We start from the raw sequence: 144,179 nt of genomic DNA on the forward strand, positions 1-144,179 counted from the left end.
AGCTGGGTGGGAAGGTGAGGCCAGTGGCTGAGGTTTAAAGAATGGCCAATATCCTCAGCTCAAAGGCTTTAAGAAAGCAGACAGCAAGGAGGAAAATTAAAAGTATAGGAAATATGTCATGCACAACATCTAAGAAGAAACAGAGAGGAATGGAGTCAATAATGCGGTGGAGGGGTGAGGGTGGCCTTAGGAGAAGAAAGTGTGGTTCCTCTCCTGACAGGTAGGAGAAACCTGTGGGCTGTGCAAACAGATATCTGCAGGGGTAGGAGGAAGGCTGGGGAGAGAATCCAGGGCTGATTTGCTCGATTTTCTTAGGAAAGTGGTGGCTGGGGATTTCCTGGCGGTGGTGGAATTGAATTGACGACCTGGTGAGGACCTTCAAGTTGGATAGCAAAAGTGTTTTCAGCCACAGAACTAGGACCCCGGATGCAGACTGACAAAGACAAACTGGGTACTTAGCCTCAAAATGGGGAGAGTTGCGTTTGCCCTGGTCATGGAAGGGGAAGGGGAACTCAGCTCCCAGAATTAGCACACCAGCAGTCACAAAGAGCAGAGCAGGAAGCACACACTGAGTTTCCAGGGCCGCACAAAAGCTCTGATGAGAAACATCTCATGGAATTGGAATCCACTTTATTCCAGCCCAAACATTTAATACTTTGCCTACACCTTTGGGAATATATGTTTTACAAGCGAGATGAATATTATCTCACAATCTGCCACAATATCTAATATCCATCACATTCAAAATGAACACAATTACGGTGTAAATCTCAGCCTTGGCAATTTTACTCTCTCTCTAGAAATGCTGTTTAATTGAAAGCATTTTAAGGTTTGAGAGAAAATGTACCATTTATTTCTGTTAGATACTTTAAGTGTATTTGGCTACTTGGGAATAAAACAGCTCCTTCTTCAAAGGAAAAAAAAACCACACCTTTAGGCCTGCATGACTATGGTATTTGGCAGAAGGATGAACTCAGTTGCAGCTGCTAGAATTTACAGAAGGAATGAATGATAGCACTGTCCATACAAAAAGATGCAGAATCAAATTCTCAAGTGACAGGGATTTCTTTTACAATTTTGAGGACAAAAGCATTCATGTGAAATACAATCTACATAGGTGTGCTTTTCCATTCATAACATTACCGTCGCACAGTATTACACATCTTGAAAGCAATGTTAATAAAATAAACTTCATAGTTAGCCATTAGCTTCTGATCTGAGAACTTACCTTTCTGATACAGATTGAACTCTCTTTCCTTTGATAAGCTTGGGTTGTTAACATGGAATTCCCTAATTTTTGCAGTGAGGGACTTCAGTTCTTGTCAAGATTCCAACATCGGCTCTATTTTCTTTCATGCCAATTGAAACTGTGTTTTTCTTTGAAAATTGCAAGTTACTCAATTGTGAAAGTATAGAAGTTATGAAGGTATCATCTATTTTTCTCCATGAAAATCATATTCAGGATACACAGAGCACTGTCCCTAAATGGGACACCGTTTAAATTTCAGGAGACAAGTGAACTCAGGACTTTACCTGCTGCTGTGGTTGTGGCAGTGATTCTGGGAAGTACTGTAAATTCCTTGCTCGCCCAGAGTTGATAAACACCCAATCCACATTGTACTGGGGCCAATAGAACTACTGATTCACAGTAACCGCTCCTCTGGCTCTGGGGTTTTTACCAGACAAGAAGGAGAGCCATCTGCTGCTGCGGGCCATGACAGTATTTGGACCTCAGTGTCGCCAGGAACCCAGTTCCAGAAACAGAAGCTGAGAGGGTCAAGTGCAGACTCTGTGAGGATAAAGAGAAGGTAAATTTCAAACTTCTCCCTATCTTTAGATCACATTTTTTATTGATTCCTACAACAAAAAATAGTTTCAGGGGAATAATTTGAAAATTCTTATCCAAATATAATCATCGAAATCCTGGAACATCTCTATGAGATTTAGAGGACCCGCGGTTTACTCTCAGAGAGAACTGTTGAAATGCTGGCCAACCAGATTGCTTCGCTCAAATGTGTTAGCAACTGAGCCATATCTCTTTCTTCTTCTGACTCTCTGTTTCTACAACTGTAAGGGGGAAATGACAAATCTACTTTTCAAAGATCTTTGGAGGTTAAAGAAAATGGTAGGGAAGGTACTACCAGGATTCTTTTGGGAACTTTCATAAATTAAAAAGTGCAGCTGGACGGTATTCCTATTATTGGAAATACTCCCTAAGTCAAACATTACCTCACAACAGAAACATGTTTGAGTAAACAGATTAAAAGAACTGAACTTGAGAAGTTTAAATGAAGATCTAAAATATGATAAAGAATGCATTGTAAAATAAGAGAAAAGGGTTGTTACTGAACAAAAAGTGTTTGAAACACTAGCAACTCAGAGGAAACAAGTGTATACTTTCCCTCCTAGGACCCATGTTCCAAATTTTTTTCTGATAAATTTAAGGATTTAAGTTAAAAAGGAAACTATAAAAATGTAAGATATGTTTGCTCTTCAAATGGTTCTGGGATAGGGAAGGACTTCCTCTCATACAGTTGAAGGATATGATCAGAGAACATGACTGAGAAGTGTGATTATATGAAGGTGACATATTTTGTACGTCAAAAATCATAACCAAAACTAAGTGACAAAATGAAGCAAATTACAATGAAGAAAAGATCAGCAACAGACATGAAAGTAAACTGTAGAAGCAATGCATGGGATCAACATTACCATTCCAATTTTTTAAAGAGATATACACAGATATTTTACTGAGGAAGATAATGGATATTTACCAATATGTGAAAAATCCATCCTTTCCTATACAGAAATGAAAATGAAAACCACAGGCCACTTAGACTCATTATACTGGCAGAGATAGTGCTAATGGGGGAGGGGGCCTGGCACTTTCCTGCTTCGTTGGTGAGGTATAAATTGGGGCAGCTCTTCTGGAAATGGTGTTGTGGGTATGTGGCCACCACCCTAAAACAGTTCCTACCTGAGGACCCAGAAGTCCACGTCCCTCAGATGTCCTCTGTCACCCCAATGGGAAGACTGGTCTGTCTGCCGACACAGCCTCCAGCTCTATGCAAAACACCTTACACCAGCCATTATTCCTTGTAGACCCCCGAAAACCTAATAGGAGCCACAATTACTGTTTCTGTGGCAACCATAACACCTTGGCTTTCTCTGTGCTCCAAGGCATGGGGAACTCTGCACCCACTGGGACCTCACCCAGGGATGCAGTGCCCCCCGAAAAAGCTGCTTTCTCACTAAGCACACCGCTTCCATGGATTTCCAGCTCTGACCTGAGGGCACAGTGGCATCTGCCTCAGGCATAGCTCCTGAATAAACAGCTTTGTCTCTTCACCACAGCCTTTCTTATCTAGGGCCCAGGGTCAAGTTCATGCGGCCAGGTAAGCAGGCTGCCTTTCCCAGCCCCATGTACCTCATTCTCAGGAGTGTGACAGGGAAACACCTCTTCCTCACTCTCCCTCAACCTTGATCTCGTCCAGCAAACCACTCTCCAGAGACTTTGACCACCTGTTCCGCAGGCTCGCCCACCTAGGTCTGAATTTCAGTGTAGGCGCAGGTTGTGACCTCTGCCAAATTGGGCCCTGATCATTGGTCAGGTAAGAAACGCCAGGCAAACTGAACAGCTAATAGTGGTATGTTCACACCAGTCCTGGCATACCATGTCTGTGTCTACAGTCCCAGCTCTCTGCCCTGGGACGGTGTGCATATCATTATAATTTGTCTGCCCTCTGCTCCTCGTGCTCCTGGTATTGCTCTCAGGCTGGCCCAGGACTCGAAGGTAATGAGTGTCCATTAACCATCTGTTGACTGTACTAACAAACATATCCATGAGATGGAATATTACAGGACATTAGAGAGTTTTCAAATAATGGTTAATAATGGTGGGTGACATTCAACATGAAATCATACATTTTAAAGGTAGAATTACAACTGTATGTACAGTGTTGTACTAATTTCATGATAAAAAAAATCAGTGCATGGCAGGACTGGAAGGAAATGCAGAAGTGTTAGAAGTAATCAGGGGCAGTAGATGAAATTCCAGGGATTTTAACATTTATTCTTTATGCTTTCCTTTATTTTTTTAAACAATAAGCATGTACTTCCCCTCACAGTCAGAGAGAATTACCCAGGTACCTGTATAAAGCTTATCTTTATGACATGTTTAAGAAAGATACTGTGGTCACAGGTGAGTGGCAAGCCAAGGTCAGCTGCTGGCCTCACAGTTTTCTTTCTTCTACAGTGAGTTGCCTTGTTCTCACCAGAGGCATCCACTTAGAATCTTCTATGAATTGCCAAATCTGACCCCCTTTGGCTCAGTTAGTTTCTGTCACCTACCTAGATGCAGCTGATGGGTAAGGATAATCGGACAGTCCTTCCGGGTCAACACTGTTAAACAATATTTTAATGTGGAAGTCATTGTATCTGTGCCTCAATTCAATTCCTATTGTTCAAGAAACCTGGTTCAATGCCAGATGTTCTGAAGATGGCAGGAAGCCACTCTCTCCCGTCTTCCAGAAGCTACGGTATGGGAAATCACACGGCAGAAAGAGGCTGGAGTATGGAAACTCAGGTGGATAGTTCTTACATTCCAATGGCCTCTTTACCTGGTGTTTTTATATCCATTATCTTATCACTATTTGAGGTTTTCCATCAAGCCATCCACACGGTGTGCATATCATTATAATTCCATTTTCATCACAAACTGTGATATTAATTTTCCATGAAACACCCCCTGGTGCTCTGTCATCCTCAGGCCTCCCTCTTTCCTGCTCCCTCAGGTGACTTTCCTCTCCTCCCACCCCGCTGATGTCTGAGGCAGGGGGAGGTTTCCCGCTCTTCAGCATTCTCCTCACTGTATTATTATTTTACACTTCTTACTTTTTGAACTAGAATTTGTTCATCTTCCAAATGCCTCTGCCAATTTTCCTGGCTTCTGAAAAATTAATCTCAGCTATTACTGTCGTATAAACAGAAAGGGGCTCTCCTCCACCTTCCATGTGTCACCTCTCTTCTGGCGCAGCAATCCGCCCGTGCTGTTGGCCTTCTTCCTTCTCCTCTCTGTATACCCACCTCTTCAGCTCTATGCACAACTACTCCCTTCCTCCTGCAGCCCTCAGGATGGACAGCAAGACACTCTGAGCAAGAGCCCGAGTGCTGGCTGAGTGCACTTGGGTCTACTGCTACCAGCCTGGACCTCAGTGCTGCAGGAGTAAGAAATTCAGGCCCAAACCTTTCCCCCAATAAAGGAAAGGCCTGAGGTGTATAGAGAGATGGCAGCAGGTCCCCATCTACTACTAGTCCCCCCTTATTACCAGCGAATTATGTGCCTACATCATCCTTTATTCGCCTCCTCACATGCTTAGTCTCTCTGCAGATATCTGTTAGACCAGGGATCACTGATGCACAGATACTGAGGAGAAGTCAGGCATACCCATAAGCAAGCACAGCCCATTGTGGCAAATGCTGCCATGGAGTTATCCTCAACATCTGTAGAGACCCAGAATGGAAGAACTCCTTCTGTGGAGGATTTGGGAGGTGGCTTTGTAAAAGAGGCAATGGCTGATCTGAATGGGGCCTTAGAAGGGTGTGTAGGAGTTCATCTCTCCTGAGAAGTATGCCTTGGCCAAAGAAAATGAAATGCATGTACAAGCGGAGTCTCCATAAGAATCAGAGGAACTTACAGAGTAAGATCCAAACTCATGAGTCTGCCCATGCCCTGGAACCTGGGACCCCTTGCTAGGTTCCATGAGGGTGAGGTCCAGGGTAGCTATTTCAGTGAACTTGGACCCCATTACCTGTCTTTCTGCTCCTCATGTTCCACACACACCAGCCCCTTAGGTTATCAACAGGTCCCTGGCTCTCCCAGCCCTAATTTGTCCACACTGCTTCCTCTACTTGGAATGTCATTCCCTTGTTCCTGAATTCCATCATATCCCTCAAAATGCAGGCAGACTTCAGCTCTGGGCCATCCTGCTTCCCTCCCCAGCTGGGCAGAGCCCCCCAGTCTCTGCTGGTTGTCTTCCTGGCACCCACCTTGGTCTGCCCGTTAATTCGACTCTCTGTTCCCCAGGCTGGGAGCCAGAAGAGGGTCCTTAACCCACTGTTCCCAAGGCCTGGCCAAGGGGTTGGCCCTTGGAGGGTGGACAGTGTTACTGAGTAACTGTCAGGTGTGACTGGCCCCGAGTGGCAGGAAGTGTGCTGCCAAGAAAGGGTTGCAGTCATTGATCATAGAGAGAACAACCCCCAGGCAAGAGAGATCTCACTTTAACTTCTCCTCACAGTTCAGATTCGCCCCCCCTCCCCCCACCGCCACCTGCCTATCTGTCTCGCCCATGTCTTTGTGAGTCATCCCACTGGGATACAAAGCTGCCGTTTCCGTGGGCGTACCGTCTTCCTTTTCGATCTTACTTGCAGCATTAGTTGGCTGGGATGCTGTGACAATGCCCCACACACTGGGTGGCTAACAACAGAGATTCATTCCTCAGCCTGGAGGCCAGAAGTCCAGGATCAAGGTGCCAGCGGGGCTGGTTCCTCTTGAGGCCTCTGTCATGGGGTTGTAGAAGGCAATCTTCTCCCCGTGTTCCCCATGTGTGTCTGGGTCCCAATGTCCCTTTTTTATAAGGACCCTAATCCTATTGGATTAGCTCTCACCCTAATGGCCTCATTTAATTTAATTATCTTACCTTCAAATGCAGTCACATTCTGAGGGTCCAAGGGTTAGGGGTTCAGCTACAGAGTAGGGGGAGGGACAAGTCAGCCCATCACACCTGCCATTAGTTGTTCTTGCTTGTGCTCTGTTCCTCTTTGTTCCTCTGAGGACTTCAGGCAACTAACTTCTTTCCCGTCCAGCCTCCGTGCATCTCACCCCACTGTGTATGACCACGCCCTGTTCAGCCGCAGCCACGCTGCCTTTGTCTAGTTCTGCTTTTGCGTCCACAGTCCCTATGTCCCTGTATTCCTGTCTCACTACTTCCTCTCCTTTTACGGCCCCTAATTTGTCCACACTGCTTCCTGCTTATTTACCTTGGCAGGTGTTACTGGCTTCTTTCTTTTTATTTCCCCTTTGCCTCTGGTACTAACACAAGGCCATCTGTGCCAGCCTGACTTGCTGTTCATTCACCAACCTCTCCCAGTCCCTACTATGTGTCCGGCACTGTGCCTGCATGACCATGGCTGTTAAAGGTGATGGGTCCTGGTCCCACCATTCAGGGCTCAGACCCCTAGCTGTACATGGGATTCTAGTGTCTCAGTGTGTGTCCTGCCCAGATGATGCTGGTGGAGCTGTGACAGAGCCCTGAGGGGACAGAAACTCCCACCTGCTCCCCATCTCTACCTCTTTGTTCCCTACTGACACTCACACAAAATTGGCCCACAACAGGATCTTCTATTGTCCTGTGTGCTGCAGGAAAGCTGGGCCCATTCTCTCTCCTTTCCTGCTGCAGCCAAGAGCAAATAGCCTGATACAGTGAGCACATGGGGCTTGAACCAGATGAATTGGGTGCAAATCCTACTCAATGTGCAAAGGGAAGGAGGTTTTCCAATCTTCCTGATCCTCTGAGGTAAGAATGATACCACCCACCTCAGATGGGACAGACTGCTCCTCCTCCCCACTCCCCACTCTGTCCAAATATTCCTCTTCCTCCTCCTCATCGTGCCTGTCTCCTCCCCTGTTCCAGGATAACCGGATCCTAAGCCCCGCCACCCCCGAGGCCAAGACTTGGAGGAAAGTTTTTCTATTCTTTCACTCCCCTTTCTACTAGTCAGCTTGTTCCTGCTGCTAATCCTGCTTTCCGCAGTTTACCTCTCAGTTCTGCAGGAGGACCACAGACCCCACCCTCCCTGGGAACCTTCTGACCTTGGCCTCCCCTGAGTACTGATGCTCTGAAGTTTGCGCAACTCAACTGCAGAGGACGTAGCTCTGATGGTCATTGTTTCCTGTTTTCACAATGGAGAGATTGACTCAGGACATTGGCTGGGTTTCTCCTAGGCTGCACAGTAAGAGTTTCCCACTTTCTTTCTTCATCTGGGCTCTTGGAAAAATGTTAGTATTTTCCTGTCTCATTTATGAATGGTTTTCCAGAGGATACTGGCCACTGGTACTGTCACCAGAATGCAAATCGGGGGTGTGTGTTGTGGGAGTGAAGGTATTTATTTTCCTTTCTTTAAGGGAATCCTCACATAAGAGTGATACATGAGTGAAGGTGAGAGGCAGCCTTTGTCAGGGCGGGTCCAGGAAGTCACCACGGAGTCAGCAAGTCCTCCGGCCGTCCCTGGGACACCTTGGGTCCTGGTGGTCCCTGCTGAGCCGGAAGAAGAGATCAGCTCTCCGGTGTGCAGTTAGCCCCCGCCTGACCCAGCCTCATTAGGCAACACAATTAGTCATGACGGGAGCAGGTGATCCTGTCGGAGGTGAGGCATCTGGAACCCCACATCTCAGCACATCTGGAGAGGAAAGAAAAACACAACCAGCAGCAAGGCGTTGGTGAATGTCAGCTGTTTATTGACTTTCCTATTTGGGAGCAAAATACTCAGCAAAACAACTGGCATTTGGCTGTGAAAGCCCACGTCTGGTGGCCAGGGCCAACGGAGGAGCGGCCAGGTTGGAACAGGCCTCACCTGGGCGCTCAAGCACTTCCTGAGCCCTCCTGCCCCCTGCGAGCATTGCTGCAGAACCCGCAGTAATGAACTCACTGCTGTCGCTACACTAAACACCAACAGTACGGGGTATTTTAATGGACATATTGCTTTAAGTGGAGCGTTCACCATCTGTGCAGTCCCTCATTGTGAATGCAAAAAGAACATATTTCACAATTACATCTGTAAGTAATGATATAAGTAATTTAAATGCATGTATATGTTCACACAATGCAGCAGACAGCTGGGAAGCTTTCCCCCCACTCTTATGTTTCAGGCACAAATCAAGGGAAAATGTTCTCCCGTTCCTTATAGAGCGCATATCCCATTTACACAGAGTTGTTCTTGCAGGAGACGAGGTTTTGTGCCCCCACTGCACCTAGGAGTTGAAGGCACGCTCCATAAACTAGATCACAGAGTCATTTCCACAATGCTTGCCGTGTCTCGTCCAAATCCCCCCTGGCTTGAGTGACAGCTTGGCAGATGCCAGGCATTAGATCTATCAGTTTCAATAGATGTTCATGAGAGACTAGGTCGGCGGGGTGGGCTGGCCCTGCTTTCACTCCCTGCCCTGGAGACCAGACGGCAAGAAGCGCTTCCACAAAGGATGGACCGGAGGGCAGTCAGCGTGCCCACTGGATGGCACAGAGACCCTGCCAAGGAAGGCCAGGTTGCTGGGCGGAGGCTTGGCACAATCACGGAATGAATGCTTGTTGGGGCTGGGAATGCTGGGGGTGTGGGTGCGGGAGGGACGGACTCAAGAAGCTGTGGTTAGGACACATGGCACCAAAACCAGGGTAGTGATGCTCAGTGGCGGACCGGGGACATGGCCACATCGCTGGGCCCAAGCTCAGAGGCCAGGTCCAGAGAACGGCACCCAAGATATGGAGCAGTGCCAAGTAAGCAATGCTCACGTGACTTCTGGGGTGACTTCACAGGGACATCTGCCAGACAGCCACTCTAATACCTACTTTTCTCTTTAGAAAACTCCATCTTTGAATACCAGTGCATTACAGATAGCACAGACAAAATGGTGGCTGTTTTAAAAGAGATTTTTTTTTTTTTACCTATCACCAACACAAACAAACGAAAATATTTTCTTTGTGATGCCCAAGCCCTGTAAGAAGATAGAATTGTTGAAAGGCTTCGGCATTGTCCACATTCTAAGCCAGGGATGGAGGAGCTTATAAATCTCCGTGTGACATCACAGCCGTTTTATGTCTATATGCTCCATATTTATCAGGCCTGCTTTTTGGGGCATCTGTGACATAGCTGACAGAGTGGATTTGCATGGGGACTGATGTTACCATTTGCAATGACTCCCTATGGAGATGCTTCCTGAGTTCGCTGCGATTTTGATTTTTTAACTGCTTGTAGGCAATGCATTTAGATGTTTTTCTCAGACAAAGGTGCTAGCTCTCACACTGATGCAAGGTTTATTCTTGGAACATTATTCGCAGCTTAAAAATAGAAAGAAGTTGTGCGAAGGGATAAAATTGTATGAAGAATTCTGTGTTAATAATTCATTTTTATTGACTGTTGCTCACAAGGACTCATGAGAGAGGTCAAACCTTTTGGCCTTGATTTAGCAGATGCTATTGCAGACATATATTTAGATTAAGAAAAACACTATTTACAATCTTTAACTATTAAATGGCTACCTGTTTTCCCCTAATATTAATTTTTAGAAGAACTTACAACTCAATTCATTCTTAATTTACTACTTATTCCAAATTGTATCAAAATTGCCAATGAATTGAATCTTCAAAGAAATTGAGTTTCCTTTCTAATTACACAGTCCACCTAAATGGGTTCAAAATATCAAGTCAGCAGAAGTGAACATGCTCGCCTGGTCCACCTGGCCCTACAGTCAACCACAATTTAGTCCACAGCAAGGTCGCCATGAGTTTGCAACTTAATATTGCCTCGAGATGGTTAGAGAAATGACACCATAAACTCTGCGGAATTTGTAGCTTTTAGAGGGGAATTGATGAATACGTACCTTGCATAAACTCTCCTGGATGCTTGAGCTACTGGTGAGGCCATAGAGAGTTCAGACTTTTGTCTCAGACTCAGGTTGGTTGATCTCTTCTGCCTCAGTTTCCTCAGCTGCAGAATGAAGACAAATGAGAACCCTGACCCCATGCGCACAAGGTACCTAGAAAAGTACCTATAAGTAACGAGGCATGCTTCCCAATATGAGTAATCACTAAGAAGTGAGGTTTAGGGTGTTCGTGGGGAGGAAACGTAATACTTCATCAGTGTTTCAAGACTGACATTTTAAGGAATTTGTATCAAGTGCAATTGTGCCCTTTAGCTCAGACACAAAGTAGAAAGAAGGCTGTGCCACTGGGGATGGGGTAGCAGGCACTTCCTGGTGCAGGACGTGGGAATTCCATCTGGGTGAATGAGCTGTTGAAATGCAAGGTCCATACGCCTCAGACCCAGGGGAGGAAACCACGAATTTGCCTGGGTTGGTTAGAAGGGCTTAGAGACTTGGACACCGCGGCCAACATACTGGAGTTGTCACTCAACATTCACCAGTAGGGGGAAAAAAGGGCCAAACGCAATGTAATCAAATTGAGGAAATGAGTAAGGCAGCAGATGTGAATGAAGGTGGAGGAGAGACACAGAACACCTTTCCTCTCTATAGTTTAGGGGAAAAAAAAATGTTTTTTACGACCTCCTGAAACATGTCAGAATGTCGGCACTCACGTGTGGCCCAGGGAAATCTGACGCTGGGCACCTAGGAGGTTTGAAGGCTTTTTCAGATGAAGCCACTCAAACATCCAAGTAGGCCTTTCTGGGCATGCGGCAAATGGTACGGTGGTGCTTTTAGCAAAGTGAGACAATGAAGCAGGAGTAACTTGTTGATTCGGTGGTGAGCAGTTTACCAGTTCGTGGAGAAGCTAAGCCATTAACATGAATATAACTTTCTCAGAGCAAATGTTTGCCTTGTAGTTTAATAATTGGATTGCAAATGACACTGTACCAGGAGTATTTAAAGTTCTGGGCACGAGTCACATTATTTTTCCTGGTATTGATGAATTGAGACTTTTTTGTTTTCTAATTCTGAAATATAAAGGGGAGGTGAAGAAACTTTCTAAGCTGTTGGAGGAGCCAAATCCTAGAAATCCTTGCAACCTCCCCTGAAAACACACAGGATTTGTGGCTGGCTTGAGGCCATGATGATTTCGGGCAGATAGGAGTTTATCCAGACATTCTAGCTGTCTGGCCTTTTAAGCCAGTGACAACAGAGTGCTTCGAGCAGGTGAAGTGTGAGTCCCTGTAGATAGCAGAGCAGCTGTGCCTCTTACCCGACTCCTTGCCTACTTACCACGTCGTGCTGGAGCTCGTGTTGAAGTTTGGGGAATGACAGATGAACTGCATGGAAAACCTGCAGAAGAAAGGCGTTAGGGCAAGGTCAAGGGGAGGTCGTGGGGAAAACAAACCAGTAATAATAGCCTTGGTAAATGCGGGTGTGAACAGCACACTGGTAAACAGATTAAAGCCCTCACCCAAACCCAATAACCTAAAGCTGGCAAGGAGTCAGGGTGCCATGCAGGCAATAGGGGGCCAGATGCAACTTTACTGCTGGAATGGGATTCTCACTCGGGGACCCTGGAGTCGAGTGTGATTGTCTGAGTTTACTAATTAAGCAGCCATTAAGAACACCTACATTAAATAGTGGATTCCATATGGAAATCAGGGGCTGCCTGCCAGGGGCCAATTCCTCATCTCCCACGGACACGTCTATTAGTTATCACGTGACAAACGGGAGAGATGCCCAGGGCAGGCGGCTCCCAGACCAGCATTGCCCCATGTTTGTGCTGCTTAAAATTTGCACATTTGGGAACTTGGAGGGCCTTTGGAATGATCAGTTTAAGGAATTCAGTAAAGAGCTGTAAACAGTATTTTAATCCATTCTCCCCATAGACATATATTCAGATTGGATATATTGACAATTTCATATACATAAAGGAAACAGAGATTGGTGTTAACTTGATGGGAATACCCACTGATATCCTAATAATGAATGATTTTCATGATCCCCAAATATCTCACATGTCCCCAATTCTTACACTTTTTAAAAAATAATTTCTGATTATCTACACTTTTCTAAATATATAGGGTGCCCCCAAAATGTATACACACCTTAACAGCTGATAGCTCAATTTTGAAAATGAAATGCATTTTAATAAACACTGCCTTTATAATTATTCAAAGTGTGTGTATACATTTTTTGGGGAACAACCTATATTTCATCCCATAATTTGAATATTGGTGAAAGAAAAAAAATGTGATGACAATAAGTTTAAAGACTTTTCTTTCTTCTAGTCAATATTCAGAATAGGAAATGGAATAAATGAATTTGAATGTTTTTGCTGTTCTACATGGTGTAAAAGAGACACCTTCAGATAATTTTGCCTTTCTTTTAGGCTTTGGTGAATAAATAGGTCATATATTCATTCATCATTCAAAAATGCAGGTATTGAGTGCCTGCCAAATGCAAAAGAACATTGATTGAAATCAATGCAAATGTGTGTTTGGGGAGGGAAAACTAGATGGAGAAAAAATTAAAATTTAAAAAATTCAGTGGCAATTGTTCTGGAATTGAATATGCCTGGGTAGTATTGGGATATCTGAACAGAGGAACATTACAACTAAACACAAATATGACAAAATGATATTAGCAGGAAATAGGAAAAAAAAGCAGACTGTTCCTGCCAAACTGGGAAAAACATGTCATAAACAAAATTATTGGTAAAGACAAAAGGAATTTCGAACAAGTCCTGTTCTGAGCAACAGAGGAACAGATTACCTATTTTCCCAATTCCAGGCCCCTGGTTGGATTCTAACCTGGCTCCCAGAGAAGGGCTTCAGGGAATGGGGCCTCTGAAGGCTCCCTAAATATTGTCTTCCAAGAGTTCTGAGGGCTGCATACACTCTGAAAATACTGGGTGCTGAAAAAGTCCTAGAGCTAATTGTTTTCTGATTAACAACTAAATATCAGAAGATTGTGATCAGATTTTGAATATTATTTTAGCACCTTTAAAAAATATCAACTAGTTGCTGCTTAGCCTTAAGATTAAAAACGCCACCAAAACCAAATAGCCTCAAGAAAAAGCATCAAGCAGAGACATCCTAATCTATAACTATACATTACCATCATATACACCATAAATATATATACACACATATGTATACCCACATATACCATATGTAGGTGTCACCATTTGAAAAATACTTGAAAACTTGTCCTAGGATTTTCCACTGTGGTCATAGTTTGGGGCGGCTCTCAACACAGGTTCTGGGGGAACTCTCCATAAGAGTGACCTTAGAGCAAGCTCGCGTGTGAAGGGCCTTGTCCCCAGCTCTGGCTGCTTATTTTCTCTGTGCTCACATCATCTGCTTGTCCTTCCCACCCAACCAGTGAGGTAGGCAGAACTGGTACAGTGATTTTTTTTTTTTTTTTTTTTACCCTTAAGGAAACTGAAGTCAGTGATCTTAAGTTACTTCTTCAGTTGGTAGTTGACTCCAGATTTTCTGTCTCCAAATCCCATGGGTTCTTGAGGTGGGTCTGCTTGCTGGTACTTACTTACTGACTACGGGGGTGCCCCCCCCAACCCCCATGGCAAGTCTTAGAATTATTGAACTTGGCCACCTGGCCTAACAAAGAAAACACTGATGATATTTTTGTTCTATTTTGGGCCTTTTAAATGTACACTTCAGAAATTTGTTAATTGTCTTCATTGGGGTTCTCATACTGTGCAAATATTGGCCAAAAGAAGTAACAATTGCAAAGTAGTGAGTAAACAATAAAAATACAAACGTTGAATAAAAGCCATTTCTAATTTCCTGGATTCTAATTATCATTTAAAGACCAGAGCTCGGCAGGGCAGATTCTGCTTTCGTTCTTTATGGATTTACCCTGTTTTTGGTATTGTAATTAAGAAATCATTCTTATCCCCAGAGCTGAAAGATTTTTCTCCTATATTTTCTTTTGGAAATTTTATAATTTTAGGTTTTATATTTAGGTCCTTAGCTTATTTTAAGTTTATTTTTGTATATAATCCAAGGTATGACAAAAAGTTCTCCTTTTTTAATATGATTCTCCAATGTTCCAGTATCATTTGTCAACAAAATTATTTTTCTCCACTGAATTTCCTTGTAACCTGGTCAAAAATCAATTGGGCATGGATGTGTATGTCTATTTCTAGACTATTCTGTTTTATTGATCTAGTTGCCTATCTTTAGCCCCATATCACATTCTTTTGATTACTGTAGCTTTATAGTAAGTCTTGAAATCAGGTAGTGTAAGAAGTCTAGAAATCATCTGTCAATTTCTACCAAGGACTGCTGATATTTTGTTTAGAATGCTGTATATCTCTTTTCTATTGAACTTCTTTAATTTTTCTCAGCAGTATCTTGTAGTTTTCAGTGTACCCATCTGGTATACTGAAAACTTATCTCTAAGTATTTTCCAGACATAACCTTACGTATTTTATACTTTTGATGTTGTTATAAATGATTTTTAAAATTTTAATTTTCAATATATGATGATAGTATGTAGAAATACAATTGATTTTTGTATATTTACTTTGTGTCTTGCAATCCAGCTCACTAAGTGTTAGTTCTATTAGACTTTAAAAAATACTTTTTAGCCAGAACTGGTTTGGCTCAGTGGATAGAGCGTCGGCCTGCGGACTCAAGGGTCCCGGGTTCAATTCCGGTCAAGGGCATGTACCTTGGTTGCGGGCACATCCCCAGTGGGGGGCGTGCAGGAGGCAGCTGATCAATGTTTCTCTCTCATTGATGTTTCTGGCTCTCTATCCCTCTCCCTTCCTCTCTGTAAAAAATCAATAAAATATATTTAAAAAAACAAAACAAAACAAACAAACAAACAAACAAAATACTTTTTAAATTTCTATAGAATTTTCTATATATACTATGATGTCCATCTGAGAAAGATAAGGATAGCCATAAGTCTTCCATTATGCTTAGGATGCCTTTTTTTCATTGTTTTATTACTATACTCTCCAGTATAATATTGAGTAGACATAATGAGAGTGGATATTCTTGTCTTATTACTGATCTTAAGTGGAAAGCATTCTCTTCTGTTATTAGATCGAAGAAGATTGCCTGTACTTTTAAAATCATATGCTTTATCTGTTTGAGGAAGTTCTTCTATTCCTTCTTTATTTTCTGGACCAGAATTTGGTCTCTCTCAATAAATGTGTGTAATAGAAAAACGGTGTATTCTACTCTTGTTTGTACCAATTCAGTAAATTTAGTTAAGGGTGTTGGTCAAGTCTTCTGTATGCTTACTGTTTTTTGTCTACTTTTTTTGACAATTAATGAGCTAGAAGTTTGAAATCTCCAATTATAATTGTGGATTTGTCTGTTTCTACTTACAATTCTACTAGTGTATGCAATTTGAAGCTTTTTTACTAGATGTATAAACATTTAAGATTATGTCCTGTTGATGAGTTGATCCTTTAATTATTATAAAATGGCCATTCCTGAAAAAATCTTTGTTCTGAAGTTACTTTGTCTGATATTAATATAACCACTTTAGTGTTTTTAAAAATAATTTTATGGTGTATCTTTCTCCATTTGAAAACTTTCATCCAACTTGTGTCTTTATATGTAAACTGAGTTTCTTCTTGGCAGACTATAGTTGTTTTTGTCTATAAATATGTACAGGGGTGGGCAAGAGTAAGTTTATAGTTGTTCATATGGGAAAGGACATGCAGGTTACAATGATTACAATAGCTTTATTAGCTCTGTGTTTAGTGAACTCATAACTGTAAATCTACTTTTGCCCATCCTGTATACCCAATTTGACAATCTCTGCCCTTTCATTGGAGTGGTAATAACATTTATACTTAATGTCATTATTGTTACGGTTGAGTTTAAATCTATCATCTTGCTATTGTTTTTTTTTTTTAATTGTATCACCCATCCATCCTTTTTTGTCTTTGTTTTCTTTTTCTGTCTCCTTTTGGACTATTTGGGCATTTTATTATTTCATTGTATCTTTTGTTGACATATTAGTTTTAATACTTGTGCTTTAGTGGTTGCTATAGGGTCTATGTTATCCATCTTTCACTTATAAAAGTTTATTCAAGTGATATTTGATCACCTCACATATGGTATAAAGCCTTACAAAAGTATAATTTAATTCTTTCCTCTCAGTCTTGTACTACTGTTGTCATATATTTTATTTCTACATGTTATAAATCCCTGACTACATTATTTTTGATTTAAATAATTAATTATCTTTTAAAGAGTCTTAAATAATAAGAAAACCGTCTTTTATATTTACCCACATAAATACCATTTCCAGTAGTCTTCATTTTTTATGTCAATTAGCAACTCTGAGCTGGAACAATTTTGCCCCGTCCAGAGGATGACTGGTAATATGTGGAGACTTGTGGCCACATCTTATACAAAAATTAACTCAAAATGGATAACAGACTTAAATGTAATGCATAAAATTATAGAACTTTTAGAAAAAACATAGGAGAAAGAAATCTTTAGAATCTAGCTTGAGTCATAAAAGAAAAAAATGATGTAATTGGACCTCGTCAAAATAAAAAATATTTGCTCTTCAAAAGCTCATATGAAGAGGATGGAAAAACAAGCTACAGGCTGTTAGAAAATATTTGCAAACTACACATCCAACAAAGAACTAGTTTTTAAATATATAAAGAACTCTCACAATTTAACAGGAAAAAATCAAACAATCCAATTAGAAAATGGACTAAAGATATGAACAGTCTTTTTCATTGGAGAGAATATACAAATGGCAAAGAAGCATATTAAATAATACTCAACATTGCTAACTATCATGTAAATGCAAATTAAAAGCACAATGAGCTCTTAGTACAGGTTTTTCAAAAAGGTTAACATTAAAAATAGTGACAGTATCTTTATTTGCCCTTATCTTCATATTTTTAGCACTATATGATATAATGCAAGGGCACAAATCCACTTTCCTAGGTCAACGATCATACTTAAACTGAAAAATGTGGCACGGTTCAATTGTCAAAATAGAGATATACAGGGTATCCCCCAAAAATGTATATATACTTTAACAGCTGGTAGCTCAATTTTGAAAACAAAATGTATTTTAATAAACACTGCCTTTATAATTATTCAAAGTGTGTGTATACATTTTTTGGGGGATACACTGTATTTAAAAAAAACACATAATGACCACATAAATGTGGGTGAAAATGTGATTCACACATACATACATTGGTGCTAGGAATATAACATGGTACAGCTAATCTGGAAAAGAGTTTTGTAGTTCTTAAAAAACCATTTTTAAAAGTAAACATGCAATTACCATACAACTTCAAAAGTGACCTAGTCAGCAGCAATCTCAGGGAAATAAAAACATGCTTACACAAAAACCTGTATACAAATATTCATATTCCCATTTTGTAATATCCCAAACTGAAAACAGCTCAGATATCCTTCAACAAGTATGTGGTTAAACTGGGGTCCGTACATGCCATGGAATAGCCCTTAATAAAGTAAATACAATATGGAAAAGCACAAGAACTTGAATATCCATGTAATTATCCTGCATGAAAAAAAAAAAAAGCTAACCCCAAAGGCTACTTACTGTGTGATTTCATCTATATAACATTTTTAAATGACAATATTTTAGAAATGGAAAACAGATTAGTAGTTTTTAGGATATCAAGGAGTAGGGAGGAGGGAGGTGGGAATGGTTATTAACTGGCCACAGGAAGGATCCTTGTGGTGATGGGCTTTTCAACATTTTGACTGAAATAGTTACCTACACATGATAAAATTGATAGAACTAAGAAAACACAAATAAGTGAGTACAAGAAAAATTGGCTATATTTGTGGTAATTTGTTATGGAAGCAATAGAAAACTAACACAATACTGTATGATTTCACATCAAGTTAAGGATAAGCAAAATCATCTGATAGAAATCAGAACAGTAGTTGCCAGTGTGGACAGGCAGGGATTGACTGGGAACAGGAATGACAGGGTGTCTGGTGTGATGGAAATGTCTTTATCTTGATAGAGCCTTGGGTTACACAGACATATGCATTTGTCAAAACTTATCAAACTGTACACTTAATATCTGTGCATCTCAGAAAGTGTAAATTATATGGGGGCAAAAAAATTGTATCTGATTATAATTTGAAAATTTGATAAAATGTTCTGAATATTTTGTAGCTAAATGAAGTCTGGTTGAATTATTTCTCTAACTCATAATGGATATTGAATTCAGACTTAAATGCTTTCACCCAATTGTTAATATTTGTGTAAAAATTTCATAGTACCAAATGATTTATATCTATCTATCTATCTATCTATCTATCTATCTATTTATCTATCATCTATCTATAATATACACAATTTATATAATTTATTTATAAAAGCCTAAGTGACTGAATGACTGAATGACCGAATGACTGGTCGACCAGGAGGGATCAGGCTCCCTCCTGTCTGGATCAGGCTTGTGGGGATCAGGCCAAAACCGGCCATTTGACATCCCCCGAGGGGCCCCGGATTGCAAGAGGACGCAGGGTAGGCTGAGGGACCCCACCGGTGCACAAATCCATGCACCAGGCCTCTACATTTACAGGGAACTCATACAACTTAACAAAAGGAAGATAAACAACCCAATAAAAAAATGGGCAAAGGACCTAAATAGACACTTTTCAAAAGAGGACATACAGAAGGCGGAAAGACATGAAAACATGCTGAAAGTCACTAATTATACGAGAGATGCAAATCAAAACGACAATGAGGTATCATCTCACACCTGTCAGAATGGCTATCATCAACAAATCAACAAACAACAAGTGTTGGAGAGGATGTGGAGAAAAAGGAACCCTTCTGCACTGCTGGTGGGAATGCAGATTGGTGCAGCCACTGTGGAGAACAGTATGGAGTTTCCTCAAAAAACTAAAAATGGAACTCCCATTTGACCCAGTGATCCCACTTCTAGGAATATATCCCAAGAAGCCAGAAACACCAATCAGAAAGGATATATGCACCCTTATGTTCATAGCAGCACAATTCACCATAGCTAAGATTTGGAAACAGCCTAAGTGCCCATCAGCAGATGAGTGGATTAGAAAACTGTGGTACATCTACACAATGGAATACTACACTGTGGTAAAAAAGAAGGAATTCTTGCCATTTGCAACAGCATGGATGGAACTGGAGAGCATTATGCTAAGTGAAATAAGCCAGTCAGAGAAAGATAAATACTTCATGATTTCACTCATTTGTGGAATATAGAGAACAGCATAGACTGATGAACAAGGACAGATCCAGAGACGGGGAAACAGCGATCAGACTGTCAATTCCCGGAGGGAAAGTAGGGGAGGGTGGGGGGTAAGGGGAAGAGATCAACCAAAGGACTTGTATGCATACATATAAGCCAAACCAATGGACACAGACAACAGGGGGATGAGAGCATGAGGGGGTGGGAGGTTGGGGGGATGAGGACACATTTGTAATACCTTAACCAATAAAGAAATTAAAGACAAAAAAATAATAAATGAGAAATAGGTGGTGGTAAGGACCAAATACACTGCATTTGTTTATGATTCTTCAATTTACTGGCTCTTGGTTTTCAGCAATTCACTTAACCTCTCTGAGCCTCAGTTTCTGCCTTGACCAAGGGGGTATTAATGCTGACTTTGCAAATTTATTGTGCAGACAAATGAGAAGATATATAAAACACTTCATATATAGTAGGTGTTTAATAAGCTTGATGGCTCTTGTGATTTCAAATCACTGATATTTGTGACATCATTTATGTAATGACATAAAAATTAATCTAATGGAAATCTAAAAAAATAGGTGAAGAAAAACGCTACTCTTAGGATTATATTGGCTCCTCATTTTAAGACACCAACTATGAGTGGGAGTATCTTATGGTCAAATGTATATTTCCAGAGACAATGGGCTTCCTGCTCAATCCATTTTTGGGAGATGCAAGTAGTCATGAAATCAAAGTGTTAGTGAAATGCCTACATGACTCACAGAGTTAAAAATGGGGTAGTTCACATAGAACTGCTGCTGGAAACAGCAGAATGAGCAGTGGGACTCTGATCGGACACAGTTGGACGTCCACAGCTGTTATTAAGCAACGTGGTGGAAACAGTTGCAATGAATCCAGCAATAGCCTTTCATGTGTGGAAGGAAGAAGCTGTGTGTCTGCTCGAGACTCTGCCTGGGTACTGCAAGGACCTGTGAGCGGGTCCTCATACGCTTGGTCCTCACCAGTGACCTCCCAGCACCCTCTCCTGGAGGTGGGCCACATGGGAGGAAGGCCAGGCAGAGAGGAGCTGTGTTATCCATGTCTCTGCCACAGCCGGGCTATGCCACGGGCTGCTCATCAACAGGAATCTGATTTCCTCATTTTAACTAATATTTTATATTTTATTTCGATTGTGTGGAAGTACCTCCTAGTGCAGTGATGGCGAACCTATGACACGCGTGTCAGAGGTGACACGCAAACTCATTTTTTTGGTTGATTTTTCTTTGTTAAATGGCATTTAAATATATAAAATAAATATCAAAAATATAAATCTTTGTTTTACTAGGGTTGCAAAGATCAAAAAATTTCTATATGTGACACGGCACCAGAGTTAAGTTAGGGTTTTTCAAAATGCTGACACGCCGAGCTCAAAAGGTTCGCCATCACTGTACCTAGTGTCTAAAACACTTTTTTCATGAATGTCTTGGAGTTTCAAAAAGCCCAGCAGCTTCACAGAGGCACAGCTGTTCTCTACAGAAATTTGTTTGCACACTCTCTGCTTTGCTGTGCCCGTGTGGACAGTTCATAAATATGCTGAAATGGAGAATTAAAATGAAAGGATTGGGGGAGATAATTTTTTCCCTCTATGTGAAATTAGGACTATGAAAGAATAAACAATGGCTGCTTCTCGTACTGTTAATTATCTCTAGAACGAAGCATCTCAGCAGATGCCTGTGGGTCTGTCTGGGCGTCGGTCTCCAGACTTCAATCAGCGTGTGAGTCACAGTCAGTGAGAGAGACACTGCTCAGGCTGCATGAGAGGGGCATAAATATGACGTGTCACTTGCTATCATAATTAACTGCATGGTTCAAATATTTCTTTCGTGTCTGCTTTCACAATAGGTAATATAATTTTACCATTAATAGGATTAAAATGTCTTTTTTTAAAAATAAAAAAGGTAAATACTTCAGTGGTTTAAACTGCTTTCTGTTTGTTTTGTACTGATACGTATTTTACCACAGGCAACGTCTTTCTCCTCTGCAGAAAAAAATAATGAGGAAAATTGGAGATAATTTATGCGGTCCAAAGGCAAACGTTTTTCATGATTATTATTTTTGCTTTTGCTCAATAATAAAGTGGTCTCTTCCCAGGAAGCATTGGGGAGAAAACAGCCTGACTTCCTAGCTGTTGTACAATTTTAAAGATCTGAGGTAAAGTAAGAAAAAAAAAAACACAAAACATCATTGCATGAAGACAGGAAGTTTCCCCAGGAGAATTCAGGAGAATTAATGCTAGCAGTTCAGAAACCTCTGAACAGAAATGTGCCCGTGTTCAGGTTACTTCTCAAAACTGATAATTGAGAGAAAGGGAGGCTTGCTTAGATTTTTTTTGAAAGGCCATTCCATTTTATATCTCCCGTGGCTTGCTCGACACACTGTCACTCGGCTGACACAAACCAACGCAGGTTAGGAAACTCATTACAACTCTGAACTTGGGCAATGTTCAAGCAGGTCAGAAATTACAACCCATCACCTGAGGCATGCTGGCTCCTGAGGAGCCCAGTTTTAATTTTATCCATAAAGAATAAACTGTTGTCCAATGAGGCAACTATCTGAATGTAAGATGCTATGCAATGTAACGTATATGAGCACTGATGATGCTCATGAGGGGCTGGTTTGTGGAGAGCGGGGAGAGTGTTAATTACAGATTGGAGATGTGCTGGGATTGAGAGTCTAGCTGCTAGACCAGTCCCTTACTCAAGTTCACTCAGCCGCTAGTGGCAGAGCCCGGGGTCAAATCCCAGTCTGGAGATATCACTCTGGTGCTTTTCGCGATCCGAGAGGCTGCATCCACGTGTCTCTTTGGAGTGATCTCCTTCCTCCAGTCATGACGGCCAAGTGGAATTTGGCATCAACCATGGGATGTGCTCAGTTCACTGCCTATCTATCTATCGACGTTTCATTAGGGAGCCGTGTGGGTTTGCCAAGGATGAATGAGTTCATTAGCACTGAGACTAATAAACTTTAAAAAGTTAATAATGTGAATATGTTTGATTTGGAATTATGCACACAAGCATTAGAAGTCACTAAAAATGGCCTGCTTCGTGTGCTCAGCTTTCTCTATAATCTCATTGGGGTGACAGACTTGGATTTTCTGAAATCTCAGAATAACATACACCCCCAGCCCCATTTTAGCAGCAGTTTCTCCAATTAATGCATTTCAAAAACAACCAAAATTAACAACAAAAATGAATAAAACACAACAAAACAAAGAGTTTTATGTCAGCTGTGAAGTTCTTTCCCCATTGTTTTGGTTTATATTCTTACTGGATTCTACCCCTTATTCTGTTTCCGGATGTGTTTAGTGAGGGACTGGGGTGGTGGTGGTGGAGTCTCATCTAAATGGTTGAGAGGGGATTTCCATGGTAGGAGCTTGATAATAATGACCTGGGTGAGCTAGGACACTCTTTGCAAGGGTAGCAGGGATCTTCAAGAACAGCTCACGTTGTCGCACTCCGGGAAATTTTCTGAACGGTGTTGCAGTGGACAGGGCGTTGGGTTGAGGATGCTCACTAAGCATGCTGGTCTCCTGTACTTGCTGTCAATACTCCAGTGGGAGCAACCTAATGGGGAGTCTAGGGGACCCGATGGCACTTGGTGTGGGGACAATAGAGGGAATTCTTGGGGCATGGGACTGTCCTGCCAATGATCCCAAAAATATAACTTGCTTTGTTTCTATAAATATGAAATCAATCTGTACATGGTCACCCTCTATACATAAAGGGCCTCTCTGTGCTTTCCTGCCAGATTGGTACTCAGGTATCGGGAAAACACATGCATGTATTTGGAGGATAGTTAATATAACCCTTCTTTTTTCGATACCTTTCTTAACTAACTCACAGCTTCAACGGGAGGTGGACCTTGACATCATCACGATTTGCCAAAATAAGGAAAATGAAAGGGTGGAGGTTAAGGGGGAATAGGGGTTACCCATCAAAGAAATGCATATTTGATGGGGTTCCAGGGGAGGTTACTGTGGGCAGGAGGCCAAGAGGATGGGCTGCCTGAAAAACTATGTATCATTAAGCAGTGAACTCCCCCAAACCAGGACAGGCCGTACTTCTGGTCTTACAGGGTCTCCTAAAACTGCCCCCATTGCTGTTAATCTGAGGGGCCTCTGCCTCAGGGTTATGAGTGTGGGCTCTGATGTCTTGTTGAATTTGAGCCCCACCATTTACTGACTATAGAGCAAGAGGCAAGTTCCTTAACTTTTCTGAGTCTTAATTTCCTCATCTGTAAAATGAAGGGAGTATTAGGATTTGTCTCCCAGAGTGGGGTTGAGTGGATTAAGAGATACTTTATCTAAAGCATATGCCACTACTGCCTGGGCTATGAAGAACAGTCAGTAAAATATTATTATAACGAGTCCATTTTTAATTTGTTTGCATCCAGACCCTTGGCCTCCAGTTCTTCCAATACACCATTGCTGAGCTCAATTTGCTTGGAACACTGCTTTTTATTGTCACTCTCCTGCTGAATGCTTTACCTTGCTGTCCATAGTGATAGGATGAAGTCCAAATTTATTAACCTGGTCTGACATGATATGTGTGCAACATAGTGCAAATGCATAGCAAGTGCTCCCTCCATACATTTTAGTTTCCATCCATCCATCCATCCATCCATCCATTCAGTGGCCTTCACACAGAGACTGAGAGCCTGTAATATCTTTTTTAGATCCTTCCACCCTTAGATCAACAAACACCTTTCTGGCCATAGTTAACCTGACTCTGTAACAAAATTCTGCTGCAAAGTTAGACTGACTTCCTTGTGCTGCTAAGAATTTCCATTTGCACATCCCTTGCCCAAACCATCCTCTGTATCATTTAGGTTTTCTCCTCCTAACTCCTGGGAGAGGTATGGCAGGAGATGAGGGGGTAAGAGCAGAGGTGGATCGGTTTGTTTATTTCTCCTCCCTTCTTCTTGAGATGCTGGCAGTGATTGCATTGCTCCCTAGCCAGGCTCCTGGGAGCAACCTTTCCCGCACAGCTTCCCATGTACCAGGCTCGGGAAGCCCCTTTCCTCCTCCTGTCATCCCTCCAAACTTGGTGAGAGTAATGGGTCGCACCAGTTCCAAGTTCTTCAGAGTTGCTCCACCCTGTTTGTTTCTGTCCATTCCTGCACCTCTGCTAGGTGTCTCTTAGTTAAACAATTTCATGTACTCTTTCCAGTTTGCGCTGTTTCCTGCCTCAAACCTCCCAGAATATAAGTTTTTTGCATTGACCAAGGCTCAGCTCAAGTCACATCCTCAACATATTCCTGCCCATAGACATATCATACGTTTCTGAGCTCATGGCAGCTCATTTGTTGAAACTGTCACCTATAATCAATCAAATACAGCCTTGTATTATCTAACATTACCTTGCACTGTGACTTTGCCAGTGGGTTGTTAACTTTCACTTGTTCATGTTTTTAACTTGCAACAGGATGGTGGGCTCCTGGAGGCTCATGTCTGTGTCTTCTCATCATTCAATTGTTCACTGACCTGGAAGTATTGAGCATCATCTGTTGTCCCACACTACCCTGGCCACTAGGACACAGCTAACAACAAGATGGTTCGATTTCTGCCTGTGGATTACCTATTCTAACAGTTACATTGGCATTGGATCATTCATTATAATGCAGTAGGGTGGACATTTGATAACATGAAAGCAAATAAGATCATTTCCACCTAGTCCTAAGGAAAAAAAAATAAGACACCAACAAAATAGATATCAGCCAGGTGCAGAGAAGGAGAAATGAGCCTTCGAGGTAGACATATTAACATGTACAAAGGTTAAGGGGGAGTGAAAAGAAGAGAAGGTTTTTGAAAAGCTGAGACCAGGATAGAAGGTTGGAGTGAAGCCATAGGTAAGCCTGGTGAAGGCAATGGTGAGAGGAAACCAGAGGCAGTTGAGTAAATCTCCTAAGTGAAGTGAGGGCGATGGGAAGTCACAGAAAGGTATGGACAAGGTGGGAAGTGATCATATTTGCTTTAGGAGGCAGGTTTGCCTGCATCTTGGAAAATGAACTGTAGGGGGAATGGCCCTTGTGGTGCTTTCTGAAGCAGGGCTGAGATGGTGATGCCAGCCTGGCCTCCGCCAATGACGGCGTGGTTAGAGCAAAGTGGATGCATTAGGAGATACTCCCAAGGAAGAAGCCATAGGTCTGACTATGCACAACTGATTGATCAGACATGGAGGGGGAAGGAGAGGGCTGTTGAGGAGTGATTCCAAGGATTGTAGCTTGGACAATGGGCAGACATGCCATGCAATGAGATAACCCTGGAAGAGAGTGCTTCCGGAATGAAATGGTTGGTCCGTTTCTGGGCATGTGGGATTTCTGGTGCCTCTGATGTTTCCAAGCATAGGTAACCAGCAGGTGGATGGATAAATGCATATGGAGCTCACTAGAGAGGTCTGAACTAGAATTTATCAGCATAGATTAAATGATGTAGAAAATGTCACTGTATTAACAGCTGTCCCCATAAGGCTCCTAAGAAAGGCTCCTTGATAGGCCCCCATAGGTTCCGTGCTTGGAACTGGAGGAGCCTGGCTATTGTCAGCACTGTCCTGCATGAAGTGGAGAAGGCAGGGGGCTTCAAGCCCTGGCCCTTGTCTTGAGAAATTACCCCTCCCATGTCACCTACATCTGAATGCTCCTGGGATTTGGAGAAGACACTCAGTGAGGTGCAGTGCATCAGCCCCAGAGGCAACAGAGAGACTGGGGACAGAAAGGAGCATGAGAAAGGAAAGAGAGAGTTTGTGGAAATCTGGGGCAGGCTCTGGACTCCCAGGCTCTGTGAAATTGGGTCATAATTTGCAGGTGTCTAAGGGGCCAGGCATCCCAGGCCATCTTTATTATTGAGCTCCAATGATGTGCAAGCATGGAGAAGTTCAATGGCCAGAGAAGCTCCAATATTGAAGGGATGGAGAGAGGAATAAAAACAATGAGCAGCAAGTCCAGAAAAACAGAAAACAAATGTGAGGTGATGCCTGGAGGCACAGGGAAGAACATGGAGAAGGGCATGGTCAGCTACCTTAATAAGGAGGGAAATAAGACTGAAAAAGTGCCAATTACACTTAGAAACACTCAAGTAATTCCTTCTTCCAAGACCATCAGCTATTGTCAAAATATGTGGATAACTAAGTCTAGCACCGTCAACCCTCATTTTTCACAGTCTCATATTCACAAATTCATCTAATTGATAAAAGTTATTTGTGACCCCCACAGAGCTTTTGTGGTCATTCACAGACATGCTCAGAGGTGAAAAATTTGAGTTGCCCAACATGTCATACCCAGCTCTCATACTGTAAAAAAGTCTCCTTTGTGGTCTGTTCAGTGCCACATTTTTCACATTTTTTTGGGTATTGTGTGTGTGCTTTTTGTTGTCCCCAAATATAGGGCTGAAGGTCTGATTAGTGTACCTAAGCATTCTTGTGATGTGTCTTACAGAGAAAATCCGTGTTTTAGAGGAGCATTGTTTGGGCATGAGTCACAGCCCTGTGGCCATGGTTGAATGCTAATGAATCCACAGTAGATGTTAAATAAGGTTTTAGAACAGGAACACACATAAAACAAGTCTGTGAAGGGATTGGTTGATGAATGTTGTGACCAGAGCATTGTAGGAACTTCACCCTGTACTCCTTCTAGGAGCAATGCTTCAGCATTTGCTAATTGAGTGTTCCAGGTGACATTAGGGAACACCCAATAATAAAGAGTATCAACTCTGTTTGGTTATGCTCTCTGTATTGCCCAATAAGTTCCACATAGTGGTGTCTAAGAAATACTTTTCACCAAGTCACTGAAGTGCAGAATGGCACTGGCATCCACACATTGCCTGCAGGCTGTGTACAGTGTGGAAAAAAACAGAATGGGAGTTGGAACTGGAGAGGGAGGAAGGCGGTGCTTGCTTGTGGGTGCTGGGCCCGAGGACCAGGTTCAAATCCCCACTCCATCACTTATTCAGCTTGGACTCTAGCAGGAAAATGAATCTTTATATGACTCAGTTCCATCATCTCTAATATGGGGAGGGTGGTAGCCCCTACTTCTCGGCCTGAGGTGATGATTAGGAGAGAAGAGGTATGTGTTTCTGAGCACTATGCCCCATAGGGAGGATGAATACAAACTATTCCTGTTTAGACTAGGTTCTCAGAGGAAGAGAGGCACGGGGTAAGCAGAAAAGGGAAGACAGTCTGTAGGTCTCCTCGGAGAAAAATCCAGTTTTACAGAGTAAGAAGGAGACAGAGACTCAGAGCAGACACTCATCGCAAGGTGAGACCATGTAATTAGGTTGGGCTTCACCTTCCCGTGTCTCCTAGGAACCGGGAAACCACCAGGCAGATGGGGATGGAGCAACTTGAAACTTACTTTCAGAACAATCATTAAAAAAAAATCATGGCCCCTAGCCTCACGTTCCTGCCAGGCAGTATTTAATAAAGGATCTGGCTCCTCGCTTGCTCAGCCTTGAATATTGTCTTACCTGGGACTGAGGAACCGTCAACTTTATATTGATCTATCACCAATGAGAACGAAGGGCTCCATTTCTCCCCATATTGACCAGTAGCTCTCCACAAATAAAACAATTTGTTCTGCAATTGACTCTGTGCTCAGCGTATAATCAGGTTTTTTCCTTTTAAAGAAGAACTATAATGTGATCAGAGATCAACGAATACTTTTGTTTTACTGGGTCCCTTTCTTGTGAAAATGTAATTTAAAGGGAGCCACACAAACCTTCCAGAGCTGTGTAGCCAATATTACTATAGTATTAAAACAAGACATTTTCCAATATTGTCAGGAATCTTTTCTTGATCTAATTTCAGAAAACTCCTGAACTACAGCTTAACTCCTGTACAGAAATGGCTAGACCTTCTGAATCTACACGGGCTAAAACAGTTCTTATAAACAAATGGATTTCTATCACATTCACTGCATGTGGCAAATGGGCTGTTCCAGGGTCATTGCCACATTAGTGTTACAGTTCCAGTGCTGACCATCCTTACCTGCTATGAGTCATTTGGAAACTTTGTTAAAACAAAGTTTCCTGAGCCCCACAATCTAAAATTCTGACTCAGGGGGTCTGGCCCTGGGAGCATGTGTTTCTTTTTTAAAAAAATATATTTTATTGATTTTTTTACAGAGAGGAAGGGAGAGAGATAGAGAGTTAGAAACATGGAGAGAGAAACATCAATCAGCTGCCTCCTGCATACCCCCTACTGGGGATGTGCCCGCAACCAAGGTTCATGCTCTTGACCGGAATCGAACCTGGGACCCTTGAGTCCGCAGGCCGTCGCTCTATCCACTGAGCCAAACCAGTTAGGGCGAGCATGTGTTTCTAACAAGCTCGGGGGAGCTACTGGTCCTGGCTCCACTTATCTGCAATGCATTAAGGTGAGTGATCATATATATCTTATTTGCTGTCATACCTGCAGTCCTGCTAGTGCCAGTCTTACATAGAAACCCCACTCCCACTGGGGAAAAATTAAAAATGGAAAAATTGGAATCAGTGAGCCTGTGATAAAATCAGCCAGGAAGCCTAGACCAGGAGGACCAACTATCACTCTGGTTTTCTTTTGACATGTCTGCTCTCTGTTTTACTGTGCGCATATGTGTGTGTTTGCATGTACACATGTGAGTATACTCCTATGTATGCCTGTTTGCATACATACATGTGTGTGCATACGTGTGCAAAGACTGGTAGAATTGGCAAAGTAAGTAAGGCAGAAATTAAATGCTGGCAACCTTACCAATCACTGGATCAGAGATTTTGCTGTTTTTCTCCTTCTACTTTTCAATTCATTTGGGCGCTCTTAGATAGTAAACACAGTTATAAGTTTTTAAATCTCACTGCCTGACGTGTTAATTTTTAATTTGCCATAATCAGCACTTTCTTAAGAATAGCGTTTGCAGGGTTCATGCATGTAGTTGGGGGATAATTTGCATATTTTGTTTTGCTGTTTAATAGACTTGGGTCCTGAAGGAATACTATAGGGCTTATCTCAAAGCAGGGAAGGGAGAACTGCGATGTGATGCCTACAGAACAGCATGGGAAATTGGCTTAAAGCCAGAACATTTACTTGCCAGTGGGAAGAAGTGGGTTTCCTTTCATGACAGCGTTGGGTGCAACGTCTTTTCTAAGAACCTCATCTGGTTATAAAGTGAAACCACAGAGAAATCTATTTCCCTTAAGCACTGTGTTCATTGTAAATGCAGCATTGCAAAGAATATTGCCAAATGAACAGGGGAAGGGAAGTTTGGGGGATAAAAGGGCAATGATTAGAGAAACCTAATGGGTGTTCTTTTCCTCCATCTTTTTCTGTAACTTCAGACATGGCTTGACTAGGGCTGTGTGTTCCCATCCATCCACATAAGTGTGGGACTCCCATTTTGCTATTTCTTATGTGGTATCAATATCCTGGCTGCTTACTGCCAATAGATATCTTTAATCATTAACTTTATCTTTATTCTCACTGTATTTTTGGCCTTTAGCTTTATGATTTTGACCTATCTCACTTACAGAGAAATTACAAAGAGGTAGATGTCGAGGTTAGCGGAGAATTAAATATTTTTTTCTGAAATTATCCGATCCCATTGTTAATAAATTTGCTGTCTGTGTCCATATGTAACAGTTTGAGGCTGAAATGTTCATTGATTAGACAGCGGCCAGGGCAGAATTGGTAGATTTGACTCCATTCTTCCTCATCATCCCTCCCATTCCCCCCTCTCCTCTCCATCTCCCTCTCCGGCCTGGAAATGGACAGGCCTATGAGGAGAGGATTCGTTGTGTAAGGTAGTCCAAGGACATCTAACTAGGAATAATGGGGTGGAATTCAGCAAGGGACAATTTATGCTGAATTATAAGAGAAATTTCCTAAGAGTGAGATCTATTAGACTGGAGAATAGGCTCCCCAAGGGAGAGAGTGCCGTTGCTGGAGTCATTTAAACTCTGGCTCAGGTCCATAAGTAAAAATAAATTCGGTTGTCTCATTTTATTCTCCATTTGTGTGGAATCTGCACCACCACCAAAAAGTTAGGCAGAAAAGACATTGAGGAACTGACTTCAGAGAGGTGGGCAAGCTGGGAAACTAGCCCTCATTTTCTGAAGTACCACGTATTTGTGTATCCCTGGTGAAGCTGTTTCAGAATGTGTCCAATACATGGGTTACATGATTTCATCTTCCCAGACTGTACCACTTCCAATGGTCTGAAGGTCAGTTAGCAACAGTTAAGCTACTTGGGGTACAATCTAGTCTTTGAAGTGAAGCTCAGACCTCGGATCTGGATGATTCACCCAAAGTACTGTCACTCGGAGAGGCATGGTCTGAGCATCATGCTTGTTTCTCTTGGAAGGACATGGCCTGGGCCTCCATCTCTGTGAAAGGATATAGATCATGCATCTAGACCAGGGGTGGCAAACTTTTTGACTCGAGGGCCACGATGGGTTCTTAAACTGGACCAGAGGGCCGGAACAAAAGCATGGATGGAGTGTTTGTGTGAACTAATATAAATTCAAAGTAAACATCATTACATAAAAGGGTACGGCCTTTTTTTTTTTTTTTTTAGTTTTATTCATTTCAAATGGGCCGGATCCGGCCCGCGGGCCGTAGTTTGCCCGTGGCTGGTCTAGACCTTTGGTTCAGAAAATGTTGTCATTAACTTTCATCCAGGTTATCATTTTTTTAATTTATCTTTTTTTGTTGTTGAAAGTCTTACAGATGTCCCCCCTTTTTATGAAGTGACACATACCTCTTAAGTGTTTTAACAAGATGGAGAGTATTTGCAGAGTTTTTGTGCATTAGCCAAGCTCCTAGATAATTTAATGTCTTTTAGTTCTACCAGTTAGCTGGTTAAATTTGCTGGGCACCCAAAGGGTCAAAGAATTTATCAGCATGAGAAATGGAACTGGGTCTGTATTGTTCACCAGCTGGGGCCACAGCATAGATATCTGCAGCCCTCCAAACCTTTCACAAACTTTTCCTTAGGAAAGCAAATCTGTTCATGTAACATACCCCTCAATATTGGAAAACTGTTTCTTAGACGTTTTGCCTATTTGTTTCTTAGGATTCCTGGGAGTGGGGAGTAGGAGCTCTTCTCCCTGAGGGCAAGAGGGTAGCACATGATTAATAGCCACTACTTATAAGACAGCACAAGGTAGTTTTACTCTAGAAAATGGGAGTTTTTCAAACTCCCATTGCCAATTCTTTCAGGGTTTTATAATTTTATTCTTAGATAAAAAATGTGTTATCCAGTTTCTTTGCAATTTGAATTCAGCCTTCCTTCCCTTGTTTGATCACTTTACTTCAGGAGTGAGAACTGGGATGCAACCACGGAAGCACAAATATAATAGGGAGTACGAACGTGGCTTTCTAATAGTGGGGCTGCAGCTGCCGGAACTGTAAATACATCTGTTTTCAAGCTGGTTGGAACAACAAAGTATCCATTATGATGATTTGACATAAATTCTAGCATCTCCTTCTGGGGCTGGTAGATCATTTACAAAAACTCAGGTAACTGAATTCATAAATTTGCAATGCTCTGGTTAATTAAAGCATCATTTAAAAACCTACTAGTAGTTTCCTATTTTTTTCTAAACAAGTGCATAGAAGTCAACCATATCTTAATTATAGGGATAAATGGTAGGTGTATTGGTGACATGGGTTATTGATGGACTTACTGCAAAATACCCAACATTATTTCCCAATAATCACATAGTAACAGCTGGGTAATTCCATTAAGCACAATGGTAACTGTGGGGTAAGTTGCACAGAGGACAACATGGTAAATTGCTTGAGTCACCGCTCTAAAGTCTCCTCCCAAAAGGAATGCATCCCCCAAGTGTGTTGGTGACAGAAGAGCAATCAGAGGTCATGGTGAATTGCACGCAAACCAGAAGTAGCCTCCCAAACTGCTTGAGTGCTCTCATCAGCAAGTCTTCTTTCTAATTTCAGTAAAATACAGACTGATCGTGCTGCATAGAAAAGATTGGTTTCCAAAAGTGATTTGGAGACTGTTTTTATCCCCAAGATTCCTCATACCATGTGGGGGCCAGAGTATGAATCTTTCAAAACTGAATTCAGATCCCAACTCTCACTTAACAGCTCTGTGAGAGGAACTCATCTGAGCATGGGAAATGAGGACAGTACTACCCAGAGTTGCTGTTAAGATTCAACAGCAAAAATATGAAGAATCTGTCACATCCCAATTGTTTCATAATAATTATTCTCCTTCCTAGTTTTGTTTGATTTGAATTGAGGGTGGATCATGAGATGAATATGAAGAATTTTCCAATATTCTAATTTATAAATATACACACATATATATACACATACATATATATATACACATATCTATGTACACACATATCTATGTACATATACATTTATTTATTTTATTTTTTTAATCCTCACCTGAGCATATTTTTCTATTGATTTTAGAGAGAATGGAAGAGAGAGGGAAAGACATATTGATGTGAGAGAAACACATCAATTGGTTGCCTTCTGCACGAGCCCTGATCACAGCCTGGGTCCGGGAGGAGCTTGCAACCGAGGTATGTGCCCTTGACTGGAATCAAACCCAGGACCCTTTGGTCTGCAGTCCGATGTTCTATCCACTGAGCCAAACCGGTTAGGGCTACACTTATTTTTTTTTGATGGGTTTAGAAATATCTTAGTTCTGGTTAGAGTCAGATGAAATTGCTTAGATGTACTCATTTATTTGATCATTAATTCATTCAACAAATATTCATTCTCTTTCCAACACATGCAAATGTATCCTATACCTATTGACCATTAGTACACATTCAATGATAATATCTTTAATATCTGCCACCGCCAAGGAGTTGTCCCTGAGAGTCACATAAGAATTGTTATGGTTTTGCCCAGGCAGATGGTGAGCAGGGATTAATTCCTCCCAACAAAAGAGATTTAAAAACGTTGCTCTTGTGACCACATTACATAGATTCTGGGGGAAAACAAAGCAGGGAGAATAAGTAGAACCAAATGCTGAGGGGTAGAGCGTCAGGGCTGACTAGATGGAGGGAAGGGAAGGAAATGTCTGTGGAGACTGTGCTTACAGGGAACTCTGAATGTTCACAGTATAGAGACCACAGCCATTAGCCAAGGGCAAGAGGAAAGTCTAAGTCCAGGGCCAGAAGTAGGACTAGGATGCCTTAAGGGTACTGGCCAAGGTGTGGCAATTAAAGATTCTGATTGGGATGGGATAGACTCATGGTCTTAGCCATGATGGCTTAGGGTTCCTACAATTACTGCATGGGAGAATAATATTAGAATACCACTGCATGGCTTTTGTAGTTTGTTGTAAATAATAATAATAATAATAATAATGATATCTTATGTATAAATATTCCACTAATGGGTTCAGTTATTCTCAATAAATCCTGCTATGGTCTGAGGGTTTGTTTGCCCTCACTCCAATTCATTTGTTAAAATTATAACCCTCCAGATGATGGTATTGAATGTAGTTTCTTTGGGAAGCGATTAGGTCATGAAGGTGGAGCCCTCACAAATGGAATTAATGTCCTTATAAAAAGTACCTCAGAGGGCTCCCTCCTCCCCTCTGTCATGTGAGGACACAGGGAGAAGTCTGCAACCTGGACAATGGACCTTCGTAACCATCCTGGCTCCCTAATCTCAGACTCCCAGCCTGCAGACTGTAAGAAATAAAGTTTTGCTGTTTATAAGCCATCCAGTTTGCAGTATTTTCTTACAATGGCCTGGACAAACTAAGACAAATCCTTCTGTTATTTTGATAAAGTAAAAAGTTGAAAAATCCCTCCAAGATGAGAAAACTAGGACATGGCTCCCCGACCACTAGCTCCCCTTTTAGCTGGGCTCACTTCCATTGCCAGATCTCTGTTAGGAGAGTCACTGTGCTGGCAACAATGAGTCCCCATCTGAAGAAAACAAGTGCCCTCCCATCACACTGCTCAGAGTCTCATAGGAGAGAAGGCATAGGCATAAAGTACTAAAACACTGGGAAGGATCTGTCATCATCTCCTCCCCAAACTCTCCTCTTACTATATTATCCTCATCCGTGGCATTATCATCCCTCTAATTGTTCAACCAGGACTGTGGGTGTTCCCACTGTATTTGGCTTGACTACCATTTCCTCATAGAAAAGTATGGCTGTTTTGCCTTCTTAATATATCTTGCATCTGTCAGTTTCTTTTTATTCCTATTGCCACATTCTTAGTTCAGAAAGAAACCACCATCACACACCTGGGTGACTCTCACAGCACTTGCGTGGCCTTCATGTTTCCTGTCTCAGCCAACTCCAACAACTTGTCCAGAGTGACGTATGTAAGAGGTAAGTCACATTATGACATTCTCCAATTAATACCCTTCGGTGTGGTTTAGGAGCTGAAATAATCTGACCTCTAAGCTCACCAGTTAAGTTTGCTTTCCTAAGCCCTAGCCAAATGGACCTGCCATTCATGGAAAGTCTCTCTCTCTCTCTCTCTCTCTCTCCCCCTCAGCCTTGGTTTATGCAGTTACTTCCTGGATAATTACAACAAATGTTTTAACTAATTTTACAAGTTGCTTTTTCTGGGATGCTGTCCTTGACTCCTCCAACATCATGTTAGATTCCTCCCATATAATACCATTGCATGGTCATAGAGTCAAGTGCTATGGTCATTTACAATGTTTCCCACCACCTAGCTCAGGACATTACCAATAACCAAAGGTGGTTGAATGAATGAACAAATGGATGAATGAATGAAGCATTGGCAATGTCTGAACTGCAATGTGGGCAAAGTGTTCACCATTGACCACTCCCTGTTGAAGGTGGGGAGAGCAGTGGACATGTACCTAGTCCTAGTGGATAGCAGAAGGTGCAGATGTTTGAGTGAAATAGTAAGGATTACTCTGTGGTCAGGAACATGGAGAGAGATGTTGGCAGGAGGTCTACACGTGTGATATCACCCGTAGAGGGGATATTTAATGCTGCAGAGTAAATGAGGGATTTACAAACAAGGGAAAGAGGGTCGATGTCTGGTTCTTGTTAAATATATAAACTCATCAAGTGGGAAGAAATAAAAGAAATGGCAAGGAAGGAGTAAAAGGAGGTGTGTGCATATCATCAAAGCCAGGAAGAGAGGAATGTTTAAGAATTAGGGATTGTTGAACATCACTGAAGGATGAAAGCTTGGACAGTGGATCTGAGTACTAGGGAGTCAGTGATCATTTGAAAACAACTTACTTAGAAGAGTGGTGAGAAAACAGAGGGAGAAACTTGGGAAAAGGAGGGAGAGAAAAGGAGAAGCTGAAAAAAGGGAAAAAGAAAAAGAGAGAGGGAGAGAGAGCAGAAGAGAGAAAGAGGGAGAGGACTTTGACTTCTAGCCCTGGGAAATTGAAGGGTGAAACGATGACAAAGCTCTAGGCCCTAAAAGAGCAAATTTGACCCTCTCCAGTAGATCCTATGGAGGTGAATTGCATCACTACAGTGGAGACAACTTCAGGTCTCTGTCCTGAAGGTCACTGGCCCTGGGTCAGAAGAGGACAACCATGGGGTGGTCAGTGCAGGCTAGGGCAGGGCCCATGAGGCCAAGCCTAGAGCCCAGAGTTCATTCCCCAGGAGCCAAGGTTTCACATAACACGGTATACACAATGTTAGTGGGTAAGAACAAAAGCATGTTAGGAAGCAGTACTAAGATAATGCTTCAGTGAAAATAATGGGGGACTCTTGTATTTTTAACACTTCTTATTAATGTGGCTTTGTTCGTTTCCACACTGCTTTCCTTCTCAGAGAAAGCCTCATTTCCTGTCACGATCCGTCCTGTCCCTGGTTTGTATTCGTCTGCCTGTTTGTGCTATCAACATGTGTTGATAATGCGCATTTTATAGGTCATTCAACAATGTATGTTGGTTCTTTTGGTCCCTACGGTATTATACCTAAATGTGATATGTTAACTATGCTACTCAATTTTATTCCTATGGAAAACACGTTCGATGTGCATTTCCTTGCAATTTAATGTTCTCGAAGCATATTTGTGACCCAGCGTGCTTCTTTATGTTGACATATTGTTCATCGGGTTTCATTAGTCAGATTATATGTCACATCACATATGGAACATGAAGGAAAGTGACATTAATGACAATCTGGTGACATTCAGTACGATGCAACACATCAGGTTAAAAATAAAACAAGAAAAAAAGGTCCTTTCTTATTTTCAGGAAGGTCTTTCCTCTTTTCTTTTTCATTTTTGCACTGTGAAGAGCTGCTATCTGTTTGGATGGGCATTAATTGTTATCAGCAAGGTTTTGTAGGTAACTGGTGAGCAGACGTCAGACCCCCACCACGTCTGTGGGAGACAGGGAAGGAAGGGAGGGTTTGTGCTGAAGTGTTCATCACAGCTTACATCTCAAATTCTCCAAACCAGTCAATTAGAAGGCTTCATCCGGCATGTGTCCGCTTGTCTGGCACTCAGTTTAATAAAAGGGCTGATATAGTGAGAGGTAGTGGGTGCCCCAGAACAGAGGGTGTCAGCTGACTAAGGAATAGCCCAGAGGATCAGCATGAATTCAGACAAAATCACAGGCACAAGAAGTCTGTCTTTCTTTCATTTGTTTGCTGTGAACTCTGGTATCCAGTGAAGAAAACTTTGAGATGCCGGATGAGCACCACCAGGCACAGAGGGTCAAGAGCTGGGGAAAAAAAGATGGAGCTAGCCAATGGTTGGACTCTGGGGTCTCTTCTTCAGGAAGAGGGCCCTCCTTCAGTCCCAGGGATCCCATGGTCCTGCTTGGGGCTCCAACAGGAAGAATTGCCCAGAATTAATACACTATGTCCTAAGGAGTTCTGTGTGAAAAAGAGGACAGAACTGGAGATCAAGAAGTGAGGGCAAAGAACAGAACATCATATTCTGAATGTAAGTCAAAACTTTATTATCAGATTCTTTTTAAAAAAAAATAAATTTTGTTGATTTTTCACAGAGAGGAAGGGAGAGGGACAGAGAGTCAGAAACATCGATGAGAGAGAAACATCAATCAGCTGCCTCCTGCACACCCCCTACTGGGGATGTGCCCGCAACCAAGGTACATGCCCTTGACCGGAATCGAACCTGGGACCCTTCAGTCCGCAGGCCAACGCTCTATCCACTGAGCCAAACTGGTTAGGGCCAGATTATTTTTTTAATGCAGAAATAAATTGAGTTCCTAGTTGAGCATGTAGGTACACTGTAATTTTCTACTTTTGACATCCACATATCTCCTTCTGATACTGTGTTTACTTATATTCCCCACCATGCAGTGTGTATGGCGCGTTAACACCTGTTTGGGCTTCTGACGTTGGCCTGGAAGATGCTTCTTCTTTCTTCTGCTTCTGCTCCTGCCTCCCATGCAGAAAATGTACGATGGTGCCCATATCTCCTTGGGCTCCCTGGCAGAGCTTCCCCTTTTACATCTCCTCTTCCATTTTTTATTGGGAGATCATGATATTCACGTGCCTTGCATTTTTCCCCATTGTCTGTGTGTACCAGGAGAGAGGATCCGCCTTGCGAGCTCTGTTGCAGGTGCTGGCCTGTTTCCTTCTTCTCCTAGAGGGAATATACTTGGAATTAAGAGGGACGGAGGTCAATGGTAACCTGTGGACTGCAGAGCTTGCTGGAATTCGTGCCTGTGCCAGGATGCTGTGTTTTGTCCCCAATGCTTTGGTCCTCTTGAATTTCTACAGTGACATGCAGTAGTCATAGGGGTGGAGCTAGTTCCAATAATGTTTGTCTCCTTATGTTTCTTTGTTTGCTTATCATCTGCTTCCTATTTACAGCCCTTTTTACTACCACCCAACACTACAAGCACAATAAATATACTTTCTTTAGGAGGAAAAAAGTCAGGCAGGAGCAACACATAATTTAATTGATTAAAGGCGGAGAAATCATACACTCAAAGACAAAATTAAGTTCAGAAAAATAATATTGTCCAGTTCTGTGTTTACACTGTCATGCATCTGAATTCATGTACTGTGTTATCAAAGTTCTTAACTGTCGTGTTCTGGGCATGTTCATTTCTAGGGCTACTTTAACACATTACCACAAACTGGGCGGCTTCAAACATCAGGAATCTAGTCTCTCTCAATTCAGGAGGTTAGGAGTTGGCCATCAAGTGTCATGAGGTCCATGAGCCCTGTGAAATCCCAGGAGAGAATCCTTGCTTCCTAGTTTCCGGTGCTGCAGAATCTGTGGCAAGCCTCAGCCCATACCTGTGTCACATCCCGTCACATGGCCATCCTCTCCTTGTGTCTGTCTTCTTTTAAGGTGTCTAGTCCTATTGGATTATGGGACATCCTCATCTTAACTAATGACATCTGTAGTGACCTATTTCCAAATAAGGTCACATTTTAAGGGTTGGGCTTAGAACCAAAATACCTTTTTTTTAGGGGGGGGAGAACCACAATTCTGTCCCCAACACTGGGTGTTCAGCTCATCAATTCTAGTGACCATGACCATGAGGATAGTCCTAGGAGGACACCTATGCCACCTCCTCTACAACAGGCCAGCTCTCCCTGTGCCAGGAGGGTCCACTTCTGCCACAGTCCTGATGGACACTCAGTGAGGTAAGGAATACTGACTCCTGGCAATAAAGTTTATTTTTAATGTAAAGTTTGATTTCCAAAGATCTCATAGCATACAAATGAATTTCTCTTTCCTCTTGGCTATCATAATATTCCTAGAAAATTACAATGATATGAATTATTCACATCAGTCAGATATTCATGCTTTTAAGGTCTCATACCATGCCTCTGATAAAATAATGCACAAGAAAATAATCTAATTGAAGTAGAGATGAGACACTCTCTTTGACAAAGATGACGAACCCTCCCATCAGAAATATGGGACCCATCATTAGCCATGCTGCTTCTCATCCCAAACATGTTTAAAAGATACGCCTGTACTTGCTTTGGTTCTGTGATGGAAGAGAAGCTGACCTGAAAATATAATAGTTTGGGGAAGCAATGGACAGTGAGTGGGGCAATGAACAGAAATACATTTGGAAAGACCAAGTGGAAGTGATGCCAAAGTGGGGACACATGGAAAGAAGGTAAATATCAAGACATTCACTGTTGGCTCCCCGTCTATGCACACAGTAGGTTGGCACTTCCTGCCCTGGTGATTGGGTGTCATCCCACAGTTAGTTCTGGTCAATGTGGTGTGAACAGGGCGCTGTGTGTCACTGCTAGGCTGGAGCATTCAGTTGCCTGTGTGCCACCCACATAGTTCTTTCCCCTCTCCCTTGGTGGGTGGAAGTGTTTGAGATTGGGGCTACTCTGTCAACCAGAATCTGACAGTGAGGGACGAAACTGAGCACAGCCCCACCTCGCAACTCATGGAAAGAATATAATGTGAGGCGACAATAGAAATACATAGTGTAAAGCTATTGAGACTGTTTCTACAGAATGCCAGCCCATCTTGCCTGAGGTGAACGGTGATGTTTAGCTTCCATTTTCCTTCCTACAATCTTTTAAATACTTTCCTCCCACAGCTTCTTACCCCTCGACAACCCTGTAGTTAGCCTCTTGGAGTCCCATGAGTTTGGTCTCTGATTTCCCCAACCACAGCCCACTGAGAAATTAACTCACACAAAAACATGTGGGGACTAATTTATTCCATCTTCCTGAGGCATTTTTTTCACATAGGGAAAAAAACTTAAGGCAAATAAATATGAGGTGGGGCAAAGTAGGCTTGTAATTGTGAGTACATGAAACAGTTTATTCTTGTATTATTATTTATCAACTAGAGGCTCGGTGCATGAAATTCATGCATGGGAGGGGAGGGAGGGAAGGGGGGTCCCTCAGCACAGCCTGCACCCTATGGCAATCCTGGATCCCTCTCACAATCCGGGACCGCTGGCTCCTAACTGCTCACCTGCCTGCCTGCCAGATCACCCCTAACCACTCTGCCTGCCTACCTGATCACCCCTAACCACTTGCCTGCCTGCCTCATCACCCCTAACTGATCACCTGCCTGCCTGATTGCCCCTAACCACTCTGCCTGCCTGATGCCCCTAACCACTTGCCTGCCTACCTGGTCGCCCCTAACCGCCTCTGCCTTGGCCCCCACCGCTGTGGCTTCATCCAGAAGGACGTCTGGAATGATGTCTGGAATGATGTTTGGCTGTCCAGTCTAATTAGCATATTATGCTTTTATTATCATAGATTATTGTGTTATTTTCCATACACATAAGTTTTGCCCCACCCTATAAATAATGAATAATGAAGATTCAAGACTGTCACAAATATTGTGGGGGAAAATCTGGTGTGAAATTCTCTGCACAACTCTTAAATCACTGTTTCTACCATAAGCACCCACAAAGATTAGGCTTGAAAACATAAGCTTTGGATTAGACAGAATTAGTTTCAAATCCTCTTACTGTCAGTTTTGTGACATTAGCAAAGTTATATAAATTACCTAGTCCTCAGTTTCCCCATCTGTAGAATGGAGCAAATGCATGTAACAGATGGTTATTAAGAAGATTCAGTGGAGATAACAGATAAATGCTTTGCTGAGTGTGTAATAGTAACCTATAAATAAATATTATTATTATTATTATTATTCTCTACATAACAAGCTTTCTGCTCCTTCATGTGGTCAGAGACTTAACTGGTATTAACATTGATATTTTTTTAATGGTCACTTTAGGAACTTCCTTTTCTCACCATTGTTAGTTGCCATTTGTACTAAATACTCTTAGTCCTTTTTTTGGAGGTAGTCTGCTCCCATCATGATTAAGAAAATCAACACATTTTTAATTAATAATCTATATATCTTATATCTATATTGTAATTGTGTTTTCTTCCATAGAAAACTAAAGGCATAGACCATTCCTTGGCCATTTCCAACAATCATGTTGATTTCACAATTTCTCTGATCACAGGAGAGTTCACTACAGGGTTTTTCAATTTTATGCCATTCAGTAGCCAGAGCATAAATTTACCCAAGAATACGAGGGGGAAGAAAGTTTCAATTTTATTTTACCGATATGTATTGCTCACATCTGCTGTACTTGACCATGGACCTGAGTCCAGAGCACAGAGGAGGAAGTGGAATCAGGTCAGGTCTTCATGGAGATACAAGATGAGTCTGACCTATATTTAGGAGTAAGATTTTAACCAAGTGGGGATATGGTGGAAGGTTTCAAACTTTTAAGAATAAGATTATGAGTCTACCAGGTTTACCTTTCTAACCAGTTCTGTGACCTTGAGTGGTTTAGTTGGGCATCTGTTTCTTTGCATATAAAAAGAGTGTAATATCTATCTTGCTAATATTGTAGGTTTTCCTAGGTATCAAATGATCTAATACTGGTAGACTACCATATGAATTAGGCAGTTAATGGAGCATGTTGAATTGAAGGAGGCCCACACTATACAAGTAGCAAGTTGATTGGCTGTGGGATTGAGAGCCATGGGCATTCTAAGATTAATGGTTTCATTCCAGTCGCTTCAAGTCATAACTTTGGTTACTATTTTAAACACTTATTTATTTAATTGAATTATTTTCTTCTAAAATAATCTATTGACACAGCTTTAAAATTTGCATGAAAAACATATGAGAACTGCCCTTCACCAGTGAGTTAAGAGCCCACATGATATTTCAAGACTCACCAGAAGAGAGGTGAACCACTGCGCATATTTGGGGGCCATTTTCAGATTAAAATATCATTGGAATTTATTTCACAAAGCAACAGACAAGCTTATTGTCCTCTTTACTGAGGATTACCACGTTCCAACAGGACTTTCCTTTGAGGGGAAAAAAAAGGCTTTTTATTTTCTTTGTGTGTCTAGAATGTTGGCCAAACCACAGTTTAAATCCATGAGACTGTTCTGTTATTATGACCTAATTCAGCACAGGTTGAACTAATTTAAAACTTATTTTTTGTTGTTGTTGTTTTTCAGAGAAATTCTAATAAATTCAAGCCCAAGCCAAACACTTCTGTGTTTTTAGATGAATGCGCAGGGGCCATGGTGGAGCCCTCTCTCCACATTGTCAGGGGCAAATGGTGACAGTGCAGACCCAGGCAATGGGGAGGTGGCGATGCCCACGGGGAGCTGGTCTTTCCTATGAAGGAACGAAGAGGGCTTCTCAGCTTCTGATTTAATGCTGGATGGAGACCGAGGCATATCACCAGACGCGTGATGAATGAAGAAAAGCTGGTAAACTGCAGCTTAGTGCCCACCCTCCCAAGAGAAGGCAGACCATGACGTCCATGGACGCGGCATGCAGGCCACATGTCCCTCCTGAGTCCCCATACTTGTTAAAAGAGAGCTTTAGAAATGCCAAGTGGATTCCCAGCATATTTCACAGTATTTTTGAAACATGTTCCCCCTTTCATTCCCAATCTAACTGAGCTTTCATTACATATATTCTTCTTTTTGCATAAGATCTTTCTGAAATGGCAGATGGATGAGAGTTCACAGGTAAGTTCTTTTCCTGAGTCCTGTTCATTCCCATGCATTCAGAGAGTCTTTCAAGCTTCCAATTTGAATGGCAATAGAGTTTGGCAATTTAGAAGCTTTCTATTGTTTATAAGAATCTCTGCCAGTATTTCGTCTGTCAGACCCTGCACATCCTGGCAGCCTCCAATCTATGGGAGGAAGCTAGTTTCCAAGCTCAAGTCCTTTCAAGATCATTCCAGAGGGTAAACTGTGAGGGTTCAATTGCCCCAATACACATCCTAGAAGAGCTTACACACTTGATAGCACACCCTACCCCCATCAAAATCAGAAATGTTAAAGAAATGTAGGACACAGAAGATCAAAATAATGGTCATATTATTTATTCTCTCCAAGAAAACAATATCTTTAGTTGAAAACTGTAAGTTACTGGTCAGTTTAATCTCCTAGGGTTGGAGGCATGCATGGTTGCCATGCTGAGTTAGAGAAAATAAACTTGAATTCTGACATAACTGTGGTCTTGACAGCTTGCAGTGAGGCTAAGTCCTGATTTCCAGCAGCTCTGGATAAATACCACCACATTCCTGTCCCAACCATCTGATGATAAATTCCTACGTCTCACAGCTTATTTTCTTTTCATATGAGTTAAAAACACACATCTATGTATATAAAAGGCTAATATGCAAAGTGTCCCCTCAGGAGTTCAACCAGGAGACCCGGAGTTCAATTGCTCACTATGATGTGTGCTGACCACCAGGGGTTGGCATGGAATGAAGGAAAGCCCCAGCTAGGGACCAGCAGCCTGGGAAGGAAGGTCCTAGCCAGCAGCTGGGAGGCTCCGATTGGCCCTGATCACCGGCCAGGCCTAGGGTCCCTACCCGTGCACGGATTTAGTGCACCAGGCCTCTAGTTAAAAAATAATTATGAAAAGGTGGTGGGATTGTCTATGGAGGTTTTTTATTTGTGTTTGTTTTTCCCAGTACTTGGCCTTTTTCTAATCCCACCAGGTCACCTGTTTAGATTCTTATTCCAGGGCTTTCATGGGGGCAACAGCCCACAGTGCTGGAAGACAACTGTGCTTTCCGTGTTCTGTGAAGTCCTGAACTTGGCACTGAGTAGATAATAGAGGGGGGACTTTGAGGGTAGCATGGACATTTTGCATTTTCCTGAGGCCATGGTTCAGGGGTGCACAGGTGAAATAAATGGCTCTGAAATGAATATCTTTGCAGAGACATTGCATTCTTTCAGATAGATTCCTAGGTGTAAATTCATTGAGCCCAAGATGATGTGTACATTTAAGGGTTTTGCTTTGTCTGACTACTTTCCAGAACAACACCGATTTACACTTTGCCAGAATTTTGAGAGATTTAATTCATTACACCCCTGTGTAGGTTGAACAGACAAACAGAGACACCTAAGTGTGATATTATCAGAAGGACTATGAGAACATGCCTTGACCTGCCTAACCCAGGAGGCCTTGTTGGCGTGGCTCAGTGGGTGGCATGTATCACCTTGGGGTGGACACAATGGTGGGAAAGGGTGCTTGAGAGAGGAAAGGTCAAGGGCTAACCTGACATGGAAAAGAGGTACTCATTCCATTACTTGCACTAGCGTACAAGTTCTTAACTATTCAGAAAATGTCCAAAATCACATACACACTGTCCTAACCGGTTTGGCTCAGTGAATAGAGTGTTGGCCCAGTGGCCTGAAGGGTCCCAGGTTCAATTCCGGTCAAGGGCATGTACTTTGGTTGTGGATGTGATCCCCAGTAGGAGGCATGCAGGAGGCACCCAATCAATGATTCTCTCTTATCGATGTTTCCAATGCTCTATTCCTCTCCCTTCCTCTCTGTAAAAAAATCAATAAAAATGTATTTTAAAAAATAAAATAAAGTCAAATACACACTGCAATCTAAATACTTTGTGTATATGGAGTAAATTTACAGAGGTGAACATCCAGTTTAGGCAGACTTAGTCGTGCATTAGTTTCCTGTGACTGCCACAGCAGATTACCACAAACTACGTGGCTTAAAACAACAGGAAGGCCCTAACTGGGTTGGCTCAGTGGATAGAGTGTCGGCCTGAAGACTGAAAGGTCCCAGGTTCGATTCCGGTCAAGGGCTTGTACCTTAGTTGTGGGCACATCCCCAGTAGGAGGTGTGCAGGAAGCAGCTGATTGATGCTTCTCTCTCCTCGATGTTTCTAACTCTCTATCCCTCTCTCTTCCACTCTGTAAAAAATCAATAATAATAATAATAATAATAACAACAACAGTAAGTTATTCTCACAGTTCTGAAGACTAAAACTCCAAAATCAAGGTATGGGACATGCACCCTCTGAAGGCTCCAAGGGAGGCTTCCTCCTGCCTCTTGAGCTCCTGTGGTAGTGGCAGTCCTCAGTGTCCCTCACTTCTAGCTGCATTTCTATGATCTCTGTTTCCATCACCTCCTGGCCACCTTCACTCTGGGTCCAAATCTTCCTTTTTAAATTAGAATGCCAATCAATGGGTTAGAACTCATCCCAACCAGTATGACCTCATCTTCATTTAATGATATTTGCAAAGACCCAATCTCTCTCTATATAAAAAGCCAGCAACCGGAACACTGTAATGATTGGAACAACCAGTTGCTATGACGCCCACTGCGGCCAGTGAATCAGCCTGATTGGGGGTGGGGCCGGCTGGCCAAACTCCTGCAGCCCCTCCCCCAGGCTTTCCCCGCCCCTGATCGCCCCTCCCACCAATTGGGGGCGGGGCCTGCTGGCCCACCTTCCACAATCCCTCCCCATGGCTGGCCCCACCACCAAGCAGCCCCCACCACCCAGATAGGCCTACAGCCCCTCCCCCCAGCCAGCTATGCCCCTTATTGCCCCTCCACGAATTGGGGGTGGGGTTGGCTGGCCAACCTCTCATGAACCCTCCCTCAGCCACTGACTCCCGATCGCCCCCCCTCCCGCCCACTGCCACAGCCCCTCCCCACAGCCAGTCCCACCCCCAATCGGGCCCCCCCATCTCAATCGGGGGTGGGGCTTGCTGGCCAATCGCCTGTGGCCCCTCCCCCCAGCCATCTCCTCCTCCTGACAGGCCCGGCCCTAATCCACCCAGATTGGGGCCGGGCTGGCCAGACCCCACCCATGCATGAATTCGTGCACTGGGCTTCTAGTTTCCAAATAAGAGCCATTCACTGACACTGGGAGTTAGGACTTAAATATATCTTTAGGGGTGATGGACACAATTCTATCCAGTAACACTACATACACTTCTTTCTTTCATTTATAGAATAACATTGCATTTATTTATTTTGATATGACATCTTTGTGGATAGAATTTCCTTCTTTTAAAAATATGCACATGATTTGTTTAGGAGCTCATATTACCTATGTGCCTGAAAAAGCTCTTCACATGGGGCTCAGGAATCAATGACAAGATGTCTTTTTAGTAAATAGTATTTTGTTTTTTCTATTTCCGTCTATTTTTACAGAAACTCTTCTAAGGAATAAAGAGGTTCCGTGTATCTGTTCTAAGCCACACTCAGCAGAAGAGCTGTGTGCACCTGGGCTTTTATTATAAATTTTTAACACAGCGATGATAAAACTAGTTCCAAAAAGGCGTGTAATTATTTTTCTCTCCTCCTCAGGTTATTGATTCAGCACTGTGAGCTGCAGGCATGCTTCTTATGTTTCTGGTTTCACAAATTTCCTTTACTTTTCTACATTTTATTGTGTTGGTTCTTACCTTTTTCTCCAAATCTGCCGATGTTGGTAATGCAATGGACACTTTCTCCAGTTCCCATAGACTATGCACATTTTCACTGGCAAGTCCATCAGGACATTATAGGGGTAAAGGGTCGGGAGACCAGGTCAATAGATGCCCCTCTTTGAATCCCCAGAAAGCAGGTGTCCTGACCTGTGGCTTTATCACAGAACACAGCTTCCTGTCTTGTCCCTCTTATGACAACCCAGCTGCCTTCCATTCCCTTTGTTCATTTGGACAGTCTCTTGTGTAGAACATGAACGACAAACCTTTTCCGATGTAATGGAGGCAGAGGACCTTCCATCACTCTCTCTTCCTCCTTTTCTCTCAGTAAACAACACCCTCACTGTTTCCTGTGAGCATTTTCACTGTGTTCTGGCAGAGTGCTCTCTGACTTGCCAGGCCACTTCAGTAGGAATCTGCACTTGGAATGGGACAGTTTACTCAGCCCTGTGTCTTCCGGGGGCCCCCCTTCCGCCTCCCCCTGTGATTTCACTTGCAAATGCTCCTGTTGTGCTATGTAGAGCACTGCAGAGCATGGCCATGGTGTCCTGTGCCATCTGAGACGATCTAACAGCTTGCTTATGTGTCTATTTGGCTGGGTTGGAAAATGAGAACAGCTTTAATCCTTTAATCTGCTCCCAGCATCAGGCTGGGAAGCACTCCCTGGAGTGCAAGTTCTGAGCATCACAGGGGGCTCTGATGAAGCGGCCTGCTGCGGGGCAATGCGGGCCCAGCTCAACCCCAGCACCAGCAAGGAGGGTGCAGGCTTGCTTTAGAAAGAGTACCTTACATTCTGGGGGAAACCATCTTTATGTCGAACTGTCCCAAAGCTGAGTCTACCCATGGAAAATACAGACAGGGGTTTATTTTTCCTTCTCTGGGTGCCCACATCCGTGTGGATAATTGAATTGAGGTCTTTAAAGATGGACACAGAATGCAATTCGGTCAGATGAACGTTTTAGATTTTAGTAATTAGTGCTGTGGGTTTGATGAAGTGTAGGAGGTAGGAGGGAGGAAAGTCTATTTTAGGAGATGAGAATGATAAGGCCTTTGCCTGTTTTTATCAGTTCATGTATAATTTGACATATGGGAAACAGGAAAAGATAGTATTTAAAACCCCCATAAATATACAGGTTGAAAAAAACACACAAAACTACCAATGTGCTGAACGGGAATGAGAGCCTGCCAGCACCAGCCACCCTGGCTTCAATAGTAGGGTAGCTCGCAGGGCTGCATGACATTGAGAACCAGAGCCTCCTGGACGGCATGTTGATTAGTTCCAGCCAGTTGTGCCCAAGTTCTTGGGCTCCATTTTTGAATCCCCTACTGGTCTCCAAATGTAGAACCATAAACTTGGATAATACTACCCGCTCGAAGAGAAGCCAAGCTCTAGGTTGACTTGATTTGGCACATTCCTTTGTCTTATGGCTTTCTGTCAAACCCTCAAATTAATACAATGTTATGTTGACTGTTTTGTTTCTTAATGCAATGAAGCTGCCTGGAAATTACAGCTGGATAGAGCTTTTCAGAAATTTGCCTTGACATCATAATCATATAATAGAAATGTAATGAAGCCTCATAGTTTTGTGTGGACATGTCCATTGTCAAGGTATGGCATTAAAGGAGTCTTTGATGTGATTATTAATGTAACTTTTGACTGAGCTATTTTTAAAGCGTCAAGGCAAACATAGTCATCATAAACACATAGCATTTGTCTCTGTCACTTAAAAAAAATACTACTTAGATATTTGGTTATCTGTGCAATTGAATAGTGTTCTATTTATTTTTTATTTGTTTTTCTCCCCCAAATGTATGGGACTAAGAGTAGGGAGGTGTGGATTATTATCCCAGTTCTGTCCCTGTTCACTGTCACACATTGTTCACCTGACATTTGACAATAGAGGGATTTCCCCTGGCTCTGGGTCTATGATGAGGCTGGAAGAGATTTTTGATGAGAAAATGCTTTGAAAAGTTAAAAGTATTAAGAAAATATTAAATGCAGAACAAAGTATTTTTGGTAAATGAGTAATAATGGCAGTGTAAAATAGTTCATTTTGACTGTAGCTAATTCAGTATTACAGGAAATTCTAAGTATATATCTTCCAAGTAAAAGTTTCCATCTTTCTTCAAGACAGGAAATTATACCATAATGAAATATGGAGGGGGGGGATTTTATTTTTAGTATTAAGCAAGCTATGCTAAAGCACTGTACTAATATTTAACAATGCCTTCGTGTACGTGTGTATATGGAAATAGGTGTGCTGAGAGGGGGAGGAAAAGTAAACACAGTCTTTACTTCTTTTCCTGTGATACAGCATCAGGGCCTTCCTTCATTAGTTCCTTTTTTTTCTAATCTGATGTGAGTGAGCCACGTTTTCTTTGTTGCTAATTGGAAAGAGCCTTTCTGAAAGCCTTTGGAGGGATGTGTCTAATATTTAGTGCCGCACAAGGACGGATCTGACCATTCAGTCTGCTGCAATCCTTGTCATGACTGAGGCTGATGAGTGTAGTGATGCCCGCACCTCTGCCTGGGACCAAGGGGCCAGGGTGGGAGCATCTTAGACAATCCCATGGATCGCATCCTGTGTGCCTGCCTCAGGCACACGCTGGCTGTGGCCATTTCCTCAACTAGTCATCTCTCAAGTGAAACTTTGTAAGGAGAGCATGTCCTGCTTTCTTAATATTCCAGCATTTGGACCATTAGACTTATGTGTGTGAATTGTCCATTCTGTGTTGTTGCTTATCAACAGCTTGTAAAAAATTAGTGCTCTCGTGATCTTAAATAAATGATTTGGATCTTGAAGGACCAAAGGGAGTCCCAGGGCATCCTGCAGCCATGCAAACCCTGAAGGAGAAGAGAGAGGACAGTGCTTCTGGCAAAGTAGGAGCCAGGGTCAAACTGTGCAGGAAACCATTAGGAAGTTACTGTGGAAAGAGAAGAAAGTGATGGAACCAGAAAGGCGGTGGCCATTTTTTATGTGGTAGATGGAAGAACAGACAGGCTTTAGGGAGCAAGATCTGTGTCCCATGTGGAACCACAGTAGCTCTGTACTGCAAGCCTGTAATAGTCTGAACTCTCATATGGTGTCACAACCAGGGGCAAAGCATTGTTGTCGGTCATACACTTGATTAGAGAGGAAAAAAAATGGGTGGAATTGTAACCATGATAAAGAACCCCAATCTTTGAATGATTTGCTAGGCTAAATACAGAAATATATACTTTAAATGTGAAAAGTAGTTGATATAAGATAGACACACCTTGATCATGTATTACATCATTAGAATCCCTAAATTAGATTAATTGATCAGCTTTAAAATCTAAATTATAAGTTAAGGTAACAGGTTATATCTGCCTGATACCTAAGCAACTGGTTAATCCCACACATTCAAATTGACTTGCTACCTATAAGCAAATTAGGTCAGCAACTTATTTTGAGTTGACTAATTTGTCAGTTGTTTTTCAAAGTACAAATTTGTGTGTTTTTTAATCAATTAATTGGGTTCAAGCACTTGAAGAGGTTGTCCATTGCCTTCCTCACCAAAACTCAATTTTCCACAGCAATCCTGGAAGTTTTAGGACTGAGCACACATATTGGAACGTTTATTAATTCAGAAAACAAGATTTATTGAGTGTTTTCTTTATGAAGCACTGAGATAAGCTCTGGATAATTTTAAGACATCTATGTTTATACTCTAATTTCCAAAATGAACATTCAGTTTGCAATTATTCCAACCATCTTGTACTTTTTAACTTAATTCTGAGCCATTGTCAAATAATACCATATAATGGGGAAAAAATAGTTAATCACACCAGTCATAAAAGTATGTTGAGATCATAATCTAGGGAACCCTTTTTCAAGGAGCTATCCTTGATCATTTATTACATCATTTAGAATCCACAAAATTCACTGATTGCTTGAAAAAATTTGTAAAATTTGTGTACAAGTATGTGCATATATGTTTTTATTATGGATACTAGAGGCCCGATGCACGAATTCATGCACAGGTGGGGTCCCTTGACGTGGTCTGTGGGGATTGGGCTGAAACCAGCAGTCCAATGCTACCTGCTGCTCCTGCTTGCTGCTCCCACTCATCCTGGCCCTGTTGTGCCTGCCACAGGCTCGCGCCCAGTCATTGCTGATCAGGAGAGGCTTGCGCCACTGCAGCAGCGCTCACCAGCAGTGAGCCCAGCATCTGGCACCCATCCCAAGGGGGGTAGAGGAGGGAGCAAGATGCGATCAGCCCTCTATGTGGGCGGTGAGACACCCTCGCCAGCCTGGGATCCAGATCTGTCCCACTGATGTTCTCGCCGGTTGTTGGGAGCCACTTGGCAGCAGCTTTTATATCATTTCTTCCTTGTGGAGCGTCTAGAGAGGGGAAGTGTCCACAGTGCCCAAGGCCAACTTCCAGGAGGCTGGTGGCACCTTCGGAATCATGCTGGCAGTGCCAGTCTGTCGGTGCCTGGCCTGTTCTCCGGAGATTGGACCTGCAGTACTACTGAGGGAGTGAATGGCTGCCTCTGGGCTGGTGGGCCACTGGGATGGGTGGGTCAGCTGAGTGGCACTCCTGCTGTGGGAGTGCACTGACCACCAGGGGACAGCTCCTGCGTTGAGCATCGTCTGCCCCCTGGCAGTCAGTGCGTGTCATAGCGAACAGTCAACCGGTTGTTCAGTCGTTTGGTCATTTAGTCGCTTAGGCATATATATATATATATATATATATATATATATATATATTAACAGAAATAAAAGAATAGTGCAAAGAGGCTCCATGGATGCCTGTCACCCACCTTCAACAATTACCAACCTGTGACCCATCTCATTTCATTCACATTGTCTACCTACTTTCCCTCTCCAGGTTTTTGTAAACTTTATTTTGTTTTGTATCAGAATTGTAATATTCACTGCTTACTCCTCTCTGCTACTTTTTTTGTGGTAAAATACATATATCATAAAATTTACCAATTGTGACATTTACTACATTCACAATGTTTTGCAAGTCACCAGTATCTAGTTCCAGAACATTTTCATCACCATAAAAGGATGCCTTGTACCCAATAAGCAGCCACTTCTCATTGCTGTCTTCCAGGTCCCAGTGACGGTGGCCACTCATTTAGGCATTGAGGATCTGTAGACATCACATCTAAGCGTGTGAATGCCCTGCATATCTTTACCTCGTACTACTCAGCTTTATTAGCTTTAGTTACATTGAAAAGGATGATGTTAAACTACCTGATTGGCTGAAGGAATAAAGTCTGATTTAGAAGCAAGCATAACCCCTAATCACTATGTAATTTCAAAAGCGAGGCTGTTTCATTCATAAATCCTCATTGGTGTTCCTATTTGCCAGGTAGTTTCCTTTTTAAAAAAGTCTGGAATATTTTCTGATAAAATACATACCTATCTAGTTTTTATGCTCCATATTCTCCCTTTTTTGGAGGTTAAATGAGACCCTCTTCAAGGCATGATGTCTAGAATGATGTGTAAAAGGGAAAAGGAAGTTAATGCAATTTTTAGTACACTAAGAATGTGAAAATGTTCAATTGCTTGTTTTATAAGCAAATGGCAGGAAGCAGTCAGATGCATGACTGCTGTGGATAGAACTGTGAATTTGCTTGCTCCCTATTTAAAAGCATGGTCTCTTTATTTATGCTTTAGGAAGAATTAAAGACTACCATTGTCTTTGGAAAGTAATAGAAAAAAGGAGATACCGTCTCTGTTAGGTATGCTACACACATTCAACCATTGACTTATGTCTGCAGACCCTGTGCAGGCTGCTGGGGGTGGGGGAGCCCTCATTACAACGTGCTACATTTATAATCAGATGGAACCTTAGAAATTAGCTGTTCACGCTTATGTCTTATCATGTGGTTCATACTCTCATCTTGTCTGAAAGTCAAAGTCAGACCTTCATGGCACCAAAACAAATTTCTGATCTATGTGGCTCTTAACTGATGCTGAAACGCATGATATTAATTTCTTCCTTGCAGGGGTTTTAATGTTCTTGGGAATTTGTTTGACAAATTATTCTAAATGTAATTTTCACCCAATAAGCTTAAGTCTTATGTAAGCTGTTGGATCAGTCTACATACAATGTTTTTATTTTTTATTTTTTGCAAGATCTCATCAAATATTGGCAAATATGACTCTTGAATGCATATGTAAAAACATGCACTTATTTGAAAAAGAACCCAAGAGGAGTGCCCTCCTTTTCCTGAAACATATATTTAAAACCCTTCATAACCCCCTTTATGTTTTTCTCCCCCATGATTTATGGGCTGTGTTGTTTTTTAAAGAGTGATTTTTAGTTTTGTGTATAGCTTCTTGTGTCGACCCACAAACTTAAAAAATGGTAACACTTTAATTTTATCTCCTGATGAGAATCTCTGTGAGCTACTTACATAATCTTCTACTCATATTACTTTGGATATCAAAACAGAACTTAGTGTACATTGTACATTTATTTTTAGCATTAAGAAACTCATTACTGATTATTTAACACCATGGTCCTTTTGGAATTTCTTGATTTTCATTTTTGTACTGCAATATAAATTTAGAGTTCTGTAAGATTTTTTTTAAAAGTGAAATTAAAGAGATTAAAGTGGAAGTCTAAATATTATTTGATGACCAGGACAGTGCAAGAGGCTGAAAAAATAAAATGTTATTTGGCATATTTATGAAGGGGTGATATGATACCAAAGTAATTTTCATCAGTACAGGGCTGGGGCTCCCTCTTCAGTTCATGTTCCCCCAGATTGCATTCATGTGACATAGAAACACGGTATATATACATGCTCCCCGACACATGCATGCAAGCATCCACACCAGAGCCTGCTTTGGGGAGAACAGTGCTGCTTTTAACAATCTATTTTGAGTTCCTTTCTGCAACATACAGGCACACTATGGGATTTTATTTTATGCATAGATACATTTTAAGATGAGATTTATTTAAAAATACAGCTGTATTAATGGGGCCTACTCTAATATAGCAGATAGAATAACTCCCGAACCAAAGACAAGGTAGTCCATGCTGCTGCAGAAACCACTCAGATGTCACCTTCACTGTTGACCATGGGGGTCTGACCGAGCCCAGGCACCACTCCCAGATGCAGAGAAGTGTGAGGGGCTGAGGGGCTCTCAAGTTTTGCCCCATCCTCTGCTGAGCATTCTGAGGTGCAGGTGAATCCTAGGGGGTTGGATCTGAGGGGCCGCAAACCCAAAGAAATAGGTTTGGGAATTGTCACAGGAGAACCCAAAGACTTGTTCTCCCCTCAGGAGATATGTCCAGCCCCTTTCAGATTCCCAGACATTCTAGGGTCAGAGAGTCCTATGCAAAAACTTCATGAGAATTCTGAAAGCATTTTGTAGGAGACAAATCAGGACTGGGGATTCGATGTCAGTCCAAATACCCATCTTGCTGTGTGCATCTATTGCCATCTACTTGAAAATCACAAAAGGGGAGAAAAATCAAAGTTAGGAGAACAGAAAGAATATGGTGGAAAGTCCTCCCACCTGTCTGCTTATCCACACTGCATTCTTCATTCAACACCAGTTCATGTTCTAATGAAGGCTTTCCCACAACACCCACCTCACCCATTTGTGGGGTGTCTACCTCAGTTACTGCCAGTATGACAGAGCTTTCCCATACCTATTTCCCAACTGTTCTAATTATGCTGGTTTTATCCCTCCACCTGAATTAGAAATATTTGAAGACTGTGGCTATGTGTTTTCTCATGTTTTACCGTGCGCAAGATGTGGAATTATATCAGGCACATAGGAGTTGCTCAATATATGCTTGCATGTTCAAACATATATCGATATGCTAAGTGCCTATACTAAATGAAGAAAGTCCCCAAACTTCAGGAGAAAAGGAAAATGAAAAATAAAAACAGTCCATTGACTTTGATCAATGAAATAAAAATGAATGCCCAAGACAATCAATCACATTTATTGACTGAGGGCTAATTTGAGGGGAAACTTGGTTGATTCTTCCAAATTCATTCTTGGGCAAAGTTGATTTTTCCCAATTAACTCTGTCATTGCTTCCTTCTGAGACCCAAGTGCAAGGCATTTGGGGAACCTCTGCTTTATAGAACTCTCTCCACCCTGAGAGCTGCAACCTGCCTCAGGGCCCAACATGCAACTCTCAGGCCTCACAGAGGTTGCAGTTGAGATTAGAGACATTGTATCTGGAGTGAGCCCTGTTTTAATGTTGGATTTCTTCTGACCCTCAACAGCCCTCGTATTGGAAGAGGGAAAGCAGGTGGCCAGGTGGATTTAATATTGGGTATGTCTGGCTGTTTGTCTTCCTGGAAGGTGCCATGGAAGGGTGAAGAGAAGAGATTAGTGCCTACCAGCAAACAGTGGTTAAACACGTGGACCACGGGGTTTCGGTTCCACAGGAGGTGAAATGAGGGCAGATCAGCAGTCAGAGAAGTCGGGTTTCAGAGATGTGAAGAACAGGTGGAGTAGAAACAGAGATCATGGACTAAAAGCATCAGAGGGTGGGACAGCAGTGTGCCTCCCACATGCAAAACATGCTTCTGGCACCAGGGCCCTCAGAGTCGGGTTTTATCCTGGCATCAGATTCTTGAGGTGTACTTCTGGTCCAGACTCAGGGCCTCCTGATCCAATCAACTGTGACCGGGACCTCCGAAGACAAAGGCACTCCTAGTCAGTTCTCTCGTAGACAGATGGGGAGAAGTGGTCTTTAGTAAGTCAGCACATCCTGACTGCACTCGGTTGGTTATTTGAGAGTGGTTCTTGCACACTCAAAATTCAAACTCTGAATTCTTCTGGACATCTCAATTTAGGATATTGCTATTCAAAGATGCCTTAACCTCTCATGAAATTTTGCACTTCCTTAAAGACAATTGTTTTTTATAATTGCAAAGCAAATAATTAGCCTGCATTGACCCTGGCATATCAGATGATTGTATGGCTAATGCAACTTTCACATGTAAATGACTTTTGTGACCGAACTGAGACTGGAGTTATATGCAACTGATTTTCTAATCTGTTTCCAAAAAGTGAGATTTTTACACACAAGATATTGAATCAGTACATTGTACACCTGAAATTAGTGCAATATTCTATGTCAATTATATCTCAATGAAAAAAGAGTGATTTGAAGTTATCAAAAGAGTAAATGCCACATATCACGAGGGTTTGGCAAATGCCCTTCCAGCTCTCACAGTGCAAAAAGCAACCCCTGGGGCTTTCTCCTCTTGGGAAATCATCCCAGGGCCTATTACTTCAATCCTAGAAGAACACATACGAGCATTTTACGCTCTCTGATATGATGAAAGTTTATTACGATACAGAAGCTAGAAATTTAATGATAAAATATTACATTTTAGCAGGTATCTTTATAATTAAGTTACAGCATTTTACATCACCCTCTCTTGGAGTGATGGAAGCCGTCCTCTGCTCTGGGTGATAGAAAAAATCATCTCTCAGGAGAAAACCGGGTGTGTGTGTTTGTGAGTGGACAAGCAGAGAATGGGTCAGAGTGCATGGGGACAGTCCCAGTTTCTGCTTGCCTTTCTCTTTCCCCCAGCCTCCAGATCCCTATGTATGTGCGTGTGGGGAGGGCTTGAGTTGGAGCTCAGTGTAAGGTCATTATGGGGAATGAACAGAAACCTAATAAAGTCCATCTTGATTGGCTGGTAAGCCTTGGCAAAGTTGGGAAGCTCTCTTTGTAATGTGTTTTAATCTCTTCTGGGAACTGGAAACTCCTGAAGGTGGGTCTGGAGAGGAGGAGGGGAGGGGCCCGGGAAGGAGGGCTGTGTGGAGTTGACAGGAAGGCTTCAGTGACAGAGAACAGCAGGAGGTGGATGGAGGATGGTTTCAGGCTGTTTGAACTTCCCTCTGCAGGTGTGTTTGGGTGGGTTTTGGGAGAGAGGCTGGGGAAGGAGTTGTGGGTGCTGAGCTGCAGGCCCCGGAGTTGGTGGCAGAGCAGTGACTGCACTCCAGAAGTTGTTCCCTACAAGCAACAATGTGCCCTGGGGATGCATGCAGAGCTGAGTTTACAAACAGGGTAGGGACAGTCACTGAAGAGGGCCGCTCAGCTCAATGGTGAAGTAATTGGGCCCACGGTGCCTGCAGGAGAGTTTGCAGGAACACAGGCTTTCCGGGGCATGAAATGTAATCCTAATGAAAAGAATCCTATTGGAAGTTGGCCGTGTTACAAAGGGTAGGATACTTTAAAAAGTGATCACTTTTAACATCACTGTCTACCCGTGGCCTGTCTTGGAGAGGAATAAAAATGAGTAATCGACCCTGTCTCTCTGGGGCAGTAACATGGTGTTTTCAGAAAACGAGTTTTAAAAAGCAATGGTCTGTTTTTCTTTTTCTTTCAAACAAAACTTTCTGACCTGAAAAGGCTTTCCAAAAAGGCTTCCCCTTTCTGCTGCTTGGGAAGTTGGTTGAGCCGGGCTCCCCCTTGGCTTCAGGTCAGTGTGTGTGGTGGGACAACAGAGCCATGAATGAACAGCTATGTCCCAACCTGCACAGAGTGGTCTGGATGCTCACTCCTCCGCCGTCTGCTCTGCACCCTCATCCCCAACTTCTCAGCACTGTGTTCTGAGTAACGTTAGTGATACGTACACGGTGCAGTGTATACGATGCCTCCAGGGCTGCTCTGTGTATAGATGCCCAACGGTGCTGTGACTGGGAGAGGAACCTGGGAAGCTCCCAACTCCATCCCTCTCCAGACATAGGGCTACCCTGGAAGAGAAAGTTTTAAAAAAGATTATCCAAATTATAAAATATATACATTGACTCATTTCTAAAGTAAACATTTATCAAGTGGGCCTTCTTTGGGCCATTGAAGGTTTAACCTCTGGAGAGAGAGAGGAACTAAATAGTGTAGAGGAAAATTTGTGTTTCAGTAGAAAATTCTGGATTGTCTAGACATAAAGAAATTTAGAGGAGAACCCTCTGAGTCTTCAGATTTTGATTTCCCAGGAATGATTTACAGCCTTGCAAATTGTAGATAGCTGATAGCATTGCAAAATCATTCTTGTCTGTAGACACACAAATTCTGTCTGTGGAGGTTCGATTGAATTCCCCCTCCCTGCGGAAAAGCCGGTTCTGCCTCATGGCACATCGAGTCCAACATTCTGTCACTCCCCAAATACTTGTGCCTTTTCCTTCTTCTTTGAACTGGCCATGACATCTGCTTGGTTCTCTCATTGATTGAGTTCAATAAAGTATTTGACTTGCTCATTTTACATTTGTATGATAGTCATTTTACCATTTTTGAAAATTGCTTTATATATAGATTATGTCCTTAACCTCACAGAGCAGAAAACTCGTAGAATAAAGGAAAACAAGAGAAGCTAAAACAGATATCTCTTTTAACCTTACCACATAGAAAAAACATTGAAAAAAATCAGGGTTCTATTATATTTCAATGAGTATCAAAACATAGATTTTTTTTGTAAACATGAACTTATTCTGCACATGATGGTTGGTAATATGTTTAGCAATATACTGGGTAAAAAACATTCTTGATGTGTTCACAAGCAAGGCCAGTGCATCTGAACTCCAGTTTTCAGTAGGGATCAGCTAAAATAATTATGACTCACTCTCACACACAAATGTGGTGTGGGCATTATGGCAGCAAGGGGAGATCCGGAACAAGAACCTAACAGGATGCAATAAATACAAAGTGTCGGTAGATGTGTGTTTTGGAAAAGATATCAACAGGAAGCCCCCCCCCCCCCCCCAACACACACACACACACACACACACACACACACTCAATTGGGCATGTTGCAAGGAGCTTATTTTCCCTCTTGGCTTTTGAAGACTTATTGGTTGAGCTCACTCAGGAGAGGGGCTGACTCTCTTGTTTCACTTTTGGGATGAACCTTGTTGAGTGTACAGAGGGGTGTTACCTGTGTGACATACATGCAGAGGCACATTTGAAAAGTTTCAGCCTGTACCATATTGAATGGCTTCATCGTTTAACATTGGACATCTTGCTTCAAATGTGATAGCCACCTGCTTTGGTGTCTGCTCTGTAGCGATCAGATCAATGCAGCAAGATCCATGCCGTGAGGGTCTGAGATGTCCACCACACGGGTGAGAGCTGTCCCCTGAGCATCCCCAACTGTCTTTCTAGAAACCAATAAGACATTTTTGGGTGCCACCCATGGTTTACTGAACTCATAAGAATCCTATTAGTGAATGCTCAGTTAACCAGGGGAGGTCCAGACGTCTTGACGTCCTTAGAAAACTAATATGGATCCGTTATTCCAGATGGATCTAGATTATAGACCATTCTTGAAATAGTTTTCAGCTTTTATTAACTTTAGGAGGTATTGCACTACAAAGTTTACCACCATGAGAAGTAATATTGCTTTCTATCTTCCCAACCACCCTTTCAGCAGGGCAGTGGCCAAGGCCACCAGGACCCACAGCTGCCTTCCCTTTTCTGTGCTTGGACAGAGAGAGCCGGAGATGCTGAGGCTGTTTTAGGTGCTTCTGAAGCCTGCTTCTCCTGCTGATCACTGAGATAGGCCTTGGCATAGTGAACAACAATTGTTTGCCTTGCCAAAACCTAAATACTCCTTAAAAAAGAACAAAATCATTGGAAATTATCCTAGAAGTGAAACAGAAGACTTCAACAGATTTTTTTTAAAGCTCTCAGTGGCTCTAGCCACTTGCTTATTTGAAAAGAACTAGTTTATTTGGAAAGACAGAAGAAAACATGGAATGAATTTGGATTAATGGTTGTTTTGTTTCAGAAAATGACTTAATATGTTTGCTATCTGTGGACACCAGTGAGTGGAGATCCATCTCAGAAGCCAGGGAGGAAACAGACAAAGAAAATTCTGGGGTGGTTAAAAGTCCTTGATAAACACACTTCTTTTTAGTTATCTTAAGTATGACCCGCCTTTCCACGCGGATTTGTTAACAGTCCACCTGAGCACACGGAGCTGGTTCTGTTGTTTTCTCCTGTCCTCAGCAGGAACAGGTGGAGTCCCGAGGTGGGGATCTCCCTCCAGGCTTCAGCAGCTTGTAGACTGTGGGGAGACTCCATTCTTCTCCCGAAGTGTGAGCACAGGCAGCCACCAGACAACGTGCTTCCTGAGCGCTCTGAGCTCTGGGAACTTTGAGACTCCACCTCTCACTAGTCTGCCTTGCGTGATTGAATAGCCCATTGGTTAGAAAGATTTGGACAGGATACAAAGCCGTGTTCTGCAGGTAGAAGGCCTGGCATGGGAGGGGCCTGGACAAGCCATGTTGACAGGCCAGGCAGCAATGCGCACACCAAACTGAGCCCTAGAAATTCCCTGGATTTCACAGTATGTGTACGCCTGAAACTAATACAATGTTATATGTCAATTATATCTCAATAAAACAATGTGTTAAACTATAATAGACAATGTGTTGTAACTACACTTCTAGGAAAAAAATAGAACTTAATAAAACAAATTCATTGAGCTGGGCAAGATGTTGATTTCTTTGTACTGATACTAGATTGAGAGGAAACTTTTCATCCCCACAGGACAATTCCTTCCTTAAGTATTATATTCATAACACCAAACAGTATCCAGTGGCCATAGGATGTCTACTCAACAGATGCATTGTGTACATATAATTCGTGCAATCCTCCATCTTTAAGGGCAATATTGCCTTTAGAGCTCTGCAGAGCAAGTAGACTGCACATTTCAGACCAGAAAGTCATGGCAGACGTAGGCCTCTCACGGAACCCATTACATGTGGAGCCCTCGATCTTCATGCTGTTTCTCAATCACCTCTCCGAATTCAGCTGCAATGATCTTTAGCTTGTCTTTCCTTTCCCATCACATAAGGAAGTCACTGATCCTTGCTCTCTCCTTTCATTATGGATTTCCAGAAGGAAGAAGGATGGGAGCCCACTCGGGTGGGTTGGGAGGCCCCCCGCCTATCACATCCATCAAGGCCGCCTGGCCTGCGTGCTCGGTGCACGTCACCATGAGAGCAGCTCTCTCCTCTCCCGGCTCTCTCAAGTTTTAAATTTCCCCAGCTAGTATAAAACTTAATGAAAGCCCTGGAGTATACAATAGCATTTTGAAAACAGGAATTTGTGACTGCTGTGAATCATCACTCCCAGCAGGGACCCAGAAATGTGAATTGTGGGAGGAACACACAGAGGCCCCTCTCTTTTTTACTGGGAATTTATTACAGGCAGGCCATTATTTACAACGCACCATTCACATCCTCTAAAGAGCCAATAAACTGGCTGCTGAATATGCATTTTGCTCTGTGGTGAACACAGATGTTTCCAGCTAATATCCATTTCATTTAATTTCTTTTCTCCTTCCTTTTTTTTTTTTTTTTAAAAAAATTCTATCTTGCTATTTCTGTAGCAGCTGGGTAACTATTTGCCCATCTTCGGTTTGGGAATCACTCCTCATATTTATTATCATTGGTGCCATTCATGTTGCTATACTTAAGAGTCTGTCAGCATTTCCATTAAGAGCTACTATTTCTATGAGTTCAAAACCAGGCTGGTAAAGTTTTCTGTGGGTTAAATGTTGGGCATATGAGGTCCCAGCTTGGGATCAAATCACTTTAACAAAGTGTGGAAATAAAATCAGTTAGGATGTTTTAGTGTTATGGGTTTGCAAGCTGAAAAGAAGTGGGGAGGTGGGAACATTGATTTCAAACGCTGTTTTGCATTTCTGTAGATAAAATACTGCTTTTTTCAACTAAATTTATTATTATTATTATTATTATTTACCATTTGTCTTTAAATCTCACTAAGCTTTGGTGGAGAAGGAAAATCATCAGTGGTGATTGAATGACTACTCTCAGATGCAGTACATATGTCACGTAACTTTTGGGTGTGACCCCTGCTCTCCATCATCTGGGCAGTGACCTGCTGTGATGGTACCCATTCTGTGTGGTGCTCGCCCAGTGCCTTCAATGTGTAGGTCATCAACACAGAGCGATTCACCGAACTCAGTTATGACCGTGTTGTTTGTAACCAGTCTCTTAGTGCTTAATTGTATCACAGGCTATATATACGGAAGCAGCACTATTCCCTGCAGGTAATGGTATTTTTCCAAATGATCCTCTTTCTGGCAAGGACTGCAAAACAACTAGCTAATACACATTTCTTAAGCACTTGCTGCATGCCAGGTGTTCTGCTAGGTGTGTTCATGACTATTTTCTAATTTAATTCTCACAATGGCATTGTTGGCTAAATAAGATGCACACACTCTGCTAACTGCTGTGGAAACTACTTTCCACAGGGTGAGGAGCAGAGATGTTCAGTAAATAGTTTGAATCTTTACGTCGGTAATTATATGCGAGTTGTCTGAAGCCAACCAATTTCTACAAAGCAAGGAACAGCAACAAGAGAGGTGTCTCACGAGGAACCTCCTTTCTGACTTGAGACACCTTTCTTGTCTCTGAAGTTTTTCTTATACTTTGAACCCAATTGAAATAACCAAGCCCAAATGAGCCCAATGGTATCTGAGCAAGAATTTCAGAAAACACACTCATTTTACTTCAGGTGAGTGAAGTAAGAAAAAATATGGACCTCAATTTTCACATACTTTATCATCAGGTTTTTTTCTATACGTTATCATTTCATTTCCTCAACCAAACTCTGCATTAAGATAGTCAGTTTTGTCATGAACAGAGGTCATCTTTCTATGATATGGTCACATTTGGTGAGTGCTGAGATTATTAATGAAGTATTAATGGATAATTAATGGAGGATGGGCTTGCTAAATACTCACTGAATAGGGAGAGTACATTGTGCAAATTGAGATGTTCAAATTATTCTGAACTTAGGATCATCTTCGCATTCATTTTCATAAGAAAGTGAAATAGCTCTTTTAGCTTGATTAAAAACGGTCAAGTTTACATTTTAAAAACATCTAATTTATAACTTTCCCTGATGTTCATTAACCTTGAAAAAGCCTTTCAGATTGAATTATATTGGTGGAAGGTCCCCAAATGTATGTTCTTGAGATAATCAGGGCTTTTAAAGTCTCTCTTCCAAGTGAGTGATGGCCTCCAACTTCTGTCTTTGTGTCTTGAATGGTCTTCGGAGCAGAAATAGTCTTTTGTCTACACTCTCTCAAAGGTCCTCCTCATTTCAGGGGAATTTCCCATTTTTTTTTGGTTGCTGTTAAGCAAACATTAGAAACAAATGAAAAAATTTCACTTCTATGCCCCAAATAAAGTTAAAATAACATTAATGAGGTGGCTTAAACCTCTAATTCCCAGGGCATTCATTGACTGAAAACTGAGACTTCATCCTTCACCCAACAGGACGTACCTGGACGTTTCCCAGGATGGAGTTCTCTAGGCTGTGGGTGACATCACCTGTGGTGGGAACTGGATATGGCAGGGCCCCAATCGGGGAGATTGCCTTCTTCTCTCCCTCCACTCGGCTCTTTCTTCCATCCTGTGACTGCCCCTCCTTCTTTTCTATTTTCTTGACTTTCCATCCTGTTTCTCCTGTCTGTCTCTTAGTTTTTATGTTCAATATGTTAAAAAATACAAAATATTTATTTAGTTAATCAACTAATACGTATACATGTATTAAGTGACATTTTTCTTGAGGTGTTTTTTGATTGTTTGTTTGTTTTTACTTTTAACATGGTCATGTGCCCCTGATGGGAATCGAACCTGGGGCCCTTCAGTCCACAAGCCAAGGCTCTCTATCCACAGAGCCAAATTAGCTACGGCTTTTTATTTTTACTTTTAAATACACTGATATTTTGGCTTTACAAATTTTCAACTCTGTAGGCCATTCATTAAATCTAGGAGTAAATGATAATAACAATAATGTTTATTTTAAGAATCTTGCAATTATGCAAAAACTAGAGAGATGATAATTGATGGGTCTATTTCAGTCTATCATGTAAATAATATGGAATTTCAAATGTTTTCTAAGTTGTCTTTTGTATAAGAAAGGAACAATAGAGTTAACTAATCTGATATGTAGGCTATAAATAGTCATGGTATCAAAAATGGAGTTCACTAGTTCCTTCATGTTTTTTTATTGTCTGGTGAAATTGATTTCAGTAATAGGACTGTTTTTTAAAAGCCCCTCATTCACAGAAGAATAATAAAGCATCATAATGACTTCTGGTTAAATTGGTGCCCGGTTAGCAGTTGCCAACTCAGCACCTTCCATTATACTACTAAAGTTCCTACAAGGAAAGGGAAAAGGTAAAACCCCACAACATCAAAAACTAGTCAAGTCAGTGGAGGATTTTTCAGCCTTAAGTAGGAAATTCTGATATATGCGACAATATGGATGAATATGCCCATCAGCGAAAAGGAAAAATACTGCATTCTTCCAGTTATATGAGGAAGCTACAGTAGTCAAATTCATACACATAAAGTAGAATAATTAAACAGAAAATTAGCAACCATACAGAAGAACTCAACCACACCATTAAACTACAGGATCTAATAAATGCACAAAACACTTCACTCCAAAATACCAAGTACACATTCTTTCCAAGTGTCCACAGAACATATACCAACATAGACCATATCCTGGACCATAAAAATACCCAAGAAATTTAAAATAATTGAAATCATACAGAGGGAAGCTAGCAAGGTCACAAGATAAAAGACCAACAGACAAAGATCAACTATAATTCTGTAGAGTAGCAATGCACATTTGAAAAGAAAAATTTTAAATATAATTCCTTTTATAGTTGCTCAATAATAATGAAATACTTAGTTGTAAATCTTAAAAAAACTTATATATACAGCCCTGTGTTCTGAAAATTACAAAACGTTTGATAAAATATTGATGCAAGGAATTAAAGAAGATCTAAATAAGTGGGGAGACAGTTACTGTGTTTGTCAGTTGGAAGATTCGATATGCTAAAGAAGTCATTTCTCTCTAAGTGGATCTACAGATTTAATGAAACATATCAAATTTTCATTAAGATTTGTATAGATATAGACAAGATCATTCTAAACTTATTGAAAGGCAAAGTAATAAAAAACAATGTTGAAAAAGAATAAATTTGGAGGAATCACTGTATCCTACCTAATTCAATAATTATTCTATAGCTATAAAAGGTAGACTATGCAATATTTAGGAGGGATAGACAAATAGGTAAGTGATGCAAAATAGGTAACAAGCATTACCCCTACACACAGATGACCAATTGCTTTTTAACAAAGGATTAAAAAGCCCACTGGAGGAAGATCTTTCAACAAATGTTATTAGACCAATTGGATATCAATATGCAGAAAAGTAAACCTCAATGTAAAACTTACTCCTTATACAAAACTTATGTCAGAATGGGGTATAGATTTAAATGTAAAGCATAAAGCCGTAAAATGTTTATTTTTAAAAAAATCATCCAAAATCTCAAGGATTAGGGCTTGGTGAAGAGCTTTTAGACATAATACCAAAAGCACACCCCATAATAATAATAATAAAAATCTATGAATTGTACTTCAAAATCAAACAGGGTTTTTCTGCAAAAGATCTGGAATGCAGCGATGGTTATACAAATCTATACACATAGTAAATTACCAAGAACTATACACATTCATTGTACTAACGCCAATTTCCTAGTTTTAATGTTGGGCAATAGTTATGTAAGATGAAATTGACAGGAGAAAGTGGGTAAAGAATACACAGGACCTCTGCAACTTCCTGTGAATTTTTAATTGTTTCAAAGTTAAAATGTAAAAAGAACACACACAAACCAAAAGTCAGTATTATGAGTAATGATGAGACACTGAAAAAGTTCCCATTAAGATCTGATGAAATAATTTCATTTGCTATCAACTTTATTCTTCCAATTCATGCTGGATAGTATCACTGGTGTGGAGGAAAAAAGAAAGATTACTAGAAAGAGATCAAATAATTTTGAAAGTGTCTGCAATTATATACTTCTAATACCAAATTAATCTAAAAAATCTTAAAATTAAAAAGCAGGATGATGTAAGGTTAAATAAATATAAAAATTTCCTATACAATGATTATATAAAGCTTGAAATATATATGTGAAAAACCTACAATATTAATCAAAATAGAATAAGTAAGTCTCACCTTCAAAAAATGTTTAGTGGAGTAAATGAACAATGTGACCCTACTTAGTAACATAGAGTTTAAGAAGTAAAATACACCAGCGGCTACATACTGTATGCTTCCACTTATATAACATGAATACATGTTTTCAGGTACCAAATTATTAATGTAAGTATAACAAATTTTTTCAGTTTAGCTTTGGTGTAATACCGGTGGAATTTGGGGAGAGACTCAACAAATGGTCCTAAAATAAATAGTAAAAACCATTTTCACAGCTTCACTGAGGTATGCTTTGTGTATCATATAATTCTCCCATTTAAAATATATGATTCAATAATTTTTAGTAAATTTACAGAATTGTGCAACCATTATTCACTTTACCTTTAGACACTGTCCATCACAGCCACTTTTAGACAATGTCTTTCACCACCCCAGCCCATACAACCCCCAATCTATGTCCTGTTGCTATAGGATTCTATTCTGTATTCTGGACATTTCATATACATGTTATCACATAATACATGGCCTTTTGTGTCTGACTTCTTTTACTTTTCACAATGTTCTAAGGTTTGCCCACATTGTAATATGTCTCAGAACTTCGTTCCTTTATATTGCTGAATAATTTTCTATTATATGGTATATTTATTCAAGTGGGATGGGTATTTGTTTTTTTCTTCTATTTTTGGGCTATTTTGAATTGAGATACTATAGACACTGGCAAGTCACTCTCTGAAAACATGCTTTCATTTCCCTTGGGTAGCTGTTTAGGAATGACCTTGCTAGGTCCTATTATAAATTTTGTTTAACATTTTAGGAAACTGACAAGCTTTTCCAAAGTGGCCACATCATCTTGTGAAAATGATTTTTTTAAATGTGAAAGAAACATATGATGGGAAATGACCTATCAGATATTATAAAGCTAATATGGTATATTCATTGTGTTATATAAATATATAGTGTATGTATTATACATTATATTATAAAACTAAAAGAATAATAAAAAAGTTTGTTCATTGTAAACAATATGCAAACAGATTTGCAAACTAGATTGTATTGCCCAGAGAAAAACCCTGGGAGATACGGGATTCTGTGGTAAAGAACACATTGTGAACCATACGGAAATAATGCATTGCACAAACAACTGTGCTACTGAAATGGCTATTTGGGGGAGAAACCAAGTTAGAGTCTTACATTATTGCATGCACTGAAATAAGTTTTCATTAGAGTAATGAGTTAAATGTGAAAAAGAAAAAACCCATCCCAGTACGTGTGGCTCAGTGGTTGAACCAGGAGGTCAGGGTTCTATTCCTAGTTAGGGCACATGTCTGGGTTTTGGGCTCGATCCCCAGTGGGGGATGTGTAGGAGGCAGCCAATCAATGAGTCTCTCTTATCATTGATATTTCTCTCTCTCCCTCTTCCTTCTTCTCTCAGAAATCAATTAAAAACAAAACAAAACAAACAAACCTGAAACATTCAAAGAATAAATGAAATGGGACAAATAACAGATGAAGTAAATAATAAATTTGACTCTGTCAGGATTTATATCATCAAAATGTATAAAATATCAACAAATGTCACATAAAAAAGTTGACAACTTAGAAACTTGGAAAAAATGCAGCTTTCATGAAAATAAATTATCATTAACCTTAATAAGACAAAGAACACATCTAAATCTGTGAAGAAAAATATTAACAACTGTTTTTTTAAAATAAAGCATCATGCAATTTGCAAAATAAATTTGAATTGGACACAAGTAAATAATAGAAGTGTTTAATCCCTTGAGTATTAAATTAATAACATTAGTTCTCACCTAAAATAAAGGTGTATCTGTTTATCAATTTTGAGGATAACATTTTATGCTGGTGAGGGTGCTGGGAGATGGGCATTTTTATACGTGTAGGAAAGACAGTAAATTTGCAATATGAAGACATTGCGTTTAAAAATGTTCATTCTTTTTCTCCAATAATTTCACACCTACAAATGTATCCTAGAGAAATTACCAGGAATGTGCTCAAAGGTTTATACACAGGGATAGTCACAATAGAATGATTTATGAGAGAAAACTAGAAATCACCTGAATACCCAGTAATATTTTGTAGCTGTTAAAAATCATGCTTTCAAAGAATACTTAGTGTCATGTTAAAATTCTCACATCACAACATTAAATAAAATAAAGTACACAGTACTATGGATAGCATGAGCCCAACTTTATAAAATAAAATGTTACCATTTTTCTTTTGGATCAACTATAATAAACATAGAAATACATTTTCTATGTATTTCTGGGAGGAAGAATTGTGGAATAATTTTTTGCTTCTTCATATTATTCTTTATTTTCTAGATTTTGCACAATAAATACATGTTGCCTTTCTACTAGGAAAAAAAAAGGGTTATGGGGTGGGGAGAGAAAGAAATGATCATTTGCAAACTCTTATAAAGTCTACATGCCTCTTATTCTGCCACCTCCTTGGGAAATTACAAAAGAAAAGAGATATCCTTAAGCCCTGACACATACAGAAAGGTATGAAGCATAAATACAATTAAGGTGTCACCGAAACTAAATAAAAGGTTGACTACAATGGAAAGGCTCTAGGAGGCCAGAAGGAGGGAACAATTTTACGTGTGAGCATGTTTACACTTTGGGGCATTTTTATTTTCTGCAGTTTGTTTATTCGTGTGTAATTTGGACTGAGGCGTCCTGCTGCGCTGCCCAGCTTTCCTTTGTTTTCTTGTCTGCTTTTACACCATTTGATGTCACAGGAATTCTCCCAACGCACAGCTGATCTGTTAGTGGAACCCACAGTGAAGGCCCACAGATGCTCCTATAGATCTTTACCAACTCGCAGGGCTGTGTTCCCACAATTGGAGTGTGTTCCCTGAGGCCAGCAATACTTGATGAGTCCAGAGTACACAGTGTGACCAGGAACCCCCAGCTGCAAATCGCACCAAGACCAATAACTAGAGGTGGGGGGGGAGGGGCGCGGCAGGATGGGAGTATGTGTGCCATGCTGGCTGGTTCAGGGTCCAGGCAGATGCAGACCCAGGTCACCTGGCTTTGAACCCAGGTGCACAGCCCTCTCCTGTATTTCTTAAGGGAAACTGGGTTCTAGCCCTCATGAGGCAGGTGTGACACCCTGGGGGCTGCAGACAGAGGGAGTGACCCTGCATGGTCTCTGCCCTCTGCAAAGATCTTTCTGGCAGCAGAAAGCAAGTATGCATCCATGCTTCTGAGGAGCATTCATTTGGGGGCCACTGTGTCTCTGCTCCAGATGGGACTTCAGGTGCATCTGCTTTAGGGGGTCACGATCTTGAGGCTCTGCAGCTAGAAGGCAGGCAAGAGCTGAGGTGCCTGTGGATGAGGCCCAGAGAGAACTTGACCCTGATTTCCTGGCACCAAATGATCCCCAACTGTGGGACCCACCCCAGGACATGCACATACCTTGTCTGCATCTCCCACATCACTCTTACCTGCTTTGGGGCCCACCCCACACAGCCTTTGCTGAGGAAAAGGGACATAGCCTATGGCAGGTCTTCCCTGAAGCTGCAGCAACAACAGAAATACATTTTGAAAAATCAGTTTTAATAAAGCCCCGGCCCTGACCCCGGCCACGGCGGTATTTGTATTATTGACTTCGGTGCGAGGTGATTTGTTAGGAGAGGGGCAAAGTCTTTTTGCTCTTGTCTTGAGACCTGAGGAAAAAAAATAACTAAAATTAGAGAAACTGGGGATATAAACGCAGTGAGTAGAATAAAGCAAACTACCTCTGGGGTGTTCATCCGCCGTGGTAGTCATTTCATATCTCATCCGTTATATAGATGCAATAGTTGTTTCCCTTCTGATGGTATCATTATGTAGACGCCACAGACTCAATCCCATTTACAAGTCAATGGTGTGAGGTTTTATGACAATTCCTTTTTAGTGGGCTGATTCTGTCTGAGCCTTCTCAGTAAGGAAAAAACATTCAGAAAGCAAACCTAAGTGGTTGCTTTTCAGAACTCTCCATAGAAGGGTCTTGACTCGCTGGACATTTTTTTATGGCTGATATTTGCCTTTCTGCTCATCGGGAAGCCTGGAAACTGGGTCTGGTTAGCCTCACTTTCAGGGAGACCATAATTCACGCAGTTAAGGGCCCGGAGCTCGGAATGAACAGACACTCTGCATGTCATGTGGAGGAATTCAGACCTGATTTTGAAACGTTAGGAGAAATACAAATCTTACAAGGAACAGTATAGTTTAGACCCAGGGCATGGCTCCATCTGGGGCAGTGACAAAGGGTCTTTAAAAGGTAGGTGACTAAATACCTCCAGCAGACAGACCGACTTTTGAGCCTCCAGTTAAAAACAGACAAAGGAAAACGTAAGAACTGGGGGATTTCAACCATGAAAGAAATCACATTCCTCAGGGTGCAGGGTGGGCGTTATAGGTGGGATTGTGTCTCCTCCTTAAACACGTTGAAGTCCAATCCTCAGGACCTGAGCACGTGACTGCATTTGGAGATGGATAATCAGCCAAGTTAAAATGAGGTCTTTAGGACAGGCCCGCATCCAATATGGCTGGTGTCTTTATAAGATGCTTTGGACACAGATAGGTGCAGAGGGGAGGCCATTGGAAGAAACGGAGAAAACGGCCATCTATAAGCTACAGAGAGTGACATGGAGCAGCTCTTCCTGCACAGCCTCACAGGGACCCCTGGGCTGGACTGCAGCTGAGTCCGGACAACATGGGCACCTGGGCTGCAGCAGGGCACTCAGCAGCTCTCCAGCACATACAGAGGGAGCAGCGGTGCTGTGCTGTGCACAGGGACAGCCACACTGGACAGGATGTGGTGGCTGCCCTCCTGAAGTTCAGGCTCTAGTGAGAGGCGGGCATGCAAATAATTGTAATTCTGGGTGACAGGCATTATAGGGGGGAACACTGACACTTCAGAGAAGGGAGTAAAAGGTTGCATCTCCAAGATAGAACAAGCCACAAGAGAAGGGGGCCCTGGAAGTCTCCAGGGATGAGCAGGAATCATTCGGGAACTCAGGGGCAAAAAGTTTGCAAAAAGATGGAATGCCAGGACTAAAGATAGGGACGCATGGAAAGGGCAAATGAGGAGATGCAGAGCAGGGAAGCCCAGAGAGTGACTAGACATGAGCAGGGCAGAAGTTTCTAGCAGAAGGGCATTGGGATCAATGGAGAAGGATGCCCAGTTCACAGATTTTAAAGTTCTAATAACAATGAACTTGTCTTATGATTTCATTTGTCTTAGTTGACAACATTGGCCTCAAATCTATTTTTATGACTTTTAGGTGTATTTTGTATGGGGAGAAAATGAAATGCCATGAATTCATTTATTGTTTTATACTCATAGAAAAACTGAATAATTTCCATGAAACTGGAATTTCAAACAGATTCTTTTAAAATAGGTCTTGTAGTTTTGGTAAAACATTGACATTTTTCCTAATAAAAAATTATAATATTGTTACTTGTGCCCCAAAATATTTCTTTAATGAAGGAAGTAAGTACATTACAGACTGACAAAGTTATATGTTTCCATGACTAATAAATTGTCTTTTATCCTTTATGAGTAAAATTTGACTAATGTGCTGCCAAAATCTCCCTTATGGAGGCATTTTGGAAGGATAGAAATCCAAACTAACAAATTGTTTTTAAACAGTTGTACATATGATCCTTAAAAAGCTTCGTTAATACACGTTATGTTGTTATATTTTCAATTCTTAGTTGACGTTTTATACTTGACAAGTTTTGCCTCTTCCATGCATGTTTCACTCTCAACATAGAGTCCCTTCCACTGTCTCCAGAGGTGGATCCAGCTCTGTGCCGGCTGGTTCAGAGGGGGGCCATGGAAGGTTGTACCCGACTCTCGGTTAGGAGCGGAGAGGCCACAACCCAGGAGTAACTGCCCAGAACTGAAGAGGTAAAGGAGGAGGAGGAGAAGCAGAAGGGAGAAGGGGAAGAGGAAGAGGATGCTTGTTTCTTCCTTACTCTCTTCATAATGCTCCCTCTTATTGTAAGCCACTCTGACTTTCCCTCCTGGATTCTCTGTTGTTGATCCCACAGAGTATGGGCATTGTCACAATGCCTGGGTACACTGGCTTGAATAGTGTTCCCCAAATTCCTGTCCACCTGGAACCTCAGGTGTGACCTGATTTGCAAATATGGTCATTGTGGATGTAATTATTTAAAATGAGATCATCCTGGATTAGGACGAGTCTTATTTCAGTGACTGGTGACCTTATAAGAAATGGAGAGGACACAGAGATGAAGGTCATGTGAAGACAGAGGCTGAGGAGAAAGGGATGTGGGGACAAGCTGCCGGGACCTCAGAGCTGGAGGAGGCAGAAAGGATTCTCTCCTGAAGTCTTTGGAGGGAGCATGGCCCTGCTGATGCCTTGATTCCAGACTTCCAGTCTCCAGAACTGTGAGAGAACAAATTTCTATTGTTTATGTGGCCCTTATTTGGAGACTTATCATGGCATCCCAGGGAAGCTCATGAATGGGAACTGGGTGGTTTCCTCTGTTTCTTACAATAAGCTGTAAGTTTCTTGGTTTAGGGATTCAGCACCAAATGGAGGGGCCTATTGTGCACTGGACCCTGACCCCAAACACTGATGTATGTGAGCAAGGACACCCTCCACCCCCAACTCCACTGTGACCAGGCCTGTTCCTCTGCATGACCCCACCCATAGTCTCCCCGACTGGATGATGACTGCCCTGATCACGGAATTGGGTTCAAAGGCCAGGTGGTGTCCCATTAGAAAGAAACTGGCCTCACAGGAATTGGACATATCCCCATTTCTCACCTGTAAAGTGGAGAAATAATGTCCATATCACAGGTCACCAGGCTGTCCCTATCCAGCTCCACATAAAGTTTTCAGTTATGCAATTCCCTGTTTCTCATCTGCCTGATAGAGGCTGGAAAGTGCAATTACCTTAATCTCTATGGTACTACACACACAACTTGAAGAAGAGGATTAAAAATAACAGTGCCAACTTCATAGTATTGTTGTTGAGACAAAATAAGTGAATACACATGAAAGGCTGGGAAGAATGTCTCACGTGTACTAACTGCTCAATAAGTGTTAGATTTTATTCTAGAGAACTCCAACAGACTATTCCACTGACTTTTAGGCCATGGCCCTTTGGGAACCCAAATGAGGCTCTGGTTATATTCTTGACCAGCCTCTGACAAGCTTGACTAGATGGTAGTGACCCCCATCTTAACAAAGTCAAACCATGCTTGCTGGCCCCACACAAATGCTTCCCATGGAGCTGGGTAAGTGTTTGGCCACCCTGAGCAATGAGCAACTGCCAGGTGCATGGTCCATGTACTGCACGTAGACATGACTCCATTTCCTGCTCTGCTCCCCATTACCTTACCAGCTCTCTGTCCTGGCCAAACACCTGGGCTAAAATCAATCTGCCCTCTGCAGCCAGGTCCAGGAGAGATTAACTAGGTTTAGCTGGAATGGTTGACCTGTACAACCAGATGGATAAGCTCTCAGATTTAATCATATGACAGTCTGGCTGGAGGGAACACTAATCTGAGGCCCGGGCTCACATATCTGAAGCGTCCTGCCCCCAGGGCAGCATCACAGGCACTAGCTCCCCAAGGTGTGGCAGAGCTTAGTGGAGGGCTCAGTGTTCCTCCAGGTAGCTCAGGGAGCCTGCTGGTAGAGCACCACTATGCAGCTCTTGAAACCTCACCATCATTTTAAGAATGCTTGTCCTGTTGATGGGCTGGGCTTTACCAGTCTAACCCACTAGAAAAAAAGGACCCTAGATCAGCGGTTCTCAACCTGTGGGTCGTGACCCCTTTGGGGGTTGAACGACCCTTTCACAGGGGTCGCCTAAGACCATCGGAAAACACATATATAATTACATATTGCTTACAGTAGCAAAATTACAGTTATGAAGTAGCAACGAAAATAATTTTATGGTTGGGGGTCACCACAATATGAGGAACTGTATTAAAGGGTCACAGCATTAGGAAGGCTGAGAACCACTGCCCTAGATGGTCTGGCTTAGCAAGGTTCACCACCTTCACCTCCTTCAGGTGCAAACCTCTAAGTGAAGTTGTCTGCAGCTGAAAATCTTGAGGGACACGGGGCTGGATGGCATTTATTGGGGAAGGTCCTTGACATGCAGTAGACCTGGTGAGGGGCTGGCCCTTGAGTTTCCTTCTGCGAAATCACTTTGGTGACCATAGGGATGTGAGGGGAATCTGGTATCTAAAACAACCCACTTCTCTGGCCAATGATGTGTGGGCTATGAATCTGGTAATCACAACAAAAGGACAACAAACACCATGAGTTTTAGGAAAGGCAGATTGGAGTTTGAAACTAAACCCAGGAAAATTCCTCAAGCTTTCTGAACCCCTATCTCCATATTCATTAAGTTGGGGATAATGATACCGTGAGAGAAAACAGCTGCATATAAGATACAGTGTGTGCAGGTCATTGCATCTGCGTCCTCCTGTCCATTTTCTTCTCAGTGCGAATGCAAACATGTCCGCCAGGACCCTCACCACCTGGGAGCTCGGGGGCAGCTCCTGCTCTCTTACCAAGTGCATGACTTTGCCTCGTGGTTGCCAAGTTGCAGCTTGAGTGTCTGCTCCTTCCTGTGAGGACACTGAAATGAAAGGGAACAGAGGGCGGAGTTCAGGTAGATCCTGGCTCTATTCTCAGAACAGTGGGCAGCTTGTTTTTTCTCTAAACTTCAGTGACGTTATCTGTGAAGTGGACATAATAATTTTTAGCTCTTTCATATTTTTAAACATTTATTTTATTGTAATAAGAACACAACATGAAGTCTACCATCATAATACATTTTAAGTGTACAATATAGTATTAACTATTAATACTGAATACTGTGCAATTCAGTATTAAGTGTACAATACAGTGTTAACTATAGATTCACTGTTTTATAGCAGTTTTCTGAAACTTTTCATCTTGCACAACTGTGATTTTATAGTCATTTATTAGCAACTCTCCATTTCCCCATCCCCCAGTCCCTGGAAACCATCATTTTGTTCTTTGATTCCATGAATCTGACTGTTTTAGATACTTCATATAAGTTGATTGATGTGGTAGTTAACTTTCTGTGACTGGCTTACTTTACTTTCCATAATGTTCTCAAGGTCCACCCATGTTGTCATATATTGCAGAATTTCCTTCTTTTTTAAGGCTTACTAATATTCTGAGGTATGTATATGCCCCCAATTTCCTTATCCATTTCTCTGTCAATGGACATTTAGGATGTTTCTGCATATGTGATATTGTGAATAATGCTGCAATAAACATGGGATATTAATGTCTCTTCAAGATCCTGATTTCAATTCTTTTGGATGAATACCTAGAAGTGAGATTACTTGAACATATGGTAGTGCTAGTTTTCTTTTTTTGAGGAATTTCCAAAGTTTGATAAGCTGTTTAAGGTGGGAGGCAATGCCCTGAAGAGTTATTCGATTAATAAAAGATGGTACCTTGGTCATCTACAGTGCCAGTCAAAAGCAGACCATATGCCCTCACTGTCTGCCAAACTGGGGGTAAAACCACAGTATAAGTGCCACATGCTAAGTGACAAATGAATGACAGATAAGGCCTGTGGGCGGAGGGAGTCCTCCATGTGGGAGATTTATGTGGGACAAGACCTGGACTAGGAATAAAGTTCTTCAAAGACAAATGAAATGTTTTATGGTTATGTTTGTATAGTCCACCCATGACTAAGGGTTGTATATTTCTTTTATGAAATTAACCCAGTCTGGATAACCAATCTCTTTTTTCCTTATGTTAAATCTTAGTTCTCAGATAGTATATTGCATTGTCCATATATTTATTTTGGAAACATGTCATCAAGAAAAATGTTTGAAAATACAATTCAATTGGCTCCACATCCCAACTGTGAACAGAAAGCATGCAGAGCACCCTCATTGTTTTTCTTGGCCTGTACAGTCTGTGCCAGGTCTTCTGGCTAAACCTCACAGCCGTGCCATGACTAACGTCTGCCAGTTCAATGTGATGCACAGAAAGGGCATGGAAAGTATGCTGTAAAGTAGCAGATTTATCACCGCAGGTAGGCACTGGGATGGATCTGGCTCCCTGACTTTGATGTCAAGCTCTTTCAACTTTGTTATTAAAGTGATGGAGTTTCAATCTCCTGTTGTATATACAACTGTCACGACACGTAACACTGTTGTAATTCTCTGGGTTTCCAACACTATTGTAATCATGAGCAGGCCCACAGCATTTTCCAGAGAATATTCCCCTGGAATCATCAACACACTGACAGAATTTCTGAGTGAACACCAGTCAGAAAGGGGAAGGCATGGGTGGCATGGATTTGGAAGACGGAATCTGAGCTCTGCTCTGCCACTAACTTTAGGAAAGTCACTCAACCCCTCACCCTCATTTCTTAATCTCTAAAAGAAAGTTAGTGATATAAGCAATGACCTGAGAAGGATATCATAAAAATGAAACTAGATCACATATATCAGTGAGTGTTGTTTTTTTAAATTAAGATTTTATTTTTTAGAGAAGTTTTAGATTCACAGCAAAATTGAGGGAAAGATACAGAGAGTTCCAAATGTCCCTGCCCCACACATGTGTAGCCTCCCCATCATCAACATCCCCCACCAGAGTGGTACGTTTGTTACAACTGATGACTATACATTGACATGTCATTGTCACCCAAAGTACATAGTTTACATTATAATGCACTCTTGATATTGTATATTTTATGAGTTTGGAAAAATGTATAGTGTCATGTGACTCTCATCATAATATCACACAGAGAATTTCCACTCTTGACAATATTTGTGAAGTTATAAGATATGACTCCAAAGCAAGATGACTTGGTGCCATAATTTTTTTTAAAAAAAACTAATACATTTGGTCAGATAACTCCTCCATTAAAAATAATTTGAACTAATTTTAGATTTGATTAATGTGATTCAATTGAGATGGTCCATGCTGGAGATCATGTGTCTGGTCTGAGCTGAACAGAGAATGCAGTTAAAGCCACTTTGCCTGTCATCTCTGCACCCACATCCCACTGAGCAGTCAGACAGGCACTATCTATTCTCTTGGGTTTCTCTTGAACTTCAGTCTGAGTTCTATATTCCTTTGCTCTACAATGTTCTCATGGAGGGAGGAGGGTGCCCCCATACAAGACAAAAAATGGGGCATGTTCTTGGAGATTGAATTTTACTTGAAGATTTTTGAGCAAAAATCTCACATACATTATGTTCATTACATGTGTATGGGCATGTAAACTGTATGAACTTATAGACAAAACATCGAGGAAATCACACACTCATAGAAATCTGTCCACACTGTGGAGTAATTGCTAGAGTAACTTCAGAGAGTACCAGCATGAGACTGGCCCATCCAGCCCATCTTTGCTGGACTGAGGCTTTCCCTCTGACTGCCACCAAATCATAAGATGCCCAAGCTCCCCAACTTCATAATGTCTAGGATATGGCACAGGAGGGTATCCTCTTGCAACAGTGCCCAGGGGGTGTGCTGGGCAGTGTCCAGAGCCTGATGAGGGTCTTGATTCTCAGTGAGCACATGGCTGACTGTGCAGGCAACTAGAGATGCTTTGGGAAGGTAGCCTGCCTCTTTTTGGTGCTACCTTAGCTTCTTCCAGCCCCTGACACACCTTCCTGGTAGAAAGCTCTTTTCCCTGGAGCTGTCTGAGTCCTCACTGCTTTCCTCAGGGTCACATGGTCCCCTCTCTGACATTGTAAATGTACTCTAGGAAAAGAGGGTCCTCTTTTGTTAGGGGTGTGTCTCATCATTCTGTTGGCATATTGTTGGTCTCCGACTTTCTCTTTTTGTTTAGCACTAATGGGATGAAGGAGGGAACTGGCCTTTGGGGTACGGTGACAGGAATGTAATGAATGGGTAAATATTAGTACCTCAACACATCCACCATGATTGATAATGTTGAGAAGAACCCATTTGTATGTTTTATTGGTGTGTGACATTTATATATGGGGATTTTGATGTATTATACAACTTGTTGATATTATTAGAAATTATGCATTTCAACCAACATCTATCAGTAGCTCCCCTATGGAAAGCAGCAAGCCAGGCTTCCCTGGGAATGTAAAGGTGAAAAAGATGACATCCCACCCACAGTGGGGAGGGCGATCTTCATTCAGTCTCCTGGTTCAAGTACAAATTCCTTCCAGAGACAACCTCACATTTCCATGTGTCCTCACAGACACACCCAGAAATAATATTTTACCAATGCTCTGGGCAGCCCTTAACCCTGTCAAGTTGAGACATACAATCAGCCATCACAGTCTGAAACCACGTGCTTGTACTTTCAGAATCTCATAGACATCAGATGAAACAGGACTAACATCGTGGTAACCACACCCCCGCCCCCATGTTTCAGGTGCTCTGCTGGAAAATCCCCTGTGTGTGTTCCATAAATAGTCAACCTGTAGCCTGGAGGGGATGGACTGTGCAGACAGGGAGTTATGGGAGAGAAAGAACTCCCCTTCTCAGGACCACTTCCCAGTGGGTAGCAATGACACAGGAGGGCACAACGTTGGAACCTGATGCAGCTGCCATGTTCTCATCAGGAGCGCAGGAAGATCTCTTCGTGTGTGTTGGGCGTGGATCCGGAATAAGCAGCCGTTTTGCAGCATCACAGATTTGATGCTGTGCTGTGACCTGTAATCAGTGGACACCTGCCAGAGGTGGGTGACTGCGGCGCTCCCTCCATGGCCTCCAAAGGAGGAAGCGAGGAACCCCGTGGCCAGGGGCCACCTCTCTTGTCTTTGAGACCTTTCTGCGAGGTCCAAGTGTGTCTGCATCAAGAAGAAATTTCCGGCCTTGTTTCTGTCTTGATTTTTTCCCCTTCATTTTATTTTCCTCGGCATTTTCTTATCTGCTTGGCAACTAATAACAAAAATATTCTTCCTGAATCATTTCTAACTTTCCATCCCTATGAAGTGTACGACACATAAATTCAAACCCATATTTGTTTGGGATGGCAAAACTGTAGTATATTATACAGATTAAAAAAAGAAGAACAGATGCCGAAACCGGTTTGGCTCAGTGGATAGAGCGTCGGCCTGCGGACTGAAGGGTCCCAGGTTCGATTCCGGTCAGGGGCATGTACCTGGGTTGCGGGCACATCCCCAGTGGGAGATGTGCAGGAGGCAGCTGGTCGATGTTCCTCTCTCATCGATGTTTCTAACTCCCTATCTCTCTCTCCCTTCCTCTCTGTAAAAAATCAATAAAATATATTTAAAAAAAAAAAAAAAAAAAAAGAAGAACAGAAAGGAACTTAACAAAGCAGCCTGTATTTAGTTTCTTGAAATTCTGAACACTATCATTTACTATTAGCTTGAAAATGCACCCTGCTTGCTTCGGTCCTAGAGCACTGAGATGGGGCCAGTTTTAACCTTTGGTGACCAGGAGACAGGACAGCTGCTCTGCGCACACATATGTCGTCAATGTGCAGACTTCTCTAGAAGTCACTTCACGAGAGCCACTGTGTGTATTTTTTAAACAAACTTACAGACTGCTCCCCAGAAACAAGCATTTTATGTCCTTGGGGTCAGCATGTGTTAGAAAGATACACATTAAAAAAAAGGGGGATAGATAGAATTGGGGATTCTACATTTTTATGCTAAGGTTGTTTTGGAGCAAGACTGGGGATGATGTGGAAGTTATAACAATATACAGAACTTTTACTAACCATGGGACAGCTTGTTTCCAAAATCAAGACAGGACTAATTTTGATCTGGCCTCTGAGAGTTCCAGGTCCAGCGACATCTGCCACTGAGGTAGGAAAACAACGCAGCAGCGTTCGGTGTCCTGAAAACACGGCCTTTTCTTCTGTCAATTAAGAGAGGGGAGACAGAGACAGAAAATTACAACATTCAAGAAAAATGAACACTTTGGACCTGGAAGGATCTGGACCCAGTGGGAAATCTTGGTTGCCATCAGCGGCAGGATTCCTTGTATCCTTCATACTAGGGCTCACTGGAGTGCAGTCAGAGGATCAATGAGGAAGAATAATCCTCTTTTACAAAATTCCAAAGCATAAAACTTAGCTGAGGTCACTGCACCTATGAAGGCACGAGGCATGGCCTTTCTGTTGGTTGTTGGGGGAGGGGCAAGCATGAGTTTTGCACACATTGTGCCATAAATGCCATCAGCATCCAGGTGGGTTTTGAGTTCCGCAGGGAGCAGTGCACCCGGGGTCTCCCTGCATCCCTGAGTGGAGGCGCTTGTTACCCTGTGACTCTGGCCCTGGGTGTCCATGCTGTGCCATCTCTGCACACAGGCCTATGTGCTGCATGTGGATGGCCCGACAGGGAGAGCAGAGAGAAAGGATTTGGCTGGCGGTCAGAGCAGCAGGAGCAATTGCAGATGCTGGTATTTGCGCTGTTTCCACGTTGTGGAGAACAAAGAGCGGCAGGCTGCCAACAGCTCTGGAACTAAGTGGTCCTGCTCACAGGCTCTGCCAATCAGACACTAGAGCAGACAGGGGACCACCTCATGGACACACAGCATCTCTACCCCGTGGGCAGCTCTGCCAGCAGCCTCTGCATCCACGCCTGAGAAGGAAGGATGTCAGGGCTCTCCACTGGTCACGATTTCCCAGTCTTTGGGGAGCAGTGCCGAAAGCCCTTCTCCAGCTCCACCTCGGTGTGGCAGAGAGGGACAGATTGATGACTCCAGCCCTCACCCCTCCCTTTGAATTGTAGGTGCCCCAAGGAGGGTATCCCTTTGGCCATGTGCAAAGTGCCCATTGTCGGGGCTGCATATTGTTCCTTGTGAAACTCAAGGTACGATTTAGAGACAAAAGTTATTTATTTTGGGACCAGATTACCACAAATTAATTCCTGGATGGAGTCCAAGAGAGTCTTGCAAGAGACTGGGAGAGGGGACCGACACACCTATTACTCATCCTCAGCATGTTATTTTGAGGACACATGCTCTATTTAGCCAAACACAGAGCATCCTGCGAGACTGATATATTATCACGAAGCCCAGGAGCTGCCTGGTTTGGTTGTGAAACATTCACCAAAGTGGGACCATCTCAGTGAGACTGGGGAGACGAATAGCCCTTCGGGGGGTGTTAGTGGGTACCACTCACCAGTCACATCACGGGCAGGATCTGTTTGTCTTCCCCGTTAGGAGATCTGTTGGAAGCATTACAATAAAAGTTATTTAAGTCACATCGTCTTTAATCTTCCAGCAAAATACTGTGCCCATGCCAGCAATGAATCATATTGTATTGTTATGCCTTTTTATCGTCTCATAATCTGTATTGTGTGTTTATAACCCTTGTATGTTGTCTTTTATGGGGTAAAAATCCCTACAACCAGCAATCCACAATCCATGAATTTACCACCTTCACTACTTGGGGTGAAGGTGAGTCATGGGACACAGATTCCGATGCACAGAGTGAATTTCTGTGCACTGTGATTCCTTAACACAGGGCAGGTGGTAAGCTCTGCCTTACTTCCTCTTCATCCAACACAACAGCTACCTGAAGGGAGGTTTGCCCAACTGCAAGCACTTGGGAGGGAGGGATGGACAAACTGGATATAAATCAGAGTTTTCTACTGCAAACCTATGGAATAGTGTTTTTAAACTTCTGGGAGGGCAACCCTACTTTGGGACTGAGCTCCAGAGGCTCACAGAGAAGCCACTTGTTTAAGATGCAGAATATGTGTCTCTCCCCAAATCATGATGGCAAACTTCCCAGCTAGTCAGTCCACCAGCACCCAAGCTTTATGATACCAGGGGATAAACCCATCTCCCCTTCTGACAATGATTCTAGGCAAAAAAATGCCTGATCTAGAGCTGCTTTCCCTCTGCTTTCACTGTGAATGGAGACACCAGTAGACAGTTTTGCTGCACTGAGGGCCGCACTGATGCTCACAGACAGATGCACGTGCACATTCTTTGGGTGAACCACTGCCCTGTTGCAAACGCTCTGCTAAGTACTGAAGTGGTTAACAGGAATAAGAAGAGACAGTTCCTTACCTCCTGGCACTATGGCTTCCTTACCCTGTTGTTCTCTTTCCAGGTTGACTATCTCCTTATAATATGCTATATAATGCATTTATATTCACTATCATTATTTTTTTAATCCTCACTTGAGGATATTTTTCCATTGATCTTGAGAGAAAGAGAGAGAGAGAGAGAGAGAGAGAGAGAGAGAGAGAGAGAGAGAAACATCCATGTGAGAGGAGAGACACATGGACTGGTTATTTCCTGCATGTGCCATGATGGGGGGCCAGGGATACAAACTGCAATTGAGGTATGTGCCCTTGACCAGAAATGAACCCCCGATCTTTGATCTGTGGGCTGATGCTCTGACCATTGAGCACACCAGCCAGAGCAATATATTCATTATTTATAGTCTGTCTTCCCAACTAGAATTTAAGTTCCGGGAAGGCAGGAAGTTGTCTATAACAGGGCCTTGTGGGTACATAATAATTATTAGCTTAGAGTAAATATAAGAAGCAAATGGCTTGATTTTTCTCTAAAGCCAAGATCCATATCACAAACCAAAAAAAATGTTTATCTTAGCTATGAATTACTGATCATTTAAAAGGGACCAGTTTGCACAACCTTTCTGAAAGGCAGTTGAACAAGATAAACAAATTGTAAAACATGCTTGCCTTTGACTCTGCCACCCCACTTCTAGGATTGAACTTGAAGGAAATAATTGCTTTAGGGCATTAAAATGCTTGCAGGAAAATGATCACTTCAAGGCTCTTTATAATAATGAAAAACTGGTGAAGAGATTGACCATCAGGAGGCTACTTATACAAATTACAGTACAGGGCATATTGTAATGCTAAGCAATAATTAGGAAGCACTGTGCCTTGAACCTATGCAGTAACAGTTGAGGTAGGGAGAAGGGGTCAGACACAGAGTGAGTGAGGTTGAGTGTGTGTGTATGTGTGTGTGTGTGTGTAAACGGGAATTTTTTAGAAATTAAATGTGGAACGTGAGAAAAGAGAGAAGTCAAGGGTGACCTCAAGACATCCAACAAGAAGAGAAATTGACAGTGAAATATGTTTGAATTGGAAATTGGAATTTTAGTTTGGACATGTTCAGTTTAAAATATCTAGTAGCCAAATATTGTATGTTGAATTGTGTCCCCCTCTCCTTCCCCAAAGATATGTTCATGTCCTAACCCCAGTACCATTGAATATGACCTTTGCAGGTATGATTGAAATCATCCAGTATTATGGTGGGCCTTTCTTAGAAGGTATACTTATAAGAAGAGGTGAAGATATACAGAGGCAAAGGAAGAGGATGATGACGGAGGCAGAGATTGAAGTGATGCCAATGATACCAATCATTACCAGCCACCACCAGACTCCAAGAGAGAGGCATGAGACAGGCTCACATTAGGTGAGGATTGAATTGAGTTTTGGATTTAGCCACATGTAGGAGATTGCTGACCATGGGGACAGCAGGGACAATGGAGTGGTGATGGTAAGAGTGTTTAAAGAATGGGAAGGGGCTTTCAGTGGTGGCAGCATGGATAATTATTTCAATGAGTTTTGCTATAAAGGGCAGAAAAGAAATTGGGTAGTAGCATCTGGGAAAATGTGGACGAGAGAAAGTCCTTTTTGTTTTTGTTTCTAATGGGATAATAATAGCACCTATTTGTGTTCTGGTGGATCATGCAGAAGAATGTGGGACTATGTGTTGGGTGTTGTCCTGCGTAGGCAAGGGAGCTACAGTCAGTTCATCAGCAGAAGGACAGGAGGCTGAAGGGGCATGGAGCCTGCATCTGCCAAGTGGCCAGGTGTCGTGGCTCTTGGTGTGGAGGCAGGGCTGGGGGTCCCTGGAAGTCCTTTTCTGATCACTTCAGTGTTCTCAGCGGAGTCAGGAACAAGGTCATCTGCAGCAAGGAAGGATGAGGGAGGAGGTGTTGAAAGTTTGTGGAGAGAAGAAGGTGTGAAATCATTGTCTAGAAGACTTAATTTTCCTTTCAATTAATGTGCAAAATATCTTTTTTTTTTAACTATACACAATTCAAAAGACAGAAGAATACAAAGGCAATATAACAAATACCCATAATGCAATATAATAAACATTAAGAAATGCTAAAATCTTGTCATATTTGCTCTAAATCTATTTTAAGCAATAAAACATTATAAATGAAATTGAGTTATCAGAATTTAAAATTAATTATTTCTTTATCTGTCCTTGAAGAAGTTGAGGAGATTTAAAAAGATTTAACTCTTAATCACCACTCCTCTTTAATGTGATTGTTTTCACTACTTTAGTTGTGTTATTTCTACATTGCCACATGATTTTTTACTGATAATATTTTTAACAGATTTGTCAATATGTTTACCAATGTATTTTTATACCTCTACTCTAGGGTATGTCCTCACTGTTTGGGCTCAATTTCATGTTGTCTGATGTTCATCCTCTGATACTCTTTCAGTGAGTCTGTGAGGAAAAGAATCTCTTAGTCTTTGCATGGGTGAAAATATCTTGCTCTTAATTATACATAATATTTTATGTTTATATTTATATTTATAATATTTAGCTGGGTACAGAAATCCAGGTTGGCAGATTTTTCTGCTAGCACATTTAAAATACACATTCTGTGGTTCATGCCTGTTCTGTGAATTTGCTCTTTGATGGCATTCTGTTTTTTCTTCCAGTAACTTTTAGATCTTCTTGAGAAATATACTAAAAACAAATTAACAACCCATGCATAAAATATTTACAAATCATGGTGCTTGAGCAGGAAAAAGAGAATGATTACAATGAAACTCCTGAAGTGGTTGTTTACATGGCTATAGAGAGGGTGGTGGATGATGGAGGAGGTCTCTATGAAACCTCAACAATGGATAGGATACCCTTATGGAAACAATCAGGGGAGGTCTTTCTAGAAATATTGAAGCAACATAAAAACATGAAGGTTTAACCATTCCAGTTATATTTTCCTCACCAAAACAATGAATCTGTGATCAAAAAGTGTTCTGATTTTCAGCCCAATATGTTGGAATTTGGTTTCATAAAATACTTGCTTGACACAAAGTGTCCACAGGGGTAACAAATATGAAATCACATTGGTCTCCAAATCAACTCTCTCCCTTCCCTCTTTCTTTCTCCAACCTCCTTCCTCCCTTCACACCCTTCCTTTCTTTCTCTCTTTGTTTTCCTACAATATTTTCCTAGGAATGTAGGGAAAATAGAAGGGATCTGCAGCGTCTCCCTGTCTCCTAAGCTCAGGCAGTAGGAAACAGTTAACTAGAAAAGGCTCTTAATTGCCTCCTATGTCCCCACCTTTTGTCTGTTTCCCTTATCTTTTGTCCTGCTGATCTCTTTAATTCTCTCTGATTTTTCTTGGTCTTCACTCATTTATTATTCATACCTAGACTGTTTCCGAAAAGAATTAGAAACTGTTTCTTTCCTTATTCAATTTTCCTACCAACCATTTTGCTTCTTTCTCTCCTTGCTCTGGTCTAATCACTCCCCTTTCCGCAGGACAATGTCAAGGTCATTGAAGAAAGCTGGTTCCTGCACATTTCACTAAAATTGCCTTCAACAAAATGTGTTCAATGGCCATGAGAGAAAATAACTCATCCCGTGGCTCAGCTGTGTCAAGGTTCTGACCCAATATGATTTTCCCTTCAAAAGTTGGGGTTTTTAATAAAGCTTTTATGAACCACTCAGGTATTCAAAAGCTTAATAGGTATCAAACAATACAAATCACACTTGGAAATATGGGAGAGTAAAAGTGCTGCAGACACCCATGTCCATGTACGATCTGTCCTCCCTGGGACATGGTACTGAAAGCTGAGAAGCGTGTTTTAAGTCCCTTGAGCATATTTCCAATGCAGCTGATGTCAGAGCAAGACTTGGGTAAAATCTTAAAGTTCCTGGCTCTGCGCTGAGACAGGCAATAGACATAGTCTGTGTCCCCAGGGAAGGAGCAGTGAGTGTCCCCCAGTCCACTTAGATGCAGGATCCCAACTCGGTGCAACCAACCACCACAATAAAGGTGACAAAAGGCTCAGTCTCGCCTCTGTCTGCCCATCAGTGGGTAACACGTGGATAACACCTTCCTCAAGTCCTGCTTTGGTAATTGAACTTGCAGAATCCAGCTAAAAAAACATCAATTATTATGCATTTAGCGAATGTTTATAAGTGTCACATACTGGTAGAGGGAATTAGTTATGCAACCAATAATTCTAATGAAGATATAGATGTAGACATAGACATTGACATAGACATTGTAGACGGTGACATAGACACATACATAGGCACGGCGCAGATGCCAACATTGGTGTAAATGCAGATGCTGACACAGACATTGACTTTGAGATAGGCACAGAGTCAGAGGTAGATGCAGATGCAGGTGCAGAGGCTGACACTGAAGCAGAAGTTAACTTGACGCAAGCACAGATGCAGACGGAGACACAGATGTAGATGTAGACGTAGAAGCAGGCAAAAGTAGATGTGGACACAGACATGGACACTAACATAGAGATTCAGACACAGATGCCGACGCAGACATTGACTTTGTCACAGGCGCATTGCGAGTAGAGACACTTAGGGAGATGTGGACAGGTATACGTAGACATTGAAGTTGATGTAGATGCAAAAATCGATACAGATGTAGATACACATACAGATATCCTGTTACTACTGGTGAATATCCCACAGCCCCTTTGGGTATGGTGGCCATAGTTTGCCAGAAGTTTTCATTTATTTATTCTCAACTCCTATCCATTAAACACTGCTGTGTTAGATACTACACTAAGCAGAGATCAATTTCCCTGCTCTGGGCACATCTTCTTTCTAGCAGAGGGAAGGGCAGTAGGGGACCGGGCTGTGTAGAGGCCCTTCCCTGACATTTCTCAGACATCATGAGGGAACAGGGACAGAGAAACCTTGGAAGGGAGCTGGCAAAGGGCAGGGTTCAGACTGCTGTCCTTGGGTGTCTGGTACCACTACAGGAAGGAGACAGGAACTCAGGGACAAATCAGCTGGGCTCTGCACTCCGGGTTCTTCAAGCTTCCTAAAGAATCTGCATCTTCCCAAAGGGAGTCAGCTGGGTCATTGCACCTGGCATGGGTAAGCTGGCCAGACACGTGTGGGTCTCACATGCTGCCTAGTGGAGAAAAGGAAGCCCAGAAGTACATGGCTTGCCAGGCCAGGGCTTTGTGTTAAACTCAACTAAGTTTTACGGGGGTGGGGAAAGCAAGTTACCTTCCTCACCCAGGAGCTTCACAATTGCGAATTCCTGTGACATAAGAGTGTAAAAGACTTGTCCTTAAAGGGCCAGGCAGAAGGGAAGGGTCAGAGGTGGTCCTGAGGTACACATTCTCACTCCAGGATGAGGAATTTCCATCTACCACACTGTCTATAACAGGGGTCCTCAAACTACGGCCCGCGGGCCACATGCAAATACAAATATTGTATTTGTTCCTGTTTTGTTTTTTTACTTCAAAATAAGATATGTGCAGTGTGCATAGGAATTTGTTCATAGTTTTTTTTAAAACTATAATCCGGCCCTCCAACGGTCTGAGGGACAGTGAACTGGCCCCCTGTTTAAAAAGTTTGAGGACCCCTGGTCTATGAGATCACACAGGGTTTATTTAATAAAAACCACATAGCATAGGGAAGTAATAGGATTTGGGGACTGGTTCAAATACTGAAACATGCACTGCAACCACAGCTCTGCTCTCCATTTCTAAAGAGAGTAAGGTATTTCATTTTGTCCAATTCAAAACTCGCCAGCGTTTCTCCTGGATTCAGTGCAGTCTGGAAAGGAGAATAGAGAACATCCTTTAGTTTCTTGCATTTGCTGTAACTTCGAAGAACTATGACTGGAATCTCCACCAGTCCACAGGGAGGCTCTCTACATAAACTTGTGGGAAAGAAGACATTAGTCCAGTAGCTGTGGCAGCTCACTTACAAAAGACAGAGGGACAACAACAGTAACGATAATTACATGTATACAGTGCTTAACCTCGCCCAAGGTAGTGCTTCTCTTCCAGTGGCCTTGGATCTAAGCTCAGATTCTTTTTTATAAGCACTAGGATTTAGTGCAGCACGTTTCTACCACCCTGCCCACCACCTTCCCCTTGCTGAAGCTTCACCTGTGAACACCTTCTTATATACACCCACACCTCTCAGAACTGCCAGAGGCGTGTAAACCCACAGGGTTTTCTCAATAAACACAAATCTTAGTTTTAAGATTTGATGTCCATAAGTAGACCTGAAGTGCACAGATGTTAGCATTCATTGCTTCCCTGTCTAAGAGCTGGGAGCTCTTGTTGGAACAGGGTCAGTAAATGCGGGAAAGTCAGGAATCTATGGGAATATGGGGAAGTCATCATCATTAAGCAGAAAAGAAGGATGGTACTGAGGAAAAGAGGCCCCTGTTCCGAATTTTTATGTTGGGTGCTATGTGAAACTAATAACAAAAACACCTGCACACCTTCTAGGAGTTAATAACCTAAAACAGATGAGTAGGTGGTGAATGGGGGAAAGGATGCCTTATTTCCAAGGAGCTTTTGGAAATTTACCTCCTTACAAAATTTGCCTAAACCAATTACAAATAGAGAGCTATTTTTCTACTTGCAATCTACCACTTTATTCTAATGAGCTTTTTTCATTATGTGGAAATTACTTGCACTAATACTTTTACAAATTGGAAGTAAGTAATTTGTTTTCAGCATGGCACAATTGCATGCGTCTGTATGTGTCACCATATCTAAGATGAGATCAAGAATCCTGCTTGCTTCCTTTGGCAGAACTTCTGTAGCAACTTGTAGGAAGTTCTGACCTAGCAGACCAGGAAGAGGGGTTCAGGACACCCTTTGAAATGTCAATCTTTGCCCACTCTATGTTCACTTCCATTATCCTGAAAGTTACTCTATGCTTCCAGAGCCTCTATCAACTGCTTAACTTGAAATATTTCTCCTCCACTTCTTTGTTATAAAAGAATATCTACTCAGCCTCCATTTTTCTTATATCTCTAAACCCACATCTTTTAAAATGCTTTTGCCTAAAAATCACAGAAGATGAAACCAAACATGTCTTACATTTACTATCCAGCATAACAAGAAGTCCAGAGGCAGGGTGGTTTTAGCATAGCATTGAGGATCTGAGTTCATCCCATCTTCCTGCTCCATCATCCTCAGGTTGTAGACCTGGTCCCAGATGGTTCTTGCAGACAAAATCAATGAGTGAAGATGGAAGCATCCAAGGGCATAAGAATAGAAGTCCCCTGTTCATGTGCCTCTTCTGGGAGCAAGATAAATATTCCCAACCATGATCCTATCCCAGTAGACTTATAATGGTGAGTCTACCACATGGCTGTGTTGAAATTCACCTCAATGAGTGGCTTTGCTTAAGAAAAAGACCATGTTCTCTCAATCTTATTGGGCTAGGCACTTAGAAACAATATTTAAGTCTGTATTAGCCAGGAAGATGAGGACAGGTGTGGCTGGCAGTTGAGTATACAACTATTCTATCTGCCAAGATCCTCATCAGAGCATGAATCAGGAATGCCACTCTTCTTTTCGCACTTGATTTTACCTGAGAATCTGTCCCCACATAAACCAGCCCAAACAGACTCAATAGATACTAATCACAAATCTCTCCCTCTCTTTGTTAGTTCCACAGATTTTTTATGTCTCCTATGAGAAGGAAGATTCAGGGGGTTCTTGGATAGGTATTCAATTCCAATCGTGTCAAAATCTCTCAGAAACAGAAGTAAAAAAAAAGTTTATCTTTTTGGTAAAATCCTCTAATCCTTAAGTCATGGCATTAGACGGCATAACATCATATTCACTATACTCATGAGTGAGTGTCTGTGATCTCTCAGGGCTTCTCTCAGTTGCTATCTCCAGATAGGTAAAGGGGGCCCCTAAGGAAGAAGAGGCCAATGTTAGGCCTTAGTGATGAAATAATAAAGAAGCATCTACACTAATAAAAGACAAAGATGCTAATTGACCATACCTTCGCTAAGCCCATCAGCCAATCAGAAGAGTATGCAAATTAACCCAACAAAGATGGCTGTTAAATTTGCATACTGCAAGCAGGGCGGCACAGCATGAGCTGCCACCTACCCCGCCACCATCCGGGCCTGCCATCTGCCACCGGGGGAGCGGGCCTAAGCCATCAGGTGGTTATCTCCCTCCCGAGGGGTCCCAGACTGTGAGAGGGCACAGGTCGGGCTGAGGGACCTCCCCCCCCCGCCCCCCCGCCAATGCACAGATTTTTGTGCACCGGGCCTCTAGTGAAATATAATAAGGGATATTTGTAAGGAAGGAGGTAGTGGGGCATGTAGACTTAGGAACCCGACCTCCAACTTTTCTCTAAAGCCCATCTTTGATCCTGCAAATAAGAGTGTTGAACCAGAATGATCCATTAGAGCACCTGAGACAGCGAAGGACTTGATGATACTTGAGTTCCCACTGATGCTGACTTCAGAAGCAAAGGACCTGGGAACTCAAGACAGGATAGCCATACACAATTCAGCAAATTATTAAAAGCCCACTCTCAAGTTGTCCTGTTTATCAAATCACCCTAGAAAATATGCATTCACTGAGGTTGAGTAAGAATGACTGCTCTGTGGCTTACATTTCTGCCAGCTCACTCTGGGAGTCCACACAGTGAAATCTGGGCCATCATAATGGAGTGATCTTTTTGCAATTTCTTTTATCTGAAGCCACACTTATCTTTCGAAGATGTAAATTTGTAAAACATCATGCTTTATGTATTACAGTTTTGGCATCTACTTTAGTTTTTAAGAATGGATGTTGTCTAATTATGCAGAGGAGCTTTGGATGAGGAAATATACTAAGTGTGCATTAAATAGACAACTTTAAATAATGGCACTTGTGCTAAGAAGTGTATTTTCTGGCAAGCGACTAATTTATAATGGTCATAGATAAATGCATTAGTGTATGAAATGCTTGTCTTTATTCATTGATTTGAAGGGGCACTATTATGTTTTTAAATATGTCTTCTTTATTGGGTCTGTTTTCCATCTTTTACAAAGTTGCTCATATTTTATGTTTGTTGACATTCGCTGCACTTAAATGTTGGAAAATGGAAGCAATTTTACAGTAAAAAAAAATCAACATTAATAAGACTCAGCCCTTGCTTTCCGGCATCAGGTAAATAGTTAAGGGCAGAATTGTAGCCGCGTTCCTCTCTAGCTTTTTCCCCGTGAGCCCTGTGTTCTTTTAAGTGTGCACATCAGAGATAGGGAGAATGAGATTAAATGACCAAATTTACTGCATTCAAAGTGCAGAAACCACTACCCTGGATCTTTCTGGGCCAATTTAATTTTTAGCTTTATTCTTGGCCTAATGCAATGTTTTAGTTCATTGCGCTTTTTGGATGTGCAGAAGCAAAGATAATGTGTTACACTACATCCATTTAATGTTTCAGCAGGCTTTTTTGGTGTATCTACCTTTTGGTTATTTTAAAATGTTCCACCCTTATCACTTCAGTCATGAAATGTAGATTCATTAAATTACTGTGCGGGGTGGTTCCAAGGAGCAGCCTGGTTGATGGCATGGCTCAGCTTTGTCAGCGACATGCTAGCTGTTTGCCTGACAGGTTTCCCCAACACCAATCCCGAGGATATGTCTGTGTAGAAGAACAAGTACATTTTCTGACTGGAACAGAAAGAGTCTGGGGCTTTAGAATTTTACTGGACCCTCTACAAACATAAGACCCAGACAGATGCTCCTGAAAACTCACATAGGATTTGTTCTCAGTTGCAATGACACTGGGTAGTTTTTCCCCAATAATAACAATAACAATGATAACAATATATTTAGAGTGATCATACCTTGCACGTGCATGTTGCCTCATGTGTTTAAAAATGCTTTCACATATACCCCCTTACTAGCTATAGCTCTAGGGTTGAGTGGATTGAGAAGGATGCAACCCCATAAACAGAATAAATAATCTCTGGAAGAAGTCTGTGCCAGCAGCAGACTCACCCGAACTGGATTTCACTCACCTCAATAACAACTGGTGTCTACACCCAGAGGCAGCCCCTTCCTAGTGGAGACAGGGCAAGCTTGTCACTGTCCACGATGGTGAAGATTTCTCCTCCTTGCTCAGAAATATATCTGGGTGAACAATTCTCTGGCCAACATGGTGGGAAGAGACCAGGAGTCACTCATTTTGGTCATTTATTTCATGTGACATACTGCACAGTGCAGCATAAGACATTTATTGCCCAGAAAAGTTCAGCAGTTCACAATCAGTAAAAACAAGTGTGTGCAGCTGTAAATGACAATCACGGGACCTCGTTTATCAGATATTAAATTAGCAACGCTGTAAATCAAGCATTCTGATTGGCTTAGAGGGCAGAGAAGGCCATGGGAGTCGCACTTGCTTGTTTCGCACAATGGGAATAGGTGTGTTTTTTGGACTGAAATGGAAGGGTTTCTGGTTCCGTCCAAAACTTGTCTCCTGGAGGAGCTGCCCTTTTTCTTTTTTTGGGGGGGGGGGAGGGGGTCACTGCACAGAGGGAAGGTTCTGTACCAAATGCAGCTTCGATCCAAGTCTGAATCCATCAGAGGACACTGGAACCATCAGAGCTACTTGGTGTCATTGCTGTTTTCTGCCTGGCTGAATCCGAAAATAAACACCTTTGGTCTCCGTCATTACTGTTTCATTAACACCTTGGCCAAGTACTTTGGCCAAAGAGACTGGATTTCAGTGCGATGCTAAATTATTCCAGGCCAGTGTGAAATAGTCCTTGATAATTTCATATCTGCAGCCCCTCTCTCCCAACTGAAGACCCAGCTACACACACACACATGCACACACACACATGAATAAGCACATGCACAGTGGAGAGTGTGCACATACACAAAAAAAAAGGAAGGGGAAAAAAACAAACCCAGGAAAGCTATTTAGGGCACCGTTCCCATCGGGTTTCTCTGCAAAGCAGTTTAACTGTAGTTAGTAAGTGCTCAGTGTAATCTAATAAAAGGCATTTTGCAATATTAAGCAAAAAACATCTGGTACCCAGAATTCCCTGATCATTTTTAACTAGATGCAATCTCTCTCTCTTTCTCCTTCTCTTACCGACATGTGAAAAATAGCCTAATAAGGATCCTTGTGGTAAAATCAGATGGAAAATGGGGAGGAAGACTTCCACCGTTTCCAGCAGCTCATTTGAAGCAGCTCCTCCGACTTGCACAATAATAATCAGTGCTGGCCCAGTGCCGCTGGATTATTTTGTATATTCATGAAGCCGCTCATCAGCCGTCAGGAGAATGTGCAGTAATCCTTGGATGAAATAAGGCCAATCAGTGGAATAATGAGGAAGGTAATATCTCCCAAGAGGCCTGGAGTGGGTTTTCATCAAACCCTGCTGTAACTCTCCAACTATTTGCTTTACAAATGCAGGCTTTGATCTCTGATTTGGGGAGGAGAGGGGAGAGACAGAGGAGCCCTGCACTGTCCAGCCAGGGAGGGTAAGAAGCCCGCGGAGGAGGCGTGGGGAGGGGCCCGGCCTCTGAGTATCAGTCAGCTCTTGTTAACTAGAACCTCCCAACCTTTCCACATACTGGGCCCTGATCTATGTTCACTTCACGGGTCAATTGCAAGAGGCTTTTCCTTTTCCTTAATCTTCTGTATATTTATATGTGTGGGCCGCAACCTTCTCTAATCAGGAGGTACTGGGCCTATATAAATACCTGTTCTGTTTTTTTGTTTGTTTTGTGTGTGCGTTTGTTTTTGTTTGTTTGTTTGTTTTTTGTGTTTGTTTTTTTTTTTGCCAGGAAGCAATGAAGACTTTCTAATGAACCTGAAAACCCCTATCAGAGCTGGAAGACCGTGCAGTGTGTTCCACCAGAAGTGCCTCGGTTGCTTTAATGAAGCCTTATTGCATCTTCATCAAGCCAAAAAAGTGAAACCGACGACAGAGGTGCTGATGAGATAAACACCATCAAGCATCCGCACCGCATTCTTTTTCCAAGACACACCAGAGTCAGTCGGCAAGGCAAGTGAGCCCTATCACACACCTGCCTTGGCCTTGTGTATGTCTTTGGAGTCAGAGGTGGCTCACACAGGTCTGGCCACAGAGACGTCCTCCTGTTAGACTCCCTGAAATAGTGTGTTGGACAGAAAGTGCCGCTCCCATAATCAGCATTGTTTCATTTCTCCTCCCCCACACTCCCTACCTCACTTTCCTCTTCTTTCTCCCATGCACTTGGCCGTGACTCTCTTTTCCTACACACAGGAATTGTACACCTCCTCCCACATCACAAATGTATGTTCTTGTTCTCCTTGTGACTTTACATAGCAACTGAAATAATAACGGTTTGCATTTAGTCCAAGAGACAAGCTAGTTGAATATTGAACTAGAATTGCAATGTACATATAAATTGTACGTTCGTGGGAAAGAAAAATATGTCCCTTTCTCATCTACCTTGTTAGACAAATAAATGCAATTTCATTTATTCGTCATGTAAAAGGTAAGTAGTATCCAACTATCTATCAGAAATGCCTGGACACTTGCTCAGTCCTTCTTATCTGATGCTCAGTCTCCCTGGATGGAGAGCAATGGACATGAACAATTCAGTGTAGTTCTCAATGAGGAAGATTTTGTTTAAAGTTTATTATGGGTTATTAAGTCTGGAAATTTTCTATTTAAACCAGCTAGCAGCCTACCTTGATTATATATGAAGTATATCTGATTTTTTTAAAAAATATATTGTACATTTTTGCATAGTCTATTATGAAAACATTTCATTAATAAGGGCTGCTATTAAAAGACAGGTAATATATAGGCTCTTACTAATATTAAAAACAGTGAATAAGAAATTGAGGAAAATTTCAGTATATTAAAATCACTTCTTTGAAAATTAAGTATAATGAGGTGTACAATAAACAAGGTCAAACAAGTTAATTTGAAACGATGAAATGAGGTGAAAAGGAATTAAAGGAGATTGCTGGAACAGATTTATTCACTTACTGTATGATGATGTCATTAACAAATCCTTGTGCTGCATTAGGGGCGGTTGACATTACCCTCAGCACAAATAGTCTTTGGGCAGAAGAGATTTCCTATGGCACTCCTCAGTGGGCTTATTAATTGTGTTTCTGAGCACCTTGGAACAAGCCAGGAGGATTTCCATGAAGAATCTGAAGCAATATTGCCTTTGAAGGCCAGCCTTTCAGGAAGAGGTGACTTCAGCGTCTTGCCTTTGATTCTGAGGGAGTGGGTGTTAGAATGAGACTATTTTAGAGAATGTGAAAGGGCTAAATTTGACACTTGATTCACCCTATTCTGGGATTTTAAACTGTGATGTAAATTAGTTTGAAACCGGTCTTTCTTCCATTTTCTCTTTTCAAAATGTAATACACTTAAATGACAGAGATTAATTACTAAAGTAATTACTGTTGGAAAGCAAAGGGACAGTTGTATGAGACACACTTTCTTATGATGACCAAGTCTTTCTTGACAATTATGCTTAATTCCAACAATGATGATTCTGTGTGGCAAAATCTACCCACACAAGGGCACACAGCATTGACACATTTTCACTCACAGAGAAATATTAGAAAGAGGTAATTACATCTGACTGAGATGCAGCCATGTCCAACCACAGGGGTCTCACCAGAATCTTTTCGTAGGGGCATGAATAATGCCCCTACCTCTGGTTACCCGTCCTGGTTTTCTGCTTCATGCGCTGGCCTAGGCTGAGACTGGGCTAACCAGACTGTGTAGCAATGCACATGTGAAAGGTAACATGGCATCTTTCTACTCCCCCACCCTCACTCTTCTACTCTGTACTTGATATTTCTAAGTGCAAAAAAGCCTCACTCAAGGGGGCACCCAAAAGGAGCCCTGGATGTACATGTCTTGAATCTGTAAAATACACGAACAAGGGCCACAGGAGGCACGTAATTCAACTCTGGAATTCTAAACACTTTTAGAATTAATGTTGGACTGTCATAAAAAAAAAATGAATGGATGATCCCGAGGAAAAGGCTCACTGATTATTGACTCTAATAATTGGCTCGCAGATCTCAAGGATCACTCTGCCACCTTTGACCGCATCCTTATTTCTGTCTTCATTGTGGCCACCTCCCAGGACAGAATTATGACACGCTGTTAACATGAACCTCTGCGCATCATCCAAGGATGGACCAGGCCTCTTTAAATGGTCAACATAAACCCTGAAGGCCCATCACAGGCCACTGTGACAGGCGGCACAGCTCCCTCAGGCAGTCACAACTTGGGTTCCATGGGTGGCAGCAGCCAGGGCTGGGAGGTGAGAGTGGGAGGAGGTGGGCAAAGACGGAGAGGAAGAGGAACAGGAGAAAAGGAATCTTAGACAAAGAGAGTAACCTGAGTGTTAAGAAAGAGCAACATTGAAGAACCTCACTAGGTTTGGCTGCTCACCATTCGGTTATTCTGACAACACTGTACTCATGAGACCAGGCCAACAACCCTTGTTTACTTAAGGGAACAGCCAGGAATCTCCTAAATGGGATCAACTTAAAGATGGGAACATGTCATCACTGCTGATGGCATCAAATGAGGGGCCGGTGAAGAGGAGAATGGAAAAGGGGAGAAAGGAGAAATGTGGGAAAGGGAGAAAAAGGGAGGCAGAGAAAACGAAAGGAAGTAGGAGAATGAGCAGGAGGCTGGGGTCAGGCTCCGCTGCTTCCTCCCAGGTGTTGGTGCAGGCATGATTTCAGCCGTGAACCATAATCAACTTCCTTAATGAAATACGTAATTAACATATTATAATTGTGGTAAAGATGATTTTGACAGAAATCATTTTCCATATCTAATACTATGCTAATTTAATCTGTTCCTTACTCCCCGACATGACCTTTAGTGATTAAGTTTCATGGTGGAATTGTGTCTTTTTTTCTTGATGGATTGATTTATCCACACTGGTTGAGACCCCTCTCTTGGTATAGCTGTCATTTTTTTTATCCCTTTAAATATCTCTCACAGGCATGCATGTCCATACATACACAGGCACAGACATGCGCAGAGAAGTGTGAGTGCAACAAAAGGAAGAAGAGATGCATTTTTTTCATGTGACTTTCAGAACACTGGTCATCAACCCATAGATACATGGAAGGTAATGTTCAGACCCAAAAGAAAATATTATATTTCTCCTAAACACCTGGGTTTCAGTGCTTCTGTTTTTAGTCATGTGGGTGTGGCAAGTGTGATTAGTACAATTAAAAGGTAGCAAATCCATCAAACTATTTGGTTACCTAAGGAATGAATAAAAAGGTAGAAATACAAAAATGTTTGACTAGATTTTCTCTTATACTGTACTTACTCTTGTACCTTTTGAATGTAGTTGTTATCATACAATAATCTTAATGATTCACTCTTTTAAAAAAATTATCTTTATTGCTAAAAGTATTATAGATATCTCCTCTTTTCCCCCACTGACCTCCTCATACATATATAATTAAATAGAAATACTGAACATTTTTCTTCCTTTGGTTTTGACAGTGTAAAATAGATTTGGATCTTAAAGGAATAAAAGGATTTAATGGTTACTTGGACATATGGAAAGCCAGGGACCAATGGTACTTTAGGTAACTGTTTCTCAAATATTTTCACTTCAACTCACAGTAAGAAAGATATTGTGCAACGTCAACCAAAACACATATATAGAATTTTTTGAATACTTAACATTTAGGATGCATTTTGATCTAGTCTGTTCTATTCTATTCTATCCTATTCTATTCTATTCTATTCTATTCTATTCTATTCTATTCTATTCTTTCTGTTTTAATCTATACAAGCTTATCCCAACCAATTAAAAAATGCCAGTCCAGAGAAAGTAAGTGTATTTCTCTACTTTATGAGTCATTCCAGACTCTAATAAAAAGTCACAGCTGAAGCAGTCAAGTTCCATCATTACATTCTTTGGCTTTTTCATATGATTGTATTACATATGACTTTGTTCTAGCCAACTTCTCTAGAGATGACCGTAGGCTGTGCATAACTGATTTTGTCACATTTAGGAGGTTAAACTTAGAATAAGTAATTGAGGAGCTTTTAATTCTGGTTCCACCTTGTCAGTACTCACATGTATGGAAGTTGTCAAGTTCATTTATATTATTTTATACCTTACTTTCCTCATGTGTAAAATGGACTCAAAATTCTAAACTGCAAGTCCTATTTGTCATAGCTAAAGACAATTAATATTAAAAGAATGGGTAGAATATGTTCAACACTGAAAAGAAAACATTTGGAAATACTAAAATTTATAATAGTTGCTGAACTTGTCTCATTTACATCACAATTTGGGGGAATGTCAAAAAGAAGTAATTAATTGAAATAATTGTATGAGATGTTCATTGTATTGATTTTATTTATAGGAATTATACATGAACAACATTTAGTACCTGAGCTGGTTGGTCTACATATATTTAGGACAATCAGAAGTTTGTCCTGCCATTTTTAGCTCATATATCCTATCTAATAAAAGAGAAACATGGTAATTAGCCATAACTTCGCTACCCTTCCCATTGGCTAATCAGGACGATATGCAAATTAACTGCCAGCCAAGATGGCAGCCAGGCAACTGAAGTGAACATGAGGATTGCTTGCTCCAGTGATGGAGGAAGCCAATGTTCCCCGCCTGCCGCAGCCCAGTTCTGAGCTTGCTCTCTAAGAAACATTGTTGCAAATATAGAAGCTAAACAAAACCCCAGAAACCTGCTTTCAGTCAGCTGGGATCTCAGAGCTGGAGTCTCAACAAAGTTTCAAATACAGAAGGTAAACAAAGCCCAGAAACCTGCTTTCAGCAGCCGAGGTCTGAGCTAAAGCCAGTTTTCAGCTCCAATGACAGCCATAGAAGGTAAATAAATCACAGAATTAAAAAAAAAAAAGAATAAAAGGAGAGGTTGGGAGGAGCTTCAATCACCCGCCAGCCTGAAAACGGCCCTCAGCCCCTCACCCAGACTGGCCAGGCACCCCAGTGGAGACCCCCACCCTGAAGGGGGTGTGACCAGCTGCAAACAGCCATCATCCCCTCACCCAGGCTGGCCAGGCACCCAAGTGGGACCCCCACCCTGATCCAGGACACCCTTCAGGGCAAACCAGCTGGCCCCTACCTGTGCACCAGGCCTCTATCCTATATAGTAAAAGGGTAATATGCCTCCCAGCACCAGGATCAGCGGAGCCTCGAGGCCTCCCAGCACCGGGATCAGCAGAGCAGTGAGGCCTCCCAGCACTGGGATCAGCAGAGCCCCGAGGCCTCCCGGCTTGGGATCAGTGGAGCCACAAGGCCTCCCGAACCCGGGATCAGCGGAGCCGTGAGGCCTTCTGGCACCAGGATCAGCGGAGCAGCGAGGCCTCTTAGCACTGGGATCAGCTGAGCAGTGAGGCCTCACTGCCCCTGTGTCAAGCGGAGCAGCGAGGCCTCCAAGCACTGGGATCAGTGGAGCCACGAGGCCTCCTGGCCCCTGGAGCAGCGTGACAGGGGCCAGCACCCAAACCCCCTGATCGCCCTGCAGCTCTGTGTGTGACAGGGGGCGGGGCCACAACCTCCCTATCTGCCCTACTCTGTTCATGACAGGGGAAGGCACCCCAACCCCCTGATTGGCCTTGCTCTGTGCCTGATAGGGGGGAGCTCCCAAACCCCCTGATCAGCCCTGCTCTGTGTGTGACAGGGTGCGGTACCCCAACCCCCCCATGGGCCCTGCTCTGTGTGTGACGGGGTGGAGCCGCAACCTCCCCATAGGCCCTGCCTTGAGTGTGACAGGGGTCGGTGCCCCAACCCCCCAATCGGCCCTACCCTGAGTGTGACTGAGGGTGGCATCACAACCTCCTGATCCGCCCTGCTCTGTGCATGACAGGGGGGAGCTCCCCAACTCCCTGATCGTCCCTGCTCTGTGCGTGACAGGGGGGAGCTCCCCAACCCCCTGATGGGCCCTGCTCTGTGTGTGACAGGGGGCAGCGCCCCAACCCCCTGATTGGCAGGCTCTGTATGTGACAGGGGTGGCGCCACAACCCCCTGATCCGCCCTGCTCTGTGCATGACAGGGGGTGGTGCCGCAACCTCCCCATCGACCCTGCCTTGAATGTGACAGGGGGCTGTTCCCCAACCCCCCAATCAGCCCTACCCTGAGCATGACTGAGGGTGGCATCACAACCTCCTGATCCGCCCTGCTCTGTGCATGACAGGGGGTGGCACCTCAACTCCCCAATCGGCCTTGCTCTGAGCCCGACCAGGGGCTGCGGGGCAGGCACCTAGGGATTGGGCCTGCCCTCTGCCACCCGGGAGTGGGCCTAAGCCAGCAGGTCGTTATCTCCCGAGGGGTCCCAGACTGTGAGAGGGCACAAGTGGGGCTGAGGGATACCCCCCCGGCCAGTGCACAAATTTTTGTGCACTGGGCCTCTAGTGTAAATATAAAAATGGAAAATTAAATTCCTTTTAGTTCCATATGAAAGGCAACATCTGCAAGTGCATTAAAATGCACATCAAGAACAGCGGTTGGAAGTTTGTCTTGTGACTTATTTTCAGATAAATTGGTCATGTTCAGCAGTTCTGAAAACTTGAACCTTCCAACTTCCATGAAAAGAGAAAGAAGTGAAATGACCCTAAAAAGTGGCAGTCATAAAAATGGAATTATATGATCACCTGGGTCTCCATCAAGGCAGTATCTTTCCCTTTGGTATACAACATTAGTTAGCTCAGAGTGCTTTACACATTTATAGTAACTTTCTAACTTTCCAGAATGTCCTCATGCTCTGATCATTTATGATACACAACACTTTCTATTTTCATATTTATTTTAGAAAGAAGTCAAGACTGAAATTAAACATTTGCATCAAGTTGGCAGTATTCTTTTTTATCTATTGTCTGACAATCTCTGCCTTTTTAATCAAGTGCTTAGCCCATCATATTCAATGTAATTTTTGAAAAGATTACATTAGCTATTTTGCTGTTTTCTGTCTTGTGTCTTTTTGTTCCTCTGTGCCATTTTTTAACCACACCCTTTTGTGTCAAATTTATTTTATCTTGCTAACTTAATTCCTTTCTTAATTTCAAACTGTTTTGTTTTTTAGTTGTATTTTAGTGATTGCTCCAAAAATTTCATTATGCAACTTAACTTAGCACAGTCTACTTAAGGATAAGTGACTTAATTCTGATAAACTATAGCAACTTTGTTTCATCCAAGCTCTATTTCCTCCCTTCTCCTTTGTGCTATTATTTTCATGTATATATTACATCTATATAAGTTATCAACCCAACAGTGCATGAAGTATTGTGGCATTGTTTGATATAATTTTATGTTTTTAAAGAAATTTTTAAAGATAAAAATATATTTACATCATGTATATAAAAAATTTACCCACATCTTTATTATTTCTGGTGTTCTTCATTTCTTCCTAAGGATTCAAGTTATTATATTGTGTCATTTCTTTTCAACCTGAAAGATTCCTTTTAGTATTTCTTGAAGGGTAAGGATTCTAGCAATAAATTACCTTAGTTTTTGTTTATTTGGTTATGTCTCTATTTTGTCTGTTTTTGTTTGTTTGTTTTTTGCATATAGAATTCTGGTTTGACAAGTTTTTCTTTCTTTGAGCATTTTGATGTCATCTCTGCTTTTTAAAAATTTTTTTATTGATTAAGTTGTTACATATGTGTCCTTATTCCCACGTTACCCCCTATACCCCCGCCTTGCCTTCACCCCCCTATTGTCTGTGTCCATTGGTTAGGCCTATATGCTTGCATATAAGTCCTTTGGTTGATCTCGCCCCCTTACCCCCACCCTCCCCTACCTTCCCTCTGAGGTTTGACAGTCTGATTGATGCTACTTTCATTGTTTATGATCACATGTTAGTTATTTATTGTATGATCATTTCCTTTATGTTATAGTCTTTTTTCTTTCTGATTACATATACATATACATATACATATACATATACATATACATATATATATACTAGAGGCCCGGTGCACAAAAATTTGTGCACTGGCCGGGGGTGGGGGGTCCCTCAGCCTCACTTGTGCCCTCTCACAGTCTGGGACCCCTCGGGAGATAACAATGTGCTGGCTTAGGCCCGCTCCCGGGTGGCAGAGGGCAGGCCCAATCCCTAGGTGCAGCCCCTGGTCGGGCTCAGAGCAGGGCCGATTGGGGGGTTGGGGCACCGCCCCTGTCACACTCAAGGCAGGGTTGATGGGGAGGTTGCCGCACCACCCCCTGTCATGCACAGAGCAGGGCCCATCGGGGGGTTGGGCTCCGTACCCTGTCACCCACAGAGCAAGGCCGATCACGCATAGAGTAGGGCCGATAGGGGAGTTGGGGCACTGCCCCCTGTCACCCACAGAGCAGGGCCGATCAGGGGGTTGGGGCACTCCCCCTGTCACACTCAGGGCAGGGCCGATGGGGAGGTTGCGGCTCCACCCCGTCACACACAGAGCAGGGCCCATGGGGGGGTTGGGGAGCTCCCTCCTATCAGGCACAGAGCAGGGCCAGTCAGGGGGTTGGGGCACCTTTTCCTGTCATGAACAGAGCAGGGCAGATAGGGAGGTTGTGGCCCCGCCCCCTGTCACACACAGAGCCACAAGGTGATCAGGGGGTTTGGGCTCTGCCCCCTGTCACGCTGCTCCAGGGGCCAGGAGGCCTCGTGGCTTCTCTAATACCAGTGCTGGGAGGCCTCGCGGCTCCACTTGACACAGGGGCAGTGAGGCCTCGCTGCTCTGCTGATCTCGGTGCTAGGAGGCCTTGCTGTTCCACTGATCCCGATGCTGGGAGGCCTCGCGGCTCTGCTGATCCCGGTGCTGGAGGCCTCGTGGCTCCGCAGATCCCAGGTTTGGGAGGCCTCGCGGCTCCGCTGATTCCGGTGCTGGGAGGCATATTACCCTTTTACTATATAGGATAGAGACCTGGTGCACGGGTGGGGGCCGGCTGGTTTGCCCTGAAGGGTGTCCTGGATCAGGGTGGGGGTCCCACTTGGGTGCCTGGCCAGTCTGGGTGAGGGGATGATGGCTGTTTGCAGCTGGTCACACCCCCTTCAGGGTGGGGGTCCCCACTGGGGTGCCTGGCCAGCCTGGGTGAGGGGATGATGGCTGTTTGCAGCTGGTCACACCCCCTTTAGGGTGGGGGTCCCCACTGGGGTGTCTGGCCAGTCTGGGTGAGGGGCTGAGGGCCATTTTCAGGCTGGTGGGCGACTGAAGCTTCAAACCTCTCCTTTCTTTCTTTTTTTTTATTCTTGGATTTATTTACCTTCTATGGCTGTCACTGGAACTGAGAGCCGGCTTTCTCTCTGAGGCTCGGCTCCAGCTCTGAGACCTTGGCTGCTGAAAGCAGGTATCTGGTTTGTTTGGGTTCTATAATTGAAACACTGTTTCAATTCCAGCTCTGAGGCCTGGCTGGCTGAAAGCAGGTTTCTGGGGTTTTGTTTAGCTTCTATATTTGTAACAATGTTTCTTAAACTGCAAGCTCAGAGGCCGGCAGCGGCAGGTGGGGAACGTTGGCTTCCTCCATCACTGGAGCAAGCAAGCCTCCTGTTCCCTTCAAGCTACTTGGCTGCCGGCCGCCATCTTGGTTGGCAGTTAATTTGCATATCACACTGATTAGCCAATGGGAAGGGTAGCGGAGGTATGGCTAATTACCTTGTTTCTCTATTATTAGATAGGATATTTGTCTTTGGTTTGCAGCAGTTTGATTATGATAGAAGATGCAGGTATAGATCTGTTTTAGTTCATCTGATTTGGATTTTTGGACTTCTTAAATCTGTAGATTTTTAAATTAAATGTGGGAATTTTTTCACTATTGTGTGTGGTTTTTTTAAAATTTTTTTCTGCTCCTTTCTCTAACTCTTCTTTTGGAACTCCCATTACACATGTGTTAGTATATTTGATGTTCCAAGGTTTCCGAAACTCTATTCACTTTTCTTAAACCTTTGTTGTCTCTGTTTTTTGGATTGCATAATTTCTATTTATTTATCTTCAAGTTTCTTTGATTATTTCTTCTGCTATCTCAAGTCTGTTGTTGAGAATTGTATTCTTCAACTATAGAATTTCCATTTGGTTCTTTTTTAAAAAAAATATCTGCTCCTTCATTTTGATTTCTTATTTGTGTAGACATCACTATCATATGTTCCTTTATGTCTTTAAAATTATTTTTAAAATTTATTGCATATGTTTAAAATAGCTACTTTGAAGTTTTTGTCTGCTAAATCCAACATCTGAGCCCACTCAAATTCAGTTTCTATTGGTTGCTTTTTTTACTCTGAGTATAGGTCATACCTTCTTGTTTTTTAGCAGGTCTCATAATTTTCTAAAATCAGAGACATTTAATAAAGTAGATTTTAGCTAAGTTGGATCCTTTTTAAAAAATAATCCCTCAATTTTTATTTCTTTTTAAATAATTTGTATGGTCTTAAATTGTGGAGTCTCTCTCCCTTGTGGTGTATGGCCATTGATTTTTCTGAGATTTACTTATTTTAGTCATTATACTTTAGGCTTCCTTCTGTGGGATTGCACTTGTGTCTGCATAGCTTAATGATTAGTCAGTGACCTGGATGGAGGTTGTGCTCAAATACCTTGTACCTGTTATGGCTTCTAACCTTGTCAATTGATGTGTGTATGAGTTGGGATGTGCACTCAGAGTCCAGCCACTTCTCCAATATGTCTCACCTTTTACTTTATTCTCAGCTTCTCAGTTCTCCCTTACACATGGACATAGTTTATAGTCAGCCAGGATGTGTGGAGTGCTTATCTCTGTCCTTCCATGGCCTCCTCATTTCTAGAATTTCATCACCAAATTTCTGCTGGGCCTGACCTAAATGGGCCTTTAATATGGAGATAAAAAAACTATGGGTTTCCCCCACTCATTGCCTAACAAGTTTGTTGCATTTACTGACAACTCCACCTTGAATTTTCAGTCTCCATTCCAAGTTGACTGCTCTCTTCCGCAGCGATAGCCAGAATGCTGGTTTTCAAGGTCATCCCTGTCCTTGTAAAAGTACAATGTCATCAACTGGGTGAGGATGGGAACATGAAATAATTCTCAGGAAAAAGGGCCAAATAGTCTTACTGTTTTGATCCAGTATCCATGATTTTAAAAAACTTGTCAATGTGTTGTTCAAATTTGGTCAATCTCCAGAACCCTGAAAATGTTGCTTTATACTTGTTCATCCTTATTTATGTGGGAGATGACTTGCCAGCCTCTTCACATTGACATTGCCAGAATTCCATTTATCAAAATTGTGTTTAAAATGATTTTCATTATAACAAATAGAAGGAAGAGGATGAAAATTATTTATCCATTTATGTTAAACTTTCTTTCTCCGAGTTCTCTCCAGGTCACATATCTGCACAACAGCTTAATTATTTGCTTTGTATATCAAAACATCATGGTGTCCTAGCATCCTAGAAACTCATTCTTTGCATGGAAAAGCCATTCTTCACTTTTCATCAGCAGGCCTGGGAAGATTGAAACTGCCTTTCACTCAGTCCCACCCATTGTACAGGATTATAAAATGGGCTAATCTTTTCTTCTTTCTTACAAATATACAGAAACCATAAAGTATGTTATCTTAAGAAACAGAATGACCTACTATCTGACATAAAGGCTTTATTTTTTTCTTTCACGTCCTTTTTTTTTTTTTTTTAAAGCCAGTTGAGATATAAGAAGGATTAAAGACTGTTTATAGACTATGGCATCATGATTCTTTTTGTTTTTTAAAAATATAGATTTTTATTGATTTCAGAGAGGAAGGAAAAGGGAGACAGAGATAGAAATATCAATGATGAGAGAGAATCATTGATTGGCTGCCTACTGCATGCCCCCTACTGGGGATCCAGCCTACCACCTGGGCATGTGCCCTGACCAGGAATCGAACCATGACCTCCAGGTTCATAAGTCATTGCTCAACCACTGAGTCTCACCAGCAAGGCCATGATTCTTAATTTGATGATGATCTGGCAGGAGAGAAAGGAATGAAGATAGAAAAGAGTTGTATTCTAAAACATGACAAGTGTTAACCACACATCACAATTTTATTGATTTTTAATTAGTTCTCAATAAGTGTAACTCATCTGCTTAAACTTTAGAACAACTAAACTTTTATAGGTTTCCATATTAGACTTCTCATATAAATTGGAAATTATAAAAAATGCTTTGTTAGACTGTTTCTTGATATTGTATTCAGATATATAGTAAATATAACTATAGATAGCACACCAGAGAGAGAAGCACTCACAGAAATTGAGAACTGACACTTAAGGTTTTTTTGTCTTTCTTTCCCTGCAATGTCAAAGTGAGATTAAAATAACTGAACTTTTCCAAATTTATAAAACAAATAGATTTCAGATAAACCAAATGGGCGAGACAATGGCTGAACAGATTTTTGATGTTGTACAGATTTTTCGTTGTTGTTGCTTGTTTTACTTGGCTATTCGAGGTTGATTGAGGCTAAAATACATTAATATCTTCTTACTCTCTTACATATACATTTACTCATGATAGTATAATATTTTGAAATATTGGCAAGATTTCCTTTTATAATTACTTTTTAAAGGGTGATTCTTTTTATTCTGATCTTTTTTTCTATAAGGTTAGACCACAAGACCGAGATATATTCTCTTTAAAGAAGGGTCACAGAATATCCAGTAGAACTAAGACTCGGTTTCTTAGCTTTGAAGCCCCAGATTAAATCTTGAAATTGACGACCTTCAATTAAAAGAGCGAGCACTTGATAGGGGTAAGACTTTTTCTTCTACTCTTCTTCCTTTCTTTAAAAGCTTTTCTTAAAATCTCAAGAAGAAAGAATGTATGCCATAGCAACATTCAATGTGGATGATCAAAGAGACACGTGGTGAAGAGATGAGAATTTTCTCTGTACCATGAGAAGACTGAGAAGGTGAGATCCCCAAGAAGAGATCCTGATAGTACCTGCCCCTTCCAAGAATTGAAAACCACTGGAGGTTGAGGTACAACAGAAGTGGAGAAAGAATTGAGAGATCTTACCTCTAGCTTCTTCTTAACATAAAAGCCAACCTTGGTTTACTTGGTTTGGCATCATCCCACGCACCCAAACCTAAGAGCTTGGACCAGGACCAGTTTCAGTATTTCTAAGGATGTACCATTCTTTCCATCATGCCATCCCTTGTACACTGAAAAAATCATATTGCAAGGATGGAAAAGATAGCTACTTTAAAAGCTAGTCATAGTGGAGTCTGCCTTCTGGAGTCTTCTCACCAATAGGGACTGATCTTCTGGCATTTGCACTTGCATAAATAAAAGGAGCCATATATAAGATTCTTCCCACATATGAAGATTTATTTCAGATGGATTCAGAACCTAAAATCTTGACATGAATTTAGATGTCCACCGATAGTCATAAAAGACACTAGCATTTTAATTTGTGCATTGAGACACACACACTGTTATATACCTAGAACTTTGGAATTTAGGGTTCTCAAGTCATATTGCCTTATTTACTGTATGTAAAAGAACATACAACTTATCACATGCAACTATAACATTAACTCATCAGTAAGGTCTTCCCTAGAATGGAACAACATAAATGATGAAAAACAATATATGAAAAACTACTTAAAACCTCTAGAAAGAAAGATACATGGTCTCCTTATTCCTCAGATATAAAACATAGCATGGAAATTGTGTTTATAGGTGCCAACCAGTGTGACTTAATAGCGAGAGCCCGAAGTCCCACTCTTTTTAAATAGCTGATAGATGAGGCAAAGGAGATTTATCACTTTTTAATTAAGCTCACGTCAACTCATGAAGTTTATTTCAGTACAAATCTGTTGACCAAAGTCCTTTTTGAAGAAACTGCCCCTTGTTGAAGCTTTAGTATTCATGGGAAATTTCACAATAAGCATAGATGGCTCCCTGGGCTTAGCTGCCACATTTCAACCAGAAAGGAACGCCTTCTAGTGCTTTCTGTGTGCCCAGCATATTTATGGAAATGAACATAAGATCAATCTTTGTTATTTTAAAACCTGGAGCAGCAGATCTCATTGCCCAGAGGAAAGAACAATAAATTCTGAAATAAATCTTTTGAGACTCCAGTTTGAACCCCAAACCCATGTACGCTGCACCCATAACCCAATGAATGCTCCTGAGCTGGAATTTGGAAGCCTCTGACCATAACCAATGGTGTCATTGGTTATATGGAAATAAAATTAAAATGTGGGCTGTGGTTCTTATCATCAAGGCTTAATAGTTTTTCTTTTAATTACAATCAAGAATTTCATTAATTTTTGGAGATGAGTTTTTATTTGCTCTAGAAAGGTGAAGGTATTTGGAACAAAGGGTAAACTGTTACCCAAAGTAGTCACCTGATTTTAACAGTTTGGAAAGTAATGAAGAATATGTATTGAATCCATATCATGGTTAATCTTATTCAAATCTAGAGCCCCACCTGCTTTTCAAATGTTACTTGCCATTCAAAAAGCCAACTCTACTATTATTAAGATTTTTAAAAAAAAGAACCATAGCCTTAATCAGCTTAAAACAGAAGTCAAACATCCTATAAATGGACACATTTGGAGCTAATGGGAGAGGTCTGGGCCAGGCGTGAGCATTTGAGAAGCCTGGAGTGTAGTATTGGTTAACTGAAGCCAAGAAGGCCAGTTCAGAGTGCCATGGTGAAGTCAAAAGGTCTCTCACCACCCATACCACAGCTGGCCTGACAGCACTTCCAATGTTAACATCCACTAGGCCCCTCCATGGAGTTCTGCCGCCCTCCTCCTTGAATGGCTCTGTAGTTTATCTCCAATTCTCACAGTTCCTCTGTGCCCATAACCATTTCCTTCTGTCTATAGCCCACACATTTCCCCTTCCACTAGGAAACCTTGTCTAAAGCCTCAGCACAGATTTAAGTTTTCTCACCACCTGCTGCACTGAGGCAGGCGTTTCAAAGTTTAAAACAGGTCTGGAGCTCGGATGAAGAGGTGGAGCACTGTGATGAGGAGGCTGCCGTGCTCAGAACTCTCACGGAGCATCACTTCTCCACCCTATTAGAGGCTGAATGTGTCCTCCAAGATTCATCAGTTGAAACCTACCTCCCCAAGGTAATGATACTAGGAGGTGGGGACTTTTCGAGGTGATGAGGTCTTGAGCATAGAGCCTATATAATGGGATTTGTGCCCTTATAAAGAAGAGAGCTCCTATGCCCTTTCCACCAAGTGAGGGCACAGCAAGATGGTGTTTATGAACCAGGAGGAGGGCTTCACCAGAGTTAATTTTGCCACATGTGTATCTTGGCCTCCCAGCCTCCAGAACTGTGAGAAATCAATGTTGTTGAAGTCCTCCAGGCTGTGGTATTTGTTCCATCAGTTGGAACTGACTGAGACCCTGCCCATGCCCATTACCAGTGGAAACACTCTTCTGTACACTCCTATCTTGGCAAATGTGACCACAGGGAGAGAACCAGGCATCATCGACAATGCCTCCTATCCCATAACCCCATATCCCATTAAGCCACAGTTTCCATGATCCCGCCCCTTTCAAATGTTCTCTCTGGTCCTCTCCACTGCTAGTTTTATAATCAAAGCTTCTTTGTTGTCTATCTTGGCCATTTCTTGTTGGAGTATTTCGTAGCCTTCTCCTCACCTCTGCCTCTGGGCCTGTGATGTCTGAGCCAGCCTCTGCCTTGCTGCCACAGGCTTCTTTCTAACACAGAGATGTCATCCTGTTAGTCCTCTTTGTGGAAACCCTTTCAAGACATGCCTATAAGTCAGGTAAGCTACTGGCTCTGTCACCACACAGGGGACATCAAATCGCACTTACTTACAGTCACAATTACTCCTGCCTCTCAGGGCCCAGGAAGGTATCATTTCTATGTTGAGTGTTGAGCCCCAACCAGCAGGATGCACAATGTCGTGTCCCTGGGCCCAGGAAGAGTGAGCTGTAGGGAGCTCCTGTGTGGTGGTGGTGGTGGGGGGGGTATAATGGAGCAAAAAACAGGATCAGAGTCATCAGAAGGGTGACATGCAGTGAGAGGTAAACAGTAGCATTTGAAAATGGTGACCAGAAGGTCTGTGGTGCTCTTGAAAAAGGATGTTATAGGAAAATGGTGATGTTGGAGGTGGGTTGGGAGGATGAGGCAGTAAAAGCAGCGGGTATAAGCCACTCTCAGAAAGTGGGAAGGAAGGTGAAAAGTGGTTGTAGCTTCAGGGTGAAACAGGGTTAAGGGAGGATTCTAAATGATTTTTATTAATAATTAAAAATAAAGAATTGTGAGCCTGCAGGCCGTAGTAACCTTCTCTCCCATGGTCCTCCTGGAGAACCTGGGAAGCTCTGGGTCCTGAGGTCAGGACATCACAGGAAGCTTGTTATGGCCTTCGATAATCATGATTTACAAGCTGGGATTTTACAGAAAAACAGCATAATTAAAGATGTCACTGTTATTACACTGCATTTCTTTTTTTTTTATATAGGAGCAGGTGGAGGCTGGGACCCGGGGGCAAATAAATACCTCTTTGTTGTTTTAAATGAAGCAGGGTTGTTTTTTTTTAAATTATTATTATGACTTAGGGCATTTCATTAAAATTGATCAGCCAGGTTTAATGTGGGATTGACTGCTGTGAATTTGTAAATTTACCTTAAAGAAAAACCAATTTGTGTCAAAAAAATCTACAAACAAATCACTCAAGTGACTATTAGAACGTGAATTTCTGTCCTGTGCGCATTCTTCGGTGGGAGAATACGAACACACCATGTGTCTCTGACTAGAGATATGTCAGGAGCCACAGAAAGGTTTGGGGACAAGTGGATGACTCAGTTGGCTGTGATTTTTGTTCTTTTTCAATGAAAGATGTCACCCATGTTCGTGTGCTCACCAGCACGTATTCAGAGAGGCCCTGATATGTGGATATCCCTGGCTGAAAGGTGTGTAATTTGAAGATAAACAGCATCCATGCACTTGTTCACTCTTCACGTCCATACCAGAGGTTAAGATCAGACTGAAGACGAAAACACGGAGGCCATACTGTGACAGCAGCTCTGTTTCCCTTGATCGTGGTGAGAAACAGGTTCCTGCAAATACTGCTAACAACACTGCAAGTTTAGACAATAAATAGAGAGGACCGATGCACTCTTTGCGATTGCATTTTAGCTTTAATCTTAAAGCCTACTTAGTTTTAATTTTTTAGCTTAGATCCTTTTCTCTTTCTTGAAACCTACAGTGATCTGGGGGACTCATAATATAAAGCGTGAACCTGATTTTTTAAAAAGGGAATGTATCTTGTACAAAAATATTAGCATGATCTTTGCATTTAAAAGCATCTGTAATTCATAATATATGAAGTTATCACAAATTCTTATGTATCCCAACACATACATTTAAGACCTGAGTTATATGTAAACGGTTTCTTAAATCTATTACAACTTTCATATTTTGTAAACTGATGACATAGATTTTTCAGTTGATAATGATTTCTATGCCATTCTAAATAATTCTGTCCTATTGTAGGTTTACATTTCTAAAAATTCTTAACTCATTTCTTTTTGGTATTTATGAAGAAAATTTCAAACCTTGAGGATTTCTGGTGATCTAGAATAAGTTCTAAGAATGAATCTCTTTCCATGAACAAAAAATGAAAATTTTGGAGAGTAAGTAAAACCTTTATGAAGACTGAAAAAGGCTAATATAAATGCCCCATAAGGATGGAGACTTTTTCTTGCTTATCAAATTTTTCCAATAGTGTTTAAGTATTTATTAAGACATTCAAGAAATAGTGTCTCTCTTTATGTGTAATATTCTGTATCATTTTACACACATTTATTTTATTTTATTTTTTAATATATGTTATTAATTTTTTACAAAGAGGAAGGGAGGAGGGATAGAGAGTTAGAAACATCGATGAGAGAGAAACATCGATCAGCTGCCTCCTGCACACACCCTACTGGGGATGTGCCCGCACCCAAGGTACATGCCCTTGACCGGAATCAAACCTGGGGTCCTTCAGTCTGCAGGCTGACAATCTATCCACTGAGCCAAACTGGTTAGGGCTACATGCATTGATTTTAATACTGTTAAAATGATCTGAATTTGATTTTAAATTATGTATGAATACATATTTTGTTATATATGTATGTTATGTATAATAAGTATTCTTTACATGTAATCTATGTCTAGTATATAAGATATACAATATAACTTAATACATTAATATATGTAAATTATATTATTAAATTATATATAAATATATAAAATATATTTTATTTAAATGATTAAGCAGGTTTAAGATACACTTTTGAGTTTTATGGCCATTTTGATCCAAAATTATCTAATTTCTAAGACATAGTCTCTCACTGATTTACTATACATACAGATGTAGCCAAGTGGTAGACCTGGTCCAATTGCCTTGAGCCCATTGGTTTTGAACTGATGATTTGCTTAAATTTGAAGTTCTTTTTCATTCTCTGAATTTGAGTTGTCCCTATATAGATATAGACATGTTCTTCCTATATATGACACCAAAATAACTGATTTATAAATATGGCCTACCTAATTCAGGTCTGTCTTAACAGCAGTGCATGAGATAAAACATCTAGGAAGTTGAGATTTCTCTATTAGTTGTCTGGTTAAAATATCTGGTTAAACAAATAGAACCCAGTTGACCTCAGTATGTAATGATATAAAGAGTATGGACTTTTATTTCTTCTACACACAATCATTTCAAGGTGGGAAATCCAGGTCAACTGGTCCACTCTTCTCTTCAAGGTCATTCAGAAACCCAGGTTCCTTCCCATTTTCTGCTCTGTCCTCCCCAATACCATTGTCATTTTCCGCATGGCTAAAGCTCCGTCACTCCTGGATTCACACCAGTGGGAAGAGGGAAGAGAAAAGACAGCTCTGGAGGCTTAATTCCAAAATTCAAGGATGCTGTACATCACTTGTGCTCACTTTTTGTTAGTGAGAACACAGGTACATTTCCACAGTCAACTGCATGAAAGTTGAAAAGTCTAGTCTAGCTGAACAATCGCATATTATGAGGCCCAGATTTTACTGCCATTGACGAGGGGAGGATGGACTTTGGAGGAGACCTACCAACCTTTTCCTCAATGACCATCTTCTGCAGGAGTATTCTTTTAGAAATGGGAGGAAACAACCAACTTCATTTTAGAGATAATTAATTGAATAAAATTCTTCAGTTCAGCATCAAACAGACCATCCAACCTCAGAGGGAAGGCAGGGGAGGTGGGGTTGAGAGATCTACCAAAGGACTTGTATGCATGCATATAAGCATAGCCCATGGACAGAGACAGTAAGGGGTGAGGGGATGTGCTGGGGGGGGGGGGGGGGGCGGGGAACGACCGGGGAGAGGTCAATGGGGGAAAAAGGAGACATATGTAATACTTTAAACAATAAAGAGTTAAATAAAAAAAAATTTTTCAGTTCCTAAAAAAATAGGTCCTCACTGTCCTCTGCAGAAGCCTTCCTCTTCTATATGATGTTATGTGAAATGTTGGTGCTTTATCTTAAGAGCTCATCCAGTGGAGTTGGAGCAGAATTGTTTACTATTTGAAAATGGCATTGTAACCAAAAACAGGGGAGAGGCACATTTAGCCTGGAGGAAAAGAAGACCAAGGTGAAGCCATGTTACCAACTTAGTTTTGTGAAAATCTATCATATATTATTAGAAGGGAAAGCAAGTTAGAAAAGAAGGTTGCAATGATTGGGAAATTGACCAGATACTTCTAAGATCTCTTCAGGAATTATGTTTCTATGAAAAATAATAATTAATTAAACATGTCTTTAATCAACATTTATTGAGCTTCTATTATTAGCCAACTTGCAGGTTTCTAGGCATACTATAAGGCATAACCTTTATCCCCTAATTGAAATCACATCATGTCTTGTAATATATATTTTCAAGTACATTTTTTATTTGCTTCAATAGTTGAGTAGCCTTAATCTGAGAGCATTTCAGATTCTGCCCTTTTATATTAGCTTAGTTGACTGTTGGTGTTCAGTTATTGCATTGATAGATTGCCTCAGGATAGTTTAAAATAGAAACTATGTGGCTTTTTTCTTTTGCAAAAGTTTGTCTATGTTTTAAAAATTTCCTTTGAAAATAGGCACAAAATTATATTTTAAATGTCTAATTAGATAATGCAATCTAGAATTAAGTGGAAAAAACAGATTTCAAAAAGAGTTGGGTAATTTATCTGATCCCGTTTTATCTTAAATTTGATCTGTAGAGCTCAAGGGATTTTAAAATGCTTTTTAAAAACATGGTATGGACAGTAACTTTTATGTCAAATACACTTTTTAAATTCTTATTAAGAATTCTTCACTTGCTTTGTATCAGTGCTTGTCTTTGCAAGCAATGATTACCATTCACCAAAACAAAGGGAAAAATAGTAGTACTTCTGAGGCAGTAAGTATCCTAATTTTAGTTATAATCACTTATAGAGGCTACAAAAAACATGGTGAGAGAAACTTTATGTGAGAAGTTTAAAGTTCCTAATTAATCAGTCTAAGCAAGAGAGTCATTAATCCTGGTCTGTCTTTCTTCCTTTTCACATACTTTGAGTAAGAAATGGGCATACTAGAAAAATAAGTAAAACATGTAGAAAAAATCTCTCTTAAAGACATTCTATTCCACATACGTTTTTAAAATTATTCTTTTGTATTATTTTATATTAAAACGCAATAGTAATTTTTAAAGATACTTTAGAAATATGCAGGCATTTATTTAGGAAGTTTTTCTGAAAAGGCTCTTTAGAACAAGGGCCTGGGGTGTATTTATTCAGCATTTTAGTGGAATCCTCCAAACTTAACAAAAGTGCTAATTCATCAGTCTTAGAACTAGATGTGGTTTTCCTATCTGCCCATGAAATCAGGAAAGTCATCCAGCTCATCACTAAATCCCCGTTTTCTGTTACCTCCTAAGGACAGAGGCATCTGTCTGTTTCATTCACCACTGGGTCCCTGAGGTCAGCCACAGTGACTGGCGCATAATAACCTCTCAATAAATGTTTTCTGAGTGCGCATATGGATTAAGCGTTTTGAAGAGATGGCGAGCCTCATTAGAAGAGACATCGCCACGATGGATGTTCACGGAAGGACTCTGTGAGCCCAGGGCCATCTGCAGAAGAGCAGGACTCACGCCTGGCAGGAGCAGGGCGAACTTTCTTTCAAAGCAGATGTGGCCTTTGGCAATATTGTGAGGTGACTTATAGAGGTGTCCTTTGCCTTTTTGAAAAGTAAGTTATAATTTACATACAATGAAAGGTACACATTTTATGTATTCAATGCGCTAAATTTTGATGATTGCATGCATTTATGTAACTACCAAAAACAAAACAAAAACAAAAACAAGGTACAGAATATTTCCATCACCTGAGAAAATTCCTTTGTGTTCCTTTCCAAGAATTTCCCATGCCCACCCAACAAGCCCGGGCAACCACTTTCCTGAGCTCTGTGCCCACAGCCCGGTGTTTGTCTTGTTCTTCAGCTAGTGAAAACAAACCACTTTGTGATAGTTCCTTTCACTCAGAATAATATTATTGAGATTCATCCATGTTTTTGCATGTATTGAGAGAGAGAGAGAGAGAGAAAGAGAGAGAGATGAGAGAGAGAGATGAGAGAGAGATACATCTACTCGTTGACCCCCTTATATGCCCTGACCAGGAATCAAACCTGCAATCTAGGTAAGGGCCCTGACTGGGAATTGAACCCAGGACCTTCCGGTGCATGGGATGATGCACCAACCAACTGAACCACACCAGGCAGGACATGGTTCCTTTTTATCCGTTAGTGGAATTCCATTGTATAAATATACCACAGTTTATGAATCCATTCTTTTCCTGATTGACATTTTGGTTGTATCCAGTTTGGGTCCATTTTTATTTAATTTGGGTAAATATTTAGGAATGGAATTGCTAAGGAGCAGATGTAAATTTATCTTTACATGAAACTGCTAAACAAAGTGATTTCCCCATTTCACTGTCTCTCCAGCAGCGTATAAAGCAGTGCTCCCCACCCTCACCAATGTTTGGTATTACCAATCATCTTATTGTAACCATTCTTGTAGGTGTGAAATGGTACTTTACTGTGGTATTAATTTTTACTTCTCTGAAAACTAATGATGCAATATTTTAATGCGTTAACTATTCATGTAACTTTCGTTGTTAAGTGTCTGTACAGAAGTCTTTCTAAGTCAGAATGACATCTATTGCTTCCATCAGCTTTCCCAAGCACATGATTTTGATATAGAAGGACCTCTGATTAGTCTAACAGTTTACTCACAATATAAAAGAGACCACTTATTTTTCAGTGCCATGCTAATTTTCATGAGGTTTTTGTTATTAATAAATAATCATCTAATTATTTAACAAAGTCTAAAAAGCAGATAAAACAGAGCACTTGCCAAAAGAGAGCCACATATTTGTATAACCTTCCAGATTTTATAATTATAGACATAAGAAGGCTTCTTAATATTATGACAAATCTGTCTATAAAAACTACCTAATACTGCTGCACTGATTTACAAAAATTTGGTTAAATGAGATATTTCACCACTATGTATGTAGAAAGAATGTATATTTACTAATGTCGTTTCCCATGAACCAAAATATATAAGATCCTTGAATGTGTCATGTTGCTTTTTGTGAGATAAGCTAAGCTTTTGTTAGTCATTTTGTTTTATTTAGGTCCCATTTTTAGAATCTAGCTAATTTGATAGTTTGATGAGGTCACAGGTTATTATTTGACCAAAATGAGAAATAAGAGTTCTACTAAAGAACTGGGTTTTAATGAGTTCATTTCTCCCTTATCATCCTCTTCCCTAGTTACATATGACTTTTTTTTGCATGGACAAAAGATACTAGCACCTGGAAATGTCATGAGCTACATTGGACTATTTTACAATTGAAGAGTAATTTCAGTAAAACCATCCAAGGATGTATTTCTTGATGGTGATGATGATGATGGTTATGGTGATGGTGATGGTGATGGTGATGGTGATGGTGATGATGATGGTTATGATGGTGATGATGATGGCAATGCTGGTTATGATAGTGTTGATGGTTATGATGGTGATGTTGATGATGATGGTGATGATGGTTATGATGATAATGGTGATGGTGATGACGGTGATGGTGATGATATTGATGAATTAATTACCCTTCTGGAGCATGTACCATGTGCCAGGCACTGTTGTACATACTTCATATGCATTGATTCATTTAATCCTCATGACAACACTATGAGGTTTTAAGAATGAAAGGTAACAATTTACATGGAACTGGGTACATATGCTGAGAATTTCCATCTATCAGAGCAACCTTCTAAACCATGGATGCACAATGACTTGCCAGGGGAACTTTGAAAAGATGTAGGAGCCTGAGCCCCACCTCTGAGGTTCTGATGGAATTGGCCTGCAGGGGAAGGGGGTAATCCAGGCCTTGCTATTTACTTTTAAATAGCCCCTGATTTGATCTGTCTATGCTGCCATGATTAAGGACTGTAGCTCTGGGGTTTGACTTTCACTTAGCAATTGTGCATCTCAGGGATTCACCTAATCTCCCTGAGCATCATCTGGAAAATATAAACTACAATTGTCCTTCATAATTCACAAGTCAACTGTGATAACTGGCAATGATAAAACAATAAGTTATTGTTTGCTAATGAACTTAAAAAGCTGAATGGTAATCAGATTAAGTATTGTCATTGCCCTGGCCTGTGTGGCTCAGTTGGTTGAGCATTGCCCCATCCACCAAAAGGTTGCCGGTTTGATTCCTTGTCAGGGCACATGCCCGGGTTTCTGGCTCACTCCCTGGGATGCGTGCAGGAGGCAGGCAATCCATGATTCACTCTCACATGGATGTTTCTCTATCTCTCTCCCCCTCTCCCTTCCTCTGTCTCTAAAAACAATAACAAAATCTTTAATAAATAAACAAACAAATACATAAACAAATAAATATTGTCATTTAACAACACCAGGTAACATAAGTAAGAGATGTTAAAATACCCAGCTTCCTAGTGTGACGTTATGTTTTCTATAAACCCACCCCTGTGAGAGGCATGAAAAATAATCTCTGCAGGTACATTTTTTCTACACAGTGGAATTCACTGAAACTGTCTCAGAGGCCAGGACATTGTATTTTAACACATCTTCTAAGAATGGAACACATCATTAGCTTCTTGGATCTCAGAGATTCACAGTGCAAAACTTTTCCTTTCTTTGTCCAACTCAAGCAATCTATCTCGTTCTGGGAAAGGGCCCAGAAAACATAACTTTAAATGCAGAAGAATATCTATACATAAGATAACAGAACAGCTGCCAACAAATATATTTCCAAAACAGAGCTCCAGCTAAATGCCTGATATTTTGGTACAAAACAGCAATAATAAGATTTATAATCAGAATAGGGGGAAATCACAGAAAAAAATAAGAGAACTGATTATTTGCATGAGGCACTTATTAAGTTTCAGTGACATTTGATCAAAGTATACATAGATGGACAGTCTTTTAGGAGCCTGATTGTTTTGAATGATGAGTATTTGGGTCATGGTGCTGTCCCCTGGTCCTGCAGAACTCCAGCATTTGGATCAGCCATGAGCCTCAAGGGACATCAGGAGGCAAAGAAAACTCAGGATTGAACTTCAAATTGATGGCATGGCTTATGCCTTTTACATTCTTTCAGAATTCCAAAGGGTCCATGCAAATGAGAGATATTTATTTATAAGAAATGTTTATTTTATTATTATACACTAAAGTTCCAGAGCACGAAATTTGTGCAGGGGGGGGGGGGGGGGCGGTCCCTCAGCCTGGCCTGCACCCTCTCGCAATCTGGGATCCTGTGGAATTGGGCCTAAACTGGCAGTCAGACATCCCTCTCCCAATCCAGGACCACTGGCTCCTAACCACTCGCCTGCCTGCCTGATCACCCCTTACTGCTCACCTGCCTGCCTGATCACCCCTAACTACTTTGCCTGCCTGCCTGATCTCCCCTAACTGCTCGCCTGCCTGACTGATTATTGCCCCTAACTGCCTCTGCCTCGGCCCCAGCTTCATTGGGAAGGACATCCGGAATGACATCTGGAAGGTCGTTCGGCTGTCCAGTCTAATTAGCATATTATGCTTTTATTATTATAGATAATAGATACAACACATAAGTATATCTTACTCTATATTGTTATAATTGTATTTTTAATTATTCATAGAAATTTTTAAATACTACTTATTTTTAAAACCCACCATTTCAGTAGTTGCCTATTACTATTTCAGTTTGGCAGGTAAGACAATGTCAGAACTTGCAAGCCTAAAAACAGAGACACGTTCTTAGATAGCCTTGGGAGAAGGGTGCCACGCCGGCAATGTAAGTGCTATTCCCTGGGGTAAGTTGCTTCCTGCCTTCTAAATTCAGACACAAATCCATTCATGATGCAGAATACAAGTAAAACATTTTTTTTTCATTTAAATGTGTTTATAAATTGCATGAAATGATTCAAGCTTGTAACATTCCTTTGGCAAACATTGGCAGTTACGGATTTTTGTCACATAAATCAGTTGCAGTCTGAGCCAAAGACTCACTCTGTCTCTCTCACGTCTTTGACAGGAGCGTACACAAGAGCTAAACAATGCCAAGACTAATATTGTTTTAAGTAGATATATGCTCCATTTTAAAAGGAAAGGAATAAATGTCAGATTGGGCCTGTTGGATCACAGATACGTTAGGCTGCTCTCAGGAAACAGAATGGAGGGCTGTTTTTCCAATCCATTTACACAGCCTGATTGATAACTATTGACTTTCTAATTAGCCTTTCAGATAGATTAAAACAAAAAACAAAAAAACACGGGCCCCCACCTTCCCAGGCAGCCTTGTGCTCACTAGTGCCTCCCAAGGCCTGTCACGCATGAGCACAGCTGTGGCTCTTCCATGTGGTCTCCTGTCCAGGACTCCTGCCTCTTCTGTCCCTCTGACAGCATCACACTCTGTGTGTCCCTCCACCTGGTCCTGGACTGGGGACCCCCCTCTCCCCTCGGATCTTCCTGTCTGCACACTCTGTGCGTCATCACAGTGATTTCCTGTACTTTCCGGGCTGCACAGCAAAGTGCCCCAAGCAGGATGGTTTCAAATGATTAAAGCAGGTGGCCCCACTGTTCTGGAGACAGAAGTCTGAAATCAAGTGGTCAGTGGGGCTATGACTCCTCTTCAGCTCCCAGGGGATGGTCCCTCTTCCTTTGCAGCTTCTGGTGTCACCAGTAGCACTTGGTAATCCCTGGCTTCAGCAGCGTCATTGCAATCTCTCCCGTCATGCCCACATGGCATTCTCTCTGTGTGTCTTTGCTTTCACGTGGTCAACTTCTTAGGACACCGGGCATATCTATTAGGGGCCACCCTGTTCCTGTGTCACCTGTTTTTAACTGATTGCATCTGCAACAACCCTATTTCCAAATAAGGTCACATTCTGAGGTCCTGGGGGCTAGAACTTCAAGGGAAATTCAATCCACAACACCCACCATCTTTGTTCTGCAGGCTCCCAATGCTATCCCTCCATCCTGGACCGCACTCACCCCTGCTTTGTAGACAGACTCCTTGGTTCTGTCTTTTCTGGTGGGCATTTAAAACTCGATAAATGGATAGTTCAAAATCCGTGTGTCTACACTGGATTGCATTATTTCCCGGAGTCTATGTGCCCCTCCTTCTGTCTCTGTTCCAGTTGGTTGGTGTATCCCCCACTCCAAAGTGATGGAAGCCTGGCTCGTTCACGGCTGGCAGTCATCTGTGGCCCTGCGTCTGCTTCGCCTGCTGTCACTGCCTCTGAAGTCCCTTCCTGGAGGGAGCACTTATTTCCTGAGCCACTTGGAGGGCTGCCGCTGACAGCCAGCTCCAGAAAGTGCCATCAGCTGAAAAGAAGCCACTTGTCCAAAGCTGAGGCTGCACCAGTGACTGGTGGTAGCCAAAGAGCGAAGGTGCAGCCTCCCTGCCCCAACTTGGGACAACTTCTAGGAGCCACCCCAGCCTCAGTATTGCCCACAGGTTGACTGAGCCTTTGTGGGAGTGCATGACAGCCAGGTTCCCGCTCCTCAATCTTCTTTCTTCTCTTCCTCCTCAGACCCTGGCCCTGGCACACCTGTATGCCAGCCCTGCTGCTAGTCTCCATTTCAGAGGCTTCCAGCAGGTTTCTGAGCCTCAGCTGGGGAGGGATGGGGCCATCTGGGGACAAGGGTGCCCTGCACAACAGGAGGGCAGGGGCCAGACCAAGTGTGCCCCTAGGGAATGAGAGTACAGAAAATGAGTGACTAAAGCAGCAAATTAAATGGTGTTTTTTTGTTTGTTTGTTTAACTGCATTCTATGCAAAAAAGTATGCAGTATAGACTCCCTGAGAGTCTAAGTTATCGTAGTAACCAGAAATCTGGCTTCATCTATCCTAGACCTGGGATCCTAAGAATGCCCCTGCATTCGACCTAGTAGAGTGCAGAGCAAACGGCATCATTGCACTGAAACTTGACACACAAGCTTCATTCTGGCTGCCACTCAACTGGATCAGGTAAAGGGAAGCAGGTGTGGTTCTCCTGCAGCTGCTGCTTTTCCCTTTGCTGATCAAAGGAAAACATGGAGCAATTAAAAAAACACTAAAATATTGCAAGCACTTAGTCCTGTATGTGAAGGAGGCTTTTTAATTTTATTTTATTACTTTTTATTTCAAACATAACATAAGCCCCAAATTAATTACAGCAATTACAGCAATTATTTGAAAATACACAATTTCAATCATATCTGTGGTTGTATAGTTAATGAGTCCATATTGTCCACATGTTCTTCCCCTCTTGTAAATTGTGAGGGTAAGAGATAGAAGACACTCAGATAGAATGGGCAACCGCTCAGTCTTCTCACTGTTAACCCTGCTTGTGGGGGGGTTCTCTACTTGCACTAACACAGAGCATTGGGCAACAATGAAAGCCAACTGTTGCAATAGGGAAGCGTTAGTGTCTCCAAATGCCTGACCACAGAAAGTGAGATTTCAGTGAAAATCAAAAGATTCATTGCAGGATGAGAGACAGTGTGGTGAAATGGGGCAAAACAGTTCACACAAGTAGAGCATCCTTTCTTTTTGAGTGCATACCACTCTAAAATGAGGAGGCCTCTTCCACATCTTTGCTTTTGTAATTTTCTCCATGCTTTTGAGATTTACTTGACGATAGTTTCTTCTCTTATTCTGTGAATAATGTTTGAGAGGTTTACAGGATTCATTTTACTGGGAATAGACCTTAACAAGCTAAAGAACTCATATGTGGCAGCCTAAAGGTAACATCAGAACAAGATTCCAAATGTCATTAGAGGCAGTTCAGCCCTGGAGGAACATAGTCCACAACACCTGATGGTCTTCTAGATGCTCCCATTCTCAGCTCTTTATAGCAGATCCAGCCTAGACGTTGGATTCTGTAGGACCTCAGCCCCACAGACAGTCAGGTGGGTGTGGGTTCCTCTGGAGCAGAAAGGAGCTGAGCGGAGGAGCTCAGTAGATGGGAAGCATTTCAGGGAGACGCAGAGGTTCTGACCAAAGCAGAAAAAGGAGGTGTGGAGGGTGAGGAAGAGCGTCTCCAGAAGGAGGAGTGGTGTTGACATGGGTGGAAGGGAACTGTAGAAAACCAGCACTTCAGGGTGGGCAGTGCATTAGGGTAATGGGGATGGAGGCATGTAGCCCATAAGAACTTTATATAAAGTCAGCAAAACCAAAACCGAGAGGCTTGGCCCCACAATTACTGCCATTTTTACTAAAAAAAGCATTAACTGGAGGTTAATTTCTCAGAGTAGTTTCTTTTTCACCAAGGCTTGAAACATCATGGATGAGGAGGAGGTAGCAGTCATAAATTGGGCAAAATATTTCTTTCACATCTGATAACTTCCCTGAGAACTATATCATTTAGGACCCCAAAGGGGACCTAAAGGTGACTCACCCAAACCCTAATTTTGTAGTTGAAAGTTTCATGCTTATGTGGGTAAACAATGCAGGAATACACCTTCACCAAGTGCCCTAACAGGCACTGTGTTCAAATGCAAAGTCTTGCTTCCTGGACCTTGGACTGGGTTTATAACTCTTGCAATAAATCATGATGGGAAAATGTGACCCACCCTGTCTTATTATGATAAATTTTAGAAATAGACCTACTTGTCCATTTTAAGGCATTTTTTTAGCTTCTTGCACAAATATATGAGATTAGCAGAAGAAAGAGAACTCAGAATTTGTGTTTATGTTGAAAAAGATTTCTAGACTTAAGTGAAATCAAAGTGAATACCATTTGTTCACATTAACTTATATAGCCACTTAAGTGAAAACTTTTAGCCCCATTTAGAAATATATTAGTTATATGTCAGGCACCTCTTGACTCAGAATGTACAATAGATTGCTTCAAACACACATATCCAAAGGCCTAAATGCAGTTGAATCTTAATAGCAAAAATAAGATTATTTTACTAATATCACTGTTCCGAAAAAAGTTTGTCTGAAAGAGTGTCTATTGCCAGAGAAAATGAAAAGATTAAAATAAAAAAGGGATAGCATGGATACGTCTAACATTGTTTAGGCATTCCATCATTCAGTTGTCACATAGCCAGCTAGGAAAGCTTTTTAACTCAAGACATACAATGCATTCTGTGATTGCCAATACCATCTTTGGCAACTGTTTTTTTTTAAGCTGAGCATTTCATCTCATTAATTATTGGTGTCTTTGATGACAAAGACCATCCCAAAGCGAGTTGCTTCCTCTCACTCTTTAACTTTAATTTCCAAATATACAAATCAATAGTTAGGGTGAGTCTTTCAATACCAAATCTGAGTAACAACCTAAAAACATTTGAAGGTATGTTCTTCCAGTAACCAGAAATGGACTTAGGGATCAATGAATACATTTCCACTGACAGATCTACATATCGATTATCTTCTGTGTTTATAAATCCTTTGCTCTACACTTTATCTCCTTCCAATTATGTCAAAAGCCTACCTCCAAGAAGTGATTTTAAAATATTGCAATTTTATATTGCTTTGACGTCCTTTGTGCTTGTATGTTAGCAATAGACCATTTTCTTTTCTGAGCTGACAGTCATATTCTGTATTGTCTTTTGACAAGATCTGAAGTGCCATTGGCAGCAGTCCATCTTTGAGTCTAAGACCACTGTAAAACCTTCATCAATTAGTGTTTTATACAAATATTGACAATGGTTTATGCGGGTACTGATTCATAAAGGACTAGGACTAACAGTATCAAGCCCTTTTCGTGATTTGCATTCACAATCGCTTAGCAAATAACATTTGTCGGAAAAGAAAGTCTAAAAGCTAAATGCAAAAGCAATGAATTCTCAGAAAACAATGGATTAAATATTAAAACGAATACAATTATGAGGTAGATTAATACCATCTTAATGATCCTAGTCTAAATAGAAGAAAGAAAGGAAAAGGTACACTGGACAGTAAGAGGAAGTCTGTGTATGTTGAGAAGTCAGGTGTTGACTGACCTGGTTATTAGGCTTGCATCCAATTTTCAGAAGAAGCTCAAGTATTATATTGGTTGTCTGGGGGGGGGGGTCACATAATTAATTAGATAAACAAACCCTATAGTAGTGTACTCTACATTTCATTTGTAGCTACAAAGGGAATTTATGAGTAAACATCTTTAAATGTAAACACACTAACACAAGTCAAAAAAGAAGAGATAGATTCTCAAGCTTCCTTTTCATTCTACATAAACTTCAGCTGCTCAAGTTTGCTTTTTTCTCCTATCTCTCACTTCACTTAACAAGATGAGACATTACATCTTAAAGGCTAATATTTTTTTAAAGTGAACCTAAAAGAACTGCTAAATACTTAGGGGCTGGTAAGGTCAGAAACTTACGGCTAATTCAAGGTAATATATATATATATATATGTATATATATATATATATATATATATATATATATATTTAATATATTTTTATTGATTTCAGAGAGGAATGGAGAGGGAGAGATAGAAACATCAATGATGAGAGAAAATCATTGATAGGCTGGCTCCTGCATACCTCACACTGGTGATCGAGCCCGCAACCTGTGTATGTGCCCTGATCAGGAATTGAACCTTGACCTTCTAGTTCATAGGTTGATGCTCAACCACTGAGCCATGCCAGCTGTGCAAGATCTTATATTTTTTATCATGTTTATTCCTTGACAAATAAGATGATGGAGGGGCTTTTAAAAAAGGTAAAACCATTTACGTTCTTTCAAATCCAGGAAGGAAATAATTAAAACAATGACAAGACTAACATCAATAAAATTACACAAAGTGTGTACAATTCTAGTGTCTCCAGTGCAATCTAAGCAGTTATAAATCACACCCAGATAAAGAATCACTCGTGAATAACAGACAAACCTTTAGCTTCCGGATGCAAGTGACCGAGTGGGCATTATCAAGGTAAGAATGAGAGACGATGTCGTTATTGTCCACAGTGTGACTCATGATTAAGCAAAAGCAAAGTGAGGAAAGTTTTATTCTTGCTCGGGTATTGCTAGTTTGTGAGTTAAAGCTGTTGATTTTGGTTTGAAGCATGTGTGGATATCTGGGAGTGCTTTATGAAACTTTAATTCACTTGCTGACAAGATGTTCTGACAGCTGTTTCCTCAGGTGGACTCTGTTTCTGGGTATTTGCATAAGATGTGAATCCACCCCATTTTGACAGGCATTCAGCATTTTGTTTTAATGCTAATTTGCTACTTGACCTTTTGTGCTTCATAAACTAAGACTACTTGGTGCTCACAAACATTTGGGAATAACATGTTTTAGAGGGAGATCATAATCCATCCTAAGATTGTCTCCTAGCCTAATAAAAACAATTGCTGTGGAATCTGTATGGAAGGCCATAGAAATTTCAGTTACTCAAAATCTGAAGTTGCACAAAAAGGTTGTCCACTAAAAAGAAAGAGAAAGGCATTAAAAAAATTGATTGATAATTTTTTTGCAATTTTTTTTCAAATTACTTTAATTTAGATATGAATCTGGAAGAAAAAAATAATCATACATAGAAAACAGTGATGGTATGATAATCAGAGGCAACAATGAGATAAAATCCTAAATATTGAAAATTTACACAATTGAATGATAAAATGAATTGGGTATTCATATGCAATCATATTAACTGGGGATTTAGTGAAAAGTTCAATCCTCCATTTTTCTCATACCAATAAATTCAGGGTTTACACTTAGTACATCAGGCTAAAAATTGAACTTTCAAGTGAGAAAAGCACTCTACCTCAGTCTGCTTAACTACAAAAATCAATGTACTGAATTTTAACATTAGAATTTGGCCAGATGTTCTCTGAAGTGCACTAAATTAAGACCAATCTGGGTTGTAATAAGTAAGAGTAAGAAAAATCTGTGGTCAATATGGACTAGGACTGGAAAGAACTATCCAGAACTGGAAAAGTGGACTTTTCCCCCAAGGAGATGCTGGCAACCCAAGGCACATGTCTAAGAGCCAGAGTCACATCCTGAAAAATCCATACTCACTCTCAGAACCCAGATAAACTGTTGAAGTCACACATCCACAAAATGATGGAGTGAGGATTCTAAACCAAACTGCCCGAATCCACGGTCTTACCTGGTCCTAGCCCACTTGCTAAGGTCATAGTTCAGATATGGCCCCATGACCATATATGCTTTCAAGGCAGAGGTGGTTGATTAACAGCTGGGTGAGAAATACCCTATCAAGAGTTCATCCATCTTTACTGTATTTAGAATCTTTAGAATCCTGCTCATTATTCTAATATTTAAGAGAAAATGACCATTTTGCCAGAAGTATTTAAGTAATTTCTTCAGTCCTCTTCTTTGCTTGGATACCTAAAATATGATGCCATCCACACCCCAACAATAGATGCTATGGAGCTGTGGATTCAGAAGTCCTGGTCCCAGTAACATCATCAGCTTCCCTTTCTTTCCATCTTAATGGGCTTTGAACACAACCATGTGGGTTGAGAGTAATTATTTCTCTTTATAAAAGAGAACAATAGAGAATATGAAGGAACATAACAGAATAGAATAGAAAATGTCAGAATATATCATATTTATGGTAAGTAAACTTTAATTTAGTTTTATTTTACATATAAATATATACATAGAAACACAATGTATTTCTAACTGTGGGTTAAGTTGGAAAACTAGGCTGAGAGAAATTCAAAGTGATATCTCTTAGATAAAGGATAAAAGAATGATGGGTGCTTTAAAAAAAGACTAGTATTAATAATAAGTTCACATTTGTCCTCAGAAAAACATCTAGAAAAGGCAGCATTAAAGTTAGGAGCCAAGAACAACCCAGAATCATATCAAGTTAAAATAGAGTCATTTTATTTTTTATACATCAGCATATAAAATATGCATAGAACCTATCAATCAGTATAGATCCATAGCTTGAATAAACAAAGTTTGTTGAAGTAAAATATTCATGAGTATACTAAGTGTAGTTTTTGAAATTTGTTCTGTTTTTCCACCCATGTTGTCCCTGGGATCGACAAGGATGATAAGGTCATAAGTGATGCTCATTTAAAGAACTGTTTCTGTATAAACAGCAGGAGAAAACACAGCACGTGCTACATCTTCCCTGCTCTCTGTCACCAGAGCCTGGAAAATACCAATTGTTGGTCAAACCAGGCTGCACCTGTGGCAGCAACCTCAATTGCAGGTATGAGACTTGGACATCATTCATCTAAGTGCTATTGGTGCATCATTTCCATCAGAGAGAGATAGCACACAACAGATAAGCCATGCTGGCTGGTCAGACAAAAGCAGCTCTGTGTTTCCCTTGTAAGGCATCTTTGTTTAGATTTCTTTTAAAATACTCATCATTGAGAGGTATTGCTATTTTAGTATCTTGTCTCATTGTGAAGTTCAATTAGTTTATATTGGCTCACTCTGCTGGGCCTGGGTAAACCATATGCCTGTAGAAAAAGAGAGAGAACGGAAAAGAGCTCATCTTCATGGAGCTGTCACGAATGTAAAACTCCTGGCAGCAAAGTGGGACTTGTGGTAATAATTGTGACACAATCAGTTTTGACAAGAGAGACTGTTGATGTGTTCATTTGCATACAGATGTGCTGCACCCTTTCTTCAGATTATACACTGTGGACCCTGATGTGAAGGCCTGGAACATTCCGACAGAATGAGGCCTTGTTCAATCACTTCAGTGAGAGGTCTAAAAATCTCTATACAGGAAGAGTGGCATCTTTGTATTTGAAAGAATAATTTATATATATATATATATATATATATATATATATATACATATATATATATACATGTATATGTATATATATATATTGCTGTACTCGCTGGCAATAGTCAGATAGGAGTAAACATAGAATAAGATTATGTGTAGCTGTATATTTCTTATTAGCAAGCGTGGCCACTTTTGAGCTCACCTACAAATGCCCTTGAGTGTAGAAGATTGGGATTCCATAAGAAAATACACAGTAACCATTCATAACTTTACATGTGACCATCAAGAATTGATTTACTCAACAAATCCTAGTGATGACCAGGTTTTTATTAGCGAATATCTAGACACTATGAGTCAAAGAAACAGTGGAGATCATTGATCATTCTTGGATTAAATATCTTCTTTTAAAAAATGCAAGTTTAGTTTAGTGTGTTGTTTTTGCTATGTTGGTTTCCCCCCAAAAGAAACAGAATGTCTATTTACAATGGGATGAATTAAAACATCTCAGGAGTGGTGATAACCGAATTATTTGAATTCCACAACCAAAATCGCAAATTTGAGGCCTACCTGTTGGTTTCCAAATTTTGTTATAAACTTACCAGGAATAATTTGAGAGGAAAAAAGTATGGATAACACCAGAGGAAAATTGACAAGGACAATAAACTTCACAACTCAGCAAGAATGTAGTAATGCTTAAGTGTGATGTACTATTTGTAAAGAAGTCAATGATGACAGTTAAGGTCTGTCTTCTTCCCCAGGTTCTGGCATTTACTCTGTGGGGGTGAGATAAATATCATTTGCTAGTGATAGATATGGTGTCCACTCTTGGTCTATAAGATTTTGGAATCTGAAAGCTCACTTTGTGTAACACAGCTACATTTATAAGGTCCTTACTAATGCTTAGGGCTGGGCTGGAGAGCTAGTGCTCACTCTCCATTCTCCACATTCTGCTGCCTGGACTCACTAGCTCCTTAATGACCCACCTGGATCTAGGCTCCTGCATCGGTCACTCCTCCCCCAGATTTCTTGGGTCTCTAGACTGAGCTCTATAATTCGTTCTGGAAAAACTATTTTCATCACAGCATGCAGCCATTACCTGTTTATTAAAAACAGTATTGTGTTTATGGGATTCGTTATTTCTGACTGAAGGATTTTCTAGAACATCTGGGTGGTTACACTTTACATAAATTAACAGACTGTCATCTTCTCTTGACAGTTACCTATTTACTTTCACTTCATTAAATGCCATTTTTCAGAAATAACACAAGATATATGAAACACAACACATAATTAAGCAAAACGATACAAATAAACATAAATAATCATAATGAGAATGGGAAGGAAAAAATCCACAGGAGCATGAAGCTGGGGATTTGACTATTGCCAGCAAGTACAGCAATATTCTGGGAAACTGTATTCACCAATTTGCTTGTAATGCATATAGTGCTTTATTTAAAATAGATTAGAAGACTTCCATTTTAAATATATTCTCTAGATAAGGTTGAGTTCCCAACTTTTACTATAGGAAAATTCTATAAGACAATTTAGTTGAAGATGTCAAAATAAACAAAATAACAAGGCAAATCTGTTAGGATAAAGGAGATGAAGGATGACATTGGAATCATAAACAGAGAGAGGCATTGAGGCTCTGGAATGCACTGAAAGGAACCTGAGAGCAGGTACATTTAGCCATTTTCTTTTTTTTATATATTTTCATTTCTTTTTTTAGAGAGAGAGGAAAGGAGAAGGAGGGAAACATCAATCTGCTGCCTCCTGCACACCCCCTACTGGCCACTGAGCTGGAAACCTGAGTGTGTATGTGCCCTGACCTGGCATCGAACTGGCAACCTTTCCTTGCACAGGATGACACTCCAACCAACTTAGCCACACCAGCCAGGGCCACCTAGGCATTTTCAATTTCTTCTTCCAGTTCTGCAACCAACATGGGCCAAGTCATTTCCATGGTGAGAAATGTTTCTGACTCCTCAGTTCAGGGTCATGTCTCTAAGATGAAATTGTTATTATCTCCATTTTTACCTTAACCTACTCTATCTATAATTAAATTTGCTTTTTATAAATTGATACATCGTTGATAGGAATGAGAAGAAATTTATCAGGCCACTATTTCAGAGAGAGGATTTTTTATAATTTCCCTTTTCTTTATTGTTTTCATTTTTCCCTCTTTCTATCATCTATCTATCAACTCCACTACCTTTCAGTGTGATGCCTGGACCATTAGAGAAGAAAATATAATATTTCTGGTGTATTTTCTATAATTAGCTATCGTTATATAAATCCTGTTACTACTCATATCAAAATCACATTTAAAATATTTAATTCTATCAGCATTGAATATACATTACTCTCAACAGAATCGAACATTTTTCTCGTAATATACATACAACCACCCCATTTCCCACCTCAACATATTGTCATTCTTCTGCTCCGTATGTCAATCACTGTTTCTCTCAGCTACTCACATTCCACGGGCCAATATTTCTGAGATGTGCAGTTGGAGGAGAAACAGAATATATTTCTGCCAGATTGCAGAGAAATGGGGCTCTATAGGTCCGCTAACATTTTATGCCAGAAGTGAAAATAATGTGCTAGGCAACATACACCCAAACTTCAGATGAGTTCACGCAATGGGAAACTGACAAATTTACCTTCTGTATTTTCTGGTCTATTTTCACTTTCCAGATTAACTTTTCCCCCCAATAACAGTCCTAATAGACTTGCCAGATTTGATACATAAAGGTTGTTAAATGAGAAAGGAAATACAAACCCACCTAAAATAGATGAGACCATTCCTCAGCAGTCTGAATCTACCTGAGGCTTTAGAGGACAATGACAACTTTATGGCCTTTAAAATACCAGTAAGCCTTTGGCAAACTAACTTGGCTAGAAAAGGCATGTAAATTAAATACTTAATGTGTGTGAAAGAAAAAACTAGACATTTTCAACTGCACAAAGATAAACCATTTTTGAGTAGTGAAGAATGGTAAACAGAAATCAAGAGAATCAGAGGGCTGGCGATATGTATAACACATTTCACAAAAGGTTGCCATCTCCATATATGAAAATCTCCTAAAATTGATTTAAACATTACAAATAATCTAAGAAAATTGTTAATATGAAAAGGCAATTCATAAGGGCCAATAAACATATGGAAAGGTGTTAGAATTTGCTGAGAGTCAGGGAAGTGGAAATTAAAACTGTAGTGAAATCAGACTGGCACCAAAAAAAATGATAACTTCTGATGCTGTTGAGGGGATAAGGAAGAGAGGACTCTCGGGGCTGTTGTTGAGGGGGTAGGAAGAGCTACAGACTTTTCCAAAAGTAAGTTAGGAAATATTTCTTGAAATTAATAATATAAATACTCCTAAGTTTGGCAATTCCATTTTAGGAATCCTACGGGGGGGGGGGGGGGGGGGGGGAATAACAGCACCAGTATATAAGGATATATTCTTAATATGGTTTAAGACAACATTGCTTCTGTTGGTTAAAAAAAAATACATAAATCAAAAGAGAAATGGTTAAATGTACTGTGCTACAGCAGCGATTGTCAACCTTTTTCATCTCATGGCACTAATAAACTAATTACTAAAATTCTGTGGCACACCCAAAAATATGTTTTCCTAGTCTGACAAATTAGGTATTATTTTGATTCCTTCACACTGGACAGCTATTGTTGTGTTGATTGTGGTCATTTTTTAAATTTGACAGTCTAAGGCAGAGGTTCTCAACCTGTGGGTCGCGACCCCTTTGGCGGTCGAACGACCCTTTCACAGGGGTCGCCTAAGACCATCCTGCATATCAGATATTTACATTATGATTCATAACAGTAGCAACATTACAGTTATGAAGTAGCAACGAAAATAATTTTATGGTTGGGTCACAATATGAGGAACTGTATTAAAAGGGCCAGAAGGTTGAGAACCACTGGTCTAAGGGAAAAGATTGTATACTCTTACTAAATATTCAGGTACTGCATGTGTTAAGAATTCTTGCAGCACACTGGTTGAAAATCACTCTGCTATAGTTTTATCAATGGAGACCATGATCAATGGAGACATGTATTGTGCTAGCATCAGACACACTGCAGAGTACTGTGCAACTATTACAGGAGGAGCTACCAGTATGCCAATGATCGAATTTTTAAGTGGAATGGGGAAGTGATATGATCCCATGTTTTTCAAAAGAAAATGATCAAGTCTATGTAAGAGCACTATGGAGAACACGGGCCCAACAGGGATGCTGGTGGTGGCTGGGTGAGGGGTTTGGAGAAAGAAATGGAGCAGTGGGGGGAGATGGTTAACTTCTCTTTTGAATTATTGCATTGCCTTAGTATTTATATGAGTCATATATAACTTCTGTTATTCAGAAGATAAGGGATAAAAATATATTAAACATGTCTATAAGAAAGAGTATGAGGAGAGATGCAACTTAATTTAATAATCATTTTGCCAGACACAGTGGACCTGGGAGCGTGAATTCTCTGTAGATGGGAGCTCCTGGGTTCTGGATTGTGCACCGCAGCCTGGCATCCTCTAGTTCATTTCCATCTTTTTCAATGTGCCAGTCTCTCTTCCATCACCTGTAGCTTAGACCATAGTAAGGGTGAATTTCTTTGGGCACAATGGCACTCTGAGGCTCCCACAGGAGGGTCTGGTATCACCTGGCTGCACTTCTGGTTTTGGCCCATTAGGTGCATTTTATACCCTTTGCCTCTGCGTAATGCCTGTTTGGAGTATGTCCACTGCTTCAAGGTTTCACTGTTCCTCTCACACACTCATTGGTTGTCCCTTCACAGATCACCCTACACTGACCCCTGTTCTTTACACTCTGAGAGTGGACACCAAGAAGTTCACTAGGTGCTAATGGCCACATTTTAATTAAACTAGACTTGGTCATATCATACATGGGTTTCTTTTGTCCAATGAACTGGCAGGATGGCTTACTAAAATTTGGAGGAGGCAGCGTCAGCTGATCACTGAGCTGACACAAGAGGGAAACCCCCACTTTAGTCCAGCCCACTGGGGAGTGAACAAGTCAGCTGTGTCCCCATGATTTGGTCTAAATGACATTCTTTTGGCTGTTTTATTTTTAAAGTGCTGATTAAACCAGAGCTTTCCCCTTGAATTGGATTGGTGGTTTTGGAATTGTGCAGACCAAACCACAATCAAATCCTGTGTGGCTGTCCCCATGTTTCTGCTGGCCACTCAGTGGGTGGATGCTGTCCTCAGCTCATGCCTGTGAGGTTTGGTGCTTGGAGTAATGGATGGGAAAGACACACAGAAAGGAACAGTGGAAATAGTAGGAAAGCAAGGGCATGAATCAAGCACCCAAAACAAAAGACAAGAGGAATAAGGTTTGAGAATTCAGACAAATTGTGGTAAAGTCAGGACAGTAACTGTGACATAAAAGATCAAGAATCTGAAGGTGAGTACAAAAGGAGCAGGAAATATCTTCTTTGACATTTTGTTCTCTCTCTCCATATATATGAATGCATATTCCTTATGTTTTTTATTGATTTTAGAGGGAGAGGAAGGGAGAGTGGGAGAAATATTGATGTGAGAGGAAAACATCGATGGGTTGCCTCCCATACATGTCCCAACTGGGGATCAAACCCACAACCTTTTTGGGGTATAGGATGATGCTCCAACCAACTGAGCATCCTGTTCAGGGCTCATTTCAGAAATATTGTTGAGCACCTATACAGTGCCAATTCTAGTAAAATCCAGGTCCTGATTATCTCAAAGAGAAGGAACTTCAGGAACTGAAATTAAACTTTTTGTTGTTGTTGTAAAAAGATTACAGCAATCTTCAAGACATTTAAAAAATTCATAATTCTGTTTTCTCTTTTTCCTTTTAAGTGAACAGCTCATAGGCCTAACTTTTTTAGTCTGGGGTTACTATGGGATGGTCACAATTAGTTTCATGGTGAATAAGCATGATATGATTGGCATGCTTAATTAGAAGTTGGAAGCATTTGTTTATGGAAACAAGGTTATACAGCATAGCTAAATAAACGAAAATAATATTATTGGTGATGATCTTTAAATTTATTATGATTTAATCCTATTTAGTCCTGGAAGCCTACTATTTTGTCAAAGGAAAGAGAAATGTATTCATTCAGCAAAGATTGATTGGATGCCCTAACAAGACACTGTGGGAATTGGAAAATGAACTTACCAGTCAAACGGCAAGTGAAATTTTGAACCAAATCTGCCATCATTTGGTGGCTGCTTATTTGCATTTTTACATGTGAATATACTGAAATATTTGCTGTCATGGAGTGTAGAGGCAGATGCACAACCCAGTCCCACCATTTATTTATGCTTGACCTTGGCACGTTACTCCAATTGTGTGTGTGCCTCTGTGTCTTCGGCTGTAAAATGAGGTACACGATAGGAGTAGCTACCTCATGGGATTGTTAGGAAGACTAATTGAATTGATAAATGTAAGGGCTTAGATGAGTGTCTGGCACGTAGGATTAAATGTATGAATGTCATTATTTTATCAGATGCTTTCCCTTCATCTTTCAAGATGATCATGCAGATCGTCTCATTGGATATGTTAATATGGTGAATTACTTTAATAGATTTCCTCCTGGTAAAGAATCAGCACTTCCAGAATAACTCAATTTGAGAATAATATATGATGGTTTTTATGCAAACTGCATTCAGTTTGCTTAAATTTTGCTGAAAATATTTACAAGTGAGTGGCATTGGCTTGGCCTTTTCTGTTCCTTTTATTATACTTAGCTAGTTTTATATTTGAGTGCATGTTCATTTTATAAGATTGGCATTTCTCAAATGTTTGGTAAAATGGTCAAGGTCAGTATATTCTTTATAAGAGAATTTGAAGGTATTGACTTAATTTTTTAAATATAGAAGGATTTTTTGTTTCTTCTTGAGTTATTTATATTTTACAGAAAATTGTTCATTTTGTCTAAACTTTCAAATGCATTGGAATACAGTTGTTCATAATATTCTCTCATTCTTTAAAGTATCTGCTATTTTTGTAATTGCAAACCTCTTTCTATGCCTAATATTGTTTATGTGTCCCCTACATCCTTATAAGTCTTAATAATTTTCTGCATTTAATAACTTTTTTATGAAGCCAGGTTTTGGCTTCGTTGATTCATTCCATAATATTCCATAATGTTTATTTTCCTTTCTTATTGATTTGTACTCTTTGTGTTTTATCCTCTTATTTTCATTACATTGATCCTGATTGTATTTTAATATAATTTTAAATTGAATTGAATAAATATTCAGCTCTTATTTTATAACATGTTTGAAGATTATAAATTTCCTTAACTATGGAGGTAAGCAAAATCACACAACTTTTGAAGTGAAGTATTCTTGTTACCTTTTAGTTATAAACATTTTATATTTACCACTTTGATTATTCTTGACCCTTTTTAAAATTTTCGAAGATAAATGGCAAGCAGCTTTTACCCTGACTCAGGCAGCTACAGTTACAATGAACTAAAGTATCACTGAGAGAATACAGTTCAGTGTGGCCTCCTTCAAACACTGTGGGACAGTCACACTGCTCTGCTAGCAGAATGGTCACTTAGAGGTCTTTAGCTAAGATGTGGATAATGAAATCTATGGGGAGGGGATACCCGTCTTTCACTTTAGTCATAAGTCTCCTCTCCTAGCTGGCCAAGGTTGTTAACATGCAGAAAATTTGACTGATATGATCCATTTATTAATTGATTTGGTCAATTTATTTTATAGACATGCTATTTGGAGGAATCTGATAAGCACGGAAATGACCAGAAGTCAGGTATGATAAAAGCGATGATGGAGAGTGGGAGAGGAACAAGAAGGGAATGGAGTTTAAAGACAGTCAGCTTCTGAGCGCCCACATGGTGGCTGAGCCCATGTGGTGGCTGAGCCCATATGGTAGCTGAGCCCTGCTCGGGGCCAGTCCCATGGAACCTGGTGAAATCTGGCCATCCTGCAGGAACGGCATCTGAGGAGCTGGTCAGAAATGGTAGAAAGTAGGAATGAGGCAGCATTTTTGTTTGAGGTGGGTACCCCAGTGCCTGTGAGTAAGGGCAAGAGGGGTGGGTATTTTGTAGTAAGTTTGGGTAAACTCCACCGGGAAAATCTGGGACTGACTTGAAGCACCTCCTGATACTTCCAGTCATCTCTTCAAGTGACCACGTATCTGTCTAAGGAATGCTGTCTCATTAGAATTCTGGGTAGAAACTTGTCATGAACAGTATTTTTTAAGGTATTAATTGGATTTTTCTCTTCCTTCCATGTCATTGCATTTCTATCATCTTGACCCTGGCTGTGGCCAGTGATTGATGTGGGTCAGTGTTGCCAAGCTGCTTTTGTGTGAGACAGAATCACAGAAGACGCAGGGGCTGCCAGTGCAGGATTACAATGCTGAGCTGCTCAGACACTACGTACAGGTGAAATACAGGAGCTGGAGTTGTCCAAGAGCCAAGACACCCAGGTAACTTCACTGAACATTGCCCGTCAGCTTAAAGCTCAGACACTTCTTCTCTGTATTCCCCTCCCCCATCTTCACAGCAAAATTTCAGCATCTGAAGAAGACTGGTCCCCAGCCGCTGTGGCCAACGAGATGCTTGGGTCTCTCCTCTGATTGGCTGACTCTGTGGAAGGAATTAAGCAGCAAGCAGACTTCTCATGGTGACAGATGGGCCCTGGTTTTTCCATTTTTAGTCTGTTTTGCTTATAATTTATGTTGACAAAAAGAAAAAAAAACGGAAGATTTCCTGGAAGCAGGGAGGTGTTTGTTGTGTTTCACGCGATGCCAGTTCAGTTCTGAACCCCCACACTGCCCGAGGGGCCCACAGCAGCAGCCTGGCAGCTCCACGCAAATCACACCACGGGACTGACAAGGAAGAGATGGAAAGGGATGTTCCACTGGTTTCCAAAAGGCCCCGAATCATATTTACAAATAAGATTTTTAATACTGACAGGAAAAGCTATTTTAAAAAAGAATAAAACAGAAAACCATAATTCTTTGACAAGCAAATAGAAATGCAGTCTCAACACGTGACTGCTTCCGCAGTCGTTTTTGGAGAATGTGCCCACTGCTCATTTGTGAGGGAAACACACATGGGCCCATTAAATCGTGATCTGGGGTTTCCAGGCTCAACTGGGATTGCCAACGGGAAAATCATTTCCAGGTTCAGTGGTTTAATTTGTGGTTGACAAGATTAAGTTTATTCAAAACATGAAAGAGAGGAGAGAGAAGGAAGAAAGAGCAAAGCACATAGGTTAGGAAGGAGCCTTATGCAATGCTCGATAATTTTTAGTGATCATTTGCAATTATTTTATTTATTGTAAATAGAACTTGCTATCCATCGTTCATTCTACCTTTTTCGCTATCTGGGTAATTTGTCATTGTTTTATTTTTTAATTTATTTATTTTTCTTTAGAACTCTATGTGTTTTTTCATAGCTTAAGAAATGTTTTCTTGGAAACTTTTGATATAGACCTTTCTATAGTTTACGATATAAATATGAATGTCCTTATCCTTCACTTCTTTGCTTTTTTGACTATACAATCTTGAAGTTCTAATTACTTCTTTATTGCAATAATTATTAGTTGTAGAATTGATCTTAGGAAAAGCTTCTTTCATTATTCTTCCAGGTTTTCTTTGCCTTTCAGAGTAAATAAGTAGTAAGCAGAGTAAGTAACGCATTTTTCTTTCTTTTTTAAAAAATATATTTTATTGATTTTTACAGAGAGGAAGGGAGAGGGATAGAGAGCTAGAAACATCGATGAGAGAGAAACATCGATCAGCTGCCTCCTGTACAACCCCCACTGTGGATGTGCCCGCAACAAAGGTACATGCCCCTGACTGGAATCAAACCCGTCCACAGGCCGACGCTCCATCCACTGAGCCAAACCAGTCAGGGCAACACATTTTTCTTTTTTAGTAGAGTGAGCTTTCTCATCAGACAGGTAGAGTCCCCTTTCACTCCCAGGATCTCCATTCTGCCAAGCTGTGCCCTGTATTCCTACCTCATTTCCCCCCACATTCTCCTTCTGGGGGAGGGGTTGGAATTGTCCTTGTGACCTGTATTGTCAACTTCCCTCCCATCTTCTATGCAAGCTTCTTCATGCAGGCCCATTTTTAATGTGCGCATGCAACAATAATTTTTTTTTGTTTTTTTCAAAGTTTTATTTTGAATTAATTATATAAGCACATGTTATTTTAAGAAAAAATAGTGTGAGCTCCTGTATACCTCTAACTTAGTTTCCCCAAGTAGTAGACCACAGCACAGTATCACCACCAGGAAGTTGACATTTAAACAATCCATTGGCCTAATTTGGATTTCACCAGTTTTACCTGCACTCATTTGACTTTGAGGGTGTGTGTGTGTGTATGTGCGCATGTATACACATTTGTTCCTGTGCAATTGTATTTCATGTGTAGGTTTGTGTGACCAATACCACTGGAAACATACAAGACTTTCATGACAAGGACCCCAACCTGCCCTTTTGTAGCCCCAGACACATGCCTCCCACCCCATCCCTAAGTCCTGGAAACCACGAATCTCCTCTCTATAATACTCTTGTCATTTCAACTGTTACATAAGGGGAATCTAGTGTGTAGCCTTTTGACATTTTCAACAGCCCTTTAACTAGGCCACATGGCCCTCATGTTCTTGGGAACATCTTTTATTCTTGAACTAATTTTTACAATAAGTGCTTCTTAGAGTCTTTAAATCTTCAGCTCAGATAAAATTACTTCCTACTCCATTACAAACTATTTGTAATAAGAGTCACATTTTACACCCAAACCCAAAGGTCTTGTTTTCAGCAATTTCACTCTCTGACCAGTCATTTGGTTTATCCCTCAGCTTGCTAAGGAGAAACTCTTGCTCCCTTAAAATTCCTTTTGAACACTTTTGACCTCTTTACTATGACAGAAAACAGACTGCTTTTTGGTTTAGAGTTAGCCAGAGCCACATGATGAGGTCAGAGAAGCAGGCAGGACCATACCAGGAGCTGAGAACATTAGATGACCTGGGGTCTGTAACAACCCCAAAACAGAGATGAGCACGACCAACATTTTGTGTTTTCTCAGAAGGGGGCACTGTAATCTTTCCTGACTAATTCTCATGGGTTGCATTTTGGCTACCTATGATGTACCAGGTACCATGCTAGATATGTTTATACAATTCAGTCACAACATCTCTATCATCAGGTAATAAGAATGTATCACAAAGATTAGGTAACTTTCCTTAAGTTGTGCAATGGTTGCAGATGGACTAGAATTCAGTAAGATCAAAGGTCCTCCTCAGAGTAGCCTCCCTTAGAAATGCCATCAATCCCTCTGTATCTCAGTTCATGGGTTCCTGTGTTCACATATAATATACTCTTCTCTTCCTTCTCCAGTGGGATCATTGCTTTTTAGAAGTCTTCCTCTAATTATGAATCCTTTAGTATCAACTTGTATGAGATCTAGAAGGTGATATATACCATCTTGTGCTAAAATTTGTTTAATTTTATATTTCATACTTAAACTTTTACCAATTCATTCTTATCATTATTTTCCCCTTAGAATCTCTTCCATTATTTTTATTCGTTCTATGCCATACCTATATTTTATTTCCAACACAATATCCAACTTCCTAATCCACATATCACATTCAGGTTAGAGCCCTTGTGATCAAACTCTTACTCTTTCCCTTAAATCTTTGTAAGATGCATATGGCCCACTTGCTATGAACCTGTCATTCAGATGTCATAAGCAGTGACCCAGAAAAAAACCATATATTCTTGCTTTTATTTTTAATCTAGGTACCCATATTCTATATTCTTTTTTCTCTTTCAAAGTCAATAAAGATAAGTTCCAAGTTTGTTTAAGATCTCTTATTTATTTCCCCACGAATCAGCAGAAATTAGTAACAGCCATATGTTTGATGAATCTTGGGAGTCCCTTCATCATTGCTGGGAAGAGGGAACCTCTCATTATCCAATGTCAAGGCGATGTATGACTGCCTTCAGAACCCTTGCAGAAAATCACACCTTCTCCTGTCCCTTGATGTGTACAAAACAGAATATCTAAGCTTATGGACTGTATTGTAACCCATGTCCCTGGGTAAATAGCAGGAACCACTGAATTTATGAATACTTGTGACATTTTGTTCCCCGGAGATGAGCTATTTGAGATGTTGGGTCTTTGTGCGGAACAACTCTGCTCTGAGTGGCAAAACCTTGATATACTATTTTTGTTGAATTCTGAACTTCCATTTACTAACATTTTAGCAAAACTCTTGTATCCTCACTGCATTCTTAAAGATTTTGATGAGTTTTTCTGGAAAGTTTTCTCTGTCTGAATTAGGAACTCTTCCTCAGCTCTACTAAACAGAGAGAAGCGAGAGTGGGAGAATTCTCACGTTCGCTCATCCTCTAACTGGGAATCCAGCGAGGCACAGCTGGTGTGATGACTTTAAGCAGGGTCTGCCCAACCTTCCAGGCAATGGGAACATTTTCAATAGCCCTATGTGGAACCTGAAGTTAAATTGGGGTCTTTTTCCCTTTTACAAGAACTTCACCTCTAATGTATCTGTTCACCTTTGAGTGCTTGACATGGGAGCTCCTGGGAAACCCGAGTTGAAGGTGGCCTGATTGCTCAGCTTCCTCTCAGGATACAGGCAAAAATAAAAATAAACATCCAGTGAGCTGTGTGTGCAATCAGCTTTCTGCATCAACCCCAAGCACACATGGCTGTACACATACTGGTAAGGCTCCCTCTCTTCCCAGTGACCTCCCTGCCTTTTGTCTGGTGCTCTCCCTGATAGTTGCCCCCAGACCCCTCTGAAAGTCCTGAGAAATCTGAGATTTAGTTCCTTATTCAGCAACATTATATGATTATTGAGAACAAATAGTTTAACATCTAATTTCCTAATCACTAGAGCATTGATGTTTGTAATTTCAGGAGAAAAACTACTGAAGTTTTGGGAAAATACTCTTACAACTGTCTACTAGAAATATGAATGTTACTTTTGGAAATAATGAAAAGAGCCCAACCCCCCCCCCCCCAAAAAAAACACACAAAAGAATTCCCAACAAGCCCTTGAGGTGTACAAAACAGAATATCTAAGCTTATGGACTGTATTGTAACTTTAAAAAGTTATACTTCTAGCTGATCTGAATTTTATTCTGTTCTCTGGATAATAGCCAGGCAGAAACTCCCTGGAATCAAACATAAAATAATTAGATGGGCAGCCTACCCTGTTCCTTGCTTGTCTTGTAAGAGGAAAATAAGAGGCTTTTTTAGCTTCCTTTTTATTGGTTTGATTTTTAAACCCTTGGGTGTGTCAAGAAGTGGAATTTAAGTAAGAAAGAGAAAACTTGTGAGCACTGCTTTCCTTCAACTTGTCAATTACTTCAGGGGAATGTGGGATGGATAGAAATGTATCTGTTTGATTTTGTTCATTCTCTTTCTCCAGGATTTCCTGAGGTTCCAGGTTATTCAGTTATTCGACTAAGCACAAATTGCTGTTCATACAGATGCCCTGCCATGATTTCTGATTTGCTGGCTGTCATTTCCACTAATACCTGACACGGCTGTCAGACTGTCACTCCTTGTTGTTGCAATGATTTGTTTCATACAAGAGACTTGATTCATGAAGAAGGGGCAGAAGCAAAACCCCTCAGTGGCCCAGCTTTTTACATAATGCATGGATTATGTAAAAGCATTAGGAAAAAAAAAAACATACAACACTTTCATCCTCCAGAGTCAATTGCTAAGCACTTAACTTGGATATATTTTTGAAGCCAAATCAACACTCCTCTTGGAACTTCGAGTTTGGTGGAGTTTAGATCAGCTCTCAGGAATACTTCTACCCACAATTCTCAAGTTACTCCATCTGGCATAGCCCAAAGGACTGTCTACTGGTGAAGGAAGAGGCTCCCATTCCCAGAGCATGCTGCCTCCCGTGTCATTAGTAAGCACCCCAGTGGGCAGGCTGGCCAGCAGCTTGGAATCCCATGTGCTGCTCACCTCTCGGGAAGGCCTCCATCTCAAAAAACCTGAGTAGCAGAGAGCCCATGGGGTTTAATTGCAGTATCATTCTTATTTCAGTCCTTGGCTTCTGAAATTTAGACAGGATAAAAAATAAATAGTCAAGCCCTAGCTGGTTTGGCTCAGTGGACTGAAGGGGCCTGGGTTCGATTCCAGTCAAGGGCACATGTCCAGGTTGCAGGCTTGAATCCCAGCAGGGGGTGTGCAGGAGGCAGCCGATCAATGATTCTCACTCATCATTGATGTTTCTATCTCTCTCTCCCTCTCCCTTCCACTCTGAAATCAATAAAAAAATATTTTTTTAAAAATAAATAGTCAAATATATGTTGTCTGTGATATATCCACTTTAAATACAAGAATACAGGTAGGTTAAATTTAAAGGATATGTGAGTTATTTCACATTGATACTAATGAAAACAAAGTGCGGCTGTCTTAATAGCAAAGTAAACTTCAAAAGAAGGAAGATTTATAAGGCTAAAGAGGATCAATACATACTGATAAAGGATCAATTCACCAAAAACAAAACAGTCGTAAATATGTATGCATCTAACAGCAGCACCTCAAAATACATAAAGGAAACCTCAGAGACCTGGAAGAAGAAATATAAAATTCAAAGTTGTAATTAGGCTCCTGGTCACAGCTCCAAGACATATAAGAAGTGTGGAAGTCATCATCCCCAATGTGACAACCAAAATAAAAGCTGATAAAACTGAAAATTCATAAATCTCATTTATCACAGGTGAGGACACCAGTTGGTACAGCCACTCTGAAAAACATTTTGACAGTTTCCTATGATGGCAGACATGCAGTTACCTTGTTATAATCAAGAATACCACTCCTAGACTTTATCTTAGAAAAAAGAAGACTAATATTCACACAAAATAGAGTAGAATTATGCATCACCATTTGAACTGGAAACAACCCAAATGCCCTTCAATAGATGAATGGATAACCAAACCGTGGCACCTCCATACTATGAAATACTGTTCGGTAGTAAAGAAGAGAAACTATTGACACACACAATATGGATGAATCTTAAATGCATTTGCTGAGTGAAAGAAATCATACTCAATGAACTACATATTATATGACATTCCAGAAAATATAACTTCTAGAAATAGACCAGTGTTTGCCAGGGTAGGGGTCGGGGTGAGGGGTTCACTACAAGAGGACACAAATAAATTTTTAGGAGTGGAGGGAATGTTCTATATACTTATTGTAGGAGTGCTTCTGTGGGCTATTTGCATTTTAAAAACTAATACGAACTGCCCACTAAAACTAATGTATTTTGTGGATTATCACTAAATACACTTGATTTTATACACACCTGAGCTGTTCTGTTTGCTATAGTTTAGACAAAACTTTAGCTCATTTATAAATTTTAAAAATATTTTTATTGTTTAATTTTAGAGAGAGAGAGAGATTTGTTGTTTCACTTATTTATACATTCATAAGTTGATTCTTTGTATATGCCCTGACCAGTATCAAACTTGCAACCTTGACATATCAGGTTTGATGCTCTAACCAACTGAGTTACCTGGTCAGGGCTGTAAAGTTTATTAATAAGATAATTAATATAATTTCTGGCTTAAAAAGGTGAATGTAACCAAACCAGAGGAATTAGCAGATGTTATTAATGCTTCATGGAAGTACAGGTAACTATCCCTCCCAGTCACCACTGCATCATCTGGAACCCCGTACAGATGTCGGCTCCTTTATTTGCTTCCACTTACATGGCAGTGGCAAAGAGAACACATGACTAAGAAAATCTCAGAGACCTGAAAGAAGAAATATAAAATTCAAAGTTGTAATTAGGCTCCT

This window comes from Myotis yumanensis, unplaced genomic scaffold (assembly GCF_028538775.1).
Source record: "Myotis yumanensis isolate MYYU_CA2020_CCGP unplaced genomic scaffold, mMyoYum1.0.hap1 SCAF_7, whole genome shotgun sequence".
NCBI lineage: Eukaryota > Metazoa > Chordata > Mammalia > Chiroptera > Vespertilionidae > Myotis > Myotis yumanensis.